Source organism: Phaseolus vulgaris, chromosome 4 (assembly GCF_051622355.1).
Source record: "Phaseolus vulgaris cultivar YP4 chromosome 4, ASM5162235v1, whole genome shotgun sequence".
NCBI classification, from domain to species: domain Eukaryota; kingdom Viridiplantae; phylum Streptophyta; class Magnoliopsida; order Fabales; family Fabaceae; genus Phaseolus; species Phaseolus vulgaris.
In genome coordinates this window covers 4,928,285-5,029,280 of record NC_143501.1, presented here as the reverse complement: position 1 = coordinate 5,029,280, position 100,996 = coordinate 4,928,285, and the positions used below count along the sequence as shown (strand labels likewise).

The window sequence follows — 100,996 nt, the reverse complement described above, 5'->3', positions numbered from 1 at the left end:
GGTTCTGTTTGAATTCTTTCATTTGCTAATAGAGAAAACAGTTGGGTGATAAATTTTAGAATTATTTTTTACTATGTGGATGTCTCCTTTTGTATATCATATTGTGTATATTGTGTACGATTATCAGACTTTTACTAAGTCAGTTGCATCTTGTTCTAATTATTCATCTTGTTATGTGTTTGTATAAACAGAACAAAACTATTTTGAATCCTGAAATATAATATATATTTTTCCATTTCTTCCTTTGTTTCTCCCTAAGAAATCCACTTGGCTTATATTTCTATCTGTTACCCCAGCATTTTGTGTCACTGCTGGAACCCAAAATTTTCTATATATTTTATAGTTAGTTTGATTCTAATTTACTTTTGTAAGACCACAGATACACTAATTGTTTGTAAATAAAGTTTGTGATTGCATCTGACCATTCATTTCCTGCATGCAAATGTGCTAGTAGTTAGTATCTAACGATTCACGATACCTATCGTACGAAACGATACGGTTTCGCCCTCCCACGATACGAATCGTGTGAAGAATTTTTTTATTCTTGAATCTTAGCTGTATCGTGCGATTCGCACAAAGAATCGCTGAATCCCGAAACGAAACGATTCCGTATTGTGCGAATCAGTGTGGATTTTAAAAATTGAGTAAATAAAAAAAGAGAGACATAATTTGTTTAATAACATGTATGCACCATAGAGGTTGTTTTGGTGAAATTGTGTGGTATATATATAATTTATTGTATCTTGCATGTATACATATCTTATATATTTAAGTATATATTAAATTTTCTAATGATTATGAATCTTACAATTCACTATACGAAACGATTTACGATTCATAATATCAGCTCTCCGATACATTACTTGTATCTCGATTCTATTACCAAACTGAGTATGACTTTGATTTATTTTTATTTGCAATAACTTTAAATCAAGGTTATTGCACAGGGGATTCTTTTCTACTGTTGATGAGTATCTGGGGGAAAAACATGCAATTCTCATATGAATAGTGACGGGATTTGAACAGCGATATTGGTAAGATGTTCATCTGTAGTGCATTGAGCCAACTTTTGATTTCTATTTCTACATTTTTCTTAGGTGTATATGAACTTATATTCAGTTATAATGCTGAATATACCAAATTTTAAAATCAATTTGAATACTCTCAGTCTATCTCACTAGTAGAAATTAACAATTTCTAGTAGCCATCTTGTCTCATTTGCAGTTTTCTAGTCTGTGTCCTGCTTGAATGGTCGTATCTTCTGTGATTTAAGATGTTCTCTTAGTTCTCCAATTGTATATTTTCTCTGTTGTATTGCAAATAACTAAAACATTTTAGGTGGATGAGGAGAAAATCCCACAAACTCTAACAACATATCTTTTTAAGTGGAGAGTTCTAAGGCTTTCTTTCAATTAGATATCTCATTGGTGAAATTCATTAATCTCCATCAGCATAAACTTGAGAAATGCTGCCAATGCACTCTTTAAAGTACTATTTTCAACTCACTCTTCAATCTCTTCTGTTGAGTGAAGCTCATTTGAATTCCACTGCATGACGCAGTTCTTACTGATCTCAGTTCATACTTAGAAGGCCTCATGTAAATTTTTCCTAACAATAAAGAATGTCTTAGAGTGAATTACTAACTTTTATTTGAACACTTGGCACTTGGACCATCAACAATTTAACTAGCTAGACCTTCTTTTGCAGCAAATTTTACTTTAGGTCTCTCACAATTCACATCCAAGTTCAGCAGATTACTTCTTCAAAAATTTATGCCACCAATGACCAATCCATTTGTTACTGCAATGCATTGTATCATATTTTGTTTGTCCTGGGTGCTTAAGACCCACCAAAGCTGGTTAGGATTTCTTCTTCTTTTAACTGCTAAGTTTTTAGTAATCATGTAATTCAGTATCTTTCCCCCACACAAACATTTGATTGGTAGAATTAATTAAAAGTTAAGAAACTGATTTGGCCATTTAAATTATGAGAAAATCAAGATAGAACAATGCATTTTAGCTTAATATTGTGGTATTGTTTCCAACATAAAAATATGTTGGACAAATATTCTGCAGCATTGAACTGTTTGCTGTAAATGCTGAATTGAAGTTATAAAGAATGGCCAAACCCGATATGAAAATTGATTAAACCTAATGAACCATTTTGTGGGCTTCTTTCTTGCCCTAGTGTTAATCCATGGTTTAGGAAACTAAAAGGATCCCCTAACACTATTGTGACCTCTCATTTTTCCTCAGAAAGAAACTACCCAAGGTTGTAATTTAGAGTCAAGGAATGAATGTTTTATTGATGGGTGATTCAGAAAACCAAACTCTATCAAGAAACTCCAAAGGATCCTTTTTTTTAAAAAAATTCTGTTCTAGAAAATTTAATTGAATGCTTAAACTTTTGTCTCGTAATATGCATCTTCTACTACTGTCATTCCATGTATTATGGGGGAATTATCATTTATATCACAAACTAAGGATGACCACCTTTTGAGCTCAAAAAAGGAGGGCATAATATGCTAGCTAAACGACTAACATAAACTAATATGGCTGGAAAATGTTTCTTACTCAACATAGTTAGGTACCCTTTATTACAGCCAAACAATTTTTAAGGGCTAAGGGAAACGAGCTTATAGAAATATGCCTTTCTCTCTTTTGATCGCAAAAGTAAATGTTGATTGCTTTTGTTTTAGATTTTAGTCTCTTTCATTGGCACCTATCAAATGCATGTACAGCAATAATGAGATGATATTTGATCATTCATTTTATGGGGGCAACATAATGCCCTTCTCAATTTTTCAAAATATGTGGATATATCTATGTTAAGAAAAAGTTCAATACCTATGATTTTGATTAAGATTAAGTGTTTAAAACAATTAAGTGTAAAACATGATCATGGGTCTATAAGACGATAGTTTTAGTTCAACAACAAATCATGGTCATACTTCGTCTATAAGACGATAGTTTCACGTCTGATAAAGTATGGATATGCTTAGACATTACGTACATAGATTTAAGCTAATCTATCTTGAACTACACAAACATCTATATCTTTATTTTATATTACAGGGAATGTCCGTTGTTCTCTTTTGCCAAGAAGATTCATTCAATTACAAGTAAAGGCACATTGTTCAAGAAGAAATAAGTACGTCCAGGTATTAGATATGTTACATAAAAAAGAAAAAAGAGCAATGAATGTTGTATAGAATGCATTTAAAGCATCATTCACAATCAAGCTCATCAAATGCAACAAAGACATTCAAGTGACTTAAAGTTACTCAACGGCCAAAAACAGATTTGCAACAACTATATTCTTCAGCACCTTTTTAAAGTCATTCATCAAGAAGAACAAGGCAAGAGACTACATTGCATAGTACTTAAATGCTGCTCAAATTTTTGTGCCTTTAGAAGCTTCATAGAGAACATTGTTCGTGTTCATTTAGCAAACTAGAAGTTGGTGCATGAACCTGGTATACGTAGAAAGACGATATTCCTCTTTGGTGAGCAACCCTATAATCAGATAATTTATCTATCTTAGCTAGGAGTGACTGCTTTCCTAAAAATACTCGTTTTAGTGAGGAGTGGATGTGGTCCAAAGAATACTCAAGGGGTTAGCTACGAGTGGCTACGAGTCCAAAAAATACTCAAAGAGTTAGTCAAGAGTGGTTATGTTTCCAAAAATACTCAAAGGGGTTAACCAGGAGTGAATATGAGTCCAAAGAATAGTCGTTTGTACTTTGGAACATTAGTCGCTTAGTGAAATTCAATTTGTTGATCTAGAATTGAACATAGTATGTTTCGTCAAACGAGTAAAAATATGTTGTGTATTTCTTCATCTCTTCAACTCTTCTTCAACTCTTTTACATTGCATGTTATTAATTATCCGCACTACTTTAAAGAGAATCTTTATAAAAATAAGATTTGAAAAACATTTTTAAACAACTAAATTTGTTCAACTTAACTTGTGTATGGTATATTTTCTTCACAAACAATTCTTATTAAAATGTCGTTGACATTTGTAAAACTATTGGAGTATTAAACTATAGGAAAAGTTCAAAAAGTTATTAAAACAGACTTCAACCTTTTGTTTTTTCCTGTTTTTTACAATCTATTATAGAATCTAATGTTAATACATGGCACCAAAAATTTCTGCAGGTGCTCGCAGCTTTGTACCAAGAAACGTGACCATTTCAATAAGTTTGCCAACACCATATATCAAGAGACAGCTATAGATCAAAGCCGTTGTGTGCTTAAATGCACATAAGAAATATGAGAAAGTATGAATAAGATGTGGAGCATAGATATCAAAATAATATTTGTATAGCATATAGTCATACTAACTAGCACTAGCATTACTATGGTCTCGGTGAAATCAAAGCAAAATTTCTATAAATAATATTTTGGTTAAATTATAACCTAGGAATAGATAGATACAACTGAGAGAACAAGTAACGAATCTTAAAGTGGGGACAAAACAACACCAAGATATATTCATACAAATAGTTTAAGATAAGCCACTAAAATATTCTGACCAAGAGAAAAATGTATTGATAATTTAACTAAACTTGCATCACTATTGTGAATTCCTTCTTTAGCATTTTGATTTTCCTTTCTGAGAAAGGTTAGAGTCATAGAAATGAGAGTGTTAAAATGAATGTCTTGTTATATATATGAGAAAAAAACAAGGTGCAAAATCATCACATGTTGGGAATGGTTGATGTAGTAATTAAGAAAAATGTGATAGAAAAAACATAGTGTGATTAGGGCATGCATAAAGAAGAGAAAAGGGAGATTAAGAACAACATTGAAGGATTTGGTAATGATAATTCAATAGGTGTTGAGATATTTTTGTTATAATGCAAAGTGAGACATTTTCCTATGTGATAGGGATAATGGTATTGGTAGAGTAACTGTTAATTAGCTTTAATTGTGATTTTAGTCATTTTTGCCTCTTAATTTTTTTAAGTTAATTTGGTCATAATTTCAACTTTCTTCCATTTAAAATGCTCAAAAGTATCTGAAGGATTTTCATGAGTTTGACAAGGGAAATTATTGTTTTTTTATATACATTTTTAAAATTTTATATTTTGGTTAATAAATTTTAAGTAATAAGTTTAAAACTTAAACTATTCAATTTATAAATATTTTACACTCTCATATTAATGTATAGATTTGTCATCTGAGTGTGGATTCAATATATAGATTGAGACGGTGCCAAAAATAAATAAAAAACAAAACAAAAATAATACATTTAATTATAATTTTACAAAAGTGAGGGGTGCAACTCTCCACCTTTAAATGATTCTAAGTCCACCACCCACATGTAAGACTTAAGAACTTAAAAAGGAAGAACAAAATAAAACTAAATTGGTAATTTGTTTATATTGGTCCTAATATGTTCAAGTTTCTAAATTTTTGTCTTTCCATCAAGTTATTTAGAATATTGAAAACTTACCACAACCACTATGCCAAACACAGGTATTTTTGTGCTTGTGCAGTTGCATTCTTTAAAATTAAAAAAAAAGAAAAAAGAGTATGAATTATTATTAAATATTATAACTAAAAAAAATAGGGAAAGAATATTTTTTAAAATATATTTTAATTTTCCTTCTTTATGTATTCGATGTTTGAACTATTGAAAGATAAAAACAGAATGAAAATATTACAGAAAAATTAAGAATTATAGCGGAAGGAATAATTATATTTAAGGATAATTTTGAAAAAGAAATTATACATTATTATAAATTATTGATATTTAACTCTTTCTTCTTTAGCTCATCAATAGTCATGATGGTTAAGCTTACAACTAACAATATCAATTTTATTTGAGTTTAACTAAATATTGCATGTTTTAACTAACGTGAAATTAATTTAGCCTATTCTGTAATTTAGAATTCAAACTTTGAATATATAAATAAATGTGTATCTAAAAAAACAAGATTTGCTTCATGATATCTTATAGTTTTTTTGTTTATTTTTTACACCCTCTTGCATATTTTGGATTAGATAATGTGAAATGAAGGTTTGGCAGAAAAATATAGACTAAGATTGTTGAAATGCATGAAGAAAATGTCTAGTTTTCTTTTTTACTAAAGATATATGCCTAGTGGAAATGGTATTTTTTTTTTTCTGAAAAAAATGTTTCTTGTCATTTCAAATTATTGAAGTAAATTTTCTTGTGTAGGTCCTCTCCAATTTCCAATTATTTTTTTGGTTCTAAATTCAAATGGCAACATTTTATGTTCCTATGTAACTAAGCTGCTATGAGAGTGGACCAATTATGCAAACTTTTTCCAAAGCTCATCTTTTTACAATCAAATGCACATACCACCATTTGTCTTCAATAACAATTTCAATGCCCTCTTAAATAAGATGTGGTTTAAGATAATTGGTTAATGAAGGCATTTGTTTTGGTAATGCAAAGAGGTTGATACTAAGAAAAAGCACTTGCCTGAAGGGAAAGGTAATGTGCAGTGATTGACATGACATGTGTGGCAAGTGTGGAAGCATTGAAGATACTAAATGTGTTTTCTCACCAAATAAAAGAGAAGACTATTGGAATGTGGGATTTTCATTGTGGCTGGCAAGTTGTGTGCTTGTTGTTGTCACATTTGCATTAAGTGGACTCTGTCACTTTTTCTTCCTTTCTGTCATTTGTCACCATTGACTGTGTAAGACTGGCTTCTTTAGAACATGAAAAACAAGTTCATGGTTTTGTTTATAACATGTTATGTTAGAATTGTGTACCTCTTTTGTCATAGAGATTACATAGACTATCTAGTTAATGCTTATTAAGGTAAAAAAAAGAAAAATCATGTTAGAGAAATATTAGACTTGAACAAATCAAGTCAAATAAGAGGGACAAAAATTTCTAAAAGATGTTATATTTTACAAATGTTATATGTTGGATGCAATGACTGTTGCATATGGCAACTGTGTGTAGTCAAGGAAATAGGCAGGAGAAATGTTTGAACAGATGCTGTCAGAAGGAATACTGATTCCCAGCTGTCACTTTTTATGCTATCACTTGAAAACATGTGCATGAATATTTGATATTTGAATTTGAACAAATAGTTTTCTAGAATTTCTATGTTTCAAAAGATTTTGTTCGGATAAAATAAAAATATGATCTTCTTATTTATCACTAAGATTTAAGAAGTTATTATAAAATATTTGGAGTTTTCTATCATACTTTTCCTATGCTGAGTTTATGAATAAAATATTCATATAGCTAATTTATTTTATACATCTCTTCATCTTAAAAATACATGTTCTATGCAAAAACCACCCTATCCTATTATCTTATTGCAGCTATATCTATTCAGGATGATCAGAAAATAGTTGGAAGAGATCATATGAAATCAAAATGAATTGTGAATGTTTTATTGAACTACTAGGTTGAAAGGGCCAACTAGATGAAGCTGTTGCACTGTTAAAAAGTGTTCCTTTCAAACCAAAAGCATACATATGGCAGCATTGTTGACCACATATTAAATGCATGAGAATATAGTAGTTACCAAATTTGCATATAGAATTTATGTGAAATATTTTTATATTTTGTTGTTCAGACAACTAGGTAATAGTTTAAGAATGTCATAATAACTCTAGACACCCCAAACAGGACAAATAGATCATAATGGACAAGATGGTGGTTGAAAGGAAGATAAAATATATTTATCAGATGTTTTTTTCTTTTTATACAACCTTCAACAAATATATTTATAATATACAGAAACTGATCTAAAAACTGATATTTCAGATTAGTTTTTGGCATTAGCCTTTTTGTCATTTGTGTTCTTCCTTCCATCATTCAGTGTGTGTCCCTTGAGATTCTATCTTCAACTGTGATCTATAATTACATACTTTTGGATGTGTTCCTAAACTAGAAGAAATGAAGAGTGCTTGATTAAGTTTGTTTGAGATCAAATCATTGTATATTCATACCTTTATTAAGACAACAAAGTTATAGCTGAAACAGAAAAGGAAAAGACGTGCTAAAGACACTATTTTCATTCTAAAGTTTAGCAACTACTATCTAGTTTCATTATTTTGCTACTGCTACAGAATATAGCTGTAGAGACACCATTGCAATAGTGAAAGGTATAGAATAGAATAGATTTGTTTTTGCTTTCTTTCTTTATTCAAAAAGAACAATAAAGTTGTTTGATTAACTTTCCAGCTACATGTGCCACATATATAACAAGTGATTATTACATAAACCTTAGATTAGGGGCAAAATCTTCCTCCAGGACCTGCATCAAGAAAGTTGTAACAACTTGGCCAAAATGACCTGGTCCTTTCCCTTGCACAGACCATGATATAACTCAGCAGCCTGAATGCAGTCATATTGATGAGTGTGGTTGGTAGAGTAGAAGCCAAGATTTTACCATTGGTACTTGGCAGCAACAAGAACCTCCTCGTACTGCTGAGCAGCATTGTCCCAACTGAGATCCTGCATCATCCCACGCCGTTGGATCCCTTCCCAACTCTGCTTAAACTGCTTAAAGGTCATCAAGCAGTTCCCTAATGCGTTTACTAGCTTATTAGGTTCTGCACTGTCAAATGTCCATCCAAGGCCAGACTCTTCAAATGGATTAAAAGGTGTCACGGTATCCCTCAGTCCACCCACAGCATGCACAACTGGGATTGTTCCATAGTTCATGGCATAGAGTTGATTCAATCCACATGGCTCAAATCTTGATGGCATGAGCAATATGTCTGCACCTGCTGTTATCCTGTGAGCCATCTTCACAGAAAAACCAATCAATCCTTTGATTTTGTCATTGTGTTGGGACACAATTTGCTTAAGCATATCTTCTAAGTCAGGCCTTCCGGTTCCCAGCAAGGCAAGTTGCATATCCTGGCCCACCATCCATGGAATTGCTTCGGCAATGATATCGATGCCTTTCTGATGATCCAGCCTTCCAATGAATCCGATCAACGGAACATCCTCACGAACCGGAAAACCGAGTTCCTTTTGCAGGGCAGCTTTGCATTGACGCTTGCCACTTTGCAGGGTCTCAACCGAGTAGTTAGTGTATCCATCTGATTTCAAGTGAACATCAAACTTGGGGTTCCAATCTTTGGTATCAATTCCATTGACAATTCCCCTCAGTTTCCAGTCATTCTCATTTATGATCCCATGCAAACCCCAACCACCTTCAGAAGTTTTGATCTCCCATGCATATCCATGACTGACAGTGACAATCCGGTCTGCTGCCTTTAAACCGGCTGCTAAGATATTCAAGTGCTCACCTCCAACAGGATCATATAATTGGAAAAGGTCTATGTAATGCTGCGGTAAATCCGTGTAACGGAATTCATCAAGTGGCCCCCGACCCTGTATGGAAAATAAAATCCAACCAATATGAAAATGAAATTAGCATCAGTGATTGGCTAGTTTTTCTTGTTTAAAGATAAAATAATTGCATTTAGATACAAAAATCCACATTCCAAAAGTGAACAAACATAAATGCATCAGATGAGGAAACATTTTCTTGCATTGACCTTAATCATCAAGACAGTATACATGCAAACTCACATTCACATAATATTTAGAAGGTTGGAGTGCAAACATATGACAATATGTTAGGAGTTGAGCACAAAAACACAGCCCAACCCAAAAGACTAATCCATTAATTGGAGAACCTAAGGAATATCATTTCATTATATTCAATGAGGACCTCCTAACAATGGATAAACCATCCAGAAGAGTGACAGACACATATAAAGGTACTGAACCAAAGCCGTTTTTTCATGCAAACTTGAGAGAAAGGTTCACCAAAAATAAAAGTCTCCACAGAGAATGGGTCTACTAGACAACACAATTTTGAAAAAGAAAAAGCTCTAAATATTATATTAAACTATAAAACTAAAACAATGTGTTTTTGAGACAGCACGAGTGTTTTATTCTTATTGATAAGAGAATCAGTACAATAAATAGAGGAGATTTAATATTCTTTAATAATAAAGATATGATATGGGAATAAATAGAAATGTTCCTAATATATAAGTATACAATTTAGATATTCTTGGTAGTAAGGGATTTGCACCTTATTTCTATAACTTCTATAATTATAACAAGAGGAATAATTCTTGTCATTTAATTCAATTGGAGTGTAAAGGTTAAATTTAGGAAAATAATCTTCACAATCCATTTATGGTTGTTCTTAGAAATTGGAGTTTAACTCTAATTCAACTTCACAAAATCGGTTTGTAAGGTGAAGTTTACACTCACATAATTTAGTCATATTTCTAGTCGATGTGAAATCTTCAACACTCTCTCACGTCAAGGACTAGACATAACAAGATATCACAAAAAGTAGATTTCAAGTTTAACTCAATCTTACAAAACTAGCTTGTAAGGTAATGTTTGCACTCACATACATACTATAATTTGGTATATCCCAACTCGATATGAGATCTCCAACAATTGTATAGCCAAGATTAAATCCACCCAAACACTCAACAAATATGTAATTAACTAAATAAATAGATAGAGAATGGACCTGGTGTGCTATGTTATGAATCACAAGAATAGATCTTGTGTACTTCATTAAACCATTATCACGGAAATATGCCTTGAGGTACACAGGCAACAATGCAGTATGCCAATCATTTGCAATGAAGGCCAAATTTCCATCTCCATAGCAAATACCACCACATGGAACATGCCATGGAACCTGAAAATCATTTTCGTCATTTATCCATTGAAAGTAGACAACTATAAGGATTTTCATATAGAATATATGTGCAGAAAAACTTTTGACAGTTACAAATTATTTGGATAAACAATGTCCACGATTCTGGTATTTTGAGAATAATTCTATCAAATTGTTACTCACAAGCATCCTACTTTATAGGCCTTATCATGTGGTAAGAACTTCACAGAACTTTCTTGGGGACCCCAGGGTTAAGTAATTCTAAAGGTATATTCACATATTTCCTGTGGCAGTCCTGTCCATTAACCAGTGATGCATGAAAGCATACATAAAAATTATTGAAAGAGATAACGACGAGAGATTCAAAATTAGTATTCTCTCACAAATGAAGAGGGAGATGCCCCAAGTGTCATCATTGGAAGCTTAGTATGGCATGCATCTTTGTTTCATTAAAATACCAGAGTTTATGTTAGTCACATAGCCTGGAACTACAAATGTACCCTAGCCATTTCTTATTTTAACATTTTTTTTTCACCCCATGTGATGCAGATTGATATTTGTCAACTTGCCTGAAACATACTATTTACATAAAAAATCAAGGATACAGATGCATTTGGTTAACTTCATAAAAAATAGCATATGCATTCTGATAAAAAGATTTTTGGGTATATAGCTGTCAACCAAGCATCCCCATAAATAATGTAGTCACTAAATCATTTAGTTCATGTACCTCTGCAGCTGCCTTGCAAAACAGCACCATGCGTTTTAGAATATCCTGTTCCATTAAAAGACATGAACTGAGTAAAAAAGAAACTAATATGAGCAGAGAAAATAGTTACAGGTAACTGGGCCGTCTTGAATATATGATAATGCAAGATGGAGTTACTAGAATACCTTAAATCAGAGCACAGCCTTTTGGTAATTCGTCTCTTAATTTTACTAATGGAGGAAACAAACAAATCACAAAAACCTTTTTCTACTTTTTACCCCTTGAAAAGGAGTAATATTACCGTTTAAAACAATGGAAGCACTTAATGATGGCTACAACTCAACATAAACATATTATTACTGTTCAAATGCAACTCAACAAAATTATATTATTACCATTCGGTTTCCACCATATACGTTATTCTGTAAATTGCGAAAGTTTGGACTGTCAAGAAAAACAAAGTCAACACCATCTATAAAAGCATGGAAATATGTTACTTCCATGTCCTGCAAAGCAAAAACAATGGTTTGTTACAAAACAAAGGTAGCAGCAACAAATTATAACTGATCAAGAATAGAGTTGCTGCTCCAAACCTGACCATCCACTTTGTACTGTTTCCGTACTCCAATCTCTACTGCTTCAGCATAATTACTATATCGAGGTGCTACAACCTACAAAGAAAATGTAAAGAAAGAAAAAAGACTTGAACTATGATGTGCTGATAAAAAGGATATTACTGATAAAAAGGTAGTTGAAATTCATTGAAGTGTCCAATAATAATCTGCTGATACATGAAACAGACAGTCATCTATTTCACTTGAACTATGTAAGAAAATAAAGAATTATTTTATTGATAATAATCACACAAATTACATTCTCATCATCTCTATTTGTAATAGTCAACCTTTTAAAAGAAAATAAAAATATACTCAAATGAATAGAAAGATTCTGAAGATATTTTTTCCTAATTACTATGGAGATATTAAGAATATTTTTTATCCAAATAATATGCTATTTACAACACTCTCAAGTTGGCAAATGAATATCAATCATTCCCAACTTGCCTACAAGATCCTGGAATCTACCCTTAGGAAGTCCTTTAAAGAAAATGTTTGTCATCAGAAATCATTTAGGGACAAAGTTGTGATCACTCGGCCCATATCAATATTATTTTTGATGAAGTCCCTGTCAATTTCAATATGATGGTAGTTGTAGCATGGTTGGCAAAGGTACAATGCAAATCAATATGGTTGACGGTATCATGAGCACATTGACTGATAAGATGTAAGGGCTGAACTCTACAAGAATTTAATTTTTTTAGAAATGTAAACTCTTTTGCTTGTACGTAGAGTTGAAGGTGAATCCCAAGAATTTCTACAAGTGCCCAAAATAATTTATTTATGGCATATGAAGTTATGCCATTGGAGCAAGTGTGAAATGGATGAGCTTAGTAAGAAAGATGTGCTTGGTGGACAATGGATTGGAAAGCTATATTTTTGCAAGCATTATGTTGAAAACAATGAAGAGTACAATCTATAATTGGAGTTCACAGAACACAAGCGACTCTAGATTATATCCATCCATACCTGCATGACTCAGAAGTTAGAATAACTAGATGTGAAAACCATGGTGATTTGGAGGAAAGGATGTACTTGCAACAACCAAAGGGATATATCAAACCTATAAAACAAGATCACGTGTGTTTGTTGAAGAAGTCTTTGAATGGCTTGAAGTAGTCTCCTAGGCAATGGTATAAATGATTCAACTCATTTATGATTGACGTTGGGTATACAACAAGTGAGTAAATATTAAGTATAACTCAATATCTCAAAACTAGCTTGTAAGATGAGTGGCTATAAAGAATTTCTATATTTAGTAAATAATTATAAGATTAATTACTTTAATGGTTTAGTTGATATTAACCATTAACGGAAGGCTTGTGTTGCTTTGCTTGCATTCTAGTATAAATAAGTGCAGAGATATTGTAGCAGTTCATTCAAAAAAAAGTATACAAATTCCTTAGAGAGCACTCTTGTAAGAGATAAAAACTTCATACAGATTTCTTATTTGTAGTTTTACTCTTTTCTTATTAATAGAGATTCTTCTGTTTCTTCTATAGTGTAAATTTTCCATCTCAAAAGACAATTTGACACATTTATTAAGCAAGGAGTATATCTAAAGAGCAAGTTTTCTTCCCAAATTAAGTAATGCTGTCAGTTCATTAAGGGAATAGCATGTTACCATAACCCTGTGTCCACGCTTAGCCAAAGCCTTAGGTAATGATCCAGCAACATCTCCAAGCCCACCTATTAGTTCAGGTATAAGTTTGTAAATGACAGCAAGACAAAACAGCAGATGCACAGATTGACATCCAGAGATTTAAGAATTGGTAGCTTCATGTAAGTTGCATCACAAGAATGGTAATTCAAGAACAAGGCATGCAATGATTAATATAGAAATTTAAAAGAAAATATTGCCCCCCAAAAAAGGTCTTTCATTTTTCTGTCTTTTATTTAAGCATCATCAGGCTAGTGAACAGGTTACCAAAAAAAGCCACTTGTCAAATTTCTTTCAATAATGCCTATATGAGTTAAAGTCACAATTCACAAAGGAGTTCAGTTGCCTACATTCCTCAAAGAAAACATTACATGAAATAATGTTGGTTACCTGTTTTTGACCAGGGAGCACATTCTACTGCAGCCAATATAACATTCATAGCATTCTCCCCAGCCAACGGTGGGGGTTTTTCACCTTCACTCTCAACATTGTCAGCTTTATCAGCAACCTCATCAAAACTTGATTCATCGATACCTTCCAGTATTTCAATAATCTGACTGGTGGTTTTGGTGCCACTTGGGATTTCCATTGGCAGGGTATCAGGGGCAATTGTCTCATATCTATTGCTATTCAAAAGTTCATCAAAATACTGTGTAGCTGAAGCCTTTTCAGCAAGAGACAATTTATCATCTTCCTCTTCACCTTTATCAAAACCACGATCAGTGGCTAAACTCGAGACATTCGATATTTCCTTCTCACTAGATTGGACGTAACTGCTTGAAACAGTGCCACCATTTTGGTTCTCAATAGTACTTAATAGGGATTCATTGCTGTGCTCATCTGAAATACTGTTTATTTGACTATCTATTGCATGAAGCAGTTTCCTTCTTTCAGAAATCTACAATAAACAATAAAGCTAAGTAATATCACCACATGTATGCTTATAATAATATGTCCGATTGATAAAGCATATAAGAAAGCAAACAAAGCATGCTCACACACAGAAAATTATAACTTGTACAATCAACTCCACCATCATAACGAAGAAACTTTAGAACTTCAAATCCCAATAACTCACCCATAAGTTCCTTACTAGTAACTATGTTCTTATAAATTATTATAACTAAATTCAGGCCACTGGTTTGGGCATGAATAGTCTTAAAAAGTGCTCTAAACATAAATCTCTGAAGCACTAATAATTAATTTCCTTTATGTCTCTGATATGAATCAGATGTTAATACTCTTGGATACTTGATGATAGTATAATACATATGGATCAGTAAAGTATCCAAGCCTTTAAAAAAATTATGAAAATCCAATACACATGAGACATAGAAGCATGTATACTTAGGAATATATATATATATATATATATATATATATAACCAGCTTAATCAATTCAAATAACAGTCTCATTGAATCCTCTCTATTATTTGGCATCCAATTGAATTTACACTAATTAACTTTCAGAAGTGATATCTTGTATTCAATAGACAGTAGTAGTAACATCATCCTGCATTTAAGGGTAAAGTTATTAAGATAAGCATTACAAAAAAAAAAAGAACACAACAACAGATAAAGAAAGTTATAATTTAAGCAGTAGCACATAGTTGTTTACTTTAAAAAAATGAAAGGATCACTCTATTATGCCCTTCAGTTGATTTGAGGAATCGTCTCTACAATTCTAAGCATATTTCTGTCACTTCTACCTAGTTAATATTAATTCCTTGGCACTTCATCCTAAATAGGACAAACTGCATGCAGAACCTCGCAAGCAAACATGGTCAAAAATCTCAAAAATAGATCAAAGAAGCGGAAGATCCACAATGAGTGAATCTGCAAAAAGTTGTCAATGCTACAGCATGATCAATTGTGTAACCAAGGACCTTTAACAAATCATGATTATTAGTCATTGCTTTACTCCACTTAAACTCACATTTCCAAGAGAAAAATAAATTATTAGTCCTAATTTCCCAATCACAACAAATCAACCCAATGAAAGACCAAAAACTATAATTAAAACTCCTATCTTAGATGCATGTAGTCTAAAAAAAGTATGAATTAAAAAAAAAATCAACAATTACGTGGGTCTCAACATAAACCTTTTTGGAGACAACATAAAGGTGTAATCAAGACCCTTTTGCAAAACACACTCATTCCACAACACAATGATACCTTTTGAAGCAGCTCCCTTTGCAAAGCAATAACCTTCTTACTCTTCTCAATTGTGCCCTGAAGTATTTCCTCTGACTCCTCACTCATCCAAGAACCCTTCCCCAAAGCTTTTATCCTCCTATTCTTCTCCACCAAACACAACAAACCCCTGCTACACCCATGGTTCACTCTTCCACGCCCCCACCCTCTTGCCCCCGAATGTCCAAACGATGAACCACTCAAAGGGCCAAACTTAGGAGAAGAAAGCTTGAGATTCCTGGTCTGAAACATCCTCATCATCAAAGTGGAGTCAGCATTGGCCTCCACGAGAAAGGGTGCAGAACCCATCGATGCCATCGCCAGCAGATACAGAGGAACAAGTTTATGTGACGAAAAGGAGAGATCAATGAGGAGGGTGTGCAAAAGGGTGAAGCAAAGTGAAGAAAAGAGTGAGAATGTGATGAAAAGGTGAGAACTTTCTTTCAGAACTGAAAATGGTGAAGGAAAAAAAAGAGCATGCAGTGATGGTTTGTCCGGAGCAGAGCTTAAGAAGATGACAACAAAATGGTGACATGAAAGGGTCCCATTGATAGTGTAGTTTGAGTGACAAGGATAGTGAATTATAAAGGTGAAATTTTACGAACAAGTCCATCATGATCATCGTGGTTTCATCGAGGTGTCGGTTAATGAGCGAAGCGTTGTACACTTGTCTTGTTCTTGTGAAATAGGAACTAAACTTGCTCAAATATTTCACTTTGTATCGGGGTACGTTTGACTCTGTGCTAAACAAGTTCAGTTCAAAATAGTGATTAGTTTTGCACACACTGCATAATTCTTGTTCATAGAAATTATACAACAAAAGAGAAACTGAAGATGCAATAAACTATTTGAGACAAATACAAATAAGTTGAATACTTTTTCTGATCCTTAAAAATCTTATAGAATTTTCTGTTTTTAAAAGGAATAAAATTTGAAATCTCTATCTGTCATAAATCACTTATGAAAATTAACTGATATTGTTATTTGTGTTTATGTGAGGTTGAGTAATAGTTTATCTCCAATAAAATTAATAATGGAATTGTACAGTGTAATTTTTTAATACAATTTGTTATCTTTTTTTGTTACATTATGTAATGTGTTTTCATTACTTGATTACTTTATGTGATGTAATAGATTTCAATTATTGGAGAGATAAATATCAATTCATCATTTTTTAAAAGTGTCCACTGTTCTTCTACCTTCTCACACATATCATGACAAAAGCTTATGATATATCTTTGAATGTGAGATTCTTTAAGATAAGAGAGTAGAAAAGGAAAAAAATTACAAGTGCTTTTATTGATGTAAAAAATAAATAAATAATATAAACTAATAGTTGTAAGAAATTATTCAAGTGTCCTTATTTTAAAATTAAAATATTTGTTACTTGAATTAAAAAGTCTAACATATTTAAAATGGGCACTTTCAATTATTTAATATATGTTATTATCTGTAATTTTTTAAAATAATGAGAAATATATTTTAAATCTAAATAAATCCTAAATTAAAGCGAAGAAAAATATATACTAAATCTTAAAAAATTATATTATACAATAAAAATAAAATTATTTCACATAATATTAAAAATTAAATTATTTTATTTATTTATTATAGTCACAACTTCGAAAAATCTAGGACACCCTCAAGGTTAGGATAGGTTAACAAGAAAGAAAGCAATAGAAAGAATAGAATTTGCTAAAAAAAAGAGAGAAATAAAAGAGGTGCTTTTTTGTTTTTTTTTAATCATGATGACAATTGAAAACCTTAAATATAACAAGAATGTTTAGAAAATATTGTTTAATGATGGATTTATTTTAAATTGTTAATATATTTAAACTGTTGACCAAATTAATTTTAAATGGAATAAAATGCATAATTCATAAAACATTGTTGGAAAAAAATTGTTTCTCAATTATTCTTTATCCAAATGGTTCTTACTTTGGTACAAGAGAAAGGGCGAGCAATCCACGTTTAATGCAACGAACTAAGAAAATTGATAAAAAGAAGATTTCTTTTCTCATCCCATATAATCCTCGTAAATATAAAAAAAAATCAATTTGTCCTTAAAAATAATTTTAAATTGTATAATATTCAAGTTACTTTTGATATAAAAGAATTTTTGAATTCAAACATCTTGAAGTAATTTTAAATTTTAAATTATATAATTAAAAAAAAATTAAATTCACGATTATACAATCTAAAAGTTTTTTCACTTATGGATGGTATATGAGAGGCATAAATAAAAAACTTATATACAAGATTTTGAAAGTTTTTTTTTTTTAATTGTGTAATTTAATGATGTTTTTAGTATTATAAAATCCGACTTATCGATTATTAATTTAGAAAAAAAATTATTTATGTAATTTAATTTTTTTTAAATTGTTTAATTCAAAAAAAAAATTATACAAAACACAATACATAAAAAAAAAATGGAAACAACAACGAGAGAACGACAATTACGAGTGCAACAAGAAGAAGGTGGGTGCAGCAAAGAACAATTATGATGGGTGCAACAAGAAGAAGGTGGTTGCAGCAAAGGAACAATAACGCTTTACCTATAAATGTGAAGACTCTTATATCCAAATCACTACATTTTTTTAAAAAAACTTTTATTTTAAACATTATTATCTAACTTGACATTTCAACTAAGTTGACACTTCAAGTAAAACACAATCATCTGTCATTACATAAAAAAAAATTATTATTAAAAAAATACAAAAATATGGAAAAATAGATCAAAACTCATATGTTAACAAAAATAATATATAGGTAGACTATACCTACTCATAAAGAATTATAAGAACATACTAGATAGAAGCATATTATACCAATAAAATGTTTTTCTATAAATAAATCATAAATTAGCCAAATTATAATCACACGCATTTCTTTCAAAAAAATATGAGTAACCCTAATAAGTTTTTGAATTTCAAACATCCAAATTACTAAAAAGGTTTTATCTAAAAAAGAAATTACACTTTGTTTGGTGAAAAGAAATTGGTATGTTTTGTGTAATGTTCAGACTCAATTTTGAGACATCTCATTACTTAACACAGACTACATGATTTAAAAGATAACTTTTAATTTATATACAAGTTAATTTTAACATTTTTTTAGTTTATTCTCTAATTTATGAAAAAAAATATCTTAATCACCTATATGATTATTTAGTTTAGTAATATATTGGTTTTCTCTTCCTCTTACTTTCTCTCCTATTTTTCAATGATAAAACAAAACCATATATGAAATAAGTTGCTCACCTTCAGATCTCACCTATCTTTAAATTATAATTAATGTTAAATACAATTATTTAATTTTAATGTTCACTAAGCAATATAATTTAGATTTATGTGACACAATAATTATAAATATATAACATGTACATATAATATAGTATGTTAAAAAAAATATTCATAGATATTATTACACAAATTAATATTAAAAGATATAATTCCTTTATGTAACTATTTTTGTTAAAATTATAAACAAATTATACATGTTTTTTTAGAATAAAAACATAGAAATAAAATTTGACATATTCTAAGAAAAAACAAATATAATTAATCCAAAATTGTTAAGGTTTTAAATTGGATGAAGATTAACTCCAATCGAAGATGATAAATCAATCATATGAATCAAATTTCTCTCTTTGTTCAGGTGAACCAGAAAATTGAGTTCAGTTATATCCTACCATACAACTTAAAAGCTAAGGATTTAGCTACTCAATAAAAAAGAATTAAAAAAAATAAAGAATAATTTAGATTAAGTCATGTCCTAAACATAATCTATTTTAAATTGACTGCTAATATTTAAGGAGAAACAATCATGTTAGAGTTGATTATAGGCAAAAAGAATGTTATGAATAGAAATTGACTTGGAATTACAAATCTGATGAATTTCATCACTTTAAATATACAATTCTGAAACAAGTAGTAACAAATGAGTTGTTGATATTAAACTTTAATTATATACATTGACCATTGTGGCCTAAATATTCTACTAAATATAATATAATTAAACCAAATCAAAGTTTTGAAGAATTTCAAACAAATTTGGAACCAATACTATTTTTTTTACAATTAGTTTAAAATATAAAATCATTTACTGAAACAAATTAATCTAAATTAAAAACTTTTTAAAGTATTCCTGTGACAGAAAGAAATAAGTACATAGAAGAGAAACCTAATTACATATATCTCATTCCCCCTATGTATCTATACTAGAATAAAAAGTCAAAAACACCATAATTTTATATACAACATAAAAGACAAATAAATTAGTGACAATCCAGATGGGACAAGAGAGTAATAATTATGGAAGCATTGTTCAAATTAGCATCAACAAAACGTTGAAAATTCCATCAAGCAGCCTTTTCACATACCACAAAACTTCCCGGATTGATAGTAATGCTCTTTGTGCAATTATCAGTTTTGTATATCCCAACAAGTCGATCAGCCAATTCAAACATGTTGTTCCTAAGACTGCAGGAGGAATAATCATATACCATTGCAAGTATTACAAAAATTACACAGTATGAGTAATACAAACACACTCTAACACATTATTACTAGTTAAAAATTTATTCAAAGTTATAAAATCACAAATGAAACTTACGAAATTAGTTATAAAATCTTCAATAAATAATAAATGACTTAATTGCACTTTTAATCCCTCAAATGTAATAATGGTCTAATCCTAATCCCTCAGTTCCATATATGTCAAGCATATGTGTAATTTTAGTTCTCAAGTTTCAATTACATCAAAGTTTCTTGGCATCATAGTTCTACGATTTGAGTTCTTTCTTGAGTTGAGAGATGTGTCTAGAAGATTAAAAAATCACAATTACATTATCTAGAAGGCATAATTGCTACCATTAACATTTCAAAAACTAAATTACAAAATTTATGACAAAAAAAAATGCAATTAGGTCATAATAAGTATGTTCAAATGAGTTCAATACTATTATTTCTCTTATACAATTTACTAGTGATAATCCGGGTAAAAAGACCCACCTGATGATTATGAATTGAGCATCTTTGGTTCTGTCTTTCACATAATGCCCGACGATAGAAACATTCTTGAAGTCTGTAAAACCATATAGCAAAGGAGTTTAATGCATTGCGTATACCTAAATAGCATTTACAATAACAGAATTTAGGTTCGAAGTTAATGGGAAGTACCCAAGGCAGCATCGATCTCATCCATTACGTAAAGCGGGGTAGGCTTGTAATGATGAAGAGCGAATACAAGGGCCAACGAGCTAAGAGTCTGCAAAAGAAATAGAAAAAGTATATAAAAAAAGGAAAAAGATCATGGTGTCCATGAACGCATTTTAACATTTTCTGCATGTCTAAGAAAATGATTAAGCACAGGCAGCATAATGCCTAATTGCTCATATGCAGGTTCAACCCAGAAAATACAATTCTTGTTTGTATATAATATAATATAATGCTTTGCAATCCAAGAATTGAGACCAAACCAAAGGCAAATGCTGACAAGAAGAGGAGATAACCTTTTCACCACCCGATAAATTTGCAATATTTTTCCAGCTTTTCTTTGGTGGTCTGACACTGAAAACAACACCTTCAGAGAAAGGATCCAAAGAATCCACAAGCTCGAGTTCCGCATCACCTCCAAGAGTAATCATCTGCAAATGATAAAAGTGGTTATACATGCCACAAGTCTAGGAAAAACAACAGCTCAAATTTGGTGCCACTAGGACTAAGACACAATTTTTTAGTTTTCATTCTTAACAATGGTTTTAGGAAATGGAGACTGTAAAAGACGGCATACTTTAGAAGTGGCATATCTTCAGAAGGCAACATAAAAAATAGATGGTTCACATGGGAAAGTTGAATCCACTTTTAAGAATAGCGATCCTTCTTCAATTATTTTTACTAATTATATGGTGAATCCATTTCATTACCACTAGATTCGAGCAAATGTTTATTGCTGCCACAAACTACCAATTTCATGATTATTATTGAAACTCGCACTCTTTAAGCAAATAACTTAGAGGATTATAGTAATTTATGCTCCTAAAATTAGACTCTACACAAGATTAACCCCCTTAAAATTATAAAAAATAAATCGTCGGTTCAATTCAACATCATTTTACAAGAAGTAATGCAAATTTAACTTGGCATCATAGTCACACCAAGTTGCCAACATGCTGGTCTGAAGGTCTTAAGAAAGGTGACAGAACCTATAAGGAGTTAAAATATCCATAAATAAAACTGGAGAAGCACAATTCCATGTGTTTGTGGCAACGAAAGGGAGAATTCTAAGAGAGGTGAGATTCCAAACCTGATACATTTCCTTTAACTTTAAAGATATGGCATTAAATCCTTCCATAAACTCGTCCAATCTGCCATAACACAGTCAGATAACATTGTTGCCAAAATGCAAGGCATAAAATAAATTCAACCTATAAAAAAGAAAATATATCATGCACACCTCTTCTTTCTCCATTCATCATACTGCTTCTTTATTTCATCCCGCTCCTGAGTAACTGAATTAAGTTCTTCAACTCGCTCATTGTATAAAGATACCTTCTTTCGATATCTGATAATCATAAGAAATTGTGAATCTTTATTAGTACAGCATCAGAAAAAGTAAAGATAAACAACAGGGCAACAAATTGGAAAAACTCATACTCTGAAATTGAATCAAGATTAGGATTCATCTCCTTCAGTTGTGCTTCAAGAAGAGCCACCATTTCACAGGCTTTTTTTAGGTCACAATCAGCATTAAGATGTTCATCGGCCAATGTAGCTTGCAGCTTTTCTTGATCCACTAAATCAGCCTGTATTCTGCATACCATTTACAATCTATAAGAACTTCAGAATAATAAACCCTGTATTCCAAAACAGAAATCTGATTACATACTGTTCGAGATGTTTGTGAATAGCAGTTTGCAACTCATCTAGTCTTTTCTTGTACCCTTTCCCCTTCATTTCTAATTCTTTGTATGCTTTCTTCATGTCTTTTAATTTAAAGTCAGCATCAACCTGAAAAATAATGACTGTAATGAGAAAGCTCCAAGATGGTTGCGATGTGAAAATGAACAAACCAGTACCTCAGATGCACGTAATTCATCCATCATTTTTTTCATCTTATTGTACTGAGATTTTGCTTCCTCCAAGACAATCATATGTTTGTCAATTATCTGCACGGTAAAAATAAATTGTGACCCTACCCAACCAATATTTATATGCATAACTTTCAAAAGGTGCATTGCACTGTACATTTTTAATGTATTTCATTTACTAAGGCACAAATTTTACACAATCCAAAACAAGGCTATTAATAACCTCTTGAGTTTTTTTATAATTCTCTTGAACTGCAAATGCTTTCTGCTCTATTTCTGCAAAGGCTCCAGTTAACTTCGCCTTTTGCTCAGTAAGCCTATCTTTCTCCTTCTTTGAATCTTCAATTCCTTTAGTCAACTTTTTGACCATCTTTTGTCCCGTCTCTATTAGCACCTTGTGGCGGTTTATTTCTGAGCTATTCTTATCAATATCCTAGTAAAAGGGGAATCATTAGTAATAAACAATCCCCAATATCAAATATAATTGAAGGTTCATGATATAAGAGATGCTTACTGACTGAATTTTCTGGACCTTTGACTTCTGAGATTTTAATTTTTCACCCCCAACATTTTCTAAATTTCTCTGGAGCTCCAAAGCCTGGGATTGACCAACATTAATTAAACTATCAAACTTAAATACAAATATAACCTTTATTTTCAACAGTCATAGAAATAAAAATAAATGCAAGACATGCAGGCAACCCTCAATTTGTAAAGGAATTAAAAGAAAATGAATTTCGAGCAAACCTTTTCCTTCAATTGTTTAGATCCATTAGTTAGTCTTTTAATCTCCTTTTCTTCGGAAGAAACAATTTTCTTCAGCTCATTCAATCTTTCAAGCTCATCCTCCTGTGGTGTTGATGCTGCCTCAAGGGAATCAAGTTGTTTCTCAATATAATTAAATTGTGAACTTAAACTGTCAACCTGTAGTGGAAGGGGAAAAAATCTCAATGACTGCATCAACAACTCCAAGAAAATTATAATTTACTTCTCTCAGACTCAGAAATAGTGCATAACCTCCTTCTGACTTTTAGCTAACTCCATTTCAAAAGCAGAAACAGCTTTTTCTGAGGCCTGGTAACGTTGCACAGCAGCGACAATTCTTTGGCGAATGTCATTCAATTTAGTAGTCAAATCCAACAATTCCTTCTCAGAATTGGCTACAATTTCTACAGAAACGGTTGTAGCTCGAATAGATGTCCCCATCTTCCCACCACGGGGCTTACCACCCCCACCACTCATTGTTCCAGATTTTTCAAAGAGCGCACCATCAAGGGTGACAACTCGACGAAACTCATTATTTCCACCATATGCTATACGTGTAGCCTACATTTTACAGAGTAAGAAAATGTTACTATCTGACAGTTTAACTCTACTGGCGAGAACAATTGCAAATGCAACAAACCTACAATTACATATTGCAAGAAAATGGTAAATAAGTTAAGCCCCATAATCTGATTAGTGTGCCTTTGTTTCTTAAACAGACCAGATAATAGGCATAATGTTATAATAAACTTCGATAGTTCAAAACAAAGCCATATCAAGAAACTTGCTCATCAAACAATTCTAAACACGGACATGATGATTTTCATATCTGATAAATACCATTTTATAACGAATCCTTAATATTTACCGTCATAATGGAGTATCCTACAAAAGTACCACTGACCTGGTCAAGATCTTTAGCAACCACAGTGTTTCCTAGTGCCGAATAGAAAGCAAGCTTCATTCTTTCATCTCGAACTTTTACTAAATCAAAAAGACGTGGAACTCCATCTGGAGTGCTTACATTCTTTTTCATCATTGGAAGAAGATCAACTTGCTTCTCCTGAATATAGAAACAGTATTCTAATTATATTTATCAAATATCTGTTTTGAGTATTATTGGCACATCAAAAACATTACAAAACCAAACAGAGCATCAATCATTGTTAGAGAAAACAAACATATCTCTAACAATCATTTACAAATTATATTCAATTAAGCGCATTATATTGGCACTGTGTTCTTAAAGTAATTTAAAAATTAAAGACCAACTATGCCAAAAACTAAGGTTGTTAGTTGAAAGTTAATGTACGGTTTCAGCATTTCTAGTAACTATTGTGAAAATAATAGTAAAAATGTTACCACATTTTTGTAAACTATTAGTGAAAAAAAAATATAGAAATGGAAAGCATTTCCTAATACCAAAAATGTGCTAATACCTTACATTATAACAGAAACGTGCTGGAGGATAAACCCAGTCGCCATTATACATTCACAATAACCCAGAAGTAGAAGTGAAGAAATTTAATTTATGCCTTTTGAAATATTAAACAGTCATTTAGAGACAACAACAAACTGAATAATATAATAAAATACCAATATCATGAAAGTAGCAACACCAAGATTCTCTCTACGAAGCAACTCAACACATGCTTGAGCTGCATTTGTTGTTTCCACCACAATATAATCAAGTCCAGCACATGCTGTTGATATCGCAACATCATATTTTGCTGCAAAATTTATAAGAAGTTAATCTAAGGGCATCCATTGATTACATACAAAGCAGAGTGTCACATGATAAAGATAAATAAATTTAAAAGTCTTAATCTAAGGTAATATCAGTCTAAGAACAAAAGAAGTGTACTAAGAAAATTTGGATTATGACACCAACAAATTATAAACTCAAGAAAATCCCTGTTTCCCTGAAGAAAAACTGACTAATGTATTGTAATAAGAAAATAAGGATTGTGTTAACTAATAATAAACAAATCAGAAGAAATCACAGATCCCTTTTTCAATTATGTATAAATGACCACTGTACGCTAAGTACTAAATTTGCAGTTAATTAATTCCTGCTTGATCGTAAGTTTGTGGCGGTTTGCAGTTAATTAATTCCTGCAAGGCCATCAAGAATATAATCATTCTCCCAATACTAGAAAGAATGCTTCTGAAAACAAGAGACAAGTAATACGTTTTATATTGATTCTAGGATTTGCATTTGGAATGTTGAATATTAATTGCAGGTATATTATCATTATATTCTATTAATTTACACGTGCTCATTAAATATGGTTTTTGAGGTAACCTTTTCAGTTTTTTAGATGAGATTGGTCTCTCCATCACGTGTTTACTTACTCTCAAACAAGAACCAAATAACGAATAGGCTGAAGCACAAGCCTGGTCTTTAATCAGTAGTTCAAAACTTCCATAATCATGAGCTTTGAGCAGAGCCTACCAAACCTATTTATTTTCTTCATATAGAATAAGATATGTTTGTCTTTTGAATGTTTTGTTGTGCTGAGTTTGAACATAAATTTTAATCTTAGATAGAAGCAAGAGCATCCAAAACCACATTCCTAAAATTTTTGCAGCATTCAAGTGCCATAATTTGAAAGGCATGGATCTTCATGAAGCTAAAAGTGTTATTAGAGAACCTCACCATCAATAGCGCCTAAATCACCCATGCGGCCATAAATTCCTTCTATTTGTTTTGCTTCCTTAGCTTTCAGGATTGCTTTTAGAACTGATCCCTGACTCTTTTCAGAATCTAGAACAGACTTCAATTCAGCAACCTTTTGTCTTGCACTTTGCTCAAGAGGAATCAGTTCATCTTGTTCTTTGATGCATTCCTTTAAAAAGAGCAACCAGATCACCACAAGCCTCAGAAAAGAAAATGTTAAAGACACAGAATTGAGAATAAGAAAGAAAATTTGCTAACTTCTTCGATTTTGTGAGCTTCTAAAGCTTCATGCTTGCTCTTTTCTATATCCCTCTTTATTTGAGAAAGGCTGGCAGTTTTTGATTTAATTGTTTCTGAAATGTTTTCCATCTGCTTTTGAGCATCTTTAAAAGCTTGAGAAGCACCTTCATGCTGCCAATTAAATAGTCTTCTATTAAACATCCACCTACTATAAAACATAAAGGGACTCTGCTCCACAAATGTACCTCAATTCAATATAAATAAATAAGGGCACCCTCCATGAATCCTGGGCATGCATGTCAGAAAGGGCCCTTTAATTTAAAGTGCAGGGGACGCATAAGCGTCTAAGTCAAAATAGCTACTGAATAAGTTCACATGCATGAAAAAAACATAAAAAGTTCACAGGAGAATAAAGAATCAATTTGTGTCCATGTTCAGTTTCTTATGTTATCAAATGGTGTGTTTGATGCAAATTGAAGAGCTGCAAATGTAGAACAACACAGTAGAAAGAAACAACTACATCACAATACAACTCTTTGTTTAGTCTGTTGATTGGTACTTGATGCACAACGCAAACATAGCAGTACCAGGTCAATGTTGGTTGTTGTGATGGCAATGGTTGGGGGAGTAATTATAATTTTGACATGCTAGTTGATGGTTAGTATTGATCTCATATCAACTAAATATATGGTCAAATTATAATATATAAATAGGTACAAACTTCATATTAAAAGTCAGTTTTTGAGAGATTGAGTTAGACCTTATTGTACTTTCCAAGAGGGCATTAGGCTTATCCTAACAAGATCTATTGATTATATTGTGTCACTCGCTATGAAACCACTCATGGATATCTAGTCTCACACTCAGAGATATCTAGTCTCACTCTCGAGATATCTAGTCTTCAACATAAGAAGCATGTTAGAAATCTCATATAGATATAGGACCAAATTATATTATATAAATAGGCGCAAACTTTAACTTGTAAACCAATTTTGTAAGATTAAATTGGGCTTAAATCCACTTTCTAAGAGTTAGTATAGTGATTAAGTACCAAAGTAGGTAGTGCATTTGGACTGCTTTCTACATTGTCCATTAGACAAATGTTTCTCTTTAGTTTACTATGTAATAAACTTCTTTACTTTTGTCCTGTTCTTCATCCCTTTTCATGTAGTTCCATGATCTCTTCCAAAATCAAACAAAGAACAATAACTTTTGTTCTGTCCAGTCTTTAACCGTTTAGCTAATCAAAAAGACCCTTCAAATTATACAGCACAGAAAATTTTAGGAAATGATAGAAGCAAAGCCCGTTAGAGAGTATCCTTCTATAATCACCATAAATAATTAACGTTGCGGATTTACTATGATTTTCAAAAATTATACAAAAATAATTAAGAGAAAAAAATAAATAACTTTCTTTAAAGCTGAGACTGGGAGCAATAGCACTTAAAAGTAGGAGTTGTTCTCACCTTCTCATTCAGAAGCTTACTTTCTGTACATGCAACTTCAAGTTTTCCCTTGTGCTCAATCAAATCTTTTTCCCAAGGTTCAAGCTCAGCACGAACTTTAGCAAGCTCGGAGCGGTATGTCTCAGTTTCACCTGCTCACCAATCAATTGCAGGGACACAAAAGATGAAAAAAGAGAATATAAACGACAAAGTAGCTAAAAACCATCTATTCAATATGGGATATCGGTTCCATTTGTGTACAGGGATAGATAATAAATAAAAAATAAAGACCAGCCTCCACTACAAAAAACACTGAAAACCAGCATGATGCATTCCAGACAATAACTAGAAATATAAAGACCTTCAGGGCTAACTATATGCAGTTCACTCCAACAAAAATAGCAGAGTATATCTTGAAATATACATAAATGTCAATAAAATATGTGTGTTCACTCTAACGGTGTTTCTTAATCTCAACTCAAGCAGCAGAAGAAAGCCATGACTATCTGTTAAGCATTAGAATAAGGAACCTAACTAAATTAAGCACTTTTAATGTTAAAATAGAACGAAAAACAAAATGTAGCAACTTGCAAAGAAGTATGTTTAAGAATAAAAAAGGTTTAAAGAGGTTTTGATTAAAGTATAATTATTGGAGTTGGAGATCCATCACCAGTTCAGCGAAGCAAATTTAATTAAAAGAACATTCCAATATATTGGAAATAAATTAATAAAAATGAAAAAAGTCCACCTTTGGAAATCTCTGTGATTTCTTCCAAGATCTTCTCCTCATCAAGCAACAAATTTTGCAGTTTTGGAATATTGTCCTCAAGTTTTGGTATCAAATTAGTTGATTCCTCACCCTCTTTTATAAGGGCTTCAATTTTGGATGAATCCTGACAGAAAGTAGAAACAAAAGAATTAGATGTCTCTTGAACACATAGTTTCATTGCAATAAACTATGACTTCCCTCTACCTTTTCTACTTTATCCTCTAGCTTTTTTATCTTCTGACCTATGTGCTTAAAATCTTCCCGATACTTAACATCCTGCCTTTCAAACTCCTTGAACTCTTCCTTGCACTTCCTCATATCATTGTCTAACTCCTGAAAATGAAAGAAGTTAATAATGACTAGATTACCACCTCAAAAGATTATTATTAAGAATAATTGCACAGCAATATAACCATGAAAACTGATTTCCATCTCATCCAAACCTCTTGTTTTTTCATATAGTTGTTGTGCTTAGTTTCAAGCTCTTTGAGAGTTTGTTTACTTTCTTGGATTTTATCCCTGAAATATGATATCACCAAGTCCTTCATGAGACAAGAATACAAATTCAACAATAAAGAAACAATTAAATTACCCTATGTAATTCAAATTTACCTTTCTGCCTTGAGATTTTCTTCTAGAGTGACAACATTCCCTTGTAACTCGTCCATTTTTCCACTTGTATCATCAAGGGCCAACTTTGTAGCTTTCTCTTGCCATTTTAACAGAGACAACTCCTTCAACATGTATGCTTCTGCTTCATTCTTCACATCCTGCAGCAAAAGAATGTTAAATGTTGGACAAATATCAAATGCTTCGTAAACCAACAATTTTACATGCCTCCAAGCCGTCTCTTTCTTTCTCAGCTAGCTTAACCATTTGCACCACCCCAGATCTTTTCTCATTCAGGGATTCTAACCTAAAACATCAACAACATTGTTTCAAAAACTAAATATTCTAAAATTGAAATCAAATAACTACTTCAACAACAGTGAACTCAAAAAAATGATACTATAAAAGATGAAAATGGGAAGAATAATAGAAGGGTAATTTAAATTCTAAAATAAAAGTGTATTGAGATTGGCTAATTTCATAAACAGCCCATATTAAAGCTTCCCAAGAAAGTCATGAACAAATATAAAATAATCAAAGCTAGGAAGAATTGCTGTGTTTTTTCAAAAGCCTTCTTAATACGGTTTTGATTATAAGCTATTTTCAAAACAAAATCAATTCATTAAAATACTTAATAATTTTTTTTAAAAAAAATCAGACCGCTATAGCAAACAAGTATAAATGATTTAGTAATGTTGATTGAGAAAGTTGCATGGCCTGTTTCTCTCGGGACTTAATGGAAAGAGTGCTAACAGTTTCTGTGATTCATCAATCTTTTCCACATATTTGTTGGTTCCAATTATATCCTCCAGGTATTCTAGAAAACCTTCATCATGAGGCCCTTGAGATTTTGGTTTCATAAGTGAAATCTGCTCAACTTCACCCTGAAAAGAAGTAGATCAAACATCAAAAGATGTGGACGGAATAGAAACACTTCCAGAAAAACTTAAAATCACCATATAACAAATAACAGACCTGAAGGATTAGAAACCTGTTATTGTCAAGGTCAACACCTTTCCCTTTTAATTTCTTAGTAACTTCAGTAAAGTTACTTGCACGATCATTAATGTAATACTTAGAAGAGTTGTCCCGGAAAGCCACCCTAGTAATCACAAAATCACTTCCTGGAACAGCCTCGTATGTTCCATCTTCCTGCAACCACTGATACTTTTAGTTCTTACTTTTTCATAAGAAAATATAGAAATAAAAAATGGCTCTCTTAAGAAAGTAAAATTTAAGTCTAACTAAACCTTGCAAAACTAGCTTCTAAGAAGAAGTTTGCACTTATTTATATACTATAATTTGACATTATCTCTAGTCGATATGAGCTCTTAAACCAGAACTGAACATCTCAAGCATGGAACTAAGAGTAAACCTGATAGCGGGTGACACAAGACCCAACAAACTAGACTAGAATAAACTCTGAATGGCTTTGACACCATCTTAGGGTCTATCGTGTCACCTTAATTTTACTTTTTTAAGTTTGTATTAGGGTCATTCAGAGTTTATTCTAGTCAAGTTTGTTGGGCCTCATGTTACTCATTATCAAGTACTCCCCCTAGTCCCACACTTAAAGATGTCCAATCCTCGGAGTGAGAAGATATGTTGAAGCCATATGTAATATATATATATATGTGTGTTTATGCGTATAAGTAGGTACAAACCTTATCTAACCAAACCAACTTCTTAAGGTTGAGATAGGCTTAAATTCTCATTTCATAAAATAGAACCGTAAGACTGAAAGCTCTTTAGTCACTGAGGCATAAAGATCAACTCACAAAAAAAAGCTCATACTAGGGGAAATAAAGGAAAGATAAAAAAGAACAAAAAACAATCAAAACCTAGCCACGATATGGAACTCTTTGGCATCATTGCTGGTGCCTATAGTTTGTTTTTAATTTTCAGTTTCACTTTGTAAATTCTTGAAAACGGGAGTCGTTATCCACTAGGCATGATTTGCTACATAGATCAGACCACACTTTTCAACTCAGTTAAATATCAAATTTTCAGAAATATTATTATATTACATTTTCAGAGCTAAAAAAACATGTCATTTTTGCAATTAATATTACTATAAACATATCTTCAATCAAACAAGGTTAATAATAATAATAATAAGAAGAAGAAGAAGAAGAAGAAGAAAAACTACCAAATCTACGATCTCTTGAAAATGAACAGAAACCCCCGCACTTTCCAAATTCTGGTGATTAGTGGAATTGTGTATCAGCTCCGAAACTTTGTTCAGCCGCATCTACAAGTACCAAAACCAGTTTCCAAATAAAAAAACAAACACAAAAACACTAAAAAATATGGAGCGAGAAAGAAATAACATTCAAATTCCAAAACTCATGAGTTTCTTGATCATTCTGTGAACACACCTGCTTTGCTCGCTTCCCAAATACAAAAAGCATCGCGTCGATGACATTGCTCTTTCCGCTCCCGTTAGGTCCCACCACTGCAGAGAAACTCTGAAATCGAAGCAATACAAAAGTTCACAAATTGAACACAAACAATTCAAAAGGTCAAAAGTACGCAAGTCAAATGAAGCATGTAAAAAGTTCGTAAGTGATGCCGAAGCGGATCAAAGTATGCAAGTGAAATCAAAGCAATTCAAAAGCTCACAAGTGAAATCAAAGCAATTCAAAAGCTCACAAGTGAAATTAAAGCAATTCAAAGTTCGTAAGAAACCGAAGCAATCCAAAGTTTGGAGGTGAAACCGAAGAGATTTGAAGTTCGTTAGTGAAATTGAAGCAATTCAAAAGTTTCGTAAGTGAAACCAAGCAAATCAAACTAAGCACAAAAACACTAAACAAGTTAGAGGAAGAAAGAAAGAACATTCCAATTCCAAAACTCGTGAGCTTCCAGAAACATCATGTACGCGCCATTTAAAAGTTCGCAGTTGAGATTGAAACAATCAGCAGGAGAACCCGAAGCAAATCGAAATTTGAAAGTGAAAAAGAAACCCTAACCTTGTGAAAAGGACCGACACGCTGTTCGCCGGCGTAGGACTTGAAGTTGCGCATGATCATCTCCTTTATAAAGAGCCTGGGGCGCGCGGAGCGGTGGCGCGTCGCTGAGTCGGGCGCGGACTCGGCGTTCGGGTCCATCGGCGCAGTGAGTCGACTCGGAGGTGAAAGGTTTGGAAGTTGGAGATGGGAGAGAGCGCAGATTGGGATTTTGAAAATCCAAGAAAAGAGAAAAGGGACTTTGGCGGGAATTCAAATTCGCAATTGCGACTCACCAAATAAATACTTAAATTAGCTTTTGGTATTTCATAAAAAATAATGCCTACCAATAAAAGAACAAATATTTTTTTATAAAAATTATTATATTAAGCATTATTATAAAACTTATGTATATATATATATATTAAACAATAGGTTGTTTTTTCAAGATATATGATAACTAAAATTAAGTCATGTTTTATTCTTTTGTATTTTTTCAAGTAATATAGTACCGTTCAAGTAATAAATGTTAACTTTTAAGTAATAAATCGTTTTTCAGGTATATAACATATCAATTATTTTTTCTGTGAATAGAATGTTGTGTAGGTGGCAATGAGTTATTGAATAACAAGTTTTGTCACTCAGACAATTTATTATTTGAGTGAGAATAACTCAATATCAATTTTTCACACTAAAGAATATTCTTCAAGTGAGGATCTCTTCCTTAAGCAATATTCATCAATAGCTAAGAAATTAATTCATTTTAAATGATTTTTTTAAAGTATATATATGTGTACCGCCTAAAATAGTCATGTTTGACTAGGCTTACACTTGGGCTAACATATTTTATCAATAAATGTTCATAAATGCATGTATTTTAATATGAAATAAATATGACACTTATCAACCCGTTAACATAAAAACACAACTAGATGTAGATATTTTGATATCAATGCAACCAACGAAGTCTAAATTAGAGTAGCCTATCACTTCAAAACTACTATTATGTATGTACATAAACTTGAAATTTTGTGTTCCTTAGAGATATATCATTACCTTTTTCGTAGCTTTCTAGTGATCAATACTTGAATAATTTTATATCTTTCCAAAACCCAACTGAAAATGCAATGTCAAATATGATACAAACTTGGAAATACATAAGACTTTTAACAACTGAAGCATATGAAATATTTTTCATGTGTTACCGTTTAAGATCATTATTTGGATATTGGTCCAAGTATATCACTTTTCATAATGGGAGCCACACTTACTGAATAATCTTTTGTGTTAAATCTCTTTAAAACTTTGCTAATATAGGTCTCTTAAGATAAACCCAAAATACCTCAAAATCTTTCTTTATGAATCTTAATGTCCATGACATAAGATGCATCTCTCATATATCCTGCATATCAAAGTTCTTAGAGAGAAACTATTTCACCTCGTATAACATATATTTTTCATTCGTTGCAAGTAAAGTATCATCTACCTATAAAATAAGGAAACAAATTTTACTCCCACTAAACTTCTAGTGTATACATTGACCATGATGTTTTCTTCAACATTGAATGAAGATATAATAACTTCATAGTCATTTTGAGCTTTATAATGATCTTTTTCAAAATTAATATCTTGAATTAGATCACTCTCAGTAATCAAGTCATTTTCAAGAAACTTTGTATTTCTTGATTTCACAATTCTTGTGTTATGAGATGGACAATAAAATATATATATCCTTTGAACTATTCAACATATCTAATTAAATACTCATTAATAGTTATAAAGTGTAGTTTCTTCTCTCGTGGGTTATAAATTCTCACTTTTGATGGACATCCCCAAACACGTAGATGTCCTAAATTAGGTTGTCTTTTGAATAATTCAAAAAAGTGTCTTTAACATACTCTTAGTTGGAATTACATACTTAATTCGCCTGTGTGTTCGTATTTTTTGTACTGCTTTAATGTGATTTTATTTATTATATTAATATAAAACAATTAAATATATTATTTATTTTATATTATATCAAAATTATATTATAATAGAAAGTTTAATTGTATAAAATTAAATACTTACAACTTAATTGTATCTAATATAGATAATTATTTTGATTAATTTACGTGAAAGTCTTTTTCAATAATTTGTTAGCTTATTTTGTCTTTTCTTTTTTTCTGCCATATTTTTATTTATTTAATTTTATATCATTATCTTTTACTATTAAATTTATATTGTAATTTAAAAATATTATTATGAATAAAATCGAAAAACAATTTTATACACTAAATAAGGAAATTTCCATTATATATTATTATTATTATTATACAATTAAAGATATAGATGTCAGATTTTTGTTTAAAATAAAAGATCATAAAAAGAATAATTTTGGCCCAAATTATACTTTTAACTTTATGAAAACTAAATCAACATACTTTGTGTAATTTACGTACAAACCTCAACTCTTAAAACTAAAGATAGATAAATTACAAGTGGCATGTTTTTTATTTAATTTTATCAATCAAATTAGCCTTTTAATTAATGTTGCTATATTTTGTCAACTACATTGACAAAACTGAAACTTACACTTGATAAAAAAATATATGAAAATTATAAACCAATGAAAGTTGACTTTTTAATACAATAAAATATATTAAAATTGTTTTTAATACAATACAAGGATGACAGCATTAAATATCTGTTATGTCCTTAAAAGAAAAGTAGTAGACAAGAAAAGAAAAATATATTTTTTAAATTGGTAAATATTATTCATCATAAAAAATAAAGACTAATATCATCCAGAATCTTAAGTGTATTAGATATTTATTTTCCAATATATTTTATTCTTATGCTGATATTGAAAAATGTTATGCTAAAAGGTCTCAGATATTATTTTATAAAATGAAATTATGTTTTTGAAGTAATAAGAATTTAAATTTAAAGAAAGTCAAAAGTAAAAAATAATAATTGCTGATATAAAGTGAAGGTATATATGATTGCTTTTAGACCACAAGTTAAGAACAGTAGGAAGAGAAAAACTGAGATATTTTTCCACAAAGTTCATCTGCAACTGTTGTTTGGTACCACATGTCTCTCACTTTTCAATAGTTTCACATTAATAGTTTGATTCCAGAGATACAAAACACCATCTTAATCTTACCAAGTTTTCTTCTCATGGCTGCAATGTCATGTTCCATTGCATTCTCCTATGATGTGTTCCTCAGCTTTAGAGGCTCAGACACACGCCATGGTTTTGTTGGCAACCTTTACAAAGCTCTTCAGGACAAGGGAATCCACACTTTCATTGATGATGAGAAGCTTGAGGGAGGAGAGGAAATAACACCTACCCTTATGAAGGCAATTGAAGAGTCTAGAATTGCGATCACTGTGCTCTCTCACAACTATGCTTCTTCATCATTTTGTTTAGATGAACTTGTTAATATCATTGGTTGTGCTGAGAAGAAAGGCTTGTTGGTTTTGCCTGTTTTTTACAACCTAGATCCTTCTGATGTGAGACACCAGAAAGGTAGTTATGCAGAAGCATTGACAAAGCATGAGGAAAGGTTCAAAGTTAAGAAGGAAAGTTTCAACCATAACAAGGAGAGGTTGGATAAATGGAAGATGGCTCTGCATCATGTGGCTAACATCTCTGGCTATCATTTCAAACCAGGGTACCCCTCTTACCAAACTTTTTACTCATGATTTTTGTTTGATTAAGTTTCAGTTGTCTAATGAAAATGTTTGCAAAAAATCATGTTAGTATGATTTATACAGGAGTTATTCATAGAAGTCAACAAATTATTACTAAATATATAATAGATAATGATAGTGGAAAACTCTTCATATTAGTGCCTAAACTATCTCATCTTTAATCTAATTTCATTGGAACATTTTGTGTTAAGCAGATATGAATATGAATATGAGTTTATTGGGAAGATTGTTGAGTTGGTCTCTAGCAAAATTAATCGAAGTCCTTTACATGTTGCGGATTACCCAATTGGACTAGAGTCACAAATGTTAGAAGTAATGAAACTTTTGGATGTTGGAAGTGATGATAATGGTGTTCACATGATTGGGATTCATGGAATTGGTGGGATAGGAAAAACAACACTTGCTCTAGCAATTTATAATTTGGTCGCTCACCATTTTGATGGTTTGTGTTTTCTTGAAAACGTGAGAGAAAACTCAGACAAACATGGGTTACAACATCTCCAAAGCATCCTTCTTGCAGAGTTGGTTAAAGAAAAGAGAATGAACATAACAAGTGTGCAACAAGGAATTTCAATGTTACAACATAGGCTCCAACAGAAGAAGGTTCTCTTGGTAGTAGATGATGCTGACAAGCATGAGCAATTGCAGGCTATTGTTGGCAGATCTGACTGGTTTGGTTCTGGGAGTAGAATCATCATAACAACTCGAGATGAGCAAATGCTAGCATCTCATAAGGTTAAAAGAACATATGAGGTGAAGGAACTGAACAAGAATGAGGCTCTTCAATTGCTTACATGGAAAGCTTTTAGAACTGATGAAGTTGATCCAAGTTATGAGGAGGTCTTGAATAGTGTGGTAGCTTATGCTTCTGGCCTTCCATTGGCTTTGGAAGTAATAGGCTCCAACTTGTTTGGAAAAAGTATAGAAGAATGGAAATCTGCTATCAAACAATATAAAAGAATTCCTAATAATCAAATTCTAAAAGTACTTAAAGTAAGCTTTGATGCTTTGGAGGAAGAAGAGAAAAGTGTTTTTCTTGACATTGCTTGTTGCTTCAAAGGATGTGAATTGGAAGAGGTTCGAGATATACTTCATGGTCATTATGGTGATTGCATGAAATATCATATTGGAGTGTTGGTTGATAAATCTCTCTTAAAGCTTAGTCTGAATGGTATGGAGGTGACAATGCATGACTTGGTAGAGGACATGGGTAAAGAAATTGTAAGAAAGGAGTCACCAAAAGATCCAGGGAAACGTAGCAGATTATGGTTGCATGAGGATATAATTCAAGTTTTAGAAGACAACACTGTGAGTAAGATTCATGATTGTTTTAGATTCCAATATTTGTTTATCTATTCATACAACATACAATTTTATCCTCATGTTATAGTTGTTTGTTTTTCCTTTATAATGTGCAAGTTTGATCCTATTTGCATTGTCAATGTGTTCTAATTAAATTTTTGGTAGTTGATATGTGACTTTTTGCATTAATAGGGAACTAGTGAAATTGAAATCATGCGTCTGGATTTTCCCTTACTTGACAAAGAAGGAATGATAGAATGGAACAGAAAGGCCTTCAAGAAGATGAGAAACCTCAAAACACTAATTATTAAAAGTGGTAATTTTTCCAAAGGTCCCAAATATCTTCCAAATAGTCTAAGAGTATTAGAATGGTGGAGGTATCCTTCACATGGTTTACCATCCGATTTTCTTTCAAAAAAACTTGTCATGTGCAAGTTGCCTGAGAGTTGCTTTACATCACTTGAGTTGGTTGACTTATTGAAGGCAAGTTTAAATAGTTCACTTTTCTCATCATGTCAATTAATGATTTTACATTATGATTGTTCATCTAATTCTCCTTTTTTATTCTGCAGAAGTTCATGAGTATGAGATTTTTAAATTTGGACAAAAACAAATATTTAAAACAGATACCTGATGTATCTGGTCTCCCAAATTTAGAGAAACTCTCATTTCAACATTGTCAAAATTTAACTACAATTCACAATTCCATTGGATTTTTGCATAAATTGGAAATTTTGAATGCTTTTGGTTGCACCAAACTTGTAAGTTTTCCACCTATCAAGTTGACTGCCCTTGAAAAGCTCAATCTCTCACGTTGTTATAGTCTTGAAAGTTTTCCAGAAATATTAGGGAAGATGGAAAACATAAGGTCACTTCAGTTGGAGCACACTGCCATAAAAGAATTGCCATCTTCTATTCAAAATCTTACACAACTTGAAGAGTTACAATTATCTAACTGTGGAGTTGTTAAGTTACCAAGTAGCATTGTTATGATGTCAAAATTGATTGATCTTATTGGTTGGAAATGGAAAGGGTGGCAATGGATAAAACAGGAAAAGGATGAAGAAAAAGAAGGATCATCTATAGTATCTTCAAATGTAGAATGCATTTGGGTCTCAGAATGCAACCTGTGTGATGATTTCTTTTCAATTGGTTTCAAGCTATTTGCTCATGTGAAAGACTTAGACCTATCAAAGAATAATTTCACAATCCTACCTGAATGCATCAAAGAGTTTCAATTTTTAAGGAAGCTTAATGTGAATGATTGCAAGCTTCTTCAGGAAATTAAAGGGATTCCACCAAGCTTAAAACATTTCTTAGCAACAAATTGTAAATCCTTGACTTCTTCAAGTATAAGCATGTTCCTAAATCAGGTTTGGTTTTTCTTTGTTTTTAATGTACTTGATTTAACAATATATAGTGTACTTAATATTGGAAAACTCATGAGTTATTTGTGACTAACAGGAACTACATGAGGCTGGAAAAACTCAATTTTATTTACCAGGAGAAAGGGTTCCGGAATGGTTTGATCACCAGTGCAATGGACCTTCAATTTCTTTTTGGTTTCAAAATAGGTTCCCTAAGAAGGTTCTTTGTCTTATAATTGGACCTATTGCAGATGACTGTGGAATGTTTTTGCCTATGGTAATCATCAATGGCAACAAATGTTTTCGTGGTAGTGACCATTACATGATAGGAAGGGATCATACATATATTATTGATATTCAAATGATAGGATTTGAAGAAAATTTATATGAAATTCCTTTTGAAAATGAATGGAACCATGCAGAAGTTAAATTTGTAGATACAGAAGAGACATCAATTCTTAAAGAAAGTGGAATTCGTGTTTTCAAACAAGAAAGTATAATGGAGGATATTTGGTTTTCTGATCCTTATGGCAAGAGAAAATTAGAAGATAATCTCAATAGCTTGAAATCACAAAGCCAACAATTGCTAAAAAAGCATAGGTTTGTGGACATGGAAGATTTGTAGACACAATATATGCTACAACAACAATGTATAGTTTTATGGTCTCATGATTTGAGTTGGGCATGTAACTATTTTCATTCCTCCCCATCTCCCTCAAATAATACAATCATTGTATGATTTTAATTACCTTATTATCTTAACCTATTTTTAAATGGTGTATTAAAATTATTCAAATATCAATTATGAGCTAAAATTAGCTAATAATTTTATCAATAATCTTTAAATAAATTAGTTACAATAATTCAATTTTTTATGTTTTATCTTCAATATAATATGAATCATAACATAATCTAAGAAATATATTATTTATCTTTTATTATATTAATAATAGCTTTATGGAAGCTTATATAGTAATATATGCACTAAATAAAGAATTATCTCATACTCATTATTACTTTTTATACTACTACAATTCTTTAATCTTTTAGTGACTTGAACATGGAGAAGTATTTTGCAAGTGAACTTTCATTCGATATTCAAAATCTCATTTGGTACTTAGATGACCTCATTTAGAGTTCATCTTTTTGAAGTCTAGAACTTAACGTGAGAGTTTCACCCTTCCATTAACTTGTCTAGAGATGTTCTCTCTAGTAAGAACATATTTAGCATAAATAAAAGAACTTACACTCTCTTCTAAATCTTTTATGAAGGTAAAGATTCAATTTGTATTGACTTAAAAAAATATCTATATAACCATGCCTTTCACACCCTTATGAGCTTACCACATTCTTGTGATCAAACTTACAATACAATTTTCTATAAGAGCGCATCTCCCATGCCCATTTATACACAATTGTAGTCCTATGATAGAATATCCAGTGTAATTTTTTAGATGAATTTGTCTACAACACCCATGTGGAGGTACACAAACCCTACTATTCAAACATTAAGTGCATTTTTCTTTATGAATGCATCTCTCACACACATGTGGATGCACCCTTGTGGTCAAAATTTTGGTGGGATTTTCTATATGAGTGTGTCTCTCACACTCATGTAGGTGAAGACACAATCATATTGTAAAATCTTTGCTATAATTTTCTACATAAGCACATCTCTCATACCTATATAGATGTACTCAAAATCTTAAGCACATTTAGCTTGATCTCGTACTTTGTGTAATTCTTTATTAAAAAGTACAAAAATATATTTGATTTGTGATTCAGGATTTCAATTATGACAAACTTGAGTTTTCATATAAACTAGTGATGTAGTCAAAGGATCTTGTGTCATTTATTTCTCCTTAGGCAACGATAAACAATAATTCTACTATGAAATGGATTTGTTATATTGTTGAAGATCTCTAATTATATCAACAAAATTATTATTGTAGACTACATGGATCTTAGTTTTTATACCATACACTGTTAGTATGTACTCATTTGGTTTTGTATTAAAAGAAGGCATGTTTATTGAAGTTCTAATAGTTTCGGAAAGGAGTTGTAAATATTTCAATCAATACATCTTTAGTTCAAACCTTTTCACTTTGCAAATGTATTACTTAGCATTTTATCATAGAACTTCATCAACCATTTGCTCCATTCTACTTAATATTAGTGAAATTTTGTATAATTAAAATAATAATGTTTATTATGATGCTAAGTCACTCTTGAATTTGGACATGTGAATTGATTTATGTTTCCTCTATGACTCCCTTTAACCTTATACACACACATATATTTATGTGAGTATTTAAGATGAATCTCATTATTTTCATGATAAGATATGTCATAGGATGTCATGATATGTGTTTCCAAATTCTCTAACAACACGATCTCAGTTATGACCATAAGCATTGATAGAAAATTATTAAATTAAATGTTGTTGTTCCTGCTTTTAGCACATTTTCTTCTTTAATTTTCTTTCCCTTAAGGTAAGATTATAGAGATCCTATAGCTAATGGCAAAATACTATGTTAGACAAAAAATCATGTTGCTTTTAGAATATCTTGGACTCACATTTCTTTTTAACGCAGCTATTGTCATTGTTCATTCAAAAAATTAAAAGTATGATAGCTAAGTATGAGAAGTTCCATAGATAACATCAAGAATATTAGATACACTTTATTTAAAAGCAAAATTAACATAACAAGTAATATTTGGAGGAGTTTCACACATTACTCAAAACAAAAACTTCTATAAAACAAAAACTTCTAAGACCAAACGTGTATTTGATTAAGGACAAATCTCATATATTGTTGAATACATATCTTTTAGTATTATTTTCAATTAGAATTAAAGTTTCACTTAGTGTCCATGAGAAAGATTAACCATGAAAGTTGATATAGATTATTGAAGTAAACACTTATAAAAATGACATTTAAAATTTTATCATTTGAATAGTTGAGACATATAAGAACCTAGGACATTATATTTTAGGGAGATTAAAGCTATATATAACTTTGTTAACTTGATGGAAGAAGAAGAGGTTAAGGGCACTTGGGCCCTCCTCTCTTGGTCTTCCAATTGTTGTAGCAAGGGCACACTGCTTTGTTCCCATAATACCCCGGAGGTACACACAGACACTTCATACAACACTTCTGACAGAAAAACATGCATGGCTTGTGATACTGGGTCCTGCTACACCTCCTTGTGCATTGTGATGGGCATTCTGGTCATATCACACATCCCAAAAAGAAAAGAAAAAAATCAATTTCTCATTAATTTTTTTTTAAACAAATTGAATCTACTCTTATAAACATACAATACATTTCATTGATGGTATCTCTATTAAAATATGTTGATACAAATTTATGCCTTAAATACAATTTTATGTTATAAGAAATTAAAAATATGAATGAAGGTGTTGTATAATAATTCTTATATTAAAAATGACATAAATGATATCACTAAAATTACATTTACATATGTGAAATAACATACATTAAAAAGACTGCTTAATTTATTAAAATAATCATTCATTTTAAAAAATAAGCACAAATAAAAATAAAACTAAAGTACATTAATTATTATAGTGTTATTAATACTATTCTTTAATTAAAATTAAATTTTCATTTGCTAATATTTTATTAAAATTTAATAATTTTTTTTTGTTACAGATTGGATCAGTAGTTATTGGTAAATGAGAAATTAATTTTCAATAAAGTTAAAGTCAAAGGGTTAGATTAAAAGATGGACAAGATGCACTTTTCACGGCAAAATATATTTGACCATTGTAAAGTGAGAAGACCGTGTTTGGAAATAGTGTGTATTAAAAATTAACTGAAGCCAGAAAGCGCTTAATTACTCTTTGTTTTTTCATTTACACGCTTACCTAAGAACAAAGCAAACACACTCATGGCCCTTTGAAAGTTAGATAGGGTTGGTTTTGGTGTTGTTACTAATTTTAATGCTCGATAAAAATAGAAATAATAATATAATAGAAAAAAGTTATCTTATTACCTTAAAATTTTAAAAATGACAAATAAGAAAAAATGAAATTGCTTCCAAAAGTGAATATTATTAAAGATTAGAGGGAGTGAGTGAGTATAACTAAGACGTGTAATTAAATTAAGATGAAATTTATCACAATTTAATTAAACATTCACTAAAAAATAAGACAAAAATTACTTACTCATTTGTCACACTTTGGAATTTAATTAAATTTGAAGTTTATTTTGAAAGTATATAATATATTAATAGAATATAGATTTCCGAAACTCTAAATTGAATGGAATAAGAACACTCAAAGTAAAATAATTTTGTCAAATACCATTGCTTAAAATATATGGAGATCTAAGTCAACAAATAATGTAAATCTCACTCTTCATTTAAAAAATCCATTCATAAATTATTCAATGAATTTTAGAATCCGAAAGTAATTTTTTTCAGCATAGATTACCTCTCCACAAATTGTTATACATCATAAAAAAATGGCAATAATTATATAAAAATAATTTATACTTACGTAATAATTTATATTGGTAATGCTTATTTTCTCTTCATTATTTCTAATGATTTTTTTTTTGTTCAAAGTTGAATCAAGTTGTTTTTCCATAAGCAAAATGTTAAAAATTATCCATTTCAACAATAAATTATTTCTTTTTTTAGTTGTGATATCAACATAACACCATTTTAACATTACAATTTTTTTTCAGTTTTTTTCAGTTAATCAACATATCACAACAAAGAGAAAAAAAAAAAAGAATGAACAATCAAAAGAATGAAAGGCAGAAAGAACTTCACTTACGATAGCTCTTCACACTTCCAGGTCCATATTTTTTCTGATAAACACACAATAATTATGCAGAGAACAAGTTAGCAAATCAAAACTCACACAAAAAGAGAAAGACACAAACTAGGAAACATGTTATATATATATATATATATATATATATATATATATATATATATATATATATATATATATATATATAATACCTTGTCATTGTAGTGGTGACCTCCATGTCCATGAGATGCCACAACCTTCAAAACCAAACCAAGAACAATAATGAGAACCTCAACAATATTTGACCAGATTAATCAAGAGTGTGTGTCTATATATGTATATGTGTATGTTTGTGTTTGTGTAGTTAAAAGAGCAACCATTGTTTGAAGCATGGAAATGGCAATGAGGGCAATGAGGGCAATGATGAAAGCAGAAAGTAACTTGGCAGTGACAGCCATTGTTGGAAGCAAACATAAACAAGAAAGCCCTATTCAACTACTGTGCAAACTGAAGAACCAGAAAGAAGAGTTATGCATGAATGAGAGAGATGAATGAAGGAGCATTTATAGAAGAAGGTTGCAAGGGATACCTTAATTAGCACCAAAATTTATTGTTCAGAGTTTCACTTCATACCAAGAACGACACATGTGTGTTAGCATTGATGATGTTACTTTCAAAGTTTTATGCTTCATTATGAATCCAAGTTTTTCTTGCAAACATAGTATTGTATATTCTCATAAACTAACTTCGAAATAGTTTAAAAACTAATCAAGTAGTTTATAAGCATAGCTTTTGAAAGAGTTTTAGTAAAATAAAATTGCTTTTTCAATAAATTAATTAAGTGGTTAATTTGAAGATAGATTAAGAACAAAATTAGTATTTTATTGAAGAGTGAAAACTTGAGGTAATTTGTTTTTTTTAATGATACATGAGATTTCATCGTACGGTCCACAATACGGATTGGAATTTGGAAGTTGGTAGTTAGGTTGTTCTTAAATGTGTGAAGTTACTTTTCATTTAGTGTTGCAGAATTGCAAATTGCTTGTTCCATTGAAATTAAATACTACCAAAGTGGGAAAAAAACAAAAGTGGTGGTTATACGATGGATAATGATGGTATAAAAATATCTAAGAATCATAAAAGACTGTTAAAAAAATAATTAAATAAAAATAATAAATAATTAGTTATTATAAACATTATTTAAGAATTTTTTTAATATTTAAATTAATTTGTATTATTAATAAAAAAAATTATTCATAATTAATTACCCAGTTTTCAACGGTCAATTATTTAGATTTAGATTTTGATTAAGATAGTTAAAACTTGATAACTAATTTTATTTAGTAATTTTTTTAGTGGAAAATATAATTTTATAGATAATTAAATATTCAATTAATTTTTCTCGAGTTTAAATTCAAAATAATGTATGAAACCTTTGAAAAATAGTAAATTATTACTATGAAAATTAAGATATAAAATAGTATACAAATAAATTTTAAAATATATTTTTGCTGCGTTATTTTATAACATCTTTTAAACTATTACTTTTTCAAAAATAATAAAGAATTTGTAATTATCTATATTTTACTCATACGCACATATATTTATTTTTTCTATTTAGAAATAAGTACTGTAAGATAATTATTTTAAATGATAATTAAAAAAAAACAAAAAAGTATTTAACTTTTATATTTTGAAACGAGTCTTGTAAATTAATTATTTTAAATGACAATTAAAATAACAAAATTAACTGTATTTAAAAACATATCTTAAATTTATTAAATTTGATGTGTATGTTAATATACTCACATACTCTCTAAAACTGAGAAATAAAAATATATAGCAATATATCTGTTAACTTATATGCTTAGTTTGAATACATATTAATTATAATAATTACTTTTTATTGAATGATAGATATACCAAAATTCATATAGTAAATCAACAATATATATATATATATAAAGTATTTTCACATTAAAATTGTATTTTTTGATATTTATTCTGATTATTCATCACATTATTATAAATTTATTTTTGTGATTAAAATTATATATATGTATATATTATTTATTTTTAAAATTTATTTTCTGAAATAAATTTAAGCATAGGCCACATATGACGGGGTAAGAAAGCATAATAGTTAATGACATGTTGTCAGTGAACACGTGCGAGGACAGAGAAAGCACGTTAGTCGAAGTTGCGCCTTTTTCACAAAAGTGCACCGTGTGCGTTCTGTACACCATTTGCGGAATTTTGATTATGTTTGTGTTACTAATTTTTCTGTAAAACGAAATGTGACTCAGTCATAAGAGCTTATTTATTATTTGTTTAAATTTATTTCATAGGATATATAGTTGACTAAATATTTAATTTTTTTATGAAAACAATGCATATATATATTTATAAATTCTTTATAACTCATTTTAACATATGAGCATAGCTTATAGTTCGTATGAAAAAATAGTTTAATTTATGTTTTTAATTTTAAAAACAATTTCTACAAAAATAAGTAGACGATAAATATTTCCTTAGTTTGTGTACAAACTAATATAATTATGTGTTATAGTTTTTTTATATCTTCAGTACTTATTTTATAGATTCGTCCTAACTCAATGTTTTCTACATGAAAATTTTACTTTACACTTATATATATATATATATATATATATAAACTATAATTACATAAATAAAGATAAAACAATAATATTATCTTATTAATTTGAAAATATATTAACATAATAAACTTCAATGGTAAATAATGAAAAAATATGATAAAAGCATATTAAACTCGAAAACCAAATATCAATGGTAAATAGGAAAGAAAATAAAACTTAACAAATACATTTTCACACATACTCAATTTTTGGTGTAGCTTCATCATCATATCTTGAAGAGACTCCCAACGAAACCTAAAATATTCCAAACTAAAACTTGATGGTATGAAAAAAATATTAAAAATTGAATTGTCATTAAATAAAGATTGTTTTAGAAAAATGTCAGAGAAATTGTTAGATTTGTCTGTTCTTAAGTTTACTTCACATGTATTCTTTTTATATTAAAATATAATTTAAAAAATGTCAAGTTGTAGTTTGAACAAAGCAAAGGTTTGCATGTGAGAAGACATCGAAAGCAAATAAAATTGATTATAATATGTGAAAGCTAAGAATGGTGAGACATTGGTGAATGGTTAATGTGAGTTTGAGCTTCATAAAGACATTCATGGATATCTCACACATTGAGACAAGTTTCATCTTTATGCTGAGTTCCAATATACTCACTTCATTCATCACCCATACTAATTACTAAGGGCACGTGCAAGCTTGCAAGACATTTTTTTTTTAATTTTTTAAAACTTTATTTTACATAATATTTATTCATGCATGTATAATGTCTATCAGACAAAGTACTTACATTTAGAAACATGTTTATCAATAAATGAGGTAATTTTGTGAAGTTTATACTAGTTTATTCATTAATTGTTTTTAAATTCATTAACTTTACACACCCTTGACAACGTGTGAACTTAGTCAAATTAGGGTAAAACGAAGTTTCTGCATCGATAGTTATTTCTTTGTACACATGTGTTGTGCAAACAAGTTTGCTCCTACATTATGAACCATGTCTCCCAAGTGATCATCTATGTTTGAATCAACTGAATTGTTGATTTAATTGATTTTTGACAAATCTAACAATTCACCATGTCATGTCCATGTTGTATAATTTTTAAAAATCTAATGATATAAAAGATGTTATCTACACTACAAGAATATCATGAAATAGAAACCAATTTTTAGAGACCAAAATAATTAGTTGCAATAGTAACTAAATTAGAGACCATTTTAGAAACTAAAAAAAAAATTGGTTTATAAATTAGTTTCTATTATTGTTAAATAGTTTCTAAATTGGTATTTAATTAACAACCAAGGTTTTTGCTACCAAATTTAGAAACTAAACAATTGGTAGTTAAAACCTTGGTTGCTAATTAGATACCAATTTAAAAACTATTTAACAATAATTAAAACTAATTTAGAAACCAATTTTTTTAGTTTCTAAAATGGTTTCTAATTTAGTTACTATTACAACTAATTATTTTAGTCTCTAAAAATTGGTTTCTATTTCATGATTTTCTTGTAGTGCTAATTTCTTCAATCTCCACCTTTCTTCCATTTAAACAATTAAAGCACAAACAACTAAATTTTCTTTCCTCTACACTCATGCAAATTTTTGTTGTGCCAAATATACACCTTATAATATCAACAACAAATGTAATTGACTTAAATTTTATGAAATATATAAAATATGATTGAAATATATGTATTTATAAACTAATCAAAATTATTAATTTTCTCAAATTGTTCAATCAAACAATTTAAGATTCAATAAACGATTGTGAGTAACACATTCTATTGCTTTTATTTAGAAGAAATAGAGACATTTAAAATAGATATATTAATTAATTTTAGTATTGAATTTCGAACATGACACCAACATTCAGTTAATGTATATAAAATTATTAAATTTTAACAACATAACCTTTAAATTATGAACATCCCAAAAATATAATAATACAATTTTAACCTTTAAGAGTTATCAATAAAAAAAAATTCAAAACAAAATATAAGAGAATGCATAAAAAAACTTGTGAAAGTCTCAATTTACTTTTTCTAATTTACATGTAAACTATCCAATCTACATATATGAGTTACCAAAACAAACTAGAAACACATTTATAATTATTTTACACTTTTTATGTTTAATTTTTTAAATGTCTTAAGATTTGAAATAATCACATATTAGGCAAAGGTTCAATCACACATATGTTGCCATTTAGCAAGAAATTGAACAAACATAGACTTAAATTATCACTATTGAAAAAAAAAACAAAAAATATCATCAATAATTTGTAAATGTAAACAATAGAAACCCAGAGATGAACCATGATGAGTCATGAACCACACATTGCACAAATCAACACTACAAAGTTGTAAACCACCACTACGAAGTCGCGAACCTTAACATACCACCAACGATCACAAAACACCAACCATCATGCACCACCAACACAAAAACAACATAAACATATCAATCATAAATACCATACTATGTTACTGAATGAAAAACAAGCTAAAAGTATATACCCCACCAAAGAATCCCACTCAATGCAAGACATAGTAAAACACAGGAATACAACATTAACAAAAGATGAAAAAGAGAGTGAAAAGAGAAGAAGAAATGCAAAATTATAAAAATAAATAAATAAAATAATAAAAACGACATCTACGATGTCGATTATTACTCTCAATTGTTTTTTTATTAAATGTGTCATTATATAAATTAAAATTTATAAATTAAAAAAACTTACTTAAAAATAAATTATGATCGATCAAAATTATCTATATTCTAAAAAAGCAAATTAATTTTTAGTATTTTTGAAATGATCTCTATTGAATAGAAAAGCAAAGGCAATGAATAGCATTGAATATGGTTTGGTGCATTGCAATTAAATTGATGAGGTACATTAAATGGATAGAATTAAAGAAAGGTAGGGCAATGGGGCTCCATGTTCTTCCATGTGATTCTTTGTGCCCTTCCCAATTGGAAACACCCACTTCCAACATTCAATAACTTTCAATTTACAATACCCAATGCCATGTGACAATATTTCAATAATACCAAAATTCTAATCTATAACTTTTTAATACATTCTCACATATATGATTTTCAATTCATTTTTTTTTTAAATATTGTCCGAAGAACAATAACTAATGAAAGACCCTTTAATAAATCAATATGATGCATGCAATATGATTAATATGTAACAATTAGATAAGATTTTGTTGTGCATTTAGAGAAGAACTTTTATTGGGAGAAATTATATGTCTGAAATCATAACGTTTAGTTTTTTTTTTTTTTATAATAATGAGTTGTAAATAATAATGAAATGATCCTAAATTCATATTTTTTGAATTATCATTAGTATTACTATTCTTATTTCTCTCCTCTAAATGTTTATTAATATATTCTCTTAGTATGAATTCAGTCTTATAAAATAAATAAATACCATTTTTAATTTGAATTTTATAAATAAGAAGGATAAGTATTCTGATAACGAGTATATTAACATTTTTTAGAAGAGTTTATGAAGAAAAAAGTCTAAAAAGTTTGTATAAAAATAATTTACAAATTGACTTATGTATAAACTAAACTTAGTTTATGTACAAACTTATTTTAATTATTTTATTATGAAAGTGTTTAAGTTAACTTCTGAAAACAGACTTTAAATTGAAATTGAAGGAGGCAAGAACCATTATGAATCATGTGTTTTTTTATTTGTGATTAAGTCCTAAATTGTTGTGCCCAGTGACATTTTTTAAGGATTGTACCCAGTGACTTAGATACAGACTCTTAATATTAAAAGTATTTGCCTCAGAGTTATAAACCAAAATTTAATATTGAGATTTTATTTAATTGATGGTAGCTTTCTCCGTAGTATACACTAAAGCAAAAACTATTAAATGGAACAATTTATTAATTAAAGATGGATAAATATATATAAACTCTGGAAGAGTTTATGCAATAAAAAATAATATTAAAAATTATTTAATGATAGCCGTAAAACAAAACACATGGTTCCCTTCTCTCTCATCCCAATTTTTTTCATTCTAATTTGGTTCACTCTATATCTCTATCTATTTCAAAATCTATCTGATTGCACTATGTGGAAATCTGGATCAATCTTATCCAAAATTTAAATAGATTAAGTTTCTATTTATTTTAAATATCTTTTTTTTTCTCATTTTTCTTATGATTTTATCATCAATATAAATGAAGTTAGTTGAAAAAAAAAATTCCATTCAACTTGATTCATATTAAAATTTGGTGATGTTTGGATACCTTACTTTGAGTCTCTAAACTTTGGAGTGGTTCCACTGCTTGAGCAGAAATTTCATTAGAATAAGAAATTATAGATAAGGGAAGCTAAATTTGACTTTTCAATAATACCATAGGTTAGAGGATTTGCATGTGAAGATGACATGATCATAAGTTTCAAATTTCTCTTTGACTACTAGGAACTTTCAATAAAATAAGAAATTGCAGGTAGGAGAAACTATATTTTACTTTTTAATAGTACCATAAGTTAGATGATCTGCATGTGAAGGTGACATGGTTATAAGTTTCAAATTTCTCCTGCAGTGTTTGTTTGTTAAGTGAAATAGATGTTATTTGATAAAAATGGTTTGCAGTTTAAACAATTTGAAAAGTGATTAACTATTTAGTTTGATTGTGAAGTGTATTTCAAAGTTGAAGTCTTGGATTTATTTGTCAAATTGTGATTTAAATGAGATATACTTGTATATAAAAATCAATACATTATATATTTAGGCTATCTTTCACTTTTGGAGTGCTTTTTGCCTCTAGTTTCACTTAAGCATCAGCTCTATGCGCTCAACGCAAACTCTACACTCAAGTGAAATGAGGTGCAATTTTTTGGGTGCTCTTTATCTTAAATCCACTCAACACCAACTTTTAACGCTCAAGCACCAACTCTATGTTACCAAGGTTATATTTGCTTAAAAAATGGATATTGACAAATAGGATTTTTAATTTTTGTCAAATGAAACGACACGGGTGTTGGTTTAGAATATTTAATTGCATAAAGAAATAAGGTATTGATAAAAAAAAAATTCTCCATTACCTTGGACAGTGTTTTTGTTAATAATATCCACAAGATGTTTTGAAACCCATATTTGTGTGCAAAGAAATTTATTATGTGATGGTAAGTATTTTTCATGTACGATGTTATGCTCACACTTTTAATTTAACTGTTTAAGATGGTTTAAAAGTGGTTGATAAAACAGTTAATTTTAGAAAGAGTGTTACATATGTTAAATCAGATGGAAGAACTCTTAAATTCAAAGAATATGTCATGATACATGCATACATATGAACATTGGTTTGAGACTTGATGTCACTACAAGATGTAATTATACTTATTTGATACTTGTAAGTGCAATAAAATATAAGAAATCTTTTTTAATTCTCAAAGTGGTAAATAAAAATTATAATTTTTTTTCATCTACCAGGAATGAAACAAAATAGAGAAAATATGTCAATTCCTATAATCATTTTGAGATAAAAAAAAAAACATGATATTTATGCAAGTTTAGAAAATTTGGTTTATCATAGAAGAGAATTTGTTAATGAATATATCACTCTAAAATAAATGACATAGAATATGAAATAGAAGTTTCAAAAATATTGAAAGGAGTATAATATTAGGTTAGCTTTTGGAGTTACTAATGACTTTTTTAATATAAGTGTATCAAGTCAAAAATAATAATTTGTATCTAAGGACGACCGTTGAACCCACAAAGAACGATTATTTAAAATTCTAATAGTAGCATTTACTAAGTATAATATGTACAATAATTTGATTTGATTTGATATTAACAATAGTTTGTATGAAAATTAAATGAAAATAAAATAAATGAGTCAAATAATTCAATTAAGAAAATTGGAAAAAGGGTTAATCATTCTCACTTGTCTGTAGTTTAAAACATATATCATTCCATCTTGATCGACATTGATGCACATATAAAAATTATTCATATCGATTCCTCACAAGAGTCTCCTAAATATCGATTCGTCGCATATCTATAAAAACTATCATTATGAACAAATGTTATAAAGCAATTAACATTTCAAATCTATTCCTAGCATTCAAATATGTTAAGTATTATAATTTAGGTCAGGTGCTTAGAATTACTTTCTAGTCATCAAATATAAGGATCAAAACCATTTCAAGCTTTAAGAATAAAATTATAAGACCAATCATCAATTAAGAACTGAGTATTATAGATAATTTTCACCTCAAAAAAGTTTGAAAAATTACTCTTAATCCCAAAGAAAAGAATTAGTCACTCATGGTGACTATTACAAGCATGAACAACAAGAAAAGAAGATTCAGAGTGTTTCTCCTTGACGACTGTCTCCTTTAAGGTTTCCTTCCTTTGGTTCCCCCCAGTGATGTCTAGGATTATGCATCACGCCTTCTATTTAATCTAATTGGGCTCGGGCTAAGTGACATCTTTCTTAAGCGAATTATTACTTGCTTAAGCGAGTTTTACGAGAAAAAATCAACTTAAATGAAGTGAACTCGCTTAAGCAAGCCTTGGGCGAGTTTCAATGTTCTAAATTTTTCTTTTCATCTTGTCTTTAACTTGTCCATTCTCCTTTAGCCCTTTTATCTCAATTTTCCCCTAAATTCCTGAAATTAACACAAATTTGGGAATAAATCGTTCATATTCATCTTATAATCCAAAAGTATGTAAAAATGTTTAAATTCCTAAATTAGAGGTTAAATTATAACTATTTTATGAATTAAAGTCCATAAGTGCCTATCTTTTTGTATAAAACATTATTGAATTAAGACACTTATCAGTTACTCTTAATCCACGATTAAAGAATTATTTTATAAAGTATTACTACAGAAAATTAGATCTTTTCACATTAAAAAAAACTCAAATGGACCAAATTGATAGCATGAACCAAAATTATAGATCTAGTTGAAATGAGAAGGGTGAAAGGAACTTATAGAAAAAATAATAAAAAATGGAAGAGAAAAAGGTTGGAGAAAGGAGGAACCAAAGTACTACTAAAAGAGAAAATGAAAGGAAATGGTAATACCCTCTTACATTATAAGTAAAATTATAAGTGAAAATAATGGGAATTCACAATCTAGGCCATTACTTTAGTATTCACTAAGTGAACATTGCATAAACTGTTTATGTGAAATTAAATTGGACTTTACCACGTTTATTTAGTGTTTGCTATTATGAAATGTCAATGAATTGATCAACTTATCACTATTACAAAATGTTCGTGCCTTATTATTTACTATTTGAGAAATATTATAGTTGTTTTCTACATAGATTATTTTTCTTTTAGATGATCATGTAGGATTAGGTTAATTTTGAAAAGAAAAAAACTATTGATCTAAATTTTTTGTTTGTTTGTAGAGATACCTGTTGTAGGCCATCATCCATATATTCTAGGTTATTTCTTCCTTCATTCTCACGATTTCAACTTTCACCTCCATGGGAGTGTACAATGACCATTTTGTCCTTATTGAAAATACATTCTATATCCCACAAATTACAGTCCATTTTAAAAATTGATGATGAAAACAATTTCATTGAGTGCTTTATTTTTGCTTGAAGTATGTGTCAAGCTTTTCAAAATTTCAAGGAAGCAATCACTAAATTGATTAATAAGTTAAGTATTTTTTTGTGTGTGAAGAAATGGCCAAAATTTGAAGATAAATAATAGAGCATGATGTTCTCCCTCATGCACTGTTTCCTGTTGAGGAGCAGTAACCTAACTCTCTTTTGCAGTTTCAGTGCTCACATGATTGTGTCATACCTAAACATGGATTCAAGCTACAAATTTTCAAATATGCATTCAGACCAAATCCAATCACTACTAAAAAACTTTGATCCCCAAAACACACCCATTATCAATCCATTGATTTTAAGATTACCTAATCTATTATTACTAATAAAGAGAAGTTTTTTAATATTTTTAGTGTACACAATTTATTATTGACTTTATTTTTAATATAATTTTTTTATTAATTATAAAAATTATCTATAATAAATAATAATTATCTTCAAATGCTACGTAATTACAATATTTTAAAACTAATAACAAAAAATTATTTATAATAATTCTTATAATATTAATAAAGATATTTTTATATTTAACTATTTTTTTAGTTTACATATATCTTACTATTTTATCCTTTAAATTTCGTAATAATTTTTTTAAAATTTAACTATTTTGAAGTCGGAGAGATAGTATTACTAGGATCAATCACCACATTCGAAGTATTGTCCGCTTTGAAAGTCGGTGTTCCGTCACGGTTTTGTCCTTAAAAGGCATCTCGATGAGTTGAGACAGGAGAGAGTATATAAACTATCATTGAACTCGATTCTTGAGCGGATTGGAACTATATTGGTGTACGAGAACATAAATTAAAAGTACATTTTGATAAACTAATTTATTAAAACATTCTCATATAACATTTTTTAAAATTTTATTTTTAACTTATACCTAAACTAATTTTAAAATTTGTAGGAAAAAAATCATATATATTTTTATAAAGATGTAGGTTTAACATGGTGAATCTCTTGTTTGTGTTATATGAATTCTGGTTGGTTGTTTACAAGGGTGTTGTTATGTGGGGGAGAATAGTTGAGCTAGTTAAGGCACAACACAAACCCTATTAGGGTTGACACCTTTGGATAAACAACCTCTACTACACATCTGCATCAATGATTGGAAGCACAGGAACAAATTTGCCAGTTGTGGAAGTGACATTGCACCCTATGTTATGACACTAAACCCTTTGCTGGCTGGATTATGAGTGTTAATTAATTGAGTAGTTTCACTAAATGGTGCAGTGGTTGAGAGAGGCAAGTAGGGTCCAAGAGGGGCATGGACTTTGTTGCACCAATGCAATGAACTCTCACTAATAGCTGTGATCTTTGGAGCACAATTGTCACTTTGAGAGGGTGTTATTGTTTATTAACTCAGAGTTTGAGAATTGCAGAGCTGAAAGAGACTAGTTGGTGGATTTGTCAGATGCCATAATAAGGATATGTGTGAAGTGTTGCAGTGTGCTAGAGCCCAGTCTACCTGTTCTTGGACCTCTTTCAATGAAATCATTTTCAACTCATGGCCCATCATTTTCACAACCTTCTCACCTCTCAATCACTTGTTGTAACCACTGTTTTTCACTCATCAAGTGGGAATATTTGGTTCTTTGGAACACTGTATCTGGTGCTTGCTAACTAGTTTTCTGCACTCAAAATAATCATGTCACACACATGTGCTGTTTTAATTCTAGAAGAAGTGTTGGATTTTCATTGACAAAGAGTTTATTAGACTTATTAGATCACCCGTTACTGGACCGTTGTAATACTATACATGAATGTATAGTCTTAGGCACGAGTTGACAGTTTCAACGTAAGAAAACTTGTTAAAGATCTCACGGTTACTAAAGAATAAGCTATTTTATAATATATAACTGGGTCTAATCCTTATTTTATGACTGATTTTATTGTTTTATAAGATTAAGAAGGAAAAGTTTTATTGTAAGTGGTTAGTTTTGTAAGAAGTTGAGAATGACATTACCAAATAATAAGCATGTTCTTAGGTAGAGAGGGAAGTTGGAGGGTGGTTAATGAGTGTGGAAGAGAGTGCAACATTCCACATGATGATGAATGATGAGATTACTTGCATCAATTAAGATCAGAGAAATTTGAATTATTTTGAGCAGAGGGAGACAGAAGTGGTTGCTGTTGTCAGTTTGACAAATTTTTCTGAGCAACAGTGTTGTCTAATTCTTTCATGAATCCTCCAAATCTATCAATAAAAAATGAGAATGACCATTCACTATTCATCATTAACTCTTTGCATTAAACATGCTCCTTAACTCCTTAACTAGTTTTCCTCATACATGTGCTATATGTGGTGGAAGAATTGATTGTTATTGTAAACCAAATGCAATCAAAGCTCATTACTCACACCTATTTATAATTTCCCTTAAAGCTAAAGAAATCTTAGAACGTGGCAATGTAAGATTATATCATAGACTTCTCAATATTTGGTGCCTAATTTGGTTGAATATGATTATTGGAAGTGACATGAAAAAAATTCAATTTAAAATATTCATGTTATTAGGAAATGAAATTGAAGTGAAACTCAAATTTATAAAACCGATTTATAAAGTGAACGTGAGATTATATATTTATGATTAGTCTGATAACAAGTCGATAACGGGTAATTTGATAAGTTTAACAAATTCTAATTGAGATATAAATCCTAAATGATTCTCATACCATATTAAAAACTAAACTTTAAGTCTAATTCAATGTTATAAAATCGGCTTAAAAAATAAGTTTTGTACCCATTTATATACAGTAAAATATTTTTATATTTAGTCAATTTGAAGTCTTCTAACCATTATTGTGAATCTTTTGAATCAACTAACAAATTGAATAATTTAATTTTTAATAAGGTAATTATTGAATATTTTATTACAGAAGTCAAATGAATGAACTCACAATTACATGATTAAATAAAATATAATATTTAAACTATTATATTATTAAATCAAATATAAATTATATTTTAATTATTAATTATAATTTTTAGGATGATAATAAATTCTCAATCACACAATAACTATAAAAAGATATTAATATTTTGATAAATTAATTGTTTACTACATTGATTCATAAAAAATCATAAAATATTCTTAAATTAATAATATATATATATATATATATATATATATATATATATATATATTATTACACATTTTCTCATAGAAAAATTGTGGACAACTATATATGAAGACTTGTTTTGCATTCGTATCTTGGGATTGTCTCATTGTGGCCACAAGTTGAATTGACCATAAATAAAATTGTTATAACATATACCTTTAAAAGTTGGGGTAACCCTTCGCTATCAGAGGACACCACCCGTTGGCTTAACCACATACATTTGAAGAAATCAACATTTTTAAAATTATTTAATAGACAAGAAAGTTAATTAATATTTATATACTATTATTATAGTGTGATTTGTTCTAAGTAGTTGGAAGTTTGAGACATGAAATAATGGCATTTGATCCCTAAGAAAAAACACCATCCCCACCGATCCTCCATTCCAAAACACCATAAACAAAATATGGTTTTATGTACAAATTTATTTTACAGTTTAATCCTTACACTTTCTTTTTCGTATATGAATTGGATAAAACCCTATTGATTTTAGTCTTGTAATTTAAAAGAGAATTTTGAATGAGTATTATTATTTGAAATGTTTAATTTCTTAGAGGGTTTTGAAGCAATGAGTGATGAATTATTAGAGAACAGTTGTGATATTATTTGAATGATAGAGGGTTTCTCTCTCATGGGATTTGTGGGGCACATGCATAGATAGGTGAGGTGGATTGAAAACCATGGTTTGGACACAAACCCTACTTTTCTTTCCTTGCCATTTGGATTTAGATTGTCCTACACATGTTGAGTTGCACTCATCCTTGTAGGGTTTACACTACAAACAAAAGAATGATAAGACAATGATTGAACAAATACTATTATGTTGGTTGGTGCTTGACAATTACTCATACTACTACAATTGAGGGAAACCAAAAGTGGTATGCATAATGCATACTTATCATAGTACCCTAGTGAAGAGTGTAATTTAATATCTTGTTTTCTACCTTTAGTTAAATGAATAGTTATAAATTAAATGGGACAAAAAAAGAGAGTATAAACAATAGTTGTTGTTGAACCGTTACCTATAGTATCTCATAAACTACGGTTTTAGTTAAAATTGTCGTCTATAGTATCCCATAGACTACAGTTTAGTCAAAATTGTTGTTTATTTGGCTTTGTTTTAGGTTAAATTTGTTTATTACGTCCCATCCTCTTAGTTAACTTGTATTATTTAAAATCTTGATCAAATTCAATAATAATTCAAAAAAAAATATAAATACTTATAAAACAATGTATAATGAAGCAAGCAAAATTATAAAATAATGTGTACAGTCAAAATTTTTAAAACTAAAACTAACAACATATGATTTAACTGTTTTGATCATTATCTACCCTAGAGTGTTATAAATATAATGAGCACAATAGGCTACAGTTTCTCAACATATCTGTCATCTATATTCTCTGTTTTCAAATAGACAACGTTTATAAATATAATTGTTGCCTAGATGTTTTTTTTATTTTAAAAATTGTCACCGTATTTTTTAGGATGATGTTGTCATTTGAAACGGTGTTTATACACTTTGTCAAACATTTTTTTCATCTTTGTGGTAAAAAAATGATTGCAATTGACCCTTTATTTTGGTACATAAGGATTGTGACAGTGGTTGAGTTGTGCTTGAAAAATTTATAATTTACTTTCCTGAAAAAATACATTTTTAGATAATTTTAGTAAGATTTAAACACATATGTTACTTTTAAAATGTTATGAGTTATTTGCCTATAAGGGAGACAAATGTTTATGTAGAATATTATACTTGTTTTTATATAAATGCTTTCATATTAGACATCACTATGAAACTTGACATTTCAACTAGGTTGACACTTCAAATATTAACATTCATCTGAGACCACATGAAAAAAGTATTATTAAAAAAAGAAATAAAGAAATAAAGAAAGAAAATACAAGCAAATATGGGGGACTATGCCAAAACTCATATATAAAAAACCTAAGAAAAATGATACCTAGGTAATTTATACTTATTAATAAAGAATTCTAAGAATGGACTAGATTATTATACCAATAAAATTTATAGAGAAACATTTTACTGGTATAATAATCTAAGTTAGCAAGCTTGTAAGCACATGCATTACCTTCACGAAAAATGTGAGAAATCCTAATCACGAAAAATGTATTTCACTCCTTACCAATTACAATAATCACAATAATACTCTGAAGAATTAAAAAAAAAGTAATTAACAAAAAAATCATTCATAATTTAAAAGATAATGTTTGGAGATCCACATCAACTAGATATATAAGGTCGATTCATATTATATAAATGAGTGTAAAGTTCATTTTAAAAATCAATTTTGTAAGGTTGAGTTAGGCTTAAGTCTAGTTTTTAAGATTGTATCAAACTTATCTTAGATTCGTTGGGCCTATTATGTTACCTGTTATCGGATTGCTATCGAATCAGCCATAAATATCTAGTATCACGCACTGGTGTATTAGAGACTCACATCAACTAGAGATAAAATCAACTTAAGGTATATCAGTGAGTGCAAATCTCATCTTACAAATTTCTATTATTAATAAAAAAATTATAAATTATTTTTTAAATTTGTATTTAATTAGTTACTAAGATTTTAACTACTAATTTTGGTAGCTAAAATCCTAATAGCTAATTGGACACTAGTTTATAAGTTTTTATTAATAATATAAATTAATTTAGATATCAATAACTTTTTATTTTATAAAATAATATCTAATGTAGTCAATATGATGACATTAGTTTTTTTTTCTTGTTTCAATTTCTCTCTTATTCTTGTAAAAGCTAGGTTATTTGTTTATGAGTTTGAATGCTGAAAAAAATGGTGAAATATTGTTAATAACCTACTTGATTTGGCAGTGTATTGCCGACGCTCCGACAAGGATAAGATAGATAGGAATTGAATTGAATTAGGGCAACATTTTGATAACATGATTGATTAATTAGTTTGATAACATTTTGACTTTTTTGGAAAATAAACAAACCTAAGCCACCACCCAAAAATAATGGTCAACAATTAAGTGATAAGAAAGTGAAACAAATATCATAGCCATTTCAAGATTTCAACTCTAAAGAATTTTATGCCATCACATATCCAATACTTTCTTAGAAATTTAAATTCAAAACGGAATATATATGATTAATCATGCATATTTCTTGTTAATTTGGATTGGTTAATTAACAAAAAAAGGTATTAATCATTAATATAGTTTTTATTCATTATTTGTGTTCCAATATCCAACAAAAGTATTAAACAAGATTGGAAATTCAATAGACAATAAAGTCCATAAGATAATATAGATTAATTAATGTATCTAATTATTTTACCAAACAAGTTATTTTAAGTAAAAATTATACTATACAAAAATCATTAAATAAAGATCAATTTTAAAGATAAAAAAAATTAATCACTATATTTATTAATTAAATACTATTTTAAAGATTAAAAAATTATTAATATCTAATATAATTTCTATCATTAATGAATAATTTTTAAATTAATTTTTAATCAGTTATCAAGATGTAGTTATCAACTAAAACATTAGTAACTAATTAGATAATAATTTATATATTATTTATTTATAATAAAAATTATTTTACATATCAATAATTTTTATAGTTTAAAAAATAACATCTAATTTAGTTAATTTAGTGACTAAAATAAATAGTTTCTATTTTGTGATTTTCTTGTAATGTTATAAAAAAATATTAAAAGCTAATAAAATCTTTTTTTATCAGAATAAATAAATAAAATAAAATGACACACTAGGTGTCCCAATCTTTATACAGACACTTCAAGGGTATCCTGGTATCCCAATCTTTATATCGATACTTTAGGAGTGTCCTAACCCTTATACATCAAGTGGTCAAGGTTAACCTGTTTAATACCTGACCAACATACATTCTTCAGACTCTACATACCTCCAAACCAAATCTCTATTAAAAAGAATGACAAATCACATAAAAAAAGAATTCGCTATAAACTAACTGGATCTTTTAACCAATTTTTAGTGGTTTCTTCCAATATCCCAAAATCTAAATTAAACACTTAATTAGTAAATAAATATCAACTCGCAATTATTTAATTAGTAAACTCATTAGTCCATTAATTAATAAATATATCTAATTTTTTTTAGCTTCTCCTAATGCCCCAATCACTAACTTTCTCTTATTTTCTTATTATTTTAATTACAATAAATTGCACTAACTAACATGAATATTATGTTTACAATTTTTTTAATTTTTTAAAAAATATTACGTTAACATTCTTTATGCATAACATTAATCTTCTTAATTGTTTGAAAAAAAACATATATTTTAATAAGAGAAATCATCATAAATGTTAAAAAAATTGTACACATTGGTGGTTATGATGCAATTTATATATTTTATGATAAATAAAATTCAGTTCTTGAATGGGTAAACAGAACACAAACTAATCCTTAAAAAATATAATTTAAATTTACACATGTAAAAAAGTTACAAAATAATCATTAATTCCACAACTTAATATCAAATTCATCCTTAAACATTACGATTTAGTATAAAATTGATTCTTAAATAACACACTTTGATCCTCAGCATGTCTCTTTCCTACAACCCTACCTATATGCCTACATTTTTCTTCTTCCCATCATCTTCATCTTTAACTTTAAGTCAGGCCAAAAATAATGCAATCATTCATTTCTGAGCCAAAAGCATGGGTTCCAAATTTTCTACCATGGCTTGTTTCAACTATTACTACAAAACTACAAGAAGAAAATCCATGATAACAAAAATGCAATCATTTCACCCAAGCATATTCACAAATCCATTTAAATTTGATATGTAGACAAATATAACTTTAACCTACCATTTTTTTAGTTAATTATAAAAGAAAATATTTAGCATCGACAAAAAATAAATACTAATAAATAAAAATCGACGATAATTAATCAATAGTGTCAGATTTATCTCATGATTCTGAAACCATTAACATTAATTTATTAGTGTTGGCATTTGAAGATCGACTTTAAAATGATGTTAATACTTAGTTTATTTTAAAATTTATTTAATTTAGCATCAATTTAGTTAATGTTAAAAATTTATATTTTAATATTAATTAAAATTGCATTGGTTTGATCAATGTTAATAATAGTAATTTCAAAAAAGAAAATCTCACAAAACACCTTCATCTTTAATAAAGTAAAGTAGAAAAAAAAAGAAAAAAAATTTGTAGTGGATGAAGGAGATGAGTGTTGATGAAGGAGATTAATGTGGATGAAGTAAATTAGTGTGAATAAAGGAGATGAAGAGATGTGTGTGGGGGAAGGAGATGTGTGTGGATGAAAGAGATGAATGTGGATGAAGAAGTGGTGTGAGGAGATTTATGAGTGTAAATAAAGAGACATGTGTAAGGATATTTATATAAAAAGTAAGATAAGAAAATTGTGAGTGAGGAGATTTATCATTTTTAAACCTAGACCGTTATATTAAAAATAATTTACGATTCCATTTTGTTGTCACGAAGGCACACAAATTTATAGCATATAAGTTAGTGTCAACTAAGTCGACACTTGTAGGTGCAATTGGCTTTAGAAGGGGGTTGATGAAGCCTTAGACTATTTTCGATGTGGATAAAACTAGATTGTCTAATAGATGGTTTAATAAAAATAATTTAGATTGTTTAGGAGAAATGTTTAAGGAGATTGTCAAATCAAACAAAGCAAACCAACTAGCAAGAGAAAAGAGAGAATAACACCCAATAATTTATCTTTGTTCACCTAAATTCGGGATACATCCAGTCTCATTGAGACAACTACTTAAGAGTTTCCACTAACCAAAATACGTTACAATGAGTAATCAAACTTTTATAGGACACAACGAGAAAACACCCAACTCCAAGTTACAACAAGTAATTAAACCTCTTTAGGCCATAATGAGTAATTAAAATTCTCTAAGTTATCCCTTCTTAACCTCTCATTGAAATTAAAAACATTAAAGAAAACAAAGAACGCTCTATTGTAAGGGTGTTACTTCACAATGTGAAGAAATACAATTGTTTAGCACTCAACCCAAGAAAACTAAACGCTCTAAAAGTTTAATCAGATGCTCACTGTATCATTGGTATTTACATCAAGATCACTTGTATAAAACGCTCTAAAAGTTTAATCAGATGATCACTGTATCATTGGTATTTGCATCAAGATCACTTGTATAGCTTGAATTGCTTGACTTGCCCTACTTGCGTTTTCCACCTTCAATCCCTTTATATAACTTTTCAAATTTGTTTTTTTATTAAGTTTGTTGGAAAATAATTTTAAAATGAGTAGTTTTTTTATATGCAAATACATATATTTTTTATATAAGAAAAGAAATTATAAAACTGAAAAGAAAAAATTATTAAATATATAAGTTACAAAAATTTAAATATAGAATAAACAATTTATTTTTTCAAAATAATAATTCTTCTACTAAATTTTAACTCTAGTCTCAAAACACACTTTAGCTTAAAGGCAGATTTTTTTTTAAAAGAAAATAATAGCTAAAATCATTAAATTTAAGTTTATAAAAGATTTGATAAAGAATTATGTCAAGAGGAATTAATAAACATGTTTAGGGATGCTAACATTCCCTTTCGATTTGTAGAGCGTTCCACTTTTATGAGAAACTCAAATATTTTGTAACTAAAATTTAAATTCAATCACATCATACATTATCATGTAATATTGTAGTTAAAGAAAAATTACACGAAGTTTATTTCTCTACACTAGAAAAAAAAAGTTTGTCTCACTACTTATACATGGATTTAATTTTATTTGACGAATTACTCATTGATAATGATTAAAAATTAGATAAATAAAATTTGAATTTTTGTGAAATAATAAGTCATATAAGAGAAATTATGACTAAATTTGTTGAGTTATGCTTGAATAAATGTGGGTTGAAGATAATAGATAGTACTATATGAAATGTTATAAGAGTTCAACCCAAGAATAAAATGTAATTGTCTTGAAATAACTTGATTTTGAAAGATGACTATATTCAAATGAGTATATATTCTAAACTTAATTGTAAGCTGTTGGTTAAAAATAATTGATATTTTGTTTTAAGAATCCGTGTTGTAACGATATTGTCTCATTCTAAATTTATGAAATACATCGACTAGAGATTAAGACATTTCATGGTATATAAGTGAGTGCAAAAGTCACCTTATGATAAATCGATTTTATGATGTTGAGTTAGGTTTTGAGTTACCGAAATTATATAATTGAGAATAAATAATATTTTTTAGAAAATATGGTTAGATTTGTAAATTTCATTTTTTTTAGAAAATATAAATATATTTACATCTACTAACAAAAATCCTGCTCAGCATTACCGCGAAAATTAAAAGGTTTGAAAACTGAAAAGCACAAAACCCGAAGTTAGGGTTTTCGTTTTCCGTTCACCCACGCGCCGTTGGAGGAGGGAGGTGGCACCGGTGTTGGGACCGAGAAGAAGTTGTTGAATCTGCGAGTTGTGGCAAATCTGGTTGGAGAGAAGGGATTTGTAAGAGTGCGTTTGTGAAGTGGAATTCAGAGCTAATTCCGGTTTGTGGAGGAGGTAAAGGGCGCGCTAGTGGAACTCCTTGGCTTGGTGGTGGTGGCAGAGATTGAGGTTGACGGAAGAGAGACTGGGAATTGAGGTTTTGTTGTTAATTTGAATTAATGGAAGCTGCGGCGTGGTAGTGATTCTCTAGCAATTATAAAATGTGTGTTCTGCAATTTGAGGAAAATCGTAAACCCTATGCTTTCGATTATATTATGATGTTCTTGCATTCTTTTGGACTATTAAATTACCATTTTGATAATGAGAAGCGCTTTTGACAAACTTTCCATACTGCTTCACTCTTAAAGCATTGATATTGGAAATATTTTGTATAAGTTCATCAACAGCAACACCACGACGGTGTTTGCGGGAAATTGCTCTTTCCTTTCCCAGATTTTATTTGGATGAAGTTTGATGAATGCATGAGCTTAAGCACAAATATTGCCACCAGTTGAATTTGTTCAATACATTATATTATATATCTGGACTAATTCCCTGCCCCTTGCTTGCTCAGTGTTTTATTTGATGTTTGAATTATTGCAGTTAACATAGGGAAGACGAAAATTTCTGGGTTGGATTTTGGAGTAGAGGAAGATGAGGAGACTGAGTGGACAAAGTTTTGATATTTTAAAGTAGTTTATGTCGATTAAGCTACTGAAATGAAGAGTGAAAGTGCATGATTTGAGCAAATCCTGCAGAATGTTGTTTTGTAGAAAGGTATGAATCTGTGGCTTGCCCAAAAATTCATCCTTGATTAGAGACAACATGTGTGTTCCATTCCCAGGCTCTCTATCTTTTCCTTTAAATTGAATGATTTAAGTTCACAATGGAATATGCTTCATTGAATGGATAAAAGATAGAAGCCGGGAAAATTTATGATGATAAACACTGTTAATTTATACAACCACGGTTTTATACAAAATGAACAATTTATAACATTTACAACTCCCAATGATAATTTTGTAATTGATTGAGTTTAATGACTTAGAGACACTGTGAATCATAGTTTTACGCTATTAGCCAACTAATCGTATGTCGGAGATGATATGATCTTTAAAGTGGGTATTATCATCGAAGCTAGCTAACTTATATAGATTTGTGATTAGTTCACTATGCAAAACTAGCTTTTTCATTAAACTGATTTCATACTTTAAAAATCCTCTGAAAAAGCTATTGTTTTCACATTGTGAACTTCGGTTTATAATGGACTTGATTTTTATGTTTTTTGGTTTTATTTTCTAGGAAAAATTGACACCCCAGGAATATTCTTCTCATGCAAAACTATAACACTGAGGGATTTTAGTACTAATGCACTAGCTGGGGGTACAACTGCTTGCATAGGTTTGTGATAAACTCAAACTTCATTTTTTTCTTGATTTGTTAATATAGATACTTTAGCTTTAATTTTGTTCCATCCTTCATGAGGGGCGAGTTGATGATGTTCGCTATATCTTGTAATTTATTGTATTAATTTTTGGAATAATGGTTCTGTTAGTATTATTAACTAGGGTCTGTTGTGTCAAATTTCCACTTGGAGACTTTGATCCTGGATTCGTTTTCAATGTAATTCCCTAAAGATGAACAGTGCAGTATAATTTGGTTGATTATTTACCGGATGCTAGAGCATTTGTAATGCCAGAACATAAAAGGAAGCTGCTATCTTGATGACTTGGGCGTGATGGATAGGCAAACCACACATCATTTAGTTCTGCTTCCAAGTCTTGATCACGACAGTAAAAGACATTAAGTGTCAGTTCTCATTCATAGAAAAAAAAATTGAGCTGTAAAGGGATATATTTAATTTATGAAATGGTTCTGAAATTAGCATTGTACAATAGAAAGGGTGAAAAATGTGTATGAATCTTGGATTTTCACCCTGTCTCAGGCATTCATTCTCTATATTATAAAATTTCACCTCTCTGTAACATTTAAAAAACCAAGGGTAACTTCTATAAAGGCATGTTTGATTCACTTCGTACTTTGTTTATATTATTTAAAACTATTTTCTAAAACAACTCTACCCCGGTACTATCAATTTATAATCTAATATTTGTTAAGTTTTTGAAAATGGTCTCCAAATTAAGTGTTTTAAAAGCAAATAACATAAACAGCAAGGAGATGTTTTCTCATCCTCTTTTCTTTTCTATCTTTGTCTAAACGCTTTTAAAAAACATTATAACTTTTGATAATATCCATTTCTTGTTTCACTTTTCCAATTCAGTGCTTTTGTCAATTATGCTCAGTAGTTGTGATCAGAAGGACTGACGGGTTGAAATCGGCAGGGCTTATGCTCTGTCTGATACGACCCAAAAATTGAATAGTATTGATACTGAAATATGATTAACTAGAGGTGAAACTTCTGTTACAATATAGAATTAGGGACAACTAAACCATTGCTGGGGCAGAGCTCCTTACTAAATGAAAATTGAAATAAAAATATTTCCTTTTATGTGGAAGAACTCCTTCACTCAGCCTAGCCAGATATTTTTCACTCAAGAATCCTCATACCTCTCATTCTGTTACCCTCCATCAAATAATCATCCTCTCTCACCCCTAGCATGATCCTCGCATCTCCCTCTCCCACTCCTTCTGCCAGCTATGCATTCTCTTATACTCTTGTTCTCTCGTCTTCCTCTCCCTCCAATTCCATCCCACTCTAGCCACTATTCTTCTTTATTTGTTAACTCATAAAATGCAAGCCCAATAATGGGTTACCCTTCACCATATCTACATTGGTATTTGTAGTCATCCACTTTGCTTTCCTATTACCTATATCTTTCTTCTTGGTAACTTCTAAATCACAGTATTTATATAGAGCATTATTTCCATGCTCGAGTTAGCACAGTTACTGAATTGAAGAAAATATTTTTCATTGTCATGTACATATAACATGTTAGCAATAGGAAGTTTGTATTCATGCCAGACAAAGAAAAAGTTGCTTGAGTACTCTTTGGTGATTGACATAGCTATGTTTATGAATCTTTCCAAACCCACTTTTTGGTAGTCTTCAGTCATCGGAGATTCAGAAATGTTACTCTTTGTAATTTTGCAGAAATTTGTTCCTCTGGTTTTAAGACAGACACACTTTGCCAAACTTTAAAGTCAATGAAAACAGTTCTTTGATCAAACATTGCACAGATGGGTGACAATTCTCTTGTTCCACAGATGATAGAAAAAGTAATAATTGATCAGATAGTAAGTTGACACATTTTGTTGAGTTTTCTTGTGTTGACATTTTTTCTGTTTACTTTTTCTGGTGCTTCCTTAGCTCATTTAGAAACTTTTTATAAGAATTATTTCTCATCCTGATTTTGTACAACCGCCGCAAAGGTCTTCTTTGGGCAATAGTGGTTCTCTCCTGAGAATGCTTGTTACAGTGGATTCGAAACCTACTATACTTTCTGAACAAAGCATTGTCACTCTAGGCCATCATCTTTCTGAATATCTAATGGATAATTTGCAGGCAAGTATGCTTTCAAAAACTGACTAGCCATGAATAAAAAAATGAACTATGTTGTTGCCTACTTGTCTCACTTCATTCTTTTGGATATCCCAGATCACACTTTACATTAAAATTAATTAACTAATTGTTTTTTCTGTCCTTAATTTTGTTTTGGAAGTCAAAATGTCTAGAATTTTTGTAAAATACTATGATTGATTGCTACAGTATCTTACTATATAAAATAAAATTGACAACTTCTAAAAAAGAAATGCAGAGTCTAGCAAAATGTCCTCTGGCCATTATTATATCAAAGGCAATGGTGGGAATGGCGTCTAAAATGTCACTACTGCTCAGATGATTGGTTTTGGTTTCTTTCCTTTGTTGACAATTGTTTTAGGAGTTATATAACAGCAGATATCAATATCACAATTTTAACCAATGTGGAAATTCATTGAGAAAAATGACAACATGACTCCCTCCTACCGAGCTAGGGCTAGGCTAGATTCTTTTTTATCTTGCATTAATTTAACTTTTTATGGCTTAGCATTCCATATAATAAAAAGTTGTGGGTATATAGAACTAACAACAGATGAACCTCAAGGGTATTCTTTGTAACAAATAATGAAGATCTTTTCATTTTCTCATTCTGGTCTAAAGACATCTGTCCAAGATTATATTTGTTTTTTCTCTAACAAGAATCTCTATTATGTTTTCTGATCTCACTATATTAAGTGCTTGTAATTTGACATCTTTTTATTTCATAAGTCTATCAGTTTTAATGTTTGTTGACAACATGAATTGATTTATTTGTTATATATGTGTGTGTATGCATATTCCTTCTTAGATGTTTGCTAGAATCCTAGTATGTTTTTTTATACTAGTGAGTGCTTCTATTAATTTTGGAGTTTTCTTATATTTCATCATCTAAAGCAATGGATCTTAATTTTTTTTATATGAATTTATTTTAGTACTTGGATTATAGATTTAACTGTACAACAGTGCATCCGAGAAGATGATGAATAGGTTCCTTTCAATTAAGTACCAGCATTCTTCTTCCTTGATTTTTCTTGTTTGACCGGTCCAAAGTTATGAATCTTGTGTCAGAAGAAAATGCGATCAGCTATATCTAAAAGTAGTTTGTTATCAATGTACAAAGAACTTCTTGAATAGGGTCAATGCTTTTACTTCTGTACTTTGGTTGATGCTAAAGGATTCTAAATTTAAACAGATTATGTCTTTTTCCAAGGAGAAATGATGCTAAATTACAACAGATTATGTCTTTTTCCAAGGAAAACATTGACAACCTCGTACATCAAGTGTAGACTTTACCTGAGGGACAAGAACAACTATTGATTGTTATTTTGAAGCTTGCTGTTCACAAGTATACTTATCATTCCATTGGATAATTTCAGTATTTTGTGATTGTCTATACACCATTGTGTGGATAGTTTACACCAAATACATGTGCTCATTTAGCATTAATCCACAGTAGGATATCACCTCTTTTTTGACTGCCTAAAATCCAATAGAGTGCTTATTACATGCTACGTCACATGTAGCTTCTAGGAAGATATGAAACAAATCACGTGGTAAGATTGATGAGTTAGTGTAAAATGAGCCATTTTAAGAGGTGGGTAGGTTCAAGTAAGTTCTGCGGCCAAGTTTGTTGTTGGTTTCAAAATCCAATCTATGCATCTATTTTAATTTGGCTATATCCATTGGAAAAATGTCATGGACATAACCTATTTAAATTTTGGAGCTGAAGGGTACCTTTAGATTTAATTTCAGTATTTGTCCTATTCTTTAGTGATGGCTGTTTCCTTCCAATCTTTTGTATTGTTTTCTGAAAATTTTGAAAAGAAAAACTCAGAAGGGAAAAGTTCAAAGTCATGGTCATGCTCTTTAGAATGAGTCATTTTGCCATAATAAGATAAAAAAAAGCAGAACCAAAAACTGAGTTAGATTCTTATGACATTCAATTAATTCATAGAAATGGCAAGAAAGAAGTACATGTGATTAAATAGTGATTTGAATCTATTCACAATGCAGCCTCTCCGTTCCTTGTTGCAACACCTTGACATTAGTGAAACAAGGTCCAATCAGAATTGTAGATGCAACAAACTCAAAAATTTTGTGATTGTCAATGAAGTTTATATCTGAACAAGACGAATAAGTTCATCTCAGCATCTGCAAGATGCTTTGAAGCACCCTTGCATTGTGAACAGGACAAATAGAATACAGCTAATGTGGCCTATTCAGATTCATAGGTTAAAATAAGAATAACTTATGTGCAAGTTAATTTGTACAAAATTCTATTTTTTTACAAAATTATCCAAAACTTGCATAATACCAAGAACTTCATAATGAATTTCAAGAAAAAGCTTGAAAAGAAAAAGGTTAAAAGAACAATTTAAACAGTACCCTCAATTATAAAGAACAGTAGTGTACAACATTCTAGGACATCTGCAATCTGATGAGTCTGAGAGAAAAAATCAATAATCATAATGAAAAATTCGCATAACTAGGACGTCAGATTTCTAATTTTGTATTTTTCTAATTTATTATTTGCTCTACCAGATCATGCAGATAAATTGACTGGTCTGTGGTCTGCATAACTTCATTGAAAAATACAATATTTTTCTTATAAAGTTACTCTTTTTTTTATATTCTTAAACTAAAATTTACTGAAAATTAAGCATAGAAACATTATAATCATTTAAATATTGCAAATATCAGATGTTGGAGAAACACAACTCCTAACCTGCAAGTTCAGTGGAGCTGTGAATACTCATCCCTATGCATAATCAAGTGTGTGAAGTAAAATCTAAGTGAAGAAAAAGAAAATAATAGAATGTTACCTTCTTCCATGGTGACTGGAATGAATTGAGAAAGAAAGAAAACCACAAAGACAGAGCCATGGTATGAAGCAAAGATTGAACAGAGAGCTTCTATAGTTATATCTTTTATTCACTTCACCAATTCTTGCAAATTTTAAGAGCTAAACATAACATACCTTCTTTGTGCAAATCAGTTCCTCCTTTATCTTATGGTAGGAATGACAAACAACAAGCAATGTATTTATTAACATTTTTTTTTACTAAAATATGAACTTGTATTAATATGATTTAGTAATATTTTATTAAATATTAAATATATTTTATGTTGGTATTATTTTTTAATAATATTTTCACATATCAATACATAAGGAATGTTGTTCAATTTATTTAGTAATATTTTTTTAATAATAAAACAACATTCTAAATCTATTACTAATTTAGAAATACAAAAATTAAAATAGAAAATATTGTAAATATTGTATTGATGTTACAAAAATTATTGTATTTTTTGTTTAAAAAAAATCCTCAAATAACACTAAAAGATGAATGGAAATAATATTTTTAAGAAAGAGATGAAGAAAAAAATGGTGAAAAAAAGGTAATTACATTATATCCAACTATCTTTAAAATTACTTAAGTTTTAGAGACACTAAGACTATTTTCATTTAATCATAATTCATTATCAAAAATAAATTATCAACTTCCATTTTTTTTTGTTCTTTTATCTGAATCTATGTTCTTTGTTTTTTACATTCTATCTTCACCATAAACAAACCCTGTGTTTTCCTCTTATCTTTTTAGTATTTGATTTGATTATTTTATTTTTCAATTAATTACTCCATTAATGTCTTTATGTAGCTTCTACGGTGTTTAGTAACTTTGACTTTGGTTCTGCATGGCTGACTCACACGTGTCATCATGTGAATCAAGATTAACACGTGTCACGCATGATTTCAACCCTTCTTACGTCCTTAATTGTGATTATAAGTAACTATGGTTGACCAACAGTGACGGTTCACGAAACTTATGTAAACACAGTTATATTCTTCAATTTCTGAGGGGTATTTATGTCAAAAATTAATAAAAAGGTACACAAAACAATACCATGCTTACATCATTAAAATTAAATGAAACAAAGAAAATAAATAAAATTAAAAAATATTTCATAATGTTTATGATATGATGATGCAATTATACTATAGTTTATATAATTTCACATTTATGTGTTTATCAAGTTACATTTTTGAGATATGTTTTTCATATTTTAATTCAAGATCTAATGAGTTAATTAGTGTCTTATAAATTTAGACACCAAAAGACTCTCATCATATTCAAGTTGTTGTATTTTAGTATTTTTTAAAAATTGTTTTTTATTGATTTTTTCTTTTTCAAAATATTTTATTCTATAATTTGTCTCCAATTAATATTTTTATATTGGAATGGTTGATAATATATTTTTAAAAAAATTGAAAATATGGTAACACACTTCAATAAAACTGGGCCATAATAAATTTCACTATCTTAGAGTAATTATTATTTTTCTTAATCTACGTACAAATTTTAAATGACAATAAATATGGAATGGGGAAAGTATACTGGTTTAGTGGTCTTTTTTTTTCTCTTTTATTGTCCTTTAAATTTTTTCATTTTTTTATTAATTTGGTTCCAATTATTGTTAAATATTGATTTTATATTAATTTAATAATAAATATTAACTTAAGTGCTAACTCTGATACTTCACTATACTCCTACCTCAATTTGTATTCTCTTTATTAAATATTAAATTTAATGACATATAAAAATTAAATATAAACTAATAAATAAATTAAAAATATGTAATTAACATAGTAAGAGAATTAAATTAATAAAAAATAAAAGGTCAAGTAAAGAGAGTAATAAGAAAAAAATGCAATGCAATCAAATATATATATATTTTTGGTTTCATTAATATATCTTATTAACTATTGGTAATTTTAAAACAAAATTTTAATAAATTTAATAAATAAACAAATAATTTTTTTTGTTTAGTCTATGGTTTAATGTTCTAATATAATATAAATCTTGCTATTACAATGCATCCTATTTTGAATATCAGGGTGATAGGAAAATATATCTGATGCTTCTGTGTCTCTTCATTGAAGAGTGAGAAAAAAATAATTAAAACAATAAATTGAAGATGTGATAATAATGCATATCCATTTAGAAAATAACTTATTATTATCTTTATTTTATAAAGATTGTACTTTAACATTTTTAAATAGATTAAAAGTAATGATAAATATTTTTTTTTTCAATAATTAATTTCTAAATAAACTAAAATACAAATAATTTAATTGAAAACTAAAGCATCAAATAATGTTAATATATTATTGGTTGGAGTGATATTAGATTTATTCCCCTTAAAACATGAAAATATTGATTATAAATATTTGGACACTAAATATTATGGATGCTAAAAAATAATATGATTAAAAAGAGTTAATTAATTTTTTTTTTCAAAAATAAAACCAAGATCATTGAGTTATAAATTAGCTTCCCTAATAGAAGCAGAATAATGAGTTCCTTTGTTGAGAGAAAGATTAACACAACATGGTTTACAGCCACACAGTCAACTCACCATTCATTACTTTCATTTCTTCACTCATTCCTAATCATTCTTTTCAATCTATAATACTTTAACAACCAATAATAATAACAATAATGCCAAACATTTTCTTTATATTTAAAATATAAGTAATACCATTGTGTAAATTTTTATATTTATTTATTTATTTAATAGAATAAATAAATAATAATAATAATAAGTAGAAGTAATAAATAGTACAGGAGGAGAAGGGAGGGTATATTTATTACTCACATCTAACCCCCAAGTAGGGTCAATAACTTAACCATAGATTAGAACCAGGGTTAAAAAAACAAGTGGTTAAGAAGGGACAACCACATTATCAACAGTCCTCACTCAAAAACATCATCAACATCTTCTTTTTCTTTCCTCTTCTCTTCAATTTTCTTCTTCATCTTTCTTCCCTTCAACTTCAACAAGAAACATTCATAACCTCTTTTTTTTTTTTTTTTTTTTCTCTCTTCAATTTACTTTTCTCCACACCCAACATAAGCAACAAGCTCATTTTTAAGTTTGGGCAACACTTTTCATGAAGCCGTCACAGAAAGTGAAGGTTTTGGTTTAATTCTTGTGATTATTGTTGTTATTAGAAGGATGGAGATAATAACACCAACGCCGCCGCCAACAACCGTCACTGCGACAAACGCAGCCGCCAAATCGCCGGAACTCGACATCGAGACTCCGACCCGGATCCACCAAGCCGCCGGAAACTCGAACCCGAGTCCAAAGCCGGTGTCTTTCTCCAACGGGGTCTTGAAGCGCCACCATGCAAACCACCGCGCCGCCGCCGTGGTGGTTTACAAGGAATGCTTGAAGAACCACGTGGCCAGCTTAGGCGGCCACGCCCTCGACGGCTGCGGCGAGTTCATGCCATCGCCGGCGGCCACCCCCGACGACCCCAGCTCCATCAAATGCGCCGCCTGCGGCTGCCACCGTAACTTCCACCGCCGCGAGCCAGAGGAGCCGCCAATTTCTCCGGCGACGCATCATGTCCTGGAGTACCAGCCCCACCACCGCCACCACCCTCCTCCGCCTCCGCCTCACCGGAGTCCGAACTCCTCCTCTCCGCCGCCGATCTCCTCCTACCCCTCCGCACCCCACATGCTCCTCGCCCTCTCCAGCGGCGGCGGCCTCTCCGTGGCGCCGGAAAACACCGCCGCTCCGGCCATGGCGCATCACTCCCGGAAGCGCTTCCGCACGAAATTCAGCCAGGAGCAGAAGGAGAAGATGCACGAGTTCGCCGACAAAGTGGGGTGGAAGATGCAGAAGCGCGACGAAAACATGGTTATGGAGTTCTGCAACGAGATTGGTGTTGACAGGGGAGTCCTCAAAGTGTGGATGCATAACAACAAGAACACCTTGGCCAAAAAAGACAACCTTAATGGCAACTCTGCTATTGTCTCTGCTAACGGGATCAACCATGTCGCCAATGTAAACAAAGCTACCGTCATCAGAAGCAACGTTAATGGCCTCGAACACGAGCACGGTGCTGGAATCAACGGCAACACCGACCACGACCACGACCACAACCACAACCACAACCTCAGTTCTTCTCATGATGTGAACGAGTACGAGAATGACAGTGGAACAAACGGTGGTGGAACAAATGGCTCTTCTTCTTCTTAAAAAAAAAATGCAAAAAAAAATATTGAGAATAATCATATGTTTAGATGATAGAGTAATTAAGAGGTGGTACCGGTTAATTACTTAATTAGTCGTTTTTTTCTATTTTCATTTAATTGTTTAGTTTTGGTTAATTAATGAGATGATCACCTTCTTGACATGGGAGAGATTTGGTTTTGATGATACCCTTAGGGAATTTAATTTTCTTGTTTCACTCTGCTGCTTAGTTATTGTAGTTAAATGCTTAGTATTAAGTAATAATGATCACTACTTCTGTTATTCTCTCTCTCTTTTTTCCTTTTCATCTTCTCACTCTCTCTCACTTTTGGCCTTTGGGATTGGATTTGCTTTGTGTTATATATTCTGTTTTAGTGTTCTTTTTGGGTGAGAAGATGATGATGATGATAGGGTTAAGAATTGTGCACTTTTTTCTCTTTCTCCAGTCACAAATGGAATAAGTAATTATTGTTTTCTTCACATCTTGTGTCCGATAGATAGAGGCAGAAAGTGTTAAGGGCGGTTCTTAATTGGTAACAATCTTCTTATTCTATTACATATTCTTCTAAGAACAAAGCTAATAATCAAAGAAGCATTATACTATATTGTGAGATTTTGGGTAATCTAATCCAAGTAAGGAAAAAAAAGTGTACTTTGTGGTGATGTGGGCAATGATTATTTCAACACAAACCTTGTTATCCTCTTAATTATTCTCCTTAATCAAGTGTTGTTGTTGAGTCAACCTACAAATATGCTAAAAACAAGAGGGTAGTTAGTTTCCTTGTTTGAGTAATGGTTTTGGGAGAATCCTAATCCTACTTTATAAAGATAATGTTATTTAATAGTGTTTGTAATCTAAGTACCCATTTTTCTTATGCAAGTGCATGTGATCTTGGGAAATGTTTGTACACTCTTTCCTTTTAAGGCAAGTAGATGAATAGCACTTTATCATTAATTAATACTAATAATAATAATAATAATAATATTGAGTAGCATAGCATGTATTTAAATAATGGAGAGAAAGATAAAGATTAGTGAGAGAGGGACAGGTCAGAAGGTGTGGTGTTGTTGTGTTGTGTTGTGTGTACCAGCCTTCACATTATGGGTGCATTTTGTTTTTGGTAAACCCCTTTTATTTAATTTATTATTTTATTTCACTTGTGTGTTGGGTCCACCATGCATGAATTTTGGTTTTGGATTTTGGTGATTGATGAAGTCACTAATCTTGTTTTGGTGTTGGGGTCATGGTGCTCCTAACAACCCAGGCATGGGCTTGTCCTAGGCCTTTAATTGCCCCTTAAAAACAGGGATATTTATTATTATTATTATCACTAATATTATTAATAATAATAATTTTTATTTTTGTGGAGTTCATGAAGAATGTTGTATCAATTCCCCCACTAAATGAAAACAGTAATAATGCACTGTTTGAATTAGTAGTGTTTGCCACACTTTGATTCCAAATGCAGTGTACACAAATTCGAATAATATCTGCATTTTTTCTGTTTGCTTTATAAAAAAGTTTTATTAGGAGTGCTCTTTCTTGCATGTATACTATTCACAATACTATAGGCCCTTCAAAATTATTTCACTCACCCCTTCTTCCTTCATCATTAAGTTGCATTTGCATGTGCTAATAACCCTAATTCTAGGGTTAATCATGTTGTTTTCATAATTTTCTTTTTGCCTCCCCCAAAGCAATTTTTCCATAATTCAAAGTCATGAAACTACACCAAAGATCACCTAAGAGCCTTTCACCTCTCTTAAAAAAGTTTTTTTTTTTTCCATCCATACTCAATTATATCTATATACTCAATTATGTTTTGGTATTAAGTTAGTCAAGTCATAATAGATTATATCTCTTTAGATGTGTTGTATAAGAGTTGGAAGATTTCTGAAATTTTTGTTCATAATAAAAAAATAAATTTAAATATTTAAGGGATGATCCATATATAAAAGTAGTGTAAATATAATGTCTTCCAATAGACACTTTATATGCATAAAAAATGTTAACAAAGAACAACCCAAAAAAATATAATGAACTATGTGGATAGAATCATTTTGTTCCCTTTGTTATATGTGAGAAATATTCATCAATTTTATAGATATATAATTAATCTTTATCAAGCAATTCGGGTTGTATGAAGGGTTTATTTAATAGACCAAGGAAGAAAAGAATATAGAAAATGGTATACATGATCAAAAGTTTGTTAAAATTTCAACAAATAAAATATTTAAATAGAAAAAAGAAAAAATTGTTTTCATTCTAGAATTGAGAATAAACCCTGTTTCTTCCTTCAACTTAAACATGTAATTTTGTATCGGAATTTGTGGAAATACTTTTTTAACTTTAAACTGAAAATACACTAAATTGCTAAAAAGAATGCATTGAAATTTGTAAAAGTACTTTTATAATTTCAAACCAAATATGTACTAAATTGGTAGAAAGAATGCATTATATGTTAGGTAATGTTTCAGTTGATAATAGAAAAGTTTAGGAAAAAAAATGCATTATTGGTGAAAGTTTTAATATTTGGGTTTGTATATGATTTATGAATGAGAAAGAAAAGACTACAGGAATCAAAGTAGCATTTGAGTTGTATTATATTATGAACTTTTCAAATTATTAATTTGTAAATTATTCTACCGACATATTTTTTTTTTTGGGTTTCTTAATTAGGATATCAACTTCTTGATGAAATAATTTCATGAAGAACAATCATGGGTTGAAACATATATTCTGATGATAAATTTTAGAAATTTCGAAATGAAATTTTAATTTTCGTGCATAAGGGAGTTGAGTTATAATTTGTATTTTTTTTTTTACTTTGCATAAACTAATGTATAAGATAAAAAAAAAAAAAAAACAAATCTCCATAGAAGATCATATTGAAAAGAAAAAAATCTGCATAATGAGATATGCTTCCATGTGAAGCTATAATCTTAGGGAGAATCAATGAAAGAAGAAACTAGAAAGCATATTTTAATATTTTTAAAATTAAAAATGACATAATTGATCTCATTTTATATATGGTTAGTAAATTCCAAATATTTGTTATATACGACAGAAAAGTAGTATATATATTATTTTATAGATAGATAATTAGAATTTGTAAATATGGTTTTAGCAAAAAAATTGTGGCGTAACACTAATGATAAGGTTGGTAGTACAGAAAGATTCTTTCCCTATTCTCCTGTCTTTATCAATAGTAACCTTAGCATTTTCATGTGCCTCAATAAAACAATTAACATTCTCTCATAATTAAATGCACAAAACCTGTCATTTCATTCCTATCTCATGTATTATTATTACTATTATTATTATTATTATTATTTTTATTTGATTGAAATATTTAAAAAGTTCGATAATTGTGAAAATAGAATAAAACCCTAAATCTTAAAATAGATGAACAAATTATGTATTTCAAAAGTAGAAACCTTTTAAATAAGTATAAAATTCAAATTTTATAAATAAAAAATGTTCTATAAAAAATAGAAATTATTAAGAGAAAGGTTAAATATGTTTTTTCGTTCTTATATTGTGATATGAAAATGATTTTTGTCTTTGGTTCAAATTTTAGATCACAATGTGCTTGTAGTATAAACATGATTGGAATATGTCATTTTGTATGTGAAATTGATTTAATTTGAGACTCCACTTCATAAATCCATTAGAAGTAATTATAGTGAGTTTTAGTCTATAATCAAAATAATAATGAATTTTATAAAAATTTAACAATCATTTCACATACACAGACAAAATTATTTCAATCATTTGTATACTATAGATATCTCTGACGGTGTCTAAAATCCTTGGTAAGTATGTATTCGATTTAATTACTCTTCTTTAGTTGGTAGTGTTGGGGAAACAGTAGGAAATTCTTTATGATTTTAAATGTGTAGATAGAAATGTACTTTTGTTCATTCTTACTTTGTATGAGGGTTTGACCACCCTTAAGTGGGCCAATTTATTTTAGTTGTTTCATGCTGATAAAAAATACTATAAATATCTCACATAAAAAAAATTATTTTAATCATTTCTATACATAAAAAAAATTATTTTAATCATTTCTATACTATAGATACCTGAATAATTTAATTTTTTTTTAAAAAAAATATTATAATTAGGAGATAAAAAAACATATTTAATCTTTAAAATAATTCTCACTCACTTTTACGAATCCCACATTGCTTTATTGATGAGTGTTGATTAAGGGAATAATATATATATATATATATATATATATATTAATAATGTATTTTTTTTTCTTACAATGGAAAATAAACTTTATTTGGAGTGTGAAGAAAACTAAGTTGAACCCTCTAGTTGTGATGGTGTTGATAGGGAAGTTTGTGTCCCTACCTAGAAAAATTACCTATGGGAAGTGTTGATGTGACCCTTCAAAATCTAAATGACTTGATTAATTAGGGTTTTGTTCTTCCTCTTCTAACTTCATGGACCATACATTACTATTGCTTTCTAAATGGTGATTACTGTAATGCCTCTTTCTGTAACCTTATTCTCTCTTTCACTCTTCTTCTCTGTCTTCTAACGTGCCTGCACGTTAAATCTTTTCACACGTGCTCAGACACTGTTGTTTTTCTAGGTTCAAACACCTACCCTTGCTACCCATATTTACCTACTAATTAGCCACAATTAGGGTTCCCAAATCAGGAATCAAATCAAATCAAGTGGAGTTCATGTTATTCACACACATTTTAAATTCAAAACATGTGTTCATATAAGACCAAGTGATCATAAAAAGTGAAATCAAATTTTCAATTTTTTAAATAAGGTTTTTAGTTTAATTGTAAAACATAATTGGAACAAATCTTCCAATAATGGCAGTTCATTAACTAGGTATTTCACTAACACTGATTTTTTTTAGACTCGTGATATTAGTTATATTCTTAGTGTATCAAATTTAAGAAATTTCAATTTTATTCCTCTGAATTTTCAAAATACATTTTTATTTCTTAAATAGTGAATTTGATTAACAAAAACTGTTTTTAATTTATAATGTAAATTTAAAAAAGTTAAACACTAAAAATATATATTAAATAACAACTAAATCTAAAAATAAAAATATTAATTATTATATTAACTAAATTAGATATTATTTTAAAGGTTAAATAATTATTTATATTTAAAGTAATTTTTATTATTAATAAAAAAATTATAAAATTATTTTTAAATTGATATATAAATTAGCTATCTAGATTTTAACTACTAGTACTTTAGATTTTAAATTAACTTCTAAAAAATTAATAGAGATTAACTTAAAATATAAAATAATTAGTAACTAAAACTTTAAAAACTAATAACTAATATTTAAATACCAATTTAAAAATTAGTTTATAATTTTTTTAATAATAGAAACTATTTTAGATAAAATATTTTTTAATTTACAAAATTATCTCTTATTTAGTAAATAATTGATTATTTTTTTTCTAAAATTAATTTTCAGTTAATGATTTTTTTTAGTAAAAACTGTATTTTTTAATTTTTTTAAAAGAAATTGAAAGATGTTTTTAAAATAATATACGTTCTAAATTTCAGGATTAAAAATATAATTAGATCATAAAATTATAATAATTTTTTTTTACCATATGAAACTATTTAAATCAAGAAAAGTTAAGCAATTTAAAAACTTTTCAAAGTTTTCTTCTTATAACAATATCCTCAAAGCCTATGTCATTCACAGTATGAAGTTAATTAACCTAAATAATCTAAACAAAATAACTCTTAAAACACTGAAGAAAAGTTAAAAAAATAAAATATTTACAGAAACTTGAACTGATTGGAGAATCCAGGAGACAGACAGAAGAATTTCTTCTCAGTTCTGTATCCATCTTTTCTTGTGCAGTTTTTGCATAGTTTATTTGATAAAAAAATTACCATAATGTTAGTTTTTTTTGTAAATATGAAATGTGAGAGGTGACATTTGTCATAGAAGAAGTGAGTGATATACATGCACTGACAAAGAATGAAAAAGTGTGAAAAAAATTATACGTAGAAGTTTATTGGTTTATATAAAGTTCACCTGCACTGTACAGGTAAATGAAGTATATATTATATGGTGTCAGTATCTTTATTCGATGCACATGTAACTTTCTAAAGTAATTTTAGTACAATTTTCATTCACAACTACACCATAGCTAAGTAGCTACCTACCATCTCTTACTACCTATGTCAATAATTCATTCACTTCATATCAAAATAATCACAATATTTTATAATATGTTGTGTTTTACTAAGGAAAATTAATACAATTTTAGTTATATCAAGATGTTGAAGATTCGCCGATTTTATAAGGTTGAGTTAGGTTTAAAGTTTACTTCTTAATATAGTATTAGAGTTATTTTTGAATATATTTTAACGATTATTCAGCTTATCAGATCACCCACCGCTATCAGATCATTATTAGACCACCCATTTTTTTTATCAGTAATAAGAATTGAATAACAGGAATCACTTAAAGAGTGGTTCAACCTTTATACATACCTATGTAATATGTTATAAGCTGGTTTTGATGAGACGAAGTTTGCACCCACTTATATACTATGGAATATTATACTATGGAATATTATAATTTTTAGCCGATGCGAAATATCCAACTAGATCAATGATTAGCTTAACATTAAAATAAATAATATCTAATTTAGTTAATATAATAATAATTATTTTTAAATTAGTTTTGTTTAATGATTTTTCTAGTATTAAAGATTTATTTCACGTTTCTATTGAGCTTGTGGTAGGTTATTTGTTTTTTTCTGCTCTAAAACCTGATAGGTTTATCTGTTCTAAAAAAATTAACCTATAGTAAACTTTACAAGCTTATGTGATGGTATTTTTTAGGTACTAGGTTTATTTTTTTAATATAAATGTTGAAATATCTCTTAAGTATTTTTTTTATTAAATATTTTTTATTTAATTGTGGATGAAAATAAAATAAATGTGAAAGTGCAGAATATGATCTCTTGGTAGTTGCAAGCAAAAAGAAAAATATCTCTGTTGGTGCTCTCTTGGGTGTTGAGACACCACAGTTATTGCACTACAAAAGGATACAATAAATGACACATTCTATGACTACTCAAATACTCCTTCACTTCTCATTAAAAAGGTATATATTTTTTCTCAAACATAATTTTTTAAAATTATTTTACATCATAATTTTTCTTAAATATCTTAATTTAAATTATATTTCACTTGTTATTTAATGAGAAGGATATTTCAGAAAAATAACATAAATTTTAATGCAATTAACTAGTTTTCTTAATATGTTTGAAATTAGTTTTTTTTATAATAAATGAGAAAGAAAGGGTACGCATTATTTCAAATTTAGTTAATAATTTAAATTTGAATTTTACAGAAGTATTTTTATTATTTTAGAAAATAACTATTGTTTAAGTTTTATAAACAATACAAAAGTAAAAATAAATATGTTGTTTATTGTAATAATTTTATTAAAATGACAGACTCTCTCAATAAATACCTTAATTTTATTTATTCTAAATATAAATATTAATAAAATTTATTTAAGAGCAACTTTAAGATAAAAATAACATTTCACTAAATTTTGACATTTTCCATGATTCTACTACCTATTTCAATAAAATCATCTTTGATAAGATATGTAATGTATTTTATATTACATCTATCTCAAATTATCTAGAATTTAAGTAAGATCTAAAATATTTTAATAATAAATTTTAAAATAAATAGGAAATGAAATTTATGGGTTTTTTCTTAATTTATTTTAAAATATTTTTTTTATCAACAAAAAATTAAAATAAATTAAAAAAATACTTCAGGAGTATCCAAACCTGTATACAAGAAAAACCAACCACTTTTAGGCTTAGGACATAACAAAATTGTACTAGAACCCCTCCAAAAAAAGTTCAACATTTACACTTCATTTTAAAATCTTTAGTTTATGTTTTTTCCTCTTTGTATTCTTTCTAACTTTAATTTAGATTATGATAGTAGAATACTAGCCAAATCGAGATCTCGAAGAGTTGGAAGAGTAAAGATAGTATTGGACCAACTGGATTCTAGTTCTGGTATGTTTATTCAACTTTGTGGATGTTTAAAGTTCTTTTCTTCTTACTCTTATGAAATAGTTTGTCAAGAGGGGATGTTACTAGTGCATAATTGATTTTTTTTTTGAAAGATTACCTGAAGTATGGATTGTTGAAGAGATTCTTAAAGGATTGTTAGATAGGAACACTCTTAAAGTCAAATAAGGGAAGCAAATACTTCATCTTAATTATATTTTGGTAGTTTTGATAAGTGATATTGGTTGATGATATATGAAATTTGGATATATAAATAAGTTAATGATTGTAAAATAAGGAAATATGTATCTACAAGAGAGTGAATAAATATTAAATATGGATGAGATAGAATAAAATTGATAGGTTAATGACGTTGAGAATTTCATGTGTAATATAGGTTCAAGTTTCTCTTGTGTAAAATATCGTTTGAACAACATGTTGTTCAAGTGTGTCCCAAGTAGTGTGCAATCATTGAATTAACTATTTTATATCATTTAAGCAATGTGTTAGTCGCTCAAGTGAGATCAAGTCGATTATGTATCCTTTGGAAGAATATCGCTCAAGCATCGGAAAAAACACTCAAATGATATGATTTGTGGCTTAAGATTTATTTTGAATGCTTATGCGTGGTAGAGGTGGTGAACGTGTATCTTGAATGTGTGCCAGTGAATGAATTGTGACATGAGTGCTTAAACATTGGTTCAAACATCTTAAGTCGGTGGATGAGTCTTCTAGAACTTGTTTAATCATTTTCATAAAGCAGTTTCTATAAGGACCAAGTAAATTATGTTTAAGAGTAGATGTTATTTTAATATGATAAAGTATATAATTAAGTTAAAAAACTTATAAATAGAAGAACTTAACTATTCTAACTTCATTTTATAAAAAAACCGCTCTCTAAAACTTGTATTCTTTACCTTTTCTCTAAGATTTTGAGTTGATCATTCATTCTTTCAAGATTCGAACTTACCCTTACAAAGTTAAGTTAACAAAAAATAGAAGATATCTATTCGGTCAAAATTTTGTTTAGAGTAAGTCAGTCACTCTACCCCTTTTTTTCTTGAATTGTTTGCACGTGAGTGATTTGCATGCCCAAAGAGATGTGTTGCATGTGGTGTATGATGACTAGAGATGAAAATCTAATAGTCAAGCGTCGTAGTGATATCTTTGGTTTGATGTTTAAGGTTCTCATAGTGGATAAGTTTGTGTTTCCTATATTGAATATGACTTGTTGGAGTTTAGATGAAATAACTTGTTGTTGGGTAAGAGTAATTAGTTAAATGCTTGATAAAACCCCCAGGTAGAAGATTTGAATGCTTAATTTTGACTTGGTCACATTATTTATATTTTATGTAGGGATGTTGCATGATTGAAGATTTTTTGATGTTGTGTTGTACATTGATTTATATTGTTAATTAAAGTTCTTTCGAATCGAGTTAGAAAATATTGAATGAAACTATGTTGAATTGTTCACTACAAGAAAATCATTAATAGAAACCAATTTTAGAGACAACAAATAATTAGTTACTATATTGACCAAATTAAATACTATTTTAGAGACTAAAAAAATATTGGTATCTAAAATAGTTTCTGATCTATAGATTAGTTTCTAAATTAGTATGTAATTAGCTAATTGGTATGTAAATAACTACCAAAATTTTAACTATCTTAATATAAACACACGCATAATCGTGAATAAATTTTTTATATTACATGCATGACATAATATATAAGAATAATAACAAACATTTTATTTATGAAAAGATTTTTGATAGTCATTCAAACGACACGAAAAAATATTGAACAAATATAAGAAATTATTGATTTAGAAAAAATTACTAAGAAATTTGTGTTTGTCGATATATTTTTATGGTATGAAAAAAAAAATATATTAATTTTTAAATCCATCAATAATCAAACGCAAATCAGTATTGTCGATAACTGAGCATCAATATTATTCATTGATAAATTCATTAATAAATTTTAAAATATTAATATAATAATAATAATAATACTAATAAAAATAATTATGATAATAATAATAATTTCTTATTCTTAATAATAATTTTTTATAATAATAATATTAATAATTTTATTTTATATAAATATATATATATAATATTAATTTAATAAATTGATGTAATAATATTTTAAATAATAATAATAATATTAAAAATAATCATGATACTAATTATAATAAAAATATTAATAATAACTTATGATCATTGTAATGTTAACTTTTTTAATTATTTATTAGTATATAATAATAATAAAAATATTAATGTAATAATTTGTAATAACAATATTAATAAAGATAATAATTCATATCTTATATATGTAGTCACAATTTTCTCCGGCATCGCAGTGATCTTCACGACATTCTTTTTCTTTTGAGCTCTATTTCTATGTTTTCGTCTTCATTTTAAGTTATTTAAAAAATAGATTTTATATCTGTGTTTTTAATTCTTCATCTATTTGTAATTTATTTAATTTTCTTTTTTAAACTTACAATCTTTTTGTACAAGTCCTACTCGTCCATATTTAAAGTAATTATTTTTTTGTCTTATTTTGTGATTTTTTTGTCTTTTGTCTTATTTTTTATTTAGGAGGGGAAATTTTTTCCATTTTTCATTTTGAATTGTTGATGGTGGACTCTTCTTTTCATAACCATATTGACTATAAAAATTTCCTAATTTTATAATTTTTTGACTTTAATCTTTTTAATTTTATTTTCTATCTTTATATTATTGCATAGTGCTACTTTGACTCGTTGGAAATAGAGTATTTCTCCTCATTGTTTTTTATTTACTTCTTCTTCATCTTCTTGAATTGTATTTACTTTTGATATTTTAAGGGCATATAGCTTCTTAATTATTTTTTCTAGAGTTGAGATAGTGTCTCTTCTTATTTTTAAGTTTCTTAATTCTTGTTTAGAGAACATGAAAAGTTCTATTAAAGATTTTTCTATTCCATAATCATCTTTTGAATTTTCTTTATAAGATTTTTCTACACTTGTTTGATAATCGATTCATATAACCTTATAACCTTAATTGTTAATTAAATACCAATTTAAAAATTATTTATTAATAATAAAAATTAATTTATAAATCAATAAACTTTTTTTTAGTCTTTAAAATAGTATCTAAAATAGTATCTGATCACTATAGCAACTAATTATTTTTTATCTCTAAAATTAGTTTCTATTCAATGATTTTTTTTAGTGTGTAAATAATTTGGTTTGAATTTCAGATTGAAACAAGAATTAATTATACTATATAAGTAAATATAAATTTTATTTTATAAACAAATTTTATGAAATTGATCAGAATTAAAATTCATTTTTCTAATAAATACAGAATTTTTTTAATTATTAGAATGTAATGTTATTTTATTAATTTTCTTAATCTATATGTAAAATATCTTAAACAAGTGATAAATTAGGAATAAATATGAGAAATTTAATGAGCATGTAGTGTGTGGTACGGGGAAGCGCCAAGTGGTAAAAGTCAACTCTTGAGGGGAATTCTCATCGCCCAAATAAAGTCCACCTTCGACTGCTTTTATTTTTTGACTCAAGAGAATTTATATATAACTAAAAAAACTTATTAAATAGAAATTAATTTTAAAGATAAAAAATAATTAATTATTATAATAATTAAATTAGAGATATTTTAATGATTAAAAAATTATTATTTTATTAGAAATTTTAGTCATTTTGATAAGAAAAATGAGAAACTTTGGGTTAACTTAAAACAAATAAACCATAGACTCTAGCACATGTATATTAAATACTTATATATTTTTATAAAATTTAACAAGAACAATATTATAAACTAGCGTGAGTTACACTGACATTTAAAATATTATTTAATTAATATGATATCAACTTAGTGTCGTTAACACTATTTTTATATTAAAATTAAATAATCATTTGATATAATGATTTTCTTAAATAAAAATTAAGTTAAATTATTAAAGTCAAACAAACCGATGTAATGCCTTTTATTTTATTATATTTTCTTATATACAGCCAAACATTTTATATAATAAAAACAAATTATAATATTTTTAAGTTATTCAAAATAATTTTAAATGTGAAAACTAGTGTGAAAACTCAAGAATTATCTCTTGTGGCACTAATAAATTATATATAAAAACTATTAATGAATAAATTTAATAACATAGTTTTTTTGAAAGCTATTTTTTTTTTTTGAGAAAAACTACATCCAAGTCCACCCATTGCTAAATTTAACTTCTCTAATCTACTAATTTATTTCTACACATATATTTTTTTATACTCACATACATGAATTTTATATATATTTATAATTTGGCATTTCGAAGTCGTAAAATTCATAATATAGGCATGAAAAAGTTAGAAGAAATTTTAGGTTTTTTTTTTATCAGCAAGAAACAATTAAAATAAATCGGCCCACTTTAAGAGGTGGTCCAACTCTCATACAAGGTGGATAAGAATGAACAAAAGTACCTTTCCACCTACACATTTAAAATCATAAAGAATTTTCTACTTTCTTTTCGAACACTTCTAACTAAAGAAGAATAATTAAATCGAATATATACTTAGCAAGAATTCTAGACATCAGTCAGAGAACGAAAATTTCACTGACGATATCTTTAAAACGATCCAAGACTAAACCTTAACATGTACCATTGTAAGGTGTCGTGTGACATTTTGCTCATTAACCTAATTTTCCAAAAAGTGATGTTGTATTTGGTGAAGAGAATGAAGTTGTAGGAGGGTGAGCCAGAAGTGTGGTTTGCAAGAGAACATGGTCCATGTGCGACTATTTAAGAGAAGTTGGCAAGTTTCCAAAAATAAACCATTACAGTTCTGGCAGGGAAGCTTTGGTAAAAGGAAAAGATTAGCAAAAATGGTATGCAAACTCTCTCTCACACGCACTCTCTATGCATCAAACCATGGCTAGCCATTTTCATTGGATTCTCAGTGTCCCTCTTTAATTAGTACCCTGCTTTGTGTCACTATGTGTCCTTTACAAGGGAAATGCACTATATCTAGTGCTGTGCCAAGCTTGGATTCTCTTTTAGCCTCATATATGAATGTTAGTGATGTGGTTCGTTTTTTATTTTTATTTTATTTTTATATATATATATCTAGCATGTCATGGAGTCATTTTCAAGAAAGTTCCTATAACTTTGGAAAACCCTACAACATTACACACATTTTCTTTCTAATTGTGTTTTATACTTTCATTATGGTTTGAGTTATGTGTGTCATTTTAGGTTTTTTTTTAAAGTTGTTTTAGTTAGTTAAGTACACCTTTCTCAAAAAAAGTAAATTTGATTCTTTTGTCAATTTTCATCTATATATTCTTGTTAGTTGTTGGTTATTAATATTTTTGTTAGTTGTTGATATTTGTAAACACAACACTAATAAATAAATATATGTTAGATCAGAAAAGTAGATTCGAGTGGATGAGTTCTTATTTTTTATATTTAAATATTTAGGAGATTTATGGTAAATACAAGGTAAAATAATTTTAGATATATGGGATTTAGATTTTTTTTTTTATAAAATTGACTGAATTTTATGGATTTTTTATATATATGAAATTAGTGTTTGAAAAGAAAAAAATGTGAGTTTTTTTTATTTATTTCAAGAAAGAATGTTTTGGTGGGTAAGCTTTACGTTGAAGATTTAGTCTATTCAAGAATTATTTTGAATAGAAAAGAAAAAAAAAGGAAGAAAACCCTAAATTTTGCAAATAAAAGAACTTGTCTAATTAAAAAAATCTTTAGAACAACCTAAGTAGCTTATTTTCTTAATTTTAATTTTTTTACTTGAAATAAAATAAAATAAAATGAAAAACTAGAAGGATTTAATTAACCAAGAAAAGAAGTTGATAACCAAACTTATATATAGTCTATAGTAAATAAAAATAAACTGTTGTTAAAAGTAATGATAAACATAGTATTGATGTTTTTGCACAAATGTGTTAATTACGAAAGGTTTTGAATTTGTTGATTAGAAAATAAAATGTATGATAATTAGGTCACTTAAAATAAATGTACCAACTTGAAAATGGATTTTTGAAGCAAGGCCTTTAGTTTAAGGGCACTTGTCCCCTGCATCTGCCACGGATGTTGTAACCGTTACAAATAATACCCCACTAACATTATACCTAACATTCCATTTTGATGCATGAGATTGCTTATTAGTTCATCAAAATTTCATCATTAGTAGCAGTAAATTGGTTCCACACAACAAGATATTGAAACTAACATTTTATTTACCAATTAACAGTTTTGGTTAATTTTGCTTAGGATTTACTTTATCTAAAGTTCAAATCACCCTTAGCTTTCAAAGCACTACCTTTTGTTTTTTTCTTCCTTTTTCTTTTTCATTCTAGGGTTTTCCATGTTCAGGTAAAATCACAGTACATAAACTAATACTCTTATAATTTGAGTTGATGTAGTTCTGCTAATTTTATTTTATTCTGCTAATTTAAGATTGAATACATTATGATTAAATGCAAAAAGTGTTTTCCTTTAAAAAAAAGTTATAAACTATTAGTGTAAAACGTTTTACAAAATCATCTAATACAAACTACTAAATTTATAATAAATATATTCAGATGGTCACATTAACCCTAATTACTGAGAAATTCATTGTATAAAACCCTGTGAGGATTATAAACTCAAAAGAATAATAGAAAGAAAAAAATGATTAAAAGAAATAATAGTTAAGCAAAAGCAACAAAATGAGGAAAGGACCATTTATTGCTATGAGTCAATAATGGACCACACAATTATTTAACAGCATAAAGATTAGTGCATTACTATTGTGGTGGTCCATCATATTTTTTATGTCTTATCTCTAACGATCTCAATCTTCAATATTCTTGTGAGCATTCTTGGTTTTCCTCTGTCTTGCACATATTTCAGATTGAGATTGCCATCAATTATTAATTAATTAATTAGTTAATTAATTTTTCTGCTAATTAAACACACGTAAGAGAATATTTTACTTCGTTTACTTACATGCATGGAGGGGACCCTAATTAGAGTTTTGTTGTATTGAAATTCGTGTCCAAAGAAGATAAAAAGGAAAAAAGAACCAATGGGGCAGGCTCTAGAGGAATCAGCATTACTATGAAAAAACAAACTAGGTCATTGTTTACATGGGCTACTTTTCTAGATGTTAATTAGCTGGAAATTAATAAAAAGAATTATGGATATATATATATAAATTAAAGTTTTAGTTGATGTTAATCAAAGTTTATTCATGTGTATTAAAAAAATAAAACAAACAAATTAGTTTTCAAAGTTTATGATGAAGTGTTCACATAAATTTCTAGAAGCACAATAAAATTAAATGTATTGTATGACTTAATGAAGACTATATACTAAATGAAGATAAGACAAAATCTAGAAGATATAAATACTAGAAGTAGAAGATATAAATACTAGAAGTAGAAGTAGATGCAATGTATACAACACCATCATTAAGACTATATAATGTATCAAGAAAAATGGGCAACACCATCAATTAACAAATGATTGATATACTTTTATATACCTTATTTTGTTTAGGTATAACATAATGTCTGTTATATGTTTGTGTTTGAGTTTCTAATTTGACCCACGAAAATGTCACTTCATCGAAGGCAACTTGATTTCATGGACAATATAGAAGCAAAAGACTATAACATTGTCAACTACTAAACAAAGTTTATATCAACACTTAGTTTTTGCTATCAACTACACTTGTAAAGCTTTCTAAGACTCCATGGCTTACACCAACAAGATGAACTCTAATTTCTTCTGCACTACTAAAGACCACCCAATTCATTTTTTTTTTATCAGCAAAAAGATTAAATAACAGGAACCACTTAAGGGGTGGTTCAACCCTTATACATACCTAAAAAATATGAGACAATTTCTCTGGTCTCTCATCTCAAACCAACAAATAGAGAGACAAACAAATCTACCACTAAAAATCCGTACAGCCCGTTCACTTTCAAGACTAACCCGTACCAATTCAAAACTAACCCGTACATATCAATATTGAATACTTTTGTTGATGTTAATGACCTTGGTTCCAGAGGTCTCGTTCTTATAGCAACCCTAGCTTGGTGCAACATAAAAGGTTTCCTCTCTAAGGCTCTGTTTGCTTCAAAAGCTCTATTGTTGAAGAAGAAGGATATGAGACTATGGGTTGGATCAAGGGATATGCATGAAAGGGGGAGAATGGATCACTGCGAACAATGATTTCTCTCGTCCCCCTCAAATATAAAAATTGGAGGGGAAAGTCATGTAGGATGGTGTATTTTCCCATCTTGCCTTTATTTTTGGCTTTGCATGGAACAAGTTTAGGGACCAGATTTAGGTCTTGGTGATTTTGAGCCGTTGGGTGAGAGGGAGTGGTGACGATTTGAGGTCTGAGAAGGAAACATTCTAACTAATTGGAATGTTAAAAAAAGTTGTATTTATTATTAATAACTAATATAATAATATATTAGGTTGGGATGACACAACAAAGGCTAAAAGGAAGGGTTATTATAAAATAGATGTGTCATTCATTTAATAATATATATAATAATACATTTTGTTTTTATTATTTTTTCATCATATTATATGATATTTCATACTTTGTTCTATATATCTCTTCTTTATAAATAATTTTTTTGTAAATTCACTTTACATATAACATTTTTTATTATAAAATGTCCTATAAAATATCTACATGATTATGTATCTACGTACAATCTAATTCAATGAATAGAAAAACTTTCAAAATGTATAAATAAAAATAATAATTAGATAATATTATTTTTATGATTCTTTCCATGTTTCGACAATGTCAAGTAACTCGTATTTTTTTGAAAATAATTATTCAACGGTATCGAAATAAATTATTCAATGGTACCAAAATAAATTATTCAATACTGCTAAAAAATAATTTATAATATTTTAATTAACTTAAATATACACAAAAATATCTCATATTTTATTATTTAAATATTTTTAAATATAAGGGTAAATTTGTAAACTTACATTTTAGACATTTAAAAAAAATTAAAAAATCCCTCACAACCATCACACCACTCACAAATTTCAATAAACTTTTCTCACAAATTCTCTCTAACATATCCAAATCCCAACACACTCACTTTATTCACATTTTCTTCTCAAATCCTCACACATCCACTTCCTTAAATCCTCACACGTCCTCTCCCTAATCTAAACACAATGTAAAAGTCAAACTGTATTTTTGGCCCTAATAAAGAGGTTTCAGAGGCATGCATGAGTTATGAGGAAAATAAACATCATATCCAAGCTTTTTATGGCAAACTCTAATAGTGAACCAAGTAGTCATTTCTGAGGCCATTGGTTGTGAAAAGGTTACTATAAGGGTTATGACTAAAGATATCTACAAATCGACACTCTTGATAAAGTCTTATTTGGTGAGAAGCTCAAGCCCAAACTCACTAACAAGAAAATGATATATAAGATGCACACACTAGATATGAAGATATGATAACAAATTTGTAATAAGTCCTTACTGTACTAAGGTCTAAGGACTATGATACATAATCTATCATATCATGGTTGACATCCCCTTCAACTTTTCTCATATTCTATATGTGAACTTCCATCAAAACATTCGAGGAAGGGAGGAAGAAACTATTAAAATGTATTATTCAGTGTTGTTGACCAAGATGATGTGAAGGAAAAACATTCTAAATAAGTTATTCAACCGATTTAGTCTCATTGTTCATTAAAGGATTATCATCCAAGGAAGTGACATTGTGAAACAACCAATTTTTTGAGAACTCAACATGTGTTTGATGCACATAGGATTAAAGCTTTAACAATTGAGTGTTTATATGAATTGTGATCTCACTCTTGTTTCAATTACTAACTAAACATTTTGAAGCCACCTCACATGAACCCTAATTACTTTGAGTAGTTTGAGGTAATTGAGCTTAATGAAAAGTTGGTCAAGCTAACCTTGAAGCAAAAGGCACACATATGAACCAAGAAGATGGACATACCCCAACCCCAATCAATCTTACCATTAGTTAATTTTCAACTCCTTTATAAACTCCACATCCAAAACCATCTTAAAAACCAAACCACTACATATCTTTGTACACAAGACATTAGCCCAACCACTACCTTTTGGTGGTACTCAAACTAGATTACTCCATGTTTATCACCATTGACCTAAAGACCACTCAAAGGACATTTAAATGTCATTTTTAAACACACCATGCCAACACCAACCAAAATGACCACCCTCTTTAAACCCACTTACAATCGTAACAATATTATTCAAAAAAATATGTTTCACAAGCCTTATCTAGGAATATGTCCCTATAGAGTTGGACTTAAAAGGTTTCTATCACCTCACCAACACCTCAATTAAAGACATTTTGCCTCCTTTTTCAAAGGGTTGAGGTAATTTAAGATTAATAAGAGGGAATTGCTTTCCAGAAGAAAGAGTTTAAAGCTCATTTAGAAGCTGACACTAAGGTAGTAGCAAAACCTAAAGCTAAACTTGATGTTGAAGTAAATATTAAGGAAAATTCTAATGCAAAAGCCCTTGTCAAAGAATTTGTTGAGACTAAAAACACTCATAAAAATTCACCCATAATTTAATTTTTTGAGTTACAAGGTAATGGTCCATTGGCCATCATCATTGTTGATTTAATCACACAGTTTGCTACAATTGACATGGTCCAATCCATGTTCAATGATTTTGAGGAACACTAGACTCAAAAGATTACTCAAGAAAAAAATAGACTAACAGGTCAACCCGTTATGTCTCTGGTCCGCCAGTTTAGAGAGTTGGGCGGGACAAAACATAGAGAAATGACGGGTTAAAAACACCAACCCTGACTTGTGGTGAATTGACAACTCGTCCCACAAGACAAGTCTCACTTTATCACCCCCTATTGTTGCATTATATATATATATATATATATATATATATATGGTGGATATATTAATAGTATTTCAAAATATTATAAATTAACATATAATCCTACTAGTATTTAAAAGACAAGCTACTACTTATCCTAACATTTCACATATTACCACATAATCCATATTATCTAAAGTTAATATAAGAATATAAGACATAATATTTAAAATTTTCATATCAATTTTATTATTGCATGAAAAAAAAGGTATAAAATGAGTCACACAATCATGACTCAGTCTGTCAATCACTTTCCTAACTTCGTTAGAGGTCCTCAAAAGTTTAAGGTTCCAAGTTAAAGTTAACTTAGGACTTGACGACATATAAAACATATCATCAGCATGTTCACCAAAATTACAAAGTCCTCAAAATAATCTTGTAGTTAGTTAAAAATAAATATATCATTTCATTAATGACTCTACTCTTTAATACACACTACACATTTAGGTCAATTACATTACCACCACCTAAATAGGTAAGTGTCATTCATGTAAATCCAACACAAATACTTTTTAAAATTCAATTCTCACTAAATAACTAACTTCAAGCATTAAATGTAACTTTAAAAAATTTACTCATATACTTATTAAATCAAATTAGAATTATGAGTATACAAATTATTTAAATAATCTATGCAAATATTTTTAATTTTTTTTAATTCTTTAACAAAATTAAACTTTGTTGAACAAAATTCTAATTTGTTGAGTAATATTTAATAAAAAAAATTAATTACACACTTTATAAATTCCGTTATTTTGTTGAGATTTTAGAATAAACTTTTGAAATTCAATGAAGGTTAAAAAATATTCATTATTTTGGTGAGGTTTTAAAATAAACATTTGAAATTTAACAAAGATTAAAAAAACTTCTATTATTTTGCTGAGGTTTTTGAATAATCTTTGGAACTTAACAAAGTTATAAGAACCTCCGTTAATTAAATCAATTTCTAGAGTTATATAAACCTCAGTTAAATAACCCTCGTTAAAATCTTTTTTTCTTGTAGTAACAAAAAATTCTAAATTTCTCAAAGTCAAAACTCCAATCTTTAAGTAGAAATAAATTAAATTTAAAAAAGAATTTTTGTTTCCTTAACTTAGAGTTTCTTGAAAACTAAGAACCAGTCATCTTTGAAAAGAAAATAGAATTAAAATCACCAATAACAATTTATTTTCCCAAATTCAAAAAAACCTAATAATACAAAATATCATGCTATAAATTAAATCTAACTCCATCTCTTAACGATATCCTCATCCATGTTACTCCAAAAAAGGAAAGTAAGAAGAAAGAAACTTACTTAAAGACATTATTTTCTAAATTGAGGAAATATTTTACTTGTGTTGAGCTAAGTTAAAACGTTGTAGGAAGATGACGATTTTCATTTTAGATTTTTGCTTTAATAAAATAGATGAAGAAAGATAGAAAAAGAAGAAGAAAGTTTGTTTTAATGAAGATAGAGATGTCTCTTTGTAAAATAAGAAAATATTTTCTCTATTTTTGATTTCTATAGGCACTATTTAGTAAGTTCACACCATGACATTCTTATTTATTTTTAATTATAATATAATAATCCGTTTAACCTTATGGACGAAACACAACTCGATCTTCATTATTAAACTATGCACCTCTCTAAACCCATATATCATACAACTTAAGATTACAAATATAAGAAATCACATATACAAATAAATACATACAAAAACTTAAATAGTGAACAATTTAACTTTGTAAAACAAAATATTATGATAATATTAAATTACTAGAAAAACATTAAATAGAAATTTATTTTAGAAATAAAAACTAAGTAATTGTTATATTAACTAAATTAAATACTATTTTAGAAACTAATAAATTATTGATATTTAAATTAGTTTCTATTATTAATAAATAATTTTTAAATTAATATTTAATTAGTTATCAAAATTTTATGTACCGACTTTTCTAACTACATTATAATTATCATACTCCTCTGAAAAAAAAATCATTCTTATTAATTTACATTTATTAATTTATATGTCCAGAACAATTTTACTTTCTTTTGGACAATTTTATCAACTATCAACAATCATCTGCCACCACATGAAAAAAGTATTATTAAAAAAAGAAACAAAGAAAGAAAGAAAATACAAGCAAATATGTGGTGATTAGACCAAAACCCATATATAAAAACCTAAGAAAAATGATACTTAGGTAATCTATATCAATGAAATTGTTCTCCATTTATAAATCCTAAGTTGATAAGTTTGTCAGCACATGCATTCCCTTCATGAAAGTGAGAAATCCTAAACTTGATTTTCCCTCAGTAATCAAGGCAAGTGTTTCACCTATTAGGAAGAATCCAATGAACATTAGTTCTACCAGTAAAAGCAGCACAAAGTAAGACAGAATCACATTCAATCCATAAACTAGTAAAACCCATCTTTTTAGCTTCTTCAGTAGCATGTATAACTCCATAAAAACTCGGCAACCAAAGCCGTTTGAATATCAAGGAAAACAGAAAAATCACCAATAAACTCCCTCATACTCTCAAGATAAATACCACCACAAGCAGTAAAACTAGAAGAACCCCTAGCAGCACCATCAATATTAATTTTAACTTAACCTAGTGAAGGAAACTCTCATCTAACCGAGAGAGGATAAAAAACTTTGTCACTACGAGTATTAATATCAAATAACTTAAACACATTAAATTATTTATAATTTAAACAAATATTTATTTAGTTTAAGTAATAAATTAATTTATTTTTGAAATTATGAATTTAATTATTCATAATTAGATATAATTTGGATAATTTTTTTTTAATTTAGATAAATATTTAGTTAATTTAATTAATTAATTAATTATTGTAATTTAAATACATATTTAATAATAATATAATAAAATTAAAATCTAAAATCTAATTTTTTTGGAAAAATTATATTAGAAAACCAAAAAATTAGAAAACGAAAAACATAGTCAGTTAAAAAAATAAAATAAAATTCGAAAATCATCTTTTAAAGTATGACTTCTGATTTAAAAGAGAAATTCTTCGAAATGACACGATTTCTTTAAATTAAATCGTTCTTCCACACGACTTGTTTATTTTTATAATTTTTTTTTAAACTTACTCATTTCTTTTGAAAAGAAAAAAAATCCACACCAAAATTTATAAATTTCCCTAAAATTTACTACAACATCCAAATAGGATAAAGAGCCACCCAATAATAGAGTCAACCATACAATATTCTAGTATGCCCATATCAAGTCAAACTCAAATTACTAAATATAAAAAAGATCCCCAATTAATGGAAAATAAATGGGATTTATTACCCACCACAATCTTTCTTATACCATAATAATAGTTCACAATTAATAATATTTTTGTAAATTTTTTTTTCTAATTTCTAACCTTGAAGAATTTGCTTTCGACTATTGATGGATGAATATTTTTCCTAATATTAAGAACTTTTAACAAAGCGTAGTTTTTAAAATGAATTGACCTCATTCATCAATAGTCGTTAGGAATCTTTTTTCTCTTGTTTGCTAAATTTATAGAAACTTATTCAATATTAATATTTTACAAAAACATAAGAAATTTTCTAAAAAAAATTTCAAAAATTACAACGACTTGTTAAACAAAAAAGAACAAAACTATAAGAATTAGTAAATTATTGTTCTAATCAATTAAGCAATCTTAGTTGGGAAGTTGTTCACTTGACTTTGATTGTTGAAAAAATGCTATGTAATTGAAAGGATGATGAAAAGATGCAAGTGGGTTTGCAAGGTTCTCTAAAGAGTGGGAAAGTGCAAGGGAGGGTGAAGGTTCCCTTAAGTCTCAAGAGTGAGAAGGAAAAAAAGTGCTTTAGAACCCCAATTAATGGCACCTTATGGGCCTATAGAGTGTCACATGGTCCCTAATGAATCTATGAAAGTAAGGAAGAAGCATGTGAACATCAACAAGAGGCATAATGGTTTGCCCTATTAGGTTAGACAAATGGGCTCTTCACTCTTTGTTTCACATGCCACTCTTTTGGATTACACAATTACACCAACACCCCTTCCCATGCTTTTTCTCATCTCAATTCAAAATTTGTGCTCCATTAATTCCTCTTTTTGGTGGGTATATTGCATCAACTCTACCTATCAAAAAATTGTAAAACACCTTTGGAATTACTTGTGTGTTGTTTTCATTTTTTTTCCTTTTTGAAACACTTTTTTTATGAATTTTTAACTCTCTTTTTCGTGTTTAGAAGTTCGAATATAAGTGTTTAAATTTTAGGGTTTAGGAATTAGGGTTTAAAAAATAAGTTAAACCATCAGACCACTAAAATGATCCGTATATTATTTTCATATTAGTCCCATGAAAAAAAAATAAAACTAAAAAAAAAGTGTGTACATATTAATTTCTTCTTGAAAATATTTTTCTTAAATTATGAAAGTACATTATGTCTATTATTTTAATTTAGAATTCAAATAATGTAATTTTTTTAACATTTCTCCATTCTCCATAATTCAAAATTAGTTTTTTACAAGTTCAAAATAAAAATTAAAACTTTGAAACTTTTACAAGTTATTTTGTACATGGATTAATTTTAACTTATTTGTATATTTTCTTTCTCATGAATTGATAACAATAACATGTGTTTAGGATATAGAATAAATGTAATTAGTAACTATTTTGTGAAGGAATTTAGATGATGACTTTTGGTAAAATTTGTTATTCCAAATGAAATTTCAATTACTCATGGTCCTTATTTTGAAATAAGAAATTATAATTGAATCACATGTTTCATGTTTTAGTTTAGTTTTTTCTATTTATATGAATGGCTAAACATGTGGAAGAAACATAGCTCTAGTAAGCCCGACTATGTTTTGTTGTATTAAAGTTTGAAAAGAAAGGAAGGAAGAAAAAAACCTTAGCCACCCATCACATGATAGAGACCATCCATATAATTTTATCCCACTTTTACAAAAAAAGAAAATGAATTATTTCTATTTCATTTTCAAATTTCATAAACCATAACTTAGGTTTGTGTATACATTGAAATCTTTTAAAAGAACATTGGAATACTGAAGAAGATAATGACTTGTCCTTGAATGTATCACAACTTTTGTGTGCAAAATATATCTTAATTGATTATGAAAATAATATAAAAGACATAAAATAATCTCTATTTGAAAATTCAAATTTTCACACAACTTCTTAAGATTGTTAATTAATTAATTAAAAGTTTGCATGTTGTATGTTGTAGTATGAGAGCTATGTTTGAAAATTTATAGTTTTCTATTGATGATAGTTTGAATCCATGATAATTTTTATGTTGTATCTATTGTCATTTATGGAAAATTAAATGCTAAATTATTAATTTGATTGCTTAATCTATCTATTTAGTCTTTTTTTAACAAAGAAATTAAAGTCTAAATCATTTTTTGTCCATTTAGTTTATGAATAACTTTGTGCCTGTAAAATTAACTAAATCAATTGCATACTTAGTTTTTCATATTTTACAATTTAGAATTGGATTTAGAGTAAATTTATCTTTTACTTCTTTAACTCCTTTATCTTACCTCTTTACGGTTTTAAAGTTTCACATGTCTCTAGTCAATTAAGAAAGTTATTATTTCAACTAATTCATCTTCTAACAAGAGTTTTGATTGATTAAGTGATATTTCTTTAAATTGTTCCAAATTTTGGTGTGTTTTTAAATCTTCATTCTACCTTACAATTTCTATTTTTTGGAAAACAAACAAATATTAGATAATGAAAGCTACTTTGAACTATAGATGAATTTAGTTATGGGTATTGCAAATATGTAGAAGACTCTATTTTTTTTTTAATTATTCAGATTATAATTTGAGATATTTGGATTTATTGGGTTAATAATGTTGTCTTTTTGTTTGCAAAGTCAAAATCTTGGTTTGAATGGTGAACTTTAATAAGATTACTTGTAGTAAATAAGTTTTGTACCCAAGCATTGTGAAAATGTATTAAAAATTATAAACCTTATAGAATGGATAAAATTGTCAAAATTGGATTTGGAAAATTGTTATGTGAAATGTATTCTTTTATTATATATATGTCATTTTTTGTCAATATTATAGCTTGAAAGAAACTAATAACTATTCCTTTTAGATGTTGAGCATTATTGTTCTAACATCCACTTGGAATGAATTAAAGTTTGAATGAGAGATATTGAAATAATTTATTTTCTTTAAAATTTGGAATGATCAAATTACATACCTGCAAGTAAAATATGTAATGGATAAAATCAAGTGACAAAAGTATTGGGGAGAGAAATATTAACAATTAATAATTGTTTAAAGAATTTGATTTTATATATTTATATTTTTTATTTACATTTATGAAACTAAAGTTGTTTTTAAATAGATCATTTTTATAAAAAAAATATATTTTGTGGTGCAACTTATTTGAATTTATTTTTTAGAATAATAAATTTATTTATATTTATATTTTGTTATGAAATCTTATTTGGATTATACTTTAAGAATAAATATTTTATGAGTTTATATTAAAAAAATATTTTAAAATAATTTTATTTTATTTAAAAAAAGAGAAGTGTTACCTCTTTCACTTAAGTGGTATAGATTATTGTTCAAGGGACATACTCATAATTAAAGTGAGGAAGAGACTGAATTTGTTATCTCTTTTTTCAACAAAGAAAACATCTTTAACGTAATGCTCAAACTACATAGAATATTGCTTAATGAAGAGAGTCATAACTTGAGCAAGGTAGGGTTAGTAAAATTTCCTCTTTTTTTATGAATGTCGCCCAAACAAAGTAAGAGTGACTTACACAACATGTTTCTATTCAAACAACTTACTTGATATGCATATGCATACATAAATGAATTGAATTGGGTATGTTGTGTTTGACTTCAATGGAGTAAGTCAAATATCTGATTCGATGGAGTAAGTCAAATACCTGAAATGATGATATACTTAATAAGTTTGTGATTAATAATATTATGTACACAAATTCATTATTTAAAAAATTTTCT

The 100,996-nt window shown here is 28.9% G+C and overlaps 5 protein-coding genes and 1 long non-coding RNA gene across 12 annotated transcripts; 3 read left to right on the top strand and 3 right to left on the bottom strand.

Moving 5' to 3' along the window:
- Positions 1-8,106: 8,106 nt before the first annotated feature.
- Positions 8,107-16,585, bottom strand: LOC137836907 (granule-bound starch synthase 2, chloroplastic/amyloplastic). Its single transcript, XM_068645686.2, has 8 exons — positions 15,828-16,585; positions 14,043-14,550; positions 13,617-13,681; positions 11,969-12,046; positions 11,771-11,881; positions 11,397-11,441; positions 10,514-10,687; positions 8,107-9,345 (listed from the first exon to the last, which is right to left on the bottom strand). Exons 1-8 carry the CDS (start codon positions 16,161-16,163, stop codon positions 8,389-8,391), a joined length of 2,274 nt encoding a protein of 757 aa, XP_068501787.2. The 5' UTR covers positions 16,164-16,585; the 3' UTR covers positions 8,107-8,388.
- Positions 16,586-19,945: 3,360 nt separating this feature from the next.
- Positions 19,946-32,668, bottom strand: SMC3 (structural maintenance of chromosome 3). Its single transcript, XM_068645685.2, has 28 exons — positions 32,413-32,668; positions 31,822-31,911; positions 31,593-31,694; positions 30,419-30,595; positions 30,197-30,327; positions 29,672-29,750; positions 29,447-29,604; positions 29,278-29,353; positions 29,039-29,167; positions 28,814-28,958; positions 28,087-28,217; positions 26,639-26,791; positions 26,360-26,549; positions 25,297-25,430; positions 24,605-24,763; positions 23,953-24,261; positions 23,683-23,859; positions 23,450-23,533; positions 23,159-23,368; positions 22,924-23,013; positions 22,734-22,855; positions 22,502-22,657; positions 22,302-22,409; positions 22,152-22,212; positions 21,358-21,492; positions 21,026-21,113; positions 20,858-20,930; positions 19,946-20,326 (listed from the first exon to the last, which is right to left on the bottom strand). Exons 1-28 carry the CDS (start codon positions 32,548-32,550, stop codon positions 20,206-20,208), a joined length of 3,726 nt encoding a protein of 1,241 aa, XP_068501786.2. The 5' UTR covers positions 32,551-32,668; the 3' UTR covers positions 19,946-20,205.
- A 2,728-nt stretch (positions 32,669-35,396) lies between these two features.
- On the top strand, positions 35,397-39,504 carry LOC137836905 (TMV resistance protein N). Of its 2 annotated transcripts, none has more exons than XM_068645684.2 (5): positions 35,397-36,047; positions 36,282-37,395; positions 37,582-37,872; positions 37,962-38,762; positions 38,854-39,504. In XM_068645684.2, exons 1-5 carry the CDS (start codon positions 35,551-35,553, stop codon positions 39,379-39,381), a joined length of 3,231 nt encoding a protein of 1,076 aa, XP_068501785.2. In that variant the 5' UTR covers positions 35,397-35,550; the 3' UTR covers positions 39,382-39,504. The 2 variants fall into 2 exon arrangements, 1 of the variants encoding a protein (XP_068501785.2); XR_016520602.1 differs by having other exon boundaries at positions 35,409-36,047; positions 36,282-37,399.
- Positions 39,505-41,640: 2,136 nt separating this feature from the next.
- LOC137836903 (gibberellin-regulated protein 4) lies at positions 41,641-44,122 on the bottom strand. Its single transcript, XM_068645683.2, has 4 exons — positions 43,920-44,122; positions 43,755-43,799; positions 43,564-43,597; positions 41,641-41,985 (listed from the first exon to the last, which is right to left on the bottom strand). Exons 1-4 carry the CDS (start codon positions 43,998-44,000, stop codon positions 41,804-41,806), a joined length of 342 nt encoding a protein of 113 aa, XP_068501784.2. The 5' UTR covers positions 44,001-44,122; the 3' UTR covers positions 41,641-41,803.
- A 20,108-nt stretch (positions 44,123-64,230) lies between these two features.
- Positions 64,231-70,238, top strand: LOC137836901 (uncharacterized). 6 transcript variants are annotated; one of them, XR_016520663.1, is made up of 5 exons: positions 64,233-64,616; positions 64,997-65,170; positions 65,696-65,794; positions 67,506-67,648; positions 69,124-70,238. It is a non-coding gene; the product is annotated as an uncharacterized LOC137836901 (long non-coding RNA). The 6 variants fall into 6 exon arrangements; XR_016520666.1 differs by lacking the exon at positions 67,506-67,648; XR_016520662.1 differs by lacking the exon at positions 69,124-70,238 and having other exon boundaries at positions 67,506-67,977.
- Positions 70,239-73,676: 3,438 nt separating this feature from the next.
- Positions 73,677-75,257, top strand: LOC137836900 (zinc-finger homeodomain protein 8). Its single transcript, XM_068645681.2, has one exon. It carries the CDS (start codon positions 73,950-73,952, stop codon positions 74,979-74,981), a length of 1,032 nt encoding a protein of 343 aa, XP_068501782.2. The 5' UTR covers positions 73,677-73,949; the 3' UTR covers positions 74,982-75,257.
- Positions 75,258-100,996: the final 25,739 nt, after the last annotated feature.

What these genes read in the sequence shown, in the direction of transcription:
- LOC137836907 (XM_068645686.2), bottom strand. Translation starts at nt 16,163, where the DNA reads ATGGCATCGATGGGTTCTGCACCCTTTCTCGTGGAGGCCAATGCTGAC. An exon ending in TATATGGTGGAAACCGAATG is followed by an intron (nt 11,442 to 11,770) that starts GTAATAATATAA and finishes TTAATGGAACAG; the next exon opens with GATATTCTAAAACGCATGGT. An exon ending in TTCATAACATAGCACACCAG is followed by an intron (nt 9,346 to 10,513) that starts GTCCATTCTCTA and finishes TTTTCCATACAG; the next exon opens with GGTCGGGGGCCACTTGATGA.
- SMC3 (XM_068645685.2), bottom strand. Translation starts at nt 32,550, where the DNA reads ATGGACCCGAACGCCGAGTCCGCGCCCGACTCAGCGACGCGCCACCGC. An exon ending in GTGTCGGTCCTTTTCACAAG is followed by an intron (nt 31,912 to 32,412) that starts GTTAGGGTTTCT and finishes CTTCGATTTCAG; the next exon opens with AGTTTCTCTGCAGTGGTGGG. An exon ending in TGAGATCGATGCTGCCTTGG is followed by an intron (nt 20,931 to 21,025) that starts GTACTTCCCATT and finishes ATGGTTTTACAG; the next exon opens with ACTTCAAGAATGTTTCTATC.
- LOC137836905 (XM_068645684.2), top strand. Translation starts at nt 35,551, where the DNA reads ATGGCTGCAATGTCATGTTCCATTGCATTCTCCTATGATGTGTTCCTC. An exon ending in GGCTATCATTTCAAACCAGG is followed by an intron (nt 36,048 to 36,281) that starts GTACCCCTCTTA and finishes TGTGTTAAGCAG; the next exon opens with ATATGAATATGAATATGAGT. An exon ending in AAGTTTTAGAAGACAACACT is followed by an intron (nt 37,396 to 37,581) that starts GTGAGTAAGATT and finishes TTGCATTAATAG; the next exon opens with GGAACTAGTGAAATTGAAAT.
- LOC137836900 (XM_068645681.2), top strand. Translation starts at nt 73,950, where the DNA reads ATGGAGATAATAACACCAACGCCGCCGCCAACAACCGTCACTGCGACA.
- LOC137836903 (XM_068645683.2), bottom strand. Translation starts at nt 44,000, where the DNA reads ATGGCTGTCACTGCCAAGTTACTTTCTGCTTTCATCATTGCCCTCATT. An exon ending in GTCACCACTACAATGACAAG is followed by an intron (nt 43,598 to 43,754) that starts GTATTATATATA and finishes TGTGTTTATCAG; the next exon opens with AAAAAATATGGACCTGGAAG. An exon ending in TGGAAGTGTGAAGAGCTATC is followed by an intron (nt 41,986 to 43,563) that starts GTAAGTGAAGTT and finishes TGATATGACCAG; the next exon opens with AATGCCCATCACAATGCACA.